Source organism: Caretta caretta, chromosome 11 (genome assembly GCF_965140235.1).
Source record: "Caretta caretta isolate rCarCar2 chromosome 11, rCarCar1.hap1, whole genome shotgun sequence".
Taxonomy (NCBI): Eukaryota; Metazoa; Chordata; order Testudines; family Cheloniidae; genus Caretta; species Caretta caretta.
The window spans coordinates 2710172-2819790 of NC_134216.1; the positions used below are offsets into that span (position 1 = coordinate 2710172).

The window sequence follows — 109619 nt, forward strand, 5'->3', positions numbered from 1 at the left end:
CCCCTAGCACCACCCCATGTCCCCTGACTGCCCCCTGGAGCCCCCTGCCCCTTATCCAACTCCCCGCCCTCTTACCACGCCGCTCAGAGCACCAGGACTAGCAGCCGCGCCCCCCGGCCAGAGCCAGCCACGGCACCGCGCAGTCTGGCGCAGCGGGGCAGGCCGGCGGCTCTCGCAGCCGCGCTGCCCGGCAGGAGATCGCAGCCCCAGAGCGCTGGCGGCATGGGGAGCTGAGGCTGCAGGGGCGGGAGCGAGCCTCCCCGGCCGGGAGCTCAAGGGCCGGGCAGGACGGTCCCCCGGGCCGGATGTGGCTTGCGGGCCGGAGTTTGCCCACCTCTGCTCTACGCCCCTGGGAAAACAGCAGAGAAACGTCAGCGTTTCACAGACCCGCTCGGTTTCAACGCACCGCGTAAAGTGCGGGTTTATTTCTCTCCACCCCACGCGGAGTCGCGTGTTTCAACAGTCCCGTCCCTGTGACGTCATCGTTTCCATAGCAACGAATGGGGACCAGCCGAGAGAGACTTTCGTTTTCAACAAACGAATCGAAAGGGATTGAAACCAGCGAGGAAATGGTGACGGGGCCGAATCGAACCGGGGTCGCCCCCTGCGGTAAAGCTGCTGCTGCCCCACGGCTGGGGAGCTTGTGGGCTCCTCCCTCAAGGCCACCGATCTCCCCGGCTCCCCAGGCCACGGCCTGGTCTCTGCGCCGCACAAAGGACCATGTCCCCAGGTGCGCTGGCCCTTCGAGGGGGTTGGGCCGCAGCCTCCCTACCCCGGGTGGAGACTGGGGCCAGGTGATGGGGGAGCACGTGGCTAAGAACTAGGCCTGCTGGGAGATCTACGGGCCACTGGGTCGATGTGTGGAGGCCCAAGCCAGGCTCGTGGGAGAGGCCCTGGGAAGATGAGAAGGCAGTCTGCATTCTGAGGCAGACAGTCCAATTGTTTGGAGTCCCAGGACGGGGGGCGTGGAGAGGGCCGATGCTGGTTCTCCCGATGCTGCCGCCGCCTTTGGTACAGCAACCCGTCAATGCGAGGAAGAAAGGACGGGAAGCTGAGCCCACCTGCAGAGGAAGAGTGGGCCCAGCAGGAGTCTGGGCTAGAAGAATGGGTTTATGTTCCCGTTTGGACACTAACTCCACTGGACTTGGCCAGAGGGGCTAAATCACCTTGTGCCCAAATAAATCTGTTAGTCTTTAAGGTGCCACCGGACTCCTCGTTGTTTTTGTAAATCACCTTCTCTTCTGTAGCCCCGTTATTTCGACGGTAAGTTATTCAATTAAGGAATCTCTCCGTGTACGGCCAGAGGAAGACCTGTTACTTCTGGAATTCATCTTCCCAAGGGAACTCTGGTTTTTATACGACGTATTGATTTTTTTGGGCGGGAAGGTACAACTAGCTTCTCTTCCAGCTCCCCAGAGACGATTGCCCCCAGGTCTTGCTGCTTGTATTCTCTGTTGGAAACTCTCCCAGGGAGGAGAGAACACAGATTGTGTTGTGTGTTAGTTTGTGCACAGAACAAATGGCTAGTTACCAATAACTCCAGAGCATTTTGCTGCTGTCACTTCTTTTGATCCGAGTGGCTAGCCAAATTTGAGGTGTTGCAGGTTGTTCCCAAGGGGAGGTGCAACTGATGATACCCAGGTATTTCAGGGAGGCAATCTTGTTTATTTACACACTCGCCCCTGGCATTTGCTTTTTGGGGAGAGGGAGGGGTTGGAGACATGCCTGGGGTTTGGGTTTATTGTGGTTAGTTAAGTCACTACTTTACCCTCCTCCTGCCTAAAAGGTGATGGTCACACACAGCTCCTAGCAACGAGGTTTAACCCTGCGCGCCACATCGTGGTAGATCATTGTGGACTCATACGGCGGTAGAAACTGTGGCTGTCATCAACAGTGATTGAACGTGGGACCCAAGGCCTGTGACCTCATGGGCTCAGGCCTCTGCCACGTCCGCTAAGGCTGAAGTCTTTTACCAATGAGAGAGCAGCAGAGGCTGCAAGGAAGTGCCCCTGGGGCCTGCGTAATTCAATGGGGCTTCGTGGGCATGAGAAGCGACACCAGCGCTGCCAAGAGACAGACCCCTTGTCTCTCTACCCAAGCTCGGTGAGATCACCCAGGGTGGTGTCCCACACTGCGTTGGGGTCCATTCGTCAGCAGTGCCCATTCCTGACCTGGCGGCTCTGGGGTGCAATCCTGTCTCTCTCTTTTCCCCAAGGGTGAGGCATGGGTTTTTTCCTCATCGCTGTTTATCCATGACTCCTGAGCAGTGGAGGAAATATTTATCACATTCCCTTGTTCTTTAGACACAGTCTGTCCCACACCAGCTCTGTGTTTGTCTGTGATCACCACCCTCTCCAGTCGCTGGTCTTTGACTACGGAGGTTTTTTTGGTTAATTATCTCGGGCGATAGTCCCTCAAGCATATTTTGTTTCAATCTCAATTTGCCAGAGTCCTCCTCCAGAAACTCCCTCGCTCTAACTCCTACCAATCGTACCGTTAGAGAAAAAGAAACACATTCCTCCCTAAAGAGAAACCTGCGCCAGTACGAAGGAGTGCCAACTGGTGACATTCCATTCTGCATTTGTACACCCCCAGCTCACTCCTCAATAAACACCCTTCCCCTTAACTCAGCCTGTCCCATCTTCAGGCTTCCACCTTTGTTGGACGGAAACAAGTGAAAACCACCTGGAAAAATAAGGGACGAGGCTTTATGTGAAGGGATGTTTCAGGGAAACACCATTTCCCTGGGCATCTCATGGATTTTTCTCTCTCGTGTGCACTGCTACCGCTTTCAAATATACAGTGTGTGCCCGAGTGCCTGGATGGGCCATGCTGAAGCTGCTACACACAGGGCAGACTGCAAGGAATCGGGCAGACAGTCCTGCGAACTGGTGGTTTATTCTACAGATTCACCAAGCCAACAACAAAGCAGCTTCTGTAATACCGTACTGGTTACCAAGACCCCAAATCCAGTCCCCTTTAGGCATTCTGGCCCTTGGCTCCCATCTAGACAGCCAAGTCGAAGATAGTGAGAGGTCACTGAAAACCTGATTCACCATATGTGAGGTTCACCCATCCCAAAGGACCAAACACTTATCCCCAGGTTGTTGGTGACACTGGGCACTACTCTGGGTAACTCGGGCGGGTGGAAGACCACGAGTGTCGATGAAGCCCCCTTGCTCTAGGCCCAGGCAAACTGAAGCCCCTCCGCTCCTTGAACTTTTTGTGACCCTGCCCAACTATGAGGAAGCTAGCACACAAACAGACAGGTTTGCACACGGCTCGCCAGCCAAGGCCAGTATAGTAAGGCAGAAATGTTTAGCAAAAGCTAGTAACAAATAGAACCTAATAAGGCAAGGCTCGGGAACTGCTAATGAAGAAAAACACAACTGGCTGCTTTAGCTGATTGGCTACGGTATTGGACGGGGCAACAGGTAATTGGTTGCATAAGCTTGTGTAGTGAAGTAGGAAAAGGTATAAAATGTATACTGGAATCTGCATGCGGGGCTGCAAGATTTGAGACAGCTCAGTCTCCCTGCGTCCTATCTGAAGCTTCAGATAAATCTCTCTGCTTCTCCACCCCGTTGTGGTCATTGGCACGACGCGTACCGGGCAACGAACCCAGCTGTTGCTTGCCTCGGGCACTCTGTGCCAGTAACAAGGTCAATATGAGTCTTAGATCTTACCCAATAATCACACCGATGCCAATCCTTTAGTAACGAAAAATGAAAAGTTTAATAATAGAAGGAAAAAGAAAGAAGAGAGTCGCCAATGGTTAAAAGATCAGTAGGTCAGATTCATAGCAGAGATGGGGAGGCTGCTGATCTGCAAAAGTCTTTCTGGAATTGATTTAAAAGGGTCTAGGCAGATAGGCAGCCCAGGTGTAGATACTGTTCAGGTGTGTCTAGGGGAAATCCAGGGTAAACCTGGAGACCTCATTCTTCTATGGCTTTGTTAGACCTTCGCTGTTAAAGTTTAAGCAGACCTGAGATGAAAGGATCAGGCCCGGGGCTTTCCTTTAGAGCAGGCTGACCAACCTCCTCACAGAAATTGTCACAGCAGGACCTGCCCCGAGGAAGAATATTTCCTATGCATGCACAGGTAAACTAATTGCTTTCATTCACATAAGGTCAAAACAACGAGGAGTCTTTGTGGCACCTTAGAGACTAATAAATTTATTTGGGCATAAGCTTTTGTGGGCAAAAACCCACTTCATCAGATGCATGGAGTGGAAAATACAGAGGCAGGTATTAATACACAGCACATGAAAAGATGGGAGTTGCCTTACCAAATTGGGGGGGGGGGCGGGTCAGTGCTAACGAGCCAATTCAATTGAGGTGGAAGTGGGCTATTCACAACAGCTGACGAGAAGGGGTGAATAAGGTCATTAGGTGATATTCCATTATAGCATAGATAGTTAAGTTGAAGACAATGTAAATACTACTATTAGTCTCCTGCAGTATCTTCACATCTTTGATCTTAAGGTTAACTGAACCATACACGTGCATAATATAAGGCAATTAAGACATGAAAGGTAATTAGCATCTACAAGATAATCTGGTTACATCATTAAACTTCTGACAAGATATAGGTAAACACAGATAAATACACCTAGCATCTACCCTTGATTCTCTAACAATGCAGGCAAACAGGTTAAAGATTCTAGTCTACTAACATGGCTTTGATCTGATGAAGTGGGTTATAGCCCACGAAAGTTTATGTCCAAATAAATTTGTTAGTCTCTAAGGTGCCACAAGGACTCCTCATTGTTTTATCTACAGGGAATGGCCCTGGTTACCATTGCAATACCCTTTGGATCTGTCCTTCAGGATTGCTTACAGGTCACCTAACTTGCTGATTGTTAATCCTTTGCTGGCTCAGCGTTACACAGGGCAATTAGCGCAAGCTATATTGTGATGTTTAAAACGGTCAAGGGACATCCCCTAAAATAAGGGGCAGATGGTCACCCCAAGGGACAAATACATGAACTGAGGGATGGTCCCTTAAAATAAAATTGCTTTCCAAGTGCGCTGTTCTGACTTTGTGGACTGAAGCCCTCTTTCTAACACCTGGACATATCATTCACCCCGCCAGTGGAGGGTGGGGTTCTGGTTAGGTGAACAATTCCAATTAAGTACATGCCTTCCTTAAATGCTGATAGAGTAAAAGTAGGAACCGTTCGTTATAACAACACCCTGCTCTGGGATGTCAGTTTTGGCGAACAAGGGGTGAAATTCGCGCTGTGCAGCGAGCCAAGCCAAAGGGGTTGGCATGGTTTCATAAACTCTATTTTAATGCTTTGGTTAAGGATCTGCATTCTCGTGATGAAGCTCTCACACTCTGCAACCTCACTGTTTCTGCTCATGAGACTTACAAGGCCAATTTAGGAGGAGCGAATTACAGTCCTCAGTTAAAGATGCTTCTGTTAGAGTGACCAGGCTGGGCACGCAAGTCCATGTTCAAAGCTAGTTGAAAAGGCAAACTCCACAAGCGAAGGCCCCAGTCCTGGAATCAGATCCATGCAGGCAGGGCCTTGGTGCCCACATAGACTCCTACTGACTTTACTACTATGCCTAGGTGTTGGCAGGCTCAGGTGCCAGGTAAGGAAGAAGGTCCATGCATAGAGGGTGATGGAGAAGAAAGCACAGATAGCTGTGGAGACAGGTGGAGATAGTTAGAGGGCTGGTGGCTGAGCTGAGTGGGCTGTACAGGGTGGCCACCCTGCCTGGGTTTGAAAGAGGCCGCTTTCCTGGCTGCACTAATCAATTAATTAATTAATTAATTAATTATGATGTGTGACAATGCTCATGCAAAATACACGGTCTGCATTCATTAACAACTGGCCCTGATATTGCTAATTAATAACTGATGATAGCTCAGCGGGTTGCTCCAGTTAAAGACAAGTCCCTGGAGGCTAGGCTGTGTTGATATGGGCTTATCCGGCAGGGACAGGGAAGTTAGAGTGGAAGGGCGGCTCTCGCAGTGACTGTGGGTTGAAGAAGGCCGAGGGGGATGACTCGAGCCCGTGGGCCCCTTATCAGCGGATCCCAGCCGGCCCGCGCTCACGGGTTTCGGAAGAAGGCTGTAAGAGGCCCTGACCCGGTAGCGGCCAGGAGGAAGGGGAACGAATCCGTTGCAAGGGCAACTTGTCCCCGATCCGCAGCTAATTCGGAGCAGGCCGCGCCCAGCCAAGGCTCAGCCCCGCAGCCGTCCCCAGCTGGGGGAGCCCGGGGCCCCCTTTCCCTCGGGCGGCGACAGCCAACGCCCACCAGGGGGCGCCGCAGCCCTCCCAGCGCGCCGGGTGTCGGGCGCTGGCCACAGGGCGTTCGAAGGGGGCGTGGCTCGAAGGCTGGGGCCGGCGGCGTTCGCCGGTCGCCCGGGCGCCGGGGGGCGGGGCCGGCCCGGGGGGCGGGGCCGGCCCCAGCATGGCGCGGCCGGGCTGCCTGTCCCGGCTCCAGCTGCTGGCGGCCGCCCTGGCCGCCTGCTGCGGGCTGGGGGCCGCCTCCCTCGCCCGCTGCCGGCCGGCGCGCCGCCTCCGCCGCTGCCTCGCCAAGGTGCTCATGGCCCTGGCCGGGCCCCTGGTCTTCCGCATCGGGTGAGTGCGGCCGGCGGGGGGGGTCCCGCTCGGACCCTCTCCGGGCTCTCTCCCGCCGCCGCCGGCTTCGTGGGGCCGGGGGGAGGAGTCGGCTGCCGGTGGCGGACGTGCAGGGGCCTCCGGGGGGGCTGGAGCGGGCGGCTGGGGCTGCTGGGGGCAGGTTGGCTGGGGTTGTGGGGGGAGTTAGGCGGGGGGATGAGGCTGGGGCAAGGGGGCTGGCGGGGGGAGTTAGGCGGGGGGATGAGGCTGGGGCAAGGGGGCTGGCGGGGGGATGAGGCTGGGGCAAGGGGGCTGGCGGGGGGAGTTAGGCGGGGGGGTGAGGCTGGGGCAAGGGGGCTGGCGGGGGGAGTTAGGCGGGGGGGTGAGGCTGGGGCAAGGGGGCTGGCGGGGGGAGTTAGGCGGGGGGGTGAGGCTGGGGCAAGGGGGCTGGCGGGGGGAGTTAGGCTGGGGAAAGGGAGCTGGAGGGGGGAGTTAGGCGAGGCTGGGGCAAGGGGGCTGGACTGTGCAGGGCTGGGGTGGGGGGAAGCTGGGGGAGCTAGGCTGGGCCGGGAGGATGCAGGGGGGCTGTGTGGGTTATGGGGATCTGTGGCAAGAGGTCCGCATGCATGCATCCAGGAAGGCTGGCTGGGTTGGGGGGGAGTCTCACTGGGGCACTAAGGGGCAGGCTGGTGGCTGAGCTGAGGGGGCTGTGCAGGGTTTGAAGGAGGTCTCTTTCCTGGCTGCATTGGCAGTCCCACAAGCTGCCCCCCTCTCCCCCATGGGGTGCTCCTGGAGACCCCAAAGGGTTTGCACCGCACTGATTGGTGCCCAAACCACTTTGGGTGGGGGGATGCTTGTGCCACCCTCTGGGGTAGGTGCCGTGCACAGCCCCCCCCCCCCCCCCCCGCACAGCAGCCACAGAAGGGCTTGGCCGGCTCTCTCGGCGATGCGCTGGGGAGCCATGTGTCCTTTGCTGCCCTGGGCTTGGTGCAGCATTGTGCTAACACATACGCAGGCTTCTCTGGAAAGCTCCAGCTGCCTGGGTTAGACTGTGTTAGGGGTTAGAGGGAGAAAACGCTGCTTTCAGATCCCACACAAAGCTTGGCATTATCCATCCCTGCCAGGATTTGCCCACGTGACCCAGATCCCCAGACCCAGGGGTGCCGCAGCTTCCATTCAGCATCTGCTCCTTGGGCCCCAGCTGAACGCTCTGACTCTAGCTTGCAGAGCATCTTCCACCCACGCTGCATCCCGAAAGCCTTTAGAGCTCTGGGTAATAGGCGTCAGTTACCAGAAGCAGCCGTGCGGGGTTTGCACTATGGAGAATAGAGGAGAATCGGTCCATCGTGGAGGAGGGAGGAGAGCCAGAGGAACGGGGGAGAGGAGAGGCAGTGGCCCAGTTTTGCGGGGTACTGATGTTGCAGAGAGGCAGGAAGGCGGCTCGGAGCGATGGAGAAGGCTCAGGCAGAGGGTAGATTCCCCTCCTTGTCCCCTCTCTCACAGTGGGATCCGCAGTGCGAAGGATCCTAGCATAGCCCAGCCGGTGTAGCTGGTGTGTGTGTATGTGATACACTGTGTATTCGGGGCTTGGAACACTTGCTGGGTGCCTTGTAGCTAGAGGGTCACTCGGTAGCAATGAAGGAAAGGGGCATCTGCCCGCAAGGACTAGGGCAGACCCCTGGAAACAGGCCCAGCTCCCTCTGCTCATATGCCTCTCCCGGGATGCCTGCTGCAATCCAGTCATCAAGAACTGTGACAGTCCCGTGAGCTGTCCAGGGGTGCACAAGCTTGAGCTGAGCAGCTGCCTGATCTTGTTTGTTGAGCCTTGATCATTCCTCGCCCCATCCCTCCCTTGTTGTCATGCCTGAAACTGCCTCGGGGTAGGCACTGGGGCGTACAACGGGTTCTGTGACATGCCCGATGTGTCATGGCTGCTGGGCTGTGAAGGGTTTCTTTCACGTCCGCCTCTGGCTGGTAGGCGTCAGGTAAATCCCAAGTTCCAGCCTCTCCCGGCTACTGTCATCTATGATCCCTCCTGAGACCTCAAGCTGCGATCAGGGAGCTGGGGACCGGGTTGTCTGCTTTTCTTCTCCCCTAGCTTCGGTCTCTGGGGGTCCTCCTGCCTGGTGAATTACTCCAGCATATGCTGCCAGGAGCTTTGCCTGGAAGTGTGAAACTGACATTATGCTCGGTTTTGAGGAGCAGCTGGGTCAGTCTGTATTCGCAAAAAGAAAAGGAGGATTTGTGGCACCTTAGAGACTAACCAATTTATTTGAGCATAAGCTTTCGTGAGCTACAGCTCACTTCGTCAGATGCATTCAGTGGAAAATAGTGGTTTTTTTCAACAAAAAGACTTTGAAAACAGACTCCAAGGAGAGACTGCTGAATTGGAATTAATTTGCAAACTGGATACAATTAACTTAGGCTTGAATAGAGACTGGGAGTGGATGGGTCATTACACAAAGTAAAACTATTTCCCCATGTTTATCCCCCCCTCCCCTCACCCCTCACTGTTCCTCAGACGTTCTTGTCAACTGCTGGGAATGGCCCATCTTGATTATCACTACAAAAGGTTCCCCCCCCCCCCTTCCTGCTGGTAATAGCTCACCTTAAGTGACAGGTTTCAGAGTAACAGCCGTGTTAGTCTGTATTCGCTAAAAGAAAAGGAGGACTTGTGGCACCTTAGAGACTAACCAATTTATTTGAGCATGAGCTTTCATGAGCATCCGATGAAGTGAGCTGTAGCTCACAAAAGCTCATGCTCAAATAAATTGGTTAGTCTCTAAGGTGCCACAAGTACTCCTTTTCTTTCACCTTAAGTGATCACTCTGGTTACAGCGTGTATGGTAACACCCATTGTTTCATGTTCTCTGTGTATATAAATCTCCCCACTGTATTTTCCACTGAATGCATCCAAGGAAGCGAGCTGTAGCTCACGGAAGCTTATGCTCAAATAAATTTGTTAGTCTCTAAGGGGCCACAAATTCCTCCTTTTCTTTTTGACATAATGCTCGACTGTTTCGCGACAATTCACAGCATTCTGAACAGCGTCTTTAAAACTGGCCATGCTCACTCGATGCAATCATTCTGCCGCGTGGGGAAGCTCTGAAGCGGCTGTGGAAGGGTAGGGCAGAGTGCTGTGGCTGGCTCAGCCAGGTGAGATTGTACCAGTTTACATTCAGGACCGTTCTTGGCACAGCTGTCAGGGCTAGGAGGTTGATTTACCAAATGGACAGCTTTGATTCCAGAGACGCTGATGGGATTCATTGCCAGGGCACTTGCGTTGTGGTAGCATCTGTCTCAGCTGGGGCCTCCCTGTGTTTGTGCAGCGTGCGGGGCATATTAAGAGAGAGCCCTGTTAGCTGTGTGGATTGTCTAGCCCTGTGACCTTGGCTTCCTTAGAAAAAAGGTCGGGGTGCGTGTGTGTGTTACCTAAAGTGTGTAATCCTTGTGTAGACAGGGCAAGTTGTAGTTCTAACTTGTGATAACTGGTGAAGGAGAATGTGACAGGGGAGTTGTGGGTTTGCCTCGTTTTGGCATGCATTAGCCAGTCTACAACTGTCCTGCCTGCGCTCGGATTCGAACACGTTAACTTGCACACTTCGTTACCTTTCATTAGTGTAGACATGGCCTGTGTGTATTAAACTGGATTTTCTTTCATCTTTGCAGAGCTCTAATGCTCTGGCAGGCAGAACGTCAGCCATCAAAGGCTGAGGCACGTTGAAAAGGGAGTATGACCTGGTTGTGTCGTGTCTTGGGAGCCCACTTCTGGGAAAATGGGTCACCGAGGAGGTGGTGGTAGTTACTCAGCGATTTAAAGAGCTGTTGTCACCTAGGTTTAGAGTCAAGCCTTAACTTTTGCTCCCAAAGGCATTTTATAAAACCCACCAATCGGAAATGTTTGAGCAGATCTTTCTGTTAACCCCAAATCAGCAGCCGCACCAGTGCCTAGTGCAGGAAAGGTGGAAACCGGCTAGAAATAAATAGTGAAACTGTTTTCTTCAGCTGAGCTAAGAGAGGTGCAAATAGTAAAAAGAACAGCAAATCTTCCTCTGTCTTTTGTATAGATCTGTCTGCTAAGCTGGTCGTAGATTATTAAAAACAAAGAGGAATTTCAGAGTCTGCAGTCCCTTTACACAGCTTGAGGACAGCTTGAAGAAAGCGGTGGTTCTTTTAACTGTATGCTGCCTTAGTTATCGGAGTAGCATCTACCTCAGTTGGGGCCCCATTCTGTGTGTACGCTGTGTAGCTCAGAGTAAGGCGCTTACCGTCTAAACATCCAAGATAAAGGGGAGGCATCATTGCCTGCATTTCTCAGAGAGGGACCTGTGGTGCAGAGAGATGAGGCGAGTTAACCATACACCGAAGGTATCCGTGGCACAGCGAGGAACTGATGGAGTTCTGGTTCAGTCCGGCAGCCCCAAGACCAGCCATCCCCTGCAATGCAAGACGGAAAGAATCCGAGATATCACTGCAAATGATCAGGGCTCCATCGCCTAGCTGCTGGACAAATAACTAGCATGGCAGAATTCTGTGTCGCTTGCATCTTAATGGAGTCTGGGATTAACAGAGGGAATTGCTTTATTCCCTCTGATCCCGTCCCCGGAGAAGGAATCAAGTCCTCAATCGGCAGCTTGGTGTTTGGACAATGCTTTGGAGATGTGAATGACTGGGCGAATGCCAAGCGTTACGTTAACTTTTCCGAACTTGACGGGCTGGTTGTAGAAGTGTTTGGAAACTTTACCAGATCTGAATGGTAATGAGACTTTAAAATCTTCCCTTTCATTAAAGAACAATGTGGATTATTCCCTGGGTGTAATAATTAACCTGCAGTGCCCTGAGCCAATTCTCTTCCAACTGGAGTTTGTAAGCAGTGTTCTCGAAGGATGGGACAGGCTTTGTCACTTTGATCTCTTGCACTGCATTGTGTGTGTCACTCACCAGCAGTAAAGTGTTGGGCTTTGGCAGGCAGCACTGAGCCAAATATTCCCTTTTCAGGGTCACTGCACCTGCGTCCCCACCCCGTGGTCCCTCGGGGGCACCCATGTCAGGTCTCGGGCTTCCAGTTGTTACCTCTCTTGGGGGGAGATGCGCGTCTCTCCCCATCCTGACTGGAGTTTGAAGGCTTCATAGTCCACTGTGATAACCCCTGCAAGCCAGCCTGTCCACCCGCCCCCCCCCCCCCCCCCCCCGTGCTTCTCCACTGTGATAACCCCTGCAAGCCAGCCTGTCCACCCGCCCCCCCCCCCCGTGCTTCTCCACTGTGATAACCCCTGCAAGCCAGCCTGTCCGCCCGCCCGCCCTCGTGCTTCTCCACTGTGAGATCCCCTGCCTGCCTGCCCACCCCAGTGCTTTGCCTTCTCTCCGATGGCCGTGGCCAGCAGGTACAAGTCAGCGTACTGCTCTTGCTAAGCCACCACCTTTTACTCCTAGTGTAAAAGCGTCACCGCGACAATGTATAGAAACAAGGAAGAAGTTCCTCTATACATGCTAAAAGCTTAGTCAAGATCCACCTCCGTCCCATGGGCCCCTTCCATGAGATTTGGGGCCCTGGGACAGAAGGGCCCGTCCAGTCGCTGGGTCAGAAAGAAGGCCCTGAGGCAGTTTAATTGCAGCCGTTCTATGCCAGAAGCCCTTTCTTGGTTGATGGCTGGAAGATCCCTTTTGAACCAGCATGGGCAAACCTCCCTGGGGGGCTGATGCCTCTCTGGAGTTGGTACAACCTGGTGCTTTCCCTTAATCTCTCTCTCGCACGTGCGTGCACACACGCCTAGTTCCTGGCGCAGCTGTGGCAGCCGCCCGCCCCCCAGAGTTATATACAATCCCTGTCCCACAGTGGACACCTTAAGGAAGAGGTGATCCTCAAAAGAAATGCCTTTAGTTCTTTCCCAGGCGACCAACCTCCGGCGTTAATGCTGCGTTTACCGCTTGGAATTCACGCATGTTCTGAGCCACGGGGAATGGCTATGCAGTGTATGTCTCTCAGCATGAAATACTGTGAGGAGCTCAGGGAGGCGTGGTTGAAAGGCAAAGCGCTTCCCCAGAAGCTCAGGGGGAAGGTACCTTAATATCCTTCCTGCTGTCTGTGTAAAGGATCATGCTGTAGGACAGTGTCAGCTGAACTTGCACGTCTGTCTGGAAAGACTTTACTGCTGTTCTGCAGTTGCTATAACTAAAGGGGCAGTGACAAAGCGGGACTGTTCTTAATTTTTCCTCTGAATAGTGTGGGGGTGCCTCAGTTTCTCCTATGCAGTTCTTAAGTATCTAGGGGGTGGGATAAGGGTGTATGATCCTTGCAGAGCCCTAGAGGCAGGTGTGTGCAGGGGTCTGGACACAGAGAATGGTCGACATCCTGTTTCCTGGCAACGGATGGCTTGGGCCCTTTCCCCCTGCAAGGTGTGAGCTAAAGGGTTGGAGAACAAAGGAATCCGGTGACCTCCTGGCCCGGGAAAGGGACAAAGCCCAGAGGAGGAGGAGGGACTGGAGGGAGAGTTTCAGTCTGGGGCTGGCTGGGGACAAGGAGTGAAGTGCAGACGTGGTTGTCTGGCTCACTGCCCCCCAAAATGGACCCAGCTGAGGGGTCCCGTTCTCTGCACCTACAAGCTCTGTGTTAGACCATGTTCCTGTCGTCTAATAAACCTTCTGTTTTACTGGCTGGCTGAGAGTCCCGTCTGACTGCGGAGTTGCGGGGCAGGACCCCCTGGCTTCCCCAGGACCCCGCCTGGGCGGACTTGCTGTGGGAAGTGCACGGAGGGGCAGAGGAGGCTGAATGCTCCGAGGTCAGACCCAGGAAGGTGGAAGCCGTTTGAGCTGTGTGTCCTGCAGCCAGGCTGCTCCCCGAGAGGAGACTTCCCCAGTGTCCTGCCTGGCTTCGTGGGGAGCAGCTCCAGAGCATCGCCCGGGGGCTCTGTGACAGGGGGCTGTGGAACTCTCTCCCACAAGGTACTGGAGTATAGAATCAGAGACTATCAGGGTTGGAAGGGACCTCAGGAGGTGTCTAGTCCAACCCCCTGCTCAAAGCAGGACCAATCCCCAACTAAATCATCCCAGCCAGGGCTTTGTCAAGCCTGACCTTAAAAACTTCTAAGGAAGGAGATTCCACCACCTCCCTAGGTAACGCATTCCAGTGCTTCACCACCCTCCTAGTGAAATAGTGTTTCCTAATATCCAACCTAGACCTCCCCCACTGCAACTTGAGACCATTGCTCCTTGTTCTGTCATCAGCTCCCACTGAGAACAGTCTAGATCCATCCTCTTTGGAACCCCCTTTCAGGAAGTTGAAAGCAACTGTCAAATCCCCCCTCATTCTTCTCTTCCGTAGACTAAACGTCCCCAGTTCCCTCATCCTCTCCTCATAAGTCACGTGCTCCAGCCCCCTAATCATTTTTGTTGCCCTCTGCTATACTCTTTCCAATTTTTCCACATCCTTTTTGTAGTGTGGGGCCCAAAACTGGACACAGGACTCCAGATGAGGCCTCACCAATGTCGAATAGAGGGGAATGATCACATCCCTCGATCTGCTCGCTATGCCCCTACTTATACAGCCCAAAATGCCATTGGCCTTCTTGGCAACAAGGACACACTGTTGACTCATATCCAGCTTCTCGTCCACTGTAACCCCTAGGTCATTTTCTGCAGAACTGCTGCCTAGCCCCTCCGTCCCTAGTCTGTAGCGGTGCATTGGATTCTTCTGTCCTAAGTGCAGGACTCTGCACTTGTCCTTTTTGAACCTCATCAGATTTCTTTTGGCCCAATCCTCCAATTTGTCTAAGCCCCTCTGTATTCTATCCCTACCCTCCAGCGTATCTACCTCTCCTCCCAGTTTAGTGTCATCTGCAAACTTGCTGAGGATGCAATCCACACCATCCTCCAGTTCATTTATGAAGATATTGAACAAAACCGGCCCGAGGACCAACCCTTGGGGCACTCCACTTGATACCAGCTGCCAACTAGACATGGAGCCATTGATCACTGCCCGTTGAGCCCGACAATCTAGCCAACTTTCTATCCACCTTATCGTCCATTCATCCAGCCCATACTTCTTTAACTTGCTGGCAAGAATACTGTGGGAGACCGTGTCAAAAGCTTTGCTAAAGTCAAGGAACAACACGTCCACTGCTTTCCCCTCATCCACAGAACCAGTTTTCTCATCAAAGAAGGCAATTAGATTAGTCAGGCATGACTTGCCCTTGGTGAATCCATGCTGACTGTTCCTGATCACTTTCCTCTCGTGTAAGTGCTTCAGAATTGATTCCTTGAGGACCTGCTCCATGATTTTTCCAGGGACTGAGGTGAGGCTGACTGGCCTGTAGTTCCCAGGATCGTCCTTCTTCCCTTTTTTAAAGATGGGCGCTACATTAGCCTTTTTCCAGTCGTCTGGGACCTCCCCTGATCGCCATGAGTTTTCATGAGAAGAATAGAATCGGTTTCAGAAAAGGATTCGTGTGCGGATGAGACCATCCTGAGTTCCATTAGATAGGCTGGAGCATTATTTCTAAGGGGATATTTACTCTTGTGCTGCAGCCCATAAGCCAACCACAAATAGGCAGGATACAGGCAGAAATTTGGACGAAATTCACAGGTAAAGCCAGAAGGGACCACTGTGATTGTCCACCCTGACCTCCTGTAGACCACAGGCCGTGGGATGTCCCTGAATTAGCTCCTCTTTGAACTAGCGGAGATCTTGTAGAGAAACGCCCAGTCTTGATTAAAACTAGGGCTGTCAAGCGATTTAAAAAAAAAAAATTAATCCCAATTAATTGTGCTGTTAGACAAAATAATACAATACCATTTATCTAAATATTTTGGGGTGTTTTCTACATTTTCAAATATATTGATTTCAATTAGAATACAGAATACAAAGTGTAGAGCGCTCACTTTATGTTGATGTGTTTATTACAAATATTTGCACTGTAAAAAACAAAAGAAATCGTATTTTTCAATTCACCTCATACAAGTGCTCTCGTGCAACCTCTTTATCGTGAAAGCTGAACTTAGAGATGTAGAATTATGTACAAAAATAACTGCATTCAAAAATAAAACCGTGTCCAACTTTAGAGCCTGCAGGTGCACTCGGTCCTACTTCAGCCAATCGCTCAGACAAACAAGTTTGTTTCCACTTGCAGACAATAATGCTGCCCGCTTCTTGTTTACAGTATCATCCGAAAGTGAGAACAGGTGTTCACATGGCACTGTTGTAGCCGGCATCACAAGATATTTGCATGCCAGATGCGCTAAAGATTCATATGTCCCTTCATGCTTCAAACACAGTTCCAGAGGACGTGCGTCCATGCTGATAACAGGTTCTGCTCGATAACGATCCAAAGCAGAGGGGACCAACGCATGTTCATTTTCATCATCTGAGGCTGATGCCACCAGCTGAAGGTTGATATTTTTTTTTTTCTTTTTTGGTGGTTCGGGTTCTGTAGTTTTCACATCGGAGTGTTGCTCTTTTAAGACTTCTGAGAGCATGCTCCACACCTCGTCCCTCTCAGATTTTGGAAGGCACTTCAGATTCTTAAACCTTGGGTCGAGTGCTGTAGCAATCTTTAGAAATCTCACATCGGTACCTTCTTTGCGTTTTGTCAGATCTGCAGTGAAAGTGTCCTTAAAACAAACAACATGTGCTGGGTCATCACCCGAGACCGCTAGAATGTGAGATATATGGCAGAATGCGGGTAAAACAGAGCAGGAGACGTACAATTCTCCCCCAAGGAGTTCACACACAAATTTAATGTCTTACTTTTTTAATGAGCATCCTCACCATGGAAGCAAGTCCTCTGGAATGGTGGCTGAAGCATGAAGGGGCATACGAATGTTTAGCATGTCTGACATGTAAATACCTTGCAATGCTGGCCATAAAAGTGCCATGCAAATGCCTGTTCTCGCTTTCAGGTGACATGGTAAACAAGAAGCAGGCAGCATTATCTCCCGTAAATGTAAACAAACTTATTTGCCAGAGCGATTGGCTGAACAAGAAGTAGGACTGAGTGAACTTATAGGCTCTGAAGTTTTATGTAACAAAAAAAAATCTACATTTGTAAGTTACACTTTCATAATAGAGGTTGCACGACAGAGCCTGTGTGAGGTGCGTAGAAAAATACTATTTTATCATTTTTACAGTGCAAATTTGTAATAAAAATATTAAGTGATCCCTGTACACTTTGTATTCTGTGTTGCAATAGAAATGTAGAAAAATATCCAAAATATTTAAATTGGGATTCTATTGTTTAAGAGTGTGATTAATAGCGATTTAATTTTTTTGAGTTCATTGTGTGAGTTAACTGTGATTTAATCAACAGCCCTAATTGAAACATTTCCAGTGATGCTGGATGCGAATGCACCATGACCCTTGGTAAATTGTTCCAACGGTTAATGATCCTTCCTGCTAAAAATGTCTCATTTCTAGTCTGACTTGGCCTAGCAAATATTTCATAACTGTCAGTTACAGGGGTTTTGTCACCCTTCCTCCCACGCTTCTGTACTGGCTACGGGTGGAGGCTGGGCTGATAATCCTACGGTCAAGTTTTTACATTCCCCTGTCCTGGCAGTTTGTTTGTTTTTGTGTATGCATATCTGGCTGTATAATCTGTTACTTTTCTTACCACTTTTCTGTGGGTCTTTCAGACAGCAATGGGGTGGGGGAAGGGAGGGAGAAACGTTTTTTAAAAAGACAGGAACATATTCTGCAACCGCTAACATTGCATGGGGATTTAGGTAAGAGTTTCATGCAGGCTCCACAATCTTTTAAGTAGTTAGTGACCGTCCCATTTACCCATAATCCAGCCATTCTCCATTTTGACGTTTTTCCCCACTCGGATCTCACAGTGAGGGGCTATTGGAGCGAAACACTGTGAATGTAACTGTATTGGAAACCAACCTCCTGACTTACCTGATAGACACCATACGTAATTAGAGCCAGAGGGTGGGTTGGTTTTTTTTTAAAGCCAGTTTCTTGACCCCTGCTGGTTTTTGGCTGTCTTACTGATTTCTGGCTTGGCCAGTGGTAACCCGTGGGGTCCGTTTCATTTCCTTGTTCTCAGGGCCATGGTGTTTGGGTTGTTTATGGAAGCATCTTTGTTTGTTTGAGAAGCAGCTGTTCCTTCTAGTATCTGCCTCTAGCTGGCATGGGGAGGGGAAGAGGGTGGGGGGTTGTAAGCAAGTTTTAAACCTCAAAGTAAGCTTCTATTTGTTGTTCGGCAGCTTTTTTCCTGCTGTGGCAGCTGTTTGTTGTTGCTGGAAAAATACCCGTGTTGGGGAAAACTTCAACCTAACAAAAACCATGTTTTATTTTGTTAAAGGCTCCATAGCGAACCCTCATAACTGCTGCGGAGATCAAGGGCTTAAGCCCAATCCTTCTTGGAATTGCCCTTTCTCCAGATCATCAGAACATCCGCTGTTAGGCAGGATAAAATCTTCTGTGCTTTGCTGCCAGGGCCAGCCCGTAACTGCCCCAGGCCTCAGCAGATGCTTCCATTAAGGTTACTCCACGATTGTCCATGGCGGTGATTTTAGCTGCTTCCTATGGAATGTTTTGCACAGGCTGATCCTGGGGACAAGACACCGAGCTCGCGGGACCCGGGCTCTGAGCTGATGGCTGCCGGCAGAGATGTTGTAACTGTCCACACACCCACACCCCACATGCTCGCCCCACTGCCCAGCAGTGTCCACGTGACAGCCATGTACGCATCAGCTGGGGCTGTCTGGATCAGAGCCCGCCCTAGAGTCATGGGGTCAGCGGGGGAGAAAGGGCTCAGAGTTCACTCCAGTCTCGGCCACTGCCACTGTTTCATTGTGGCCGTTCTCCGCCCCCCCCCCCCCCCGAGAGGCGCTGTGTGCCCACATGCACCCTGTGGGGGGTGGGAGCAGGGGGCCTGGCATGGGCCCACCTTTAATTGAAGGGCTCTGGTGGGGTTTCATTATCTCCTTTTGAAGGTGGGGTGTGTAGCCAGTGGGGTTCCCCACAGTCTGCTCCTCCCCAGGCCTAGCGTCTTCTGGGGTTTATCGTCTGTCCAGCCTCATATGATCCCACCCCGAGGCCCAGTAGGGTCCCATCTCTGGCGTGAGGCTCCCAGAAGCTGCCCGCCCACCCTGCTGGGGGTGGGGGGGGGGCACAGGGAATCACCAAGAGGGATTTGCCCAAAGTCCAGTGGTAGAGCTGGGGATGGAACCCAGGAGTCCTGATTCTAGTCCCTGCTCTAAAGGCTCTCCTTCTCACAGCAAAGGGATGGAACCCAGGAGTCCTGCCTCCCCTGCCACATCTGCAAGGTCTCTTTCCCTGTAGACCCAGCTCCTCAGTGGGGCAAAGGGGAGGGGCTTGTAGCTGCTTGGAGAATCCAGCTGGCCCTGAATACTCGCCTGCTGAGCTGGGAATCCCCTGGGGGTGTCGCCTGAGGGGCAGGGTGCTGGGGGGGCGGGGTTCTGGTTTGTCACCTCCCCTTCTCCCCCAGATACCAACACTACTGTGGGGCTTCTTTGAGCTCCTTGCTAGGAGCTGATTTGGAGGCCACATGGCTCAGGGATGTGGAGGCAGGGAAGTTGCTGCCCTGGGTCTCCTTTAGGGGGAGTGGGGGTGACTAGTGGTTAGAGCAGAGGGGCCTGAGTCAGGACCCCCCAGCTTCCAGCCCCTGCACGTTCCATATGCAACCCTGAGTGTCGCTTCCCTGCCCTGTGCCTCAGTTTCCCCAAATGCCTCCAGAACCGCAGCTAGGGAAGGTACTAGAGAAATGTAAACTCTTGTTGTAATGTGTGCAAATTAGGTGCTGCCTCTGGGCTCCTGGCAGGTTGTCAAAGCACCCCTCTGCATCACACAAATTGTTACCCTTCCCCACTGCCGCCCCCGCCCCCTCCCACACATATACACACAGTATAGCAAGGCAAATATATAAGTTAAAGACAAAAAAAACCAAAAAAGCCACCAGCCCTTGCTTGTGTGCCTGAACGGGTTAATACTACTCCAGCCAAGTTTCCTCTTTTAAAACCACGGGGCTGGGGGCCTGGCAGAGGGAACAGGAGGTTTCATGATCACTAGGATGGCTGGTGCAATTGGTGGAGAGAAACCAGCACAGAAGCCTGACTGGGGGTGGGGAGCAGGCTGGAAAATTACCGGCAGCCCTGGTAAATGCTCTAACAGCTTCCTCCTCTTCCCCTCCCGCAGACAGCTCTGTGAGGGGCTGCTCTGCCGGCACTCATCTAGGAGCAGCTGAAAGCTCTCATGCTAAAGCCCTCAAAGCCCATGGCCCACTGATCTCCATCCCCTGCCCCGGTGCCTACCCCCCGGCTGGCGGTTTTGCCACCCGGAAAGCCCGGTTTCAGCGGTTGCCACTGCCATCAGCGTGGTGATGGGGCCTGGGCCTGCTTCCCCTGCTCGCAGGCCTTGTCTCTCTGCCAGAGGTGTGCCAGGGTTCGGCTGAGCCCCGCTCAGTGCCATGGACCCGGCAGGTCGCTGCTCGAATGACTGACACGCCAGCGCCCCCCGCTGGAGTGTCTCAAAGCGCTCTGCGGCCGTGAGCGACCCGCGCCTGGCACATCCACCCTGTGATGCGACTTGGGGGGATCCCAGTTGTACAGACGGGACCCTGAAGCCGGATCTACCCCAGGGAGGCGGCGGTCGTGTCGGCCGTTGTACCGGCAGTGTGCTGTCCGCAACGCTGCGCTTCTACCAGCATAGCGGACTGCAGCCCCCCAAGCGAAAGGAGTGATGGCGGGGACGGTGTGTGGCTTGCTTAAGGTCAAAGATTAGGAGAGCTAGGGATAGAACCCAGGAGTCCTGGCTCCCAGACCCCGCTCCCCTCCTGGACCTGGGAATAGAACCCAGGAGTCCTGATTCCCAGACCCCCACACAACTCACTCACTAGCCCCCACTCCCCGCCCAGAACGGGGAATAGAACCAGTCCCTGCTGTGGCCCACTACACCCAACTCCTTCCCCCCACGCTGCCAGGATATTTGCTGGCTCTTGTATCTTTCGAGAGAAACCAATGGAAATGCCTGGTTGGGTGAGTCCAAGAGCAGTGAAAGCAACCCCACTTCCCATACGCGCACCCCATTCCTTCTCCAGGCCCCTCCAGGGCCATTAACCAGCAGCTGCCCACTGAAGCTTTCTTGCAGGCCAGTTTTCCAGATGCTGAGGGCTTGCGTGCCGTGAAATCCGAGCCCGTGAGTTCACCCTGCTTGCTGGGGGAGCATGGTCTCCCCAACTTTAACCCGCCCCCCCCCGGTGCTGAGCTCACTTCCTGAGCCTGACCATGCACGCTGTGTCCTGGGCAGACCACATGTGCCAGCTCCCCACCCCTGCTTGGGAAGCCCGTTGACAGCAGCTGTCCGGGGTGCCCTGGGTGCGTAGATCAGAACCCAGGGCACAGTTCCGCCCTTCCTCCGGGGCGGGGCAGGTCAGCGCTCCAGCTGCTGGGACTTTGATGCCCCGGGGGATCAGGGGAATTCCAGATCTCCCTGATAAGCTGGAGGCTTATTGTGGATGGTGCGGGAAGGGCAAAGCTCCTTTCTCAGAAACGTGGCCAGCGTGCCAAGGATTCCCGGCCTTGTCTCACATCTGGCGCGGTGCCTTCAGGGGTGGGGGGAGAGCCAGCTTGGGGCAGCTGGGCACTGTTCTGACTTCTCCACGCCTGGCTTTGCCAGTTCCCCTCACTCCTGCCCCCAGCCCCCTCTGCCACGTTGCAAGGGGTACCTGAAAGCCAGATTGGCATTCGTCATCCCAGGGCGTTCTCAGTAACGCAGATCAGCGCCCCCCCCCCCCCGTCCCTTCCCGTCAGCCCTGCCATGCGCCTCTCCAGCGACATGCAGGGAGATTCAGCTCCCCCCTCCTCCCCTGGCTCCTACCCAGCCTGTCCCCCTGAACTGTCCCCCAGTAACAGGACCATCTGCCCCCACTTGGGAGCACCCCCCTGTGCAGCCACCTGGAGGTGTCTTGGTTCCCTGTTTGCTCAGTTCATGCTGATCCATTGACTTGGAAATCCTTCTGTAAGTGGTGCCCCTGCCCCGAGTGCCTCTCTGGGGAAAGGTTTCAGAGGAGCAGCCGGGTTAGTCTGTATTCGCAAAAAGAACAGGAGGACTTGTGGCACCTTAGAGACTAACCAATTTATTTGAGCATGAGCTTTCGTGAAAACTGAATGCATCCGATGAAGTGAGCTGTAGCTCATGAAAGCATATGCTCAAATAAATTGGCTAGTCTCTAAGGTGCCACACGTCCCCCTTCTCTGGGGAAACTGGCCCCACTGGTGAGATCATCTCTGTGTGGAGCTTGGACGCTGAAAGGCACAGCCCATGGGTGTCTGGCCGTGCACCGGCTGAGTCGGGCGACGGGCTTTGGCTAGTTTGGCTTCGGGAAGGGGGTGGAGGGGGGCTTCTTGTTGATGCCCCTGCTGCAGCGGCTACCTTCCCCCCCGACCAAGAGCTGGTGTGATCGTGGGAGCCAGGTGGATGGGCTGGGTCTGCGCCAATCCCAGGGCGCTGGCAGTGCTGGCGGTCAAAGCCGTGCTCAGCAGGCGTGGGCAGAGAGGCAAGGGTGGGTGAAGCTGCATTAGCCCCATTTTGCAGAGCGGGAAACTGAGGTTAACAGCCTGGGGCCAGGGTCCCCAGCTGGCACAAATGGTCAGAGCTCCGTTGACGTCAAGGAGATTACGCTGATTTATGCCCTCCCAGGAGCTGACCCCCTGATTCTCAAGGCGCCTGCAGCTGCTATTGATGGTCTGGCTGTCGGGAGTTTGGCCCAGGGCTGCGGAGGGAATCTGCCCCGGTGTACGGCAGGAGAGGGTCGCCCTTGGGGGATGGACAGGGACAGCTATGCTGGCCTGCCCTGTGACTGCAGGGATCGCTGTAGCAGGGAACCCACCGTGCGGAGACACGGCTCATGCTGGTTTTGCCGGCGTATTTTGCGCTGGTTCGGCGGACGAACTCTGCCGGCAGAAGCGTTGTCGGGCAGTATCACTGTCTCTGCATTGGGGCTTTAGCTGGGCTAGAAAGGTCTTAAAAATCCCCTCCCTAAGTGACGTCTTGCTGCTGACAGTAGTTTCTAGCGTCCGACCTGGCCTGCGTCAGAACTGTGATGTAACCCGCGTGTCCTGGCTTCCCGGTCCCTGGGCTCCCATCCCCATCTCTCGTCTGGCCGCCGCTCGGCAGACAAAGCCGGCAGTCTGGCCACCTCCCCACAGGCTACCTGTGATGGTAGGAAGAGTTTGATCTAAAAGCTTTTGCTGCCCCTCTTGGAACAGGGGGAAATCCAGACCCAGATGCTTTCCTGTCTCTCTCCCCTTTCTCGGGGGGGATGCTACCTAATGGCACCCTAGGTTGCTCTGCAGCACGTCTGCCCCCGACCCAAAGAGGGCAGGGAGAGCAGCTGAGTTGCTGGGCCGCGGTGGGAGTGGGAAGGAGACCCGTCTCTGTGTCTCACTCTGTCCCTCTCCCTGTCCCCCCGCCAGGTACAGCCTGTACGCCCGCACCAGGCTGGGCTACCTGTTCTACAGGCGGCAGATGAAGAAAGCCCGGGAGCGGTATCCACATGGCCACTCGATTCCCCAGCCTGTGATGTTCAGCGGTGAGTCCTAGCTGCTTCTGGGGCTCCCTCCCTTTCCTCTCTTCTGGAGCCCGTTCTCACTCATCCCACAAGTCTGGGGCCCAGGCTGGGGTGCCAGGGTAGCACACCCTGTGAGAGGGTGGGTCTCTAACCCCCCTCTAGCAGCTGATGCACGAGAGGGTAACAGTCTACTACAGCCACCAGCCAGTGGAGTTCCTCCTTTAGCTCAGGCGGCAGAGCCTCGTGATTTTAGTGCTGAAGGTGCCGGGTTCCCTTGCAGGGGGAACGAGGGGTAGTTACGCTAACACGTGGATCCAGGTTCGGGTTGGGCCGGGGTCTGGGGGTCTAACTGGGCACGAGGAGCTGACAGCCCCTGAATCCCGTGAGCCGCTCCAGCAGTAACTTGGGCCTCGTCTGATCAAAACTCTCCAATTCCGCTGCCCTTGGCCCGTGGGCCGGATCAGGACAAACGTTGCGGGGTCAGAGTCTGAGCGGGGTAGTCCCCGGACCCTTGGGGCTGCCTGGGGTTTGGGGCTGTGGCTCAGAGCCCCTTTCTCAGCTGCTTGTCTGTCTGCCCTGTTACCCCAGGGGTAAAGATCCTGCCGATCCCCGTGCTATCCAACAACTATAGCTACCTGGTCATCGACACCCACTCCAACGCTGCTGCTGCCATTGACCCCTCAGACCCCCTGGCCGTGCAGGTGAGAACTCCTCCCCCGCCCTCCGGGCTGTGAAATTGACCAGGGGATCGATCCACTGAGACGCGCAGGGTGTCCCTGATGCTGAGGGGCGGGGAGAGGGGACCCGCCCCCTTTCACCATCCCGTGGCCACGGGGGAGGGAAGGGGGCTAGTGCCTGAGCTGCTCTTGGTGCCACCTCTTCCTGCCCACTCTCGTCCCTGTACCCTGCGGATCTGCCGGATTTCTGCCAGCAGCACCGACCTTTCCCTGCTGGGCTGCCTGTCCCACCCTTCCTGGCGTCGGGGGGCAGCAGTTGGGGGGTGGGCGTCGGACAAAGAAGATCAGGCACCCAGCCTCGCTGCAAGGGGCAAACCAGCCCTGGCCCCCCTGCTGCCCTGCTCTTCAAAGGCCCCCGCGGCCAAGGGCCCAGCCCCCTCTTTCCTGCCGCCCGAAGCTGCCAGCCCTTTGTTGCCTGTTTGTTCCGCGGCTGGGGGGGCCAGAGACTCCAGGGAGCCCGCTAGGCACTTGGCTGTTGCTATTGATTTTGCAGGGAAGGTGGTGCCATATACCATGGTGATGCGTGAAAGGCTAAACCGCTGAGAGAGAGCAGGAGCTGGATGCGTGAAAGGCTAAACCGCTGAGAGAGAGCAGGAGCTGCGTGTGTGTGGCTGGTAGAGGGGGGAGGAGAGGAAGAGAGAGCGAACAGGGAGATATGCAGCATGGGGGGAGGCCACAGAAAGGAAATGCAGCAGTCCCTTGTTTGGTGGGCGGGGAATCCCAGCTCCTAAAATACCCCTCCACCAATGGAACTGCCCTCCGTGACTGTGTGCAAATCCAGCCGCACCCTGTCACAATCCTGTGCTCGGGCGTTGTGTGCCCCCCCCCCCCAAGTTGCAGTGGGGAGGCAGGGAGCATAAGACCACAGGGCTGGGGTAGGACCAAGGCTCCATGCCTGTCTCCAAGCCCCACGCTGTGGTCACGCAGAATTTCGCAAGTGGGGTGGAACGCTGCTCCCACAGCTGCACAGAGCGAAGGAGAATCCCCTTAAGATCATAGCGCTATAGGGCCCATGACACAGGTGAGCAGTTCTGAATCCAGTCAGCAGAGGGCAGCGGTGCGTGCACTGTCTCATTACGACCTGCTTTACGGAGAACTTGGCTTCCCCTTTTAACCTCATCATGGCCCGTCCTAGCGACAGGAGATCGCAGCAGCTGGTGCGTCAGCCTCTCGGTGGCCCCGTCTCTGACATAGGGGACGCTTTGCCCGATGGGCATCAAGATGGCACCCAGGGTGGTCAATACAAACCAACTGCTGGCTCCACTCTGGTGTGCCCGGCCGGTTGGCTCTGCACCCACCAGTGGTGCCTGCCGCGCCCTCCCTGAGAGCAGCTGGCCCCTCTGCACGCTGCCAGGACGTGCCAGGCTCCAAACCTGGGAGCAGGGCTGAGTCACTCGGGGGAACCTCCTGGGGAGGAGGGGAGGGGAGTTCTCTGGGGAGAGTTCAAACTTGCAGAGCCTAAGCCGCTGCCTGCCCCCCCTTTCCCCCCCAGCATGTGGGAGGAGATCAGCCACCATGCATGCAGATCGCTACTACATTGGCCTGGGTTCTTTTTAACCCCTCGTTGCCTGGAGCTCACTTAGCGGCAAGAGCAATGAATCCCAGGCCGGGGAATGAACTTGGAGGGGGGCCTGCCCTGGGGGCTGGCAGGAAGCAGCAGGGGGGAGGAGGGGAAACAAGGCAGAGACAGAGGAAGAGCAGCTGCTGCACGGAAATAACTGCTTCTCCCAGTGTGGGGCCTGTGCTGGGCATGGGGGAGCCTTCCCAGAATTCCCCAGCTGCGCATGGGCCAGCAGGACAGGACTGACTCTAGTGGAGCCCTCCCCACCTGCCCAGCTGGGGAAGCAGCCAGTGCATGAGCTGGCTCCGCTTCCCTGCAACACCACCCCCCCCAACACACACACACACACACACAGAGTAAAAAGCGTGCCTGCCCCTCCCTGCTTGTGAAACTGTGTGCGTAGTAAAACCTCCTGGGGCAGGAAATGGCTCCGCTGAGCTAAAGATGAAAGCGGAGGGGGGCCAAATTTGCAGACAATACAAAACTATTCAAGATCGTGAAGCCCAGAGCAGCCTGCCAGGGCGGAGTTCCAAAGGGATCTCCCCAAACTGGGCGACGCAGTGGCAGATGAAATTCAGCGTTGCAAAAGGCAAAGTCGTGCACGTTGGAAAGCAGAATCCCAGCTAGCCGGACAAAATGATGGGTCTAAAGTAGCTGCTACCGCTCAAGAAAGAGATCGGGGGGGGGGTCAGTGCGGAGAGCTCTCTGAGAACACCCACTCCATGTGCAGCGGCCGTCACAAAAGCAAGCAATGTTAGGAACCATTAGGAAAGGGGATAGATGTGACGACAGAAAATATCATGTTGCCTCTGTATAAATCCACGGGACGCCCGCACCTTGAATACTTTTCAGAGTAACAGCCGTGTTAGTCTGTATTCGCAAAAAGAAAAGGAGTACTTGTGGCACTTTAGAGACTAACCAATTTATTTGAGCATGAGCTTTCGTAAGCTACAGCTCACTTCATCGGATGCATACTGTGGAAAGTACAGAAGATCTTTTTATACATACAAAGCATGAAAAAATGGGTGTTTACCACTACAAAAGGTTTTCTCTCCCCCCACCCCACTCTCCTGCTGGTAATAGCTTATCTAAAGTGATCACTCTCCTTACAATGTGTATGATAATCAAGGTGGGCCATTTCCAGCACAAATCCAGGGTTTAACAAGAACGTGGGGCGGGGGACGGGACGGGACGGGACGGGACAAGGGCTAAGTCATTATGCAAGGTAACCTATTTCCCCTTGTTTTTTCCTACCCCCCCCCCCCCCACGTTCTTGTTAAACCCTGGATTTGTGCTGGAAATGGCCCACCTTGATTATCATACACATTGTAAGGAGAGTGATCATTTTAGATAAGCTATTACCAGCAGGAGAGTGGGGTGGGGGGAGAGAAAACCTTTTGTAGTGGTAAACCCCCATTTTGTCATGCTTTGTGTGTATAAAAAGATCTTCTATACTTTCCACAGTATGCATCCGATGAAGTGAGCTGTAGCTCACGAAAGCTTATGCTCAAATAAATTGGTTAGTCTCTAAGGTGCCACAAGTCCTCCTTTTCTTTTTACCTTGAATACTGCGTGCGGATCTGGTCGCCTGATCTCGAAAAGGATACACTGGAATTGGGAATAGGTCCGGGGGGGCCACAGAAACAAGTAGGGGGTAGAACGGCTTCCGTACCAGGAGGGAGTGCAAAGTCTGCCACTGTTCAGTTTAGGAAAAAGACAAGGAAGGGGGGAGATGAGGGAGGTCTATAAAATCATGGCGGGTGCGGAGAAAGTGACCAGGGCAGTGTTATTTACCCCTTTGCAGAACACGAGAACCAAGGGTCACCCAATGAAATTAGCTGGCAGCAGGTTTAAAACAAACGTAAGGAAGTGCTTTCGCACAACGCCCAGTCAGCCCGTGGAACTCCTTGCTGGGGGATGTTGTGAAGGCCGAGGCTATAACTGGGTTAAAAAAAGAACTAGATAAGTTCCTGGAGGACAGGTCCAGCAGTGGCTATTAGCCAAGATGGTCAAGGATGCAACCATAGGCCCCGACTTCGTCTGGCGCCGGTGGGTGCTCGACCCCCCGCACCACCTCGCCCCGCCCTGCCCTGACTCCACCCCGTCCCCTCCTGACCCCATTCCAACCCCTTCTCCAAAGTCTCCGCCCCCTCCCTGCCCCTATTCCGACTCCTTCCCCAAATCCCCACCCCGCCTTCTCCCCTGAGCGCGCCGCGTTCCCGACTCCCTCCCGGAGGTGGCTACAGCTGTTTGGTGGCGGCAAGTGCTGGGAGGTAGGCGGAGGAGCGGGGACGCTGCGCGCTCAGGGGAGGGGGTGGGGCGGGGAGCTTGGCTGCCGGTGGGTGCAGAGCACTCAATAATTTTTCCCCATGGGTGCTCCAGCCCCGGAGCACCCACGGAGTCGACGCCCATGGACGCAACCCCCTGCTCTAGGTATCCCTAAGCCTCTGACTGTCAAAGGCTGGGCGTGGAGGACGGGATGGCTCACTCGATGATTGCCTGGTCTGGTCACTCCCTCTAGAGCACCTGGCACCGGCAGTGGTCAGAGACGGGATCCTGGGTTAGATGGACCATTGCTCTGCCCCAGTATGGCCACGCCGATGTTGTTGAGCCAGCGCGTCCCTGGGGATTACTGGGGCAGGCCGTGTGTGCTGGAGAATTGGGGTCCTGACCCCTGCCAGGGCCTGGGAGGGATCTGTGCTGCCGTGAGGAGCCCTGGCTTTGCATCCTGCCCCCTGCCTGCCCGGCTGGCCGGGCATGGGATACTTAGCCCTCGGGCGGTCCCGGGTTCGAGTCTCACCCATCATTGCAGGGGGGCAGCTGTGGGATCTGGGGGCAGTTCCTTTGCACCGTGGAGATAGGTCAGAGCGACTGGAGGGTGCAGCAGTGGGGAGCCCGGGCCCCCCAATATCAACAGCTTCCTCGCCAATTCTAGGCCTGAATCAAATCACATGGCTGCCAGATTGGGGGAGGTGCTGGCTGGCTGGTCACCTCCTCTCCCATGTCTGTCCCCCAGTTGATTGGTGCAGCCCACCCCACCAGACAGCTCCCTGTTTCTTTAGCCACTGGGGTGGGCTGGGGGCAGAGCCTGTGGTCAGGCTGGGGCTGCTGCTCACGCTCTCTCTTCTTCCAGGCAGCCATCGAGAAGGAGGGGGTGACGCTGGAGGCCATCCTGTGCACCCACAAACACTGGTAAGGGGGCTGCTCCGGGGGACAGGGGTGCAGGACGGGGTTGGGGGCCAACTTCCTGCCTAGGGCAGGTCATTGCCCTTCGGGGGTGGGGCTGTGCTGGGAGGGAGGCAAAGGATGTGGGGAGCCCAGGGCTGCGGCTACGGGTGGGATTGAGAGGAAGGGCCCTGCCCTGCCGTGTCCGGCTGCCATGTGGAAGTGATGGGCAGTGCCGGAACAGGGGGAGGGGCTGGGGGGGTCGGTGGAGCTGAGGGGAGCCCATCATGAAAGTCCCTTGTTAGCAGGGGGAGGAGGGAATCCTGGCCTTGCTCTGGCCTTCGGGCTCCCGTCTTCCCTGGCCCAGCCCCCCGGGGAGCCCCTTCCTTTCCCGGCCTTGGACTGCTGCCTGCAGCTGGGGAGGGGGCTCCCGGGGCCGGCGGTGCCCTTAAAATCTGCCCCCCAGTCCTGGCCGCTGTTGAGGGGCCTCCCTGGACCGTGGGTTTGGTAGGTCTCCGGCCAGTTCCCAGGGGACAATGGTCCGTCTCTGAACCCCACAGCCAGCCCCGTCGTTAACCACACTCAAGAGGCCAAGGCTGGGGCTCCCCGGTCGGTCTGTGGCCCGGGGGCGGGAGCTGGCAGGAGGGCTAAAGAGACGTGGCCCCCGAACCGTGTAGCTTGGCTGCAGTATCGGCTCTGGCCTGGCCGATCCTGCCCCCGCGCCAGCCCTGGGGGAAGACGGGTCTCTCACCAGTTGCTTCTTTCCTTCCTTTTGCCCCCTCCCAACACCGGCCCCTTTCCCTGCCCCCTTCCAGGCTCCCCCAGGTGGGTGAGCCGTGCAGCTGGGTTAACCCAGCCTAGGCCAGGGACCCTGGAACTCCCCTCCCCGCTTCCATCCTCGCTGGCCGGTTCATTTCAACCACCTGCTCCCCTTGTCCCCGCCACCACAAGGGCACCCCCCAGCCCCTCCTCTCACCCCCCTGCCACCTCCGTGAACTCGGCTCTGATCCGGGTTGGCCCTGACCTAGCCCCCGCCCCCAGTGCTGTCCCCAGGGACTGTGGTGGCTTTGATCTCAGAGGGGGGGCAGGGGGCTGTAGCAAAAGCCACGTTCGCTTCCTGAAAGGCAGCGGTTTAGCGTGGGCTGTGCCCTGCCTTATCTCTCCCCAGCACATGTGGCTGGGCCGGATAAGGGGCGGGGGCTGGGAATATGGGGGGATGGGGGATGCGAGGGGATGGCCCCGAGCCAGAGCAGCCCGGAAAAAGCGGGTAAGTGTGTGCAGAGGAGAGCGTGATCGCCCAGGGGGACGGCCCCCTGAGTTTGGGGCGGTTGCAGATGGGCGCAGGGGAGCCTGGGAGGGGTGCCCTGCAGGGAATGATTGTGCCCTGGCAGAGGGGGCTGGATGGGCCCCAAGAGGCCTGCCGTTCTGCCCTCATGTCCCCCCACCCCACCCCCAGCGGCCCTCCACCCCACCCACCCACACACCAGGGCGAGTCCCTGCTGGGGATGCCTGGAGTCTGGCCTCCGAATGAGAAGCCTCACAGAGTGGAGCAAACAGGGATTGTCTGGGGGTGGGGAGGTGTCCCCTCCCCGTCCCCCCCAAAGCATGGAGCACCCTGTTCTCCTGGGAATTGGGGCGGCTGAACGGGGATGGGCTGTTAAAGGAGGGGGGCAGGGCCCTGTGCCTGGTGGGGGGGCCCTGAGTAGATGTCCTCCTCCCAGGTAGCACGGATGGGGGGGTTGGTCAGCAGTGGGAGAAAGTTGGGGTGCCAGTGGAAGCCAGGGAGGGTTTTAGCATCTGGTGGGGGAGGGGAAGGGAAGGCACAAAAACTACCCCCTTGCCCCGCCCCTCCTCTGAGGCCCTGCCCCCATTCACCCCATCCCCCCCTTTCTCTGTCGCTCACTCTTCCCACCGGGCTGGATGCGGGGGCTGGGGTGCGGGTGGGGTGGGGGCAGGGATGAGGGATTTGGAGTGCAGGAGGGGGCTCCGTGCTGGGGCTGAGGGGTTCAGAGTGTGGGAGGGGGCTCTGGGCTGGGGTGCGGGGGGTTTGAGGGCTCTGGCTGGTGGTGCAGTGTCTGGGGTGGGGCTGGGAATGAGGGGTTTGGGCTGCAGGAGGGGGCTCCAGGCTGAGGCAGTGGGTTGGGGTGCGAGAGGGGTGCGGGCTCTGGGATGGGGCCAGGGATGAGGGGCTAGGGGTGCAGGAGGAAGCTCCGGGCTGGGGGGGGGGAGCCAAGAGGTTTGGAGTATGGGAGGGGGCTCCAGGCTGGGGCAGGGGGTTGGGGTGTAGGAGGAGGTACAAGCTCTGGGCTGGAGGGTTCTGGGGTGGGGCCAGAAATGAGGGGTTCAGGGAGTGGGAGGGGACTCCAGGCAGGGTGGTGGGGGGAGCTGACAGTCTCTCGTGCAGAGATCACAGCGGTGGGGGCGTGAGGGTGGGGGGCTCGGCTGGGGGTAGGAGCGCCTGGTGGGGGGAGCTGACAGTCTCTCGTGCAGGGATCACAGTGGGGGCGGGGGGCTCGGCTGGTAGGGGGAGCTGACAGTCTCTCGTGCAGAGATCACAGTGGGGGGGGCGGGGGGCTCAGCTGGTGGGGGGAGCTGACAGTCTCTGGTGCAGGGATCACGGGGGGGCGGGGGGCTCGGCTGGCGGGGGGAGCTGACAGTCTCTCGTGCAGGGATCACGGGGGAGCGGGGGGCTCGGCTGGCGGGGGGAGCTGACAGTCTCTCGCGCAGGGATCACGGGGGGACGGGGGGCTCGGCTGGCGGGGGAGCTGACCGTCTCTCGTGCAGGGATCACGGGGGAGCCGGGGGCTCGGCTGGCGGGGGGAGCTGACAGTCTCTCGCGCAGGGATCACGGGGGGACGGGGGGCTCGGCTGGCGGGGGGAGCTGACAGTCTCTCTCGCGCAGGGATCACGGGGGGGCGGGGGGCTCGGCTGGTGGGGGGATCTGACCGTCTCTCGTGCAGGGATCACGGGGGGGCGGGGGGCTCGGCTGGCGGGGGAGCTGACCGTCTCTCGTGCAGGGATCACGGGGGAGCGGGGGGCTCGGCTGGCGGGGGGAGCTGACCGTCTCTCGTGCAGGGATCACGGGGGGACGGGGGGCTCGGCTGGCGGGGGGAGCTGACAGTCTCTCTCGCGCAGGGATCACGGGGGGGCGGGGGGCTCGGCTGGCGGGGGGATCTGACCGTCTCTCGTGCAGGGATCACGGGGGAGCTGGGGGCTCGGCTGGCGGGGGGAGCTGACAGTCTCTCTCGTGCAGGGATCACGGGGGAGCGGGGGGCTCGGCTGGCGGGGGGAGCTGACAGTCTCTCTCGCGCAGGGATCACGGGGGGGCGGGGGGCTCGGCTGGCGGGGGAGCTGACCGTCTCTCGTGCAGGGATCACGGGGGAGCGGGGGGCTCGGCTGGCGGGGGGAGCTGACAGTCTCTCTCGTGCAGGGATCACAGCGGGGGGAACATGGCGCTGAGACGGCGTTACGGCTCCTGCAGGGTGTATGGCAGTGCCTGCGATGCCATCCCGGAGCTCACCAAGTAAGCGGTGCTGGGTCCCTGGCCGGGGACTGGAGGGGCGCATGCCCACAGGGTCTGGGACTCCACCCCAGGCCTCCCCTACCCTCCGGGGCGAGCGGGCAGCACGGTCTTCATAGCCCTGCTTCGTCACCGCCTTCTCTCCTGCGTCTGCCCCTCGGGATGGTGACGGGGCCATGCGTCCCCTGGGAGCTGGGCTGAGCCCTGCCAAACTCATGTCACGTGTGGGCCGATCTGCGGCCAGTGCATGGATGGTCACTGCTGGCCTAGCCTTCGCGGCTGAGGCCTGTCCGCAGGGCGGGCCGGGGGCATCCCCCGGTCAGGGGATCAGCCTGGCCCCAGAGTCCAGAGCAATCCATCTGGCTTCCACACCCTGCCAGAGCATCCTCCCAGGGCCCTAACAGCCTCCTGTCCTGCCCCCGTGCAGCCCCCTCTCGGATAAGGAGACCGTCACCGTGGGACAGCTGCGCTTCAAGGCTCTCTTCACCCCGGGGCACACCGTGGGGCACATGGTCTACGTGCTGGACGGGAAGCCCTTCGAGGGGCCGGCCTGCCTCTTCTCTGGAGACCTCCTCTTCCTCTCGGGCTGCGGTGAGCTGGGCTCCTTTGGTTCTGTCTATGGTAACTGCCCTGCAGGGGGGAGGCACAGCTCATTGGGGGGGGTTGGGCCCACCTGCTTCCTCCCTTCACTCTTCAGGATGAACAAGATGTGGCTGGCACGAGGTCGGGCTTCCCTAAGCTTCCCTGTTCCTCCCCAGAGGGGGCTGCATTTTAGTGTTGGGGGAAAGGAGGGGCCGGGGCATTGTTTTTTGTCAGGGACTAACAGCCCCACTAACCAGCCCTCAGTTGCTCTTTGGTTCCTTCCCCCGACCTCCCTCTGCCCCACGTCACTCTGGGGACAGTGGGGTCTGCGCCCCGTTGGCAGCATCGGGGGCGAAACTTAGGTCCTCTGGCTCTAGAAGCTCCTGTCTCTGCCCCTGGATCTCGGGGGGGCGCTCCCCCTCCGCAGCAGCAGTAGAGAGTCCATTATCCTCTGGGGGCTGGGGCCGCTCACAGACGCTTTGCGGAGCAAGGTGTGAGAGGGGGTGGGGCGGCCTGTGGAGTTCGGGCACTGCTGGCATGGTGGTGGGTGGGGGCTGCAAGACCCTGCCGTGGGGCCTGGGTTGTAAACACCCCACGTGAGAGAGGGGCAAGCGAAACAGCTCCTCATGGGGGGAGGGGGTTGGCCCTTGGCCTGCGACCCAGGTTGGGTCTGACCTAGACCTGCAAGGAGGGGAAGGAGTCCCCGCTTCTGGGCCTGGGCCCACTTGGCGCCAAAGCACGGCCGGGGTCTCATCCGTGAGCCTGGTATCCGTCCACGGCCGAGGGGCAGGTTGGGGGCGAGGCTGGGGCAGAATAGGGAACGGAGCCCTGCGGTGCGTGGGGCTCCCGGTGTGTGGGGACCGCCATCCCCTCCCCGGTAACATGTGGTCCCCCGGTCTTGCAGGGCGGATATTCGAGGGGACGCCGGAAACCATGCTGACCTCTCTGGACACAGCTGCGGACCTGGCAGAGGACACGCTGCTCTGGCCAGGTGAGCGCCCCCTGCCAGGCTGCAGGCTCGAGGGTGGGGTTTGTGGGGCAGGGAAAGGGGGGGAGCAGAGGCCGGGGGAATCCCCCGATCTCCGTGTCCCGCTGCACAGGGGCCGCGCTGCAGGGGCAGGAGCGCAGCCTGGCCGCTGTGGGAGACGAGGGTGAGGGGTCGCTGCACCAGGTGAGGGTCCCCGCTCGGCTGCATCGGCAAAGCGCCGGGGAGGGGGGCGCAAGGCAGCCTGCGGCACTGACCTAGACCTGCAAGGAGGGGAAGGAGTCCCCGCTCCTGGGCCTGGGCCCACTTGGTGCCAAAGCACGGCCGGGGTCTCAGCCGTGAGCCTGGTATCCGTCCACGGCCGAGGGGCAGGTTGGGGGCGAGGCTGGGGCAGAACGGGGCGGGCTGCTGCTGGGTGGGATTGAGGGCAGCGTTCCCGCACGTTTCTTACGTCCATGTGCGGAGTGAATGTGACACATCACCTCCGTATCAGTGCACATAACAAAAGGCATAGGCTGGGGTAGGATGCGGGCTCTGGGGTGGGACTGGGGATGAGGGGTTTGGGGTGTGGGAGGGGGCTCAGGGCGAGGGCAGAGGGTTGGGGTGCGGGGGGGGATGCGGGCTCTGAGGTGGGACTGGGGATGAAGGGTTTGGGGTGTGGGAGGGGGCTCAGGGTGGGGGCAGAGGGTTGGGCTGTGGGGGGGATGCGGGCTCTGGGGTGAGACTGGGGATGAAGGGTTTGGGGTGTGGGAGGGGGCTCAGGGCTGGGGTGCGGGCTCTGGGGTGGGGCCAGGGATGATGGGTGTGGGGTGCAGGCTGCCCTGGGCTGTGGTGGGGAGAGAAGACTCCCCCCCCAGCCCTCTCTTGCAGCAGCAGCTTGGGGCTGGGGGAGGGGTGCCTCCCCCTGGGCACGCCAGCTCCAGCAGGCCTGGCCCGAGCCCAGGGTGGGGCTCCTCTCCCCTGGTCCTGGCAAGTCCGGGGCAGGACCATGGTGGGGCTGGTGGGGAGAGGCTCCTCTCCCTGTCGCTGACCTGAGCCCCTGCGTGGGGCTCAATAGGCAGCTGCCCGGCCACACAGTGTAGAGGGAACTTGGGTTGAGGGGCATCGCGGCTGCTTCTGACCTTCCTGCTCTGTCCAGAGCTCTGGTTTCCTTGGCTCCATGCCCCTCACCCGTCTCTAGCCGATCTGCTGGCCCCTTGGCTGCCCCACCCAGCCACCCTGGAGGGAAGCAGGTGATGGTCCCATAAGGCAGAAGCCCGGCGAGGGGCCGGCACAGGCGGGAATAGAACCCAGGCCGCCTGGCTCCCTGCTGGGTGCTTGGCTCACCAGTCCGTGCTCTTAACTGGAGCCCTAGCCCGGGCCAGCCCCCTCCCCCCCGTTCACTGCCCTCTCTGCTCCCCAAGGACACGAATATGCCCTGGACTGCCTGACGTTTGCCAGCCTGCTGGAGCTGGAGAACCCCGTGCTGGAGCAGAAGCTGCAGTGGGTGAATCAGCAGCGGCTGGAGAAGAGGAGCACGGTGAGTGCCGGTGGGGGAGTGCGCCCGGGCCTTGGCATCCGGTGCAGGTGCCCCTCGCACGGGGCCCGGTTCCGCTTTCCTGGCTCTTCCCCCCTCTCTCTCTCCCTGCGCCGGGGCTGGGAAACACCTGGCCGGAAGCTGGTGCTGCTTCCCCTGCTGCTCGGATCCAGCTGCTTCCTAGCCTGGCGGCAGGGGGCGGGGGGCACAGGCTGGTTTGAATTCACACCCGCCCCGCAGGAACCCAAAGGGAATCGGGTGCTGGGGCAAGGCCAGGAGAATGGCTGTCTGGGGTCGGCTGTATGTTGCACTATATTAATCTGTCACCATGCGGCCGGCTGCCTGCAAAATCCAGCATTTGAAGGGTTATGCTTGGCAAGCAGGGGCCAGGTCCCTTTGCCCCCATGGTCCCTGCCTCATTCACTGAAGGCCCCCCACCCCCAAGCTGCTCCCCATGCATTTGCAGCTCGCTGGATAGCCATAACCCGTAGGGCACAGGCCACAGCAGTGTCCACTCCCTCTGCACCCCTAAACACCCTCCCTGTACCCCATTAATGTGTCTTGACCCTATTGGGGCCACTGTTAAGGGCAGACAGTCTCTGCACTGGGCCCCCGAGTAATTCCATTCCACCTTCCTAAATTCGCCTCACAGGGTTTCATCTGCACTTGGGGTCTGTCTTGGCTTCCCATCCTAACCCCGCTGGAGCTTGCTGCTGTTGCTGTTATATACGGCTGCCACACCCCACCGCAGAGGCAGCCGCATTTGAGTAATCTCTTGTGTTTATACAGCCCTGTTAGGGGGCTTATTCCTTCACCCACTTACTTCCCTGGTCCTTCTCGCATGAACAGAGAGCAACAATACCCGAAGTCCAAAGGTGCAAACAATTCGATGTTTATTGGGGTGAACTTCCAGCAAGCATGATTCCAGTTTCCTTCCTTAGTATCCTCCTTCCCAGCTCTGACACCACAAAGCCTTACACCTGTGTCCCTGTTCCCATTCCTGCCCTTAGCCAAACATGATTCCAACTTCCTTACTCCCATTCCCTGTTCCCATTTCCCCCTTTAACAAAACATGATTCCAATTTTCTTACCCCCATTCCCTGTTCCCATCTCACACACCCACACCCACACCCAGTCACTTCCTCATTGACTACAGATTATATAGTAAAACTTGAGTTCTGCTTAGCTATACCTTAACCAATCATTTTCCTGAAATTTAACTAACCAATCCTAACATATTGTAACATGATTATGTAACCAATTATATCCCACCACCTTAATTAGTTTACACCCAGCAAAATTAATTATACAGTAGACAGGAACAATCACAGAACCAGACAGAGATTATACAGACAAACAACAGCAAAGTGGGAACTATAATGACAAAACAATACAGAAGTGAGGATTTCACATCCCAGCTATTGATAAGTGAGTTCTTGCCGGACAGGATGCTATCAAACTAAGTTTCCTTTTACATTTTCTAGGCACTTCCCTTTCTCTGGAGGTGATAGGAATACAATCCTGTCCTGATAGTGCCTAACAGCCCAATAGCACCTTATTTCAATGTGACTAGTTTGGAATGGGAGGAGGTGACCGTTCGCTTCCCAGCTTATGGCTGCCTCTGCTGCTTAGCCAAAGGCCTGAGCCTAAGCACAGGGCCACAAACTGTCACAGTAAGAGAAGGCCCTTACACCGGCAGACAGTGATTTCTTTCTTTTATACCTCTATCACTAGCCAAGTGATAAGAATACACCTAAATTCTTAGAGTATAGGCCTTTACAGACAGGCCTGAATATCTATATCCTAACAAGCCCCAGGCACAATGGAGTGCTGTGGTTACGACAATCCAAATAGTAAAGGGAAATAGCTTTGAAACTGGTTTATAGGAGCCGGTCTCTAGGTAAAAGGAGCTGGAGAAGTTATGGATTTTGGATGCAAACAGGCTGCAGGCTCGGTGCCCCTTCTGGGGATTATGCCATGCAGTGTGCGTTGCCTCTTTCATGCTGGGATCTGGAGTCTCAACGGGCTGCAGCTCTGCGCGGGGCGCGTCGGAGGCCATGGTCCGCTGTACGCGTGCTGACCTGTCGCCGTCTCTCCCCGCCCCAGTGCCCCTCCACCATCGGCGAGGAGAAGGAATACAACCCGTTCCTGCGGACCCACTGCCGGGAGCTGCACCGGGCCCTGGGGCTGCAGCGGCTGAGTGGCGAGGACTGGGACAGCTTCCGGGCGCGGGTGCTGAAGGAGGTGCGGTGCCGCAAGGACGTCTACAAGGCCAAGTAGCCCCCTGGCAGGGCGACGGGAGGGCTCTGCCCCATGAGCAGCCTCCCGAAGGCGCGTGACCTTCCCTGTTGGGGTGGGGAGTGTCTGGCTGGGAAAGGGTCTCACCCCCTCAGAGCGATGGGGCGGGTTCGTGAGCCGGGAACGCCTCCTCCCTGTGGATAAAGGCGGGTTCAGCTGGCATCCCCCCCATCCTGCCCCGCCCTGCTGTCTCAAGAGGGCTCGTCTCCAGACAAAGTGGATCCTTGCTGGTGGACAGAAGAATGGGGGGCAGGTGGTAAAATCCAGGATGACACCCCCCCCCCCAACCCACCCCCAGGAGGCGTCTGACTCCACATGGTGCCAGCATGCTGCTGACCTCTGATTGCCGCTGGCTGCTGGGGATGAATAGCTAGGGGGCGGGAGCGGGGCGTTGGCAAGGGTGCCCGGGAAAGCTTTTCCAGGGAGCAGGGCTGTGACTTTGTTTCTCTGGGGGACCGGACTGTGGCTGGTGGAAGTGCAGGCCCAGGGGTTAGCCTGTGAAGTGCACATGGTCTCTCCAGTACAGGCTCGCAGCCTGAGGAAATGCAGATCCCTCACGCAGTGCCCGGTCCCGAGCCAAGCTGGCAGCCCAGCGTGTGGGGAGGGGCGCTGCCCGAGGCGGCATCGGGGACAGCGCCGCGACTGGTCTGTCGGTTATCTCCTCTGCGTCCTGTCCCAGCCGGCCCCGCTTTCGGGGCCCCGCTGACTCCTCCGTGAGCTCACGCCCGCCCCCGCCCGCTGGCTGGGAGAGACCAGGATGAACCACGACAAAAGCACCAGCCGGGGGCGCCGCTGCACGGACTCCAGCTCTGATATTGGACGGAAACACACACACACACACACACCCCCGGCGCTGAACGTTCCTGGCAGCCGCCTTCTCCCTGCAGCACGGGGACGGGCACAGCCGTGCTGGCAGGGATCAAGGATGAAGCTGTGCCATTGGCCTGCCCCCCCGGCCGGCTGGTGGCTTCCCTTCAGGTCTGTGTGTTAACTTTGGTGGTGGTGGTGGTGGTTCCCCGATTGAAGCAAGACCTGCTCCATGCAACTGGGGTGTGGGGAGTGTGTGTGTGTGGAGGGGGGTGGAGTGTGTCTGTGTTTTGGGGGTTACGTCCTAAAGGATTTTCTGGTCCCCAGTCCAAGCACAAGGATCCTGTGAGTTTCTAGCACAGCTCGCCAGCCTGGTGATGGTTCTACGCCTGCCCCCTTTGCTCTGGAGGTCGTTGGGGGCTGGGAGAAACACACCCCTCCCTTCAGAGCCCACGGGGGCCCCTTCGGAACCACGCCAAACCCCTGGGGCAGAGCAGCCTGCCTCCTTAGCAGCCCCAGCTGAGGGAGCAAGAAACCTGCCTTGCATTCGAACCCAGCCTGCAGGCCCCAGTGGCTTTAAATCAGGGCCGAGTGTGAAACGTTCCCTGGGAAACTTCAAACCCTCGCCCGTTGAGGGTTTTGCATTTTGATTGAACTTGTGATGGTGAATCCATTTAGGGCCATGAGACCCAGCCTGCTTCCTCCCCCTGACTGCGCCCATTTGCCCTTCTCGGAAGACGAGAATGCAGGGGTGTCCAGCCCCATTGCAAAGGCAGTGAATTTTAAAACCCCTGTAAGGAAACTAACCTGTGAAATTTGCTGCTGGGAGATCACCGTGAAACCAAGAGCTTAGCAGGGTGGATGGCCAAGGGTCAGCCATTCCTGGGGCTGAGAACAGCCACAATTACACGGGGTGGGGCACAATGCTGGGTCTCTCAGGCCATGAGCCAACCTCAAGCTGCCGGGGTTAGGGGAAACTTCCTCCAAGCGCACATTGTCCCCAAATTTTCCACTGGGGGAGTTCTTCCTTCTTCTGAAGCAGCTGGTCCTGGTGACTGTTAGAGACAGGATACCGGGCTTGGGCAACCAGAGTGGAAACTAGTGTGGATGCTTGCTTGGGGTGAAATTGTGGGCCCATTGGAATCTGTTATCATTGGCTTCAGTGGGGCCAGGCCTCCATGGTCCCCTTGTTTACGATGGACCCCAAAAAGGGATCCATCTAGTAAACCAAACCTCTTCAGAGGGGAAGGGCCAGAAAAGAACCAAGGAAATCTAACCTGCAATGTTCTTATCCGTATAAATGTCTGACCCTGTATTGAATCCTGGAAAGCTCTTGGTCTCGATGCTGTCTTGTGGCAATGAGTTCCACTGGCTACATAGATCAAAGGAAATACTTTTTCGCACAATGCACCGGGTTACATTTGCTGCCCTTCACTTTCAATGAACGCAATGTATAAGAGGATGCACAAGGGTTTTGTATTAGGAGAGAATGGGCGGTGTTCAACAAGTGGGGGTGAATTCACCTGTCATCCAGGGAACAAAGAGCACCCCCCGCTTAGCATTTGGATAGACAGGCCCAGGGCCTAGTTATAAACAACTTTGTCCCCATGGAGGCTGCAGTGGGGGATAAATGTTTGCAGACACATGCTTTTAAGTGTGCAGCGCATGATGGAGGTTGGTTGTTTGCAGGGGTGTTTCTCTGGAGAGGGGCTGGAAAAGGGGAGTTTAAGGTGGATTTAGTGCATTGAACTGACCTGGTTATTTGAAAAGCCACATCGTAGGGGCTGAAGGGGCAACGCCAGCGGGTGAGGGGACAGGACGTTTCGGGGCTTGGAGGTTCTCATTAATGTCAGATGTTACCAATAGCTCACTCTCCCTGTCTGCAAGTGGGGAGGTAGCTAAGTCAGGTGAGTGGAGGACAGAGAGCCAGGAGGGATAGCTCAGTGGTTCGAGCATTGGCCTGCTAAACCCAGGGTTGTGAGTTCAATCCTTGAGGGGGTCATTTAGGGATCTGGGGCAAAAATTGGGGACTGGTCCTGCTTTGAGCAGGGGGTTGGACTAGATGACCTCCTGAGGTCCCTTCCAACCCATTCTCTGGGTTCTATTCCTGGCTCTGGGGTCTAGTAGTTAGAGGAGGGGGTTGAGGGACTGGGAGTCAAGACTCCTGGGTTCTATTCCTGGCTTTACCATTGATTCCCTGTAGAGCTAGTCACTTCCCACTTCGGTACCTCAGTTTTCCCCACCGCTGAAATCATGATCCTACTTCCCAGTCTCCCAGGGAAGTCACGAGTTCATGACTCCGTGTGAAGGGTTTTGGAGACGTAAAAGCCCTACGCTCTGTAAGCACTAAGCGGAGCTGGGTCAGGATGTGGGTTTCTCCATTGGGTTCTGGTGACTCTACCTTTGCTCTTGGGGTTTATATCGTTATCGACACTCCCTTGATAAAAATGCAGCCACATCGGGGAGGGAAACATGGTCTAGTGGCCAGAGGACAGGACAGTGGGGTTCCTTTCCCAGGTCTTGCTGGGTGACCTTGGACAGGTCGCAGCACTTTGTGCCTCAGTTTCCCCATCCGTGAAATAGGGCAACTACCTCCTGACAGTGGTTGTGGGGCTCCCTGTGGGCTGGGCAGCGCCGCAGAAGCACAGTGTTAGAGATGATACACTAGGTCAGGATTTATTCAGTCTGTTTTTTTCCCCCCCTCCCTTTCTCTTATGCTTGGAAATAGATCGCCACTAACGATTCCAAACTGTGAGGCTTAGCTGAGCCAGGCAGCACTGGAGACAGCGGGTGTGGAGTAGGTCAGGAGGCAGGTTTCAGCTGACCCCCTTTGCTCCCGGCGCTCAGAGATGGGCTGGGATTGTGACGCCTCTTGTATTCAGTGTTCAGTGTTCGCTGTGGATTGTAAAAATGCCAGTAAAGCAACCCTTCAGTTTTACTGTTTCGTGTGATTGGCCTGTCAAGACACAGGGAACTTTGTGCTCATGACAGCGAGGGAGTAATAGCACCGGCGAAAGGCAGGCACGGACTGGGACACCCCCCAGCACCGCTGTGCCAATGCGTCTCCGTGCCAGCCCCCAGCCTGCGCCTGCTGTTAGGGTCACAGCCTTGCTCCTGGGCCGCAGACCCACTCAGTCCTGGGGCATCCCCGTTACTCTCATCTGCCCCTCCCGACGTGAGGCTGCCAGTCATGCTGAAGTGGAGTGTGTGTGTGTGGGGGGGGGGGTGTCATATGGACAGACTCCCCGTTGGGATGATCCCATCAAGTTGAACAGAGGAAGAGCCACTTTCTAGGTTACTGAACCAACCTCGGAACTGAGCAGAGAATTCCAGCCCACGCTCTCGAATTCTGTAGAGTGGCTCAAGCCATGCTCTGGGCTAGGCTATGGGATGCAGAGTATCTTCTAGACCCCTCTGGGCTTCATCCCCATCGGATCCCATCTGGTTTTCCTGTGTGCCCAGTCTGAGGCCAGCAAATTCGCTTCACTGGTGACCTGCAGCAGGGGCCGATCCCTGGGCTCCACAGAGAAAAGGTGAGCTTAAGCCTTTACACTCCGCTCCCCGCTCCCCTCCCTCTGCCCCAGAAGCTGCATTCGTTGATGGAATGAGAAATAGGAGAAACACGGGCAAAGCCCATTCTCCAGGGTCCTTTAACAAGGCCCCTGCCCCTCCGATCCTGTAACCAACGGGTTGCTGCATCTTCCAGATTGGGGTCAGTAGTGCAATGTCCTACTCGCTCTTCCCAACCTTCATGCAACTTCGCTAGCCTTGACTGGCCTCTGGCCTGTCCCTGGGGATAAGCCAGGCCCGTTTTCTGAGGCAGGTGTGTGTGTGTGAAATGGGCTGTCTCTCTACAGGGAGCCGATATCCAGGGGAAGGGAGTCCTTCACCCCCGCAGCCTCCTGCCAATGCCCGGTGGGAAAACTCCTTCCCCGTGCCTGTTATCGATGTTCTCAATGGACGGGCTCCTTCATGAGCTAACCAAGCCAGCTGGGCCGCAGGGCAGGGGTTAGCATGGGGTCTTCAGCATTCTCTCTCCCCCTGGTGTGGGGCAGGCCGGGATCTCAGTGTAAGGGGGGCAGACCCCCAGGGACTGAGGGTGCAGGGTGGGAGGGGACCAGGAGAGGTGGGAGGGATCTCCAGCTGGCAGATCACAGCGGGCGCGGAGCGGAGGGGCACAACGCCCAGAGGTGAGCTGCAGGCCAGGGCAGATTTGTGCAGGACGGTGAGGAGGCTACACAAGCCCTGGAGGCAGCCAGCGACAGGGTGGGGGCGGGGGGGGGATGGTTGTGGTGGGCTGGTGATTCTTGGTGGCCTCCAGTGCCCCTTGGTCCCCCAGGCTGGAAGGGGGGGTGGGCTCCAGCTGGCCCCTTTGGCCTGTGTTCCGGCGGAGTGAGCACCTGCAGCGCCCGTTAGCATCAATGGGACTTGGGGGGTGGGCGGCTAGTGCTCTGCTCAGGGGAGAGAGCCAGGGCCATGACTGAGCCAGGCAGACTGGCCTCCCCCGGGGGCTGAGGGAAACTGTCCCCACTGCCGGCCTCGCTGGATCTGTGCTGTGGACCCGCGACCTTCGCCTTCCAGCCCCTTTAACTGGCGTGAAATTTCATCAGCAGGGAAACTTGGCCAGGTAAATGGCCCCTGGTTCCTGTCCAGACAACTCCCTGCCGGGAACCAGTGGGGCTAGAGATACGGGGTTAGCTGTTCCCGCCTCCACTCCCAGGGGTCCGTCTCTGGGCGTCTGCCCTTTGTCCTGTAGCCACCCGCACAGAGCTGCGGAGCGCGTATCGTCAATCCCAAGTGTGTCTGGGGGCCCCATCCCCACCAAACCGGCGGATCTGACCCCACAGAGCTGCCTCTCCCAGTTAACCCGGTGTGGGGGACCCAGCCCTTTGGCACAACCTTGGTTGTGGTGTTGTTTAAACGCCGGCAGGTAGAGACCTGCCCGAAGGTGAGCGTGTGCCTGCCCAGGCCTCGGCAGTGACCAGACAGTGGGGATGATGCAAAGGAGGAAATGGGATGGGACTAATGGTGTGTAGACTGGACAGCGGAGATCACCTGCCTCGCCAGGACCAGCTGCCAAGGCTCTGGGGCTGCCGTGGCTGCCGTGAGGCTCGGGGGCTTTGGCGGAGAAGGCTGCGGCTGTCTGACTTGGGGGATGGAGTTCGTGCCGTGGACAAGGGGCCGCTTGGGAGAGCTCATGGGAGAAGAGGACAAGGGGGCACTCGAGGCTGGTATGGATGGCACAGCAGAAGCACAAGGGTAATGAAGCTGAGGGGTGTGGCAGGGGACTGTCAGGCAGGGTCTCGGAGAGGCAGCAAGTTGTCGCTGATGCGATGGAGAAGGGGGAGCAGCGAGAAAGGGGGTTTCGACAGCAGCGTCTCGCATGGATTTGGAGGTGAGGGTGGGGCCGAGGGTGCAGCAGCTGACCCATCTATTCCCCGGTGTCGGGGGTTCTCGGAAGTCGCAAGGCTGCTGTTCCTCAGCTCTGGGCGAGGTGGGGATCTCCGGGAAGAGCGGAGGCAGAGGCCTCCAAATTGGCTCTGCCAGGCATCACCCCAGCTGGGGTAAACTTTGAACCATCGACTTGGCCGCCTGCCGCGCCTTTGGGGGAGGAGGCGTTGGGCTTGTCTCCGCCAAAAACGGCGCATGTCCATCAGCACAGTGCCCCCTAGCGCCCTGCTTGGGGTCCGCACACACTCAGTGGGGAGTGTGCCCCCTGTTCAGCCCCACACATCCCCCCCTGGTACCAGGCTGGGGTATTAGAATCGGCACGGACGTGGGGAGGAGAGCGCCCTCTGCTGACTCACAGGTCTCATTCGCTGCCATGTACCGTGGGTTTTCCCCTGGGAGTCTCCCACCCCAGTACTGATCAGCCCAGGCCTCTCTAGCGTCGCCCTCACGTCTCTGGTCAGCTGTTTACAGCGTAGCTGCGGCATCGTGGAAATGTGGTTTTGTTTTTAATGGTGCTGAAGAAGCAACTCCCCCCTGTTAAGCTCCCCACCTGACTGGCTCTCTCTCTTGCAAAGGGGAGTCATTGCCCTGCGGGCTGGGGAAGGAGTCTAGGTCTCCCAGTGGATTCTCCCTAAGGGTAAGGCCCTTGCAGGGGCCTAGAGCATGCTTGGCGTAAGGGGGCTGAAAGGATCTAGAGCGCTGTGCAGTGGAAGAAAGGTGGCTGGTGGGCGGGGTTGATGCAACGTATCCATTGAGGAACAAAGGATGCAGCCAGACGTACAGGATGGCGGCTCGATCCTGGGAAGCAGAGACTGAAGAGGACTTGGGGGGGGGGTGTCATGGTGGATCATCAGCTGAACACGAGCTCCCAATGCAATGCTGTTGCCAAGGGGCCAAATGCGAGCCTGGGATGGATAACTGGGAAGCGCGAGTAGGAGACAGGTTAATTTTACCTCTGGATTTGGCACTGGTGTGACTGCTGTTGGAATCCTGTGTCCAATTCTGGGGTCCGCAGTTCCAGAAGGATGTAGATAAATATGAGAGGGGTCAGAGAAGAGCCACGAGAATCATTTAAAGGACTAGTTTCAGAGTAGCAGCCATGTTAGTCTGTATCCGCAAAAAGAACAGGAGGACTTGTGGTACGTTAGAGACTAACAAATTTATTAGAGCATAAGCTTTCGTGGGCTACAGCCCACTTCATTGGATGCATTGAATGGAACATACAGTAAGAAGATATATATATATATATACACACATATAGAGAAGGTGGAAGTTGCCATACAAACTGTAAGAGGCTAATTAATTAAGATGAGCTATTATCAGCAGGAGAAAAAAAACTTTTGTAGTGATAATCAAGATGGCCCATTTAGACAGTTGACAAGAAGGTGTGAGGATACTTAACATGGGGAAATAGATTTAAAGGACTGGAAAACCTGCCTTAGAGTGAGAGACTCCAAGGGACCAATCTGTGTAGCTGAACAAAGGGAAGGTTAAGCGGTGCCTTGATCACAGTCTAAAAGTACCTATAGGGGGAACAAATATTTGACAGTGGGCTCTCCCATTTAGCAGAGGAAGGTCTAACACAGTGGTTCTTAACCTGGGGTGCACGCACTCCCTGCGGGTGTGAGATGCCCTTTCTGGGGGTGCGAGACAGGCCAGATTTTTTTAGAAGGTAAATCATCGAAAACACAAATTAAGTAAAAAGAACAGGAGGACTTGTGGCACCTTAGAGACTAACCAATTTATTTGAGCATAAGCTTTCGTGAGCTACAGCTCACTTCATCGGATGCTGTAGCTCACGAAAGCTTATGCTCAAATCAATTGGTTAGTCTCTGAGGTGCCACAAGTCCTCCTGTTCTTTTTGTGAATACAGACTAACACGGCTGTTACTCTGAAACAAATTAAGTACAGGCACGTAAGTACAACTATTTTGGTTCATCAGACCTATGTCTTTATTAACATGATACATGATTCCTGAAATATACAAACAAAAAATATATCTAGGTTTAAAGAACTGACCTACTCCCAACGATTTTTGTTAAGGGGGGCAAGAACATATTTTGAGAACCAAAGGGGTGCAGGCTGCAGTAAAGGTTAAGAATCACTGGCTAACACGATCCAATGGCTGGAAGTTGAAGCTAGACAAATTCAGACTGAAAATAAGGTGTAAATTTTTAACAGTGAGCATAATTAACCATCGGAACAATTCACTAAGGGGCATGGCAGATTCTCCATCACTGGCAGTTTTAAAATCAAGATGGGATGTTTTTTCAAACATGTCCTAGTTCTGAAGGAATGATCTGGGGACAGGTCTCTGGCCTCTGCTATGCAGGAGATCAGACGAGAGGAACCCAACAGTTCCTGCTGGCCTGGAATCTCTGAATCTGTTGTGTGGGTCCCTCCTTACAATTCATGGGGAGCAGCTTCCCCCTTGTGACGCTTCCCTCTCCCTGCAGCCTCTTTAGCACCGGCTCTGCCAGGATGACTGAGGCCGCTCTCTGTCTCCCTGGTGTGTCCCACAGGCTGAAGCTGGTCCCAGTGCTTTATCCACAGGTCCCCATTCTTTATTCAAAGGCCAACAATCCTTTTTTATTTTTTCATGTCCTCCATGTAAGATTAAATTTGTAGTAATTTCACCTAAATGAACATGATTATTATAAAATTCAATCAAATTAGTAATTATTTGTTAATTAACTAGCTGAATAAAGAGCTGGAGTATGTGACAAAATATTTTTCAGGTTCCCCCCCCCCACCCCCGACACATCTCTGCCACCATTAGGCTGTTCTAAAGTAGCTGGGCCATGGCAAGGCAACACATTGGCTGCCTGGTGCTTTATCCCTGTCTATTGTAGGGTTACTAACAAAGAAAATGCCCGGTAGAAATGTGGGTATGAGACTCAGCGGAGTTTGGGCCAGAAATGAAAGCTTCAGTGTTGGGAGGGGCAGGTCCTTGTCTCTGGTTAATGGTGTCGTGGAGGCAGGGACGTGTCAGTCAGGAGCCCCTGGAAGTGCTTCGTCACACAGAGCCAGTCAAAACCCAGGGCCTTATTGGAATTTTTTAAAAAGATTTTGGCCTTTGAATAAGGAATTGGGAACCACAAATAACTGGGCCTAAGAATATAAGAACGGCCAGACTGGGTCAGACCAATGGTCCATCTAGCCCCATATCCTGTCTTCCGACAGTGGCCAGTGCCAGGTGCCCCAGAGGGAGTGAACAGAACAGGGAATCATCAAGTGATCCATCCCTTGTCACCCATTCCCAGCTTCTGACAAACAGAGGCTCGGGACACCATCCCTGCCCATCCTGGCTAATAGCCATTGATGGATCTAGCCTCCAGGAACTTATCTAGTTATTTTTTGAAGCCTGTTATAGTCTTGGCCTTCACAACTGTGACGAAGTGGGACTGTTCTTAATGGTTCCTCTGAATAGTGTGGGGGTGCCTCAGTTTCCCCTAGGCAGTTCTTAAGTAGCTAGGGGGTGGGATAAGGGGGTATGATCATTGCAGAGCCCTAGAGGGCAGGGGTGTGCAGGGGTCTGGACACAGAGAATGGCCGACACCCTGTTTCCTGGCAACTGATGTCCTGGGCCCTTCCCCCACTGCAAGGTGAGAGCTAAAGGGTTGGAGAACAAAGGAATCCAGTGCCCTCCTGGCCCGGGAAAGGGGAAAGCCCAGAGGAGGAGGGGCTGGAGGGAGTTTCAGTTTGGGGCTGGCTGGGACATGGAGTGAAGGGCAGACGTGGTTGTCTGGCTCACTGGCCCCAAAATGGACCCAGCTGAGAGGTCCAGTTCTCTGCACCTACAAGCTCTGTGTTAGACCATGTTCCTGTCGTCTAATAAACCTCTGTGTTACTGCCTGGCTGAGAGTCACGTCTGACTGCAAAGTTGGGGTGCAGGACCCTCTGGCTTCCCCAGGAGCCCCGCCTGAGTGGACTCGCTGTGGGAAGGGCACGGAGGGGCAGAGGATGCTGAATGCTCCGAGGTCAGACCCAGGAAGGTGGAAGCTGTGTGAGCTGTGTGTCCTGCAGACAGGCTGCTCACAGAAAGGAGACTGCCCCAGAGTCCTACCTGGCTTCATGGGGAGCAGTTCCAGAACATCGCCCAGGGACTCCGTGACAACAACATCCTCTGGCAAGGAGTTCCACAGGTTGACTGTGCGTTGTGTGAAGAAATACTTCCTTTTGTTTGTTTTAGACCTGCTGCCCATTAATTTCATTTGGTGAACCCCTAGTTCTTGTGTTATGAGAAGGAGTGAATAACACTGCCTGATTTACTTTCTCTACCCCAGTCATGATTTTAGACTTATTTCATATCTCCCCTTAGTCGTCTCCATTCCAAGCTGAAAAGTCCCACTCTTATTAATCTCTCCTCATATGGCAGTCGTTCTATACCCCTAATCATTTTTGTTGCCCTTTTTTTGAACCTTTTCCAATTCCAATATCTCTTTTTTGAGATGGGGTGACCACACCTGCACGCAGTATTCAAGATGTGGGCGTACCATGGATTTATACAGAGGCAACATAATATTTTCGGTCTTATCTATCCCTTTAATGATTCCTAACATTGTTCGCTTTTTTGACGGCCACTGCACACGGAGTGGATGTTTCCAGGGAACTATCCACGATGGCTCCAAGATCTCTCTCTTGAGTGGTAACAGCTCATTTAGACCCCATCATTTTATTGACGTCAATTCCTGCTTCAACATCAGCCCTGAGCAAAGTGAGGTCTCAGTTTTTGCAAATACACCCTGAGTCATCTCCTCCGATTCTGCCGACATCTGTGCTGGGAAGGAGTGGAGTACTCTGGGCCTGTGAAATAAATGCCACCAAACACAGTATAAAGGGAGGGAGAAATTTAACCTTCTGCATCTTAATCTCCCTTCTCACCCCCCCCCCCCCAGCCCAGCTGTTCTCCCACGTTCCTCATTTTAGGACTGGCTGCTAGTTTATGGGTCAAGGAAGCCGAGGGGCACGGGGTATTCACCAAGGAACTGTGGACTGATCTGGGGGGCTGCGGGGTGCTACGCATAGTTGGCATAAGAACGACCATAGTGGGGCAGACTAATGGTCCATCCAACCTATCCTGTCTTCTGACAGTGGCCGGTGTCCAGTGCGAATGAACAGAACAGGCCACCATGGAGTGGTTAATGAACCGTGGAGGCACTTAGAGGGGAGACCTCAACCTGTATGCATGACACCTCGTCTTCCTCCTCCTGGGATCCTATGTGGTAGTGATGGGAATAGGCTCTTAGATCGCTCAGTCTGCAGCTGAGCTAGATCCAGTATCTGTTGCCGCAGATCCAGGGGAGTGAGGGGAACAGCCTGCTGGGAGCCGTAGGCTCCAGGGTCTCCTTGCTCAGAATTCGAAGGGAGGGTGGCTGTGACCTGTTCTGTTGGGGGGGCAGCCCCGAGGTTCCTGGGGGCCCGGCAAGGTGGAAGGTCCCCCCCCCCCCCCCACGTCATGGAGAGCCCAGGTCCCATCCCTGGTGAGCTGAACTGGAGCTCGTGGCAGGGAGGGCGCAATAGCAGGGCGCCGGGGAATGCAGTGGGATTGCTGAGCAAGCACAAGGGGGCTCCTAACCCGAGGGACAAGGGAGGGAATGGCCAGGTGGTCTCCTAAGATCGAGTAGCCCCTGGCTACTGGGGTGAGAGCTGAGCTGTCCCTGGGGCTAGCCACCCGCTCTGCCAGACGTAGCACCCGGATAGCAGGGGCTGAGCCTTGCTGAGCTACCTCAGTCTGTGAGTATCTGGGCCTGCCTGGTTTTCTTCTGAACAGCAGGGGCAGTCAGAGCTTCGTGGGTGTCTACGGGACAGAACTCCCACACTAAAAGCACAGGAGGCCGCTGCCAGCTGAGCTGAAAGAGAATCTCCCTTATCTGCCAGCAGTAGGGGGCATATGACACACAATTGACCAGTTCTGATACCCACTAGCACAGAGTAGGGAACACACCACGCACATGTCACACCCATTAGTTTATGCAAAGCGATCCCAGTCACTAACAGAGGACTATGTCATGCACAAGCCAGGCCGGAGGTTGCAGGTGGGCTGGGAATCTGGCCAGATCCCCCCTGTGAACAGAAGAGGGGGGCTCCGTAAGCCATGGGAGCCCAGCGAAAACCAGGAGGCTGCGGAGGGGTGTTTTGTGCCTGTCTGACCTGGGTGACTCCCCTGAGGTGAGATGCCTGAGGGAGGGGGCAGCTGCTGCTGCTGGGGGCGGGGGCCCGATCAACGGTGCACACCCTGCCCCACTGCACACCCCAGAGGGTCCCCAGCGAGGCACAGAGGGGGGCTGCCGGGGGAGCTGTGAATCCATCCCAGGGCTCTCTGCAGCGCCCCTCACCGCAGCCTCAGCCCCTCTCCAGCTGCCCCCTGCCTTAGGCTCTGGGCCAGCCCCGCTCGCAGCCCCCAGGGATGGGGCAGCCCATGCCCAGCCCCCCTGCCCTGCGAACCGCACCTCTCCCCACTACGGGGTCCCCTCCAAACCCCACCCCGCGAACACGAGTGGGGGGCTGCCTCCCCCATGGGACCTGACCCACTCCTGGCTGTCCTGTCCCTTTAAGAGGCGGGGCGGGCCCGGTTGCTGCGGAGACCGTTGGATACATTGCAGGCGAGGGCCGCGCGTGGGGTGGGGGAGGTTCCCCAAGCCACGTGGGGTTCCCCCTGGCCAGGGATTTCGGGGTCACTCCGGGCTCTGCGTGCGGTCTTTGGGGGGGGGGGCTCCTTGCGAGCCCTGAATGGAGGGTTAGGGGCGCTCCCCTGGGGTGGGGCTGGGGGAAGGGCCCGATCTGGGGCTTGCATGAAAAAGGGGGTCCCCTGGGGTCATGCGCATGGGGCGGGGGGGTGCTCCCTCGGGGGGCTGGGTGGTTGGGAGGAGGGTTCCATCTGGGGCTTGCATGGACGGCTCAGGGGGTGGAGGCCTGGGTGGGGGTGTTCCCCCTCAGGGGTGTGCACAGAGGGTGGGGGGTGCTCCATTGGGGGGGCTGGATAGTTGTGGGGAGGGCTCTATCTGGGGCTTGCATGGAGGGCTCAGGGGATGGAGGCCTGGATGGGGGTCCCTCCTCGGTGCCGTGCGCAGAGGGGTAGGGGTGATTCCCCTGTGGCCATGCACAGGGGTCTCACTGGTTCTCCCGCGCAGGGCCTCCAGCCGTGGGGGTTTTGAGCTGACTCCTCTGACTTTGAAAGCGTCGCCCGGCTCTTCACCAAGGGATGGGTGATGCCGACTCGCCAGCGCGGGTGCAGAGGGTCCTAGCAGCCAGCGAGGGGGCCACTGAATTCCTCTCGCTCATTGGTGGGTGCTGCTCGGGTCGCTGTTATCCGGCGGGGTGAGGGGTTCGCTGCTCAGCCGCGGTCGCCCCCCGTGATGGAGGGGAGCCTGTGAACACGTTTCCAGCCGCTCACCTGGCCCCCTGTGACCCCGTGCAGAGCCATGAATGCTGCTGGCTGGGTGCGGGAGGTAATATCGTTTGCTGGACCAGCTGCTCTTGGTGAAAGAGACACGCTTTCGAGCACCACGGCGCTCGTCCTCGGGGCTGGGTATGTGGACGTGTGACTTTGCCGGCAGAGCCGTGTCTGGCCGTGAACATCTGACGGCAGAACCTGCATGCTCTCAGGCCCCGGCCTGTTTACTGGCACCCGTGTCAGTGATTCTGGGGTGGCGTGGGAGTCTGGTGCATGCGTGTGTGTGAGACCATGTCGTTCTCTAGTGGCTGGGCCCAGGGGCTGGAAAGGCCTCTGATTTACAGCTAACGCAGCTACTCCATGGCACACAGGATAGCGGCCTGTCTGTGGTGCGCACCGTCCCAGGCTGCACCAGGGTGTCACCGTCTGACAAGCAAAACTATCGCTGCGTTTCTTTTAAAGATCATTAGGTGACGCACTGAAGAGTCAGTCTCCTATCTGGCCTCCCATCCGTAAGGGGTCTTTATTGGGCTCCCCAGCCTGCCTTTACTCCCCCACCCCACCCCGCCCCAGTCCCCGCTGCTCCTCTCGCGGTGCTCTGCAGAATAATAACAGTACTTTGTACTTACGTGGGAGGATCGCAGAGCCCTTCCCAGCAATAATTAACCCTCAACAGCCCTATGAGTGAGGGGTTTGGAAGGCAGGAGACTTGGATTCTGTTCCCAGCCCCACAGACTCACTGGGTGATCTTGGCCAAATCACACCCCCCTGCTGTGCCTCGGTTTCCCCCATCTGTGAAATGGGAGTAATGAGGCTTCTCCCTGGCACCGAGGGATTGTGAGGAGGGTTGGTCACAAAATGTTTTTTTCCCCTATGGAAAATATCTGTCAAGTTTTTGGTGAAAAATTGGAATCCGAGCTGCTGCTGCAGTGTCTCTTGGGTATTGTAGTTCCGATGCGTCCCACTCTTATTCTCCTCTATTGTCTGGGCTCTCTGGTCAAACTACATCTCCCATGATGCACCATGGTCTCCCCTCTCAGGGAGGGGTGCATCAAGGAGAATAGGAGCGTGAGTCTCCCAAACTACAACACCCAGGAGGCACCTCAGGAAAGGAACTATTTCAGTTTTCAGGAATTCAGTTTTCTGATAAAGAATCAAAAGGTGGAAGGCAGGCACTTTCCGTGAAAAGCTGAATTTTCAGTTTCCATGAAAAATTTTCAACTTGCCCTAGTTGTGAAACTCAGCTATTTCCAGTTTGCTGTGTAAACTCAGATGATTATTATTTTATTACTATTCTGTTAGGGGAATGCTGCCATCTAATTTTATGGTGGGGTAAACTGAGGCAGAGAGAGAGGTCAGGTGGCAAGACAGTGATAGAACTAAGAACAGATCCCAGGACTCCTAGTTCTCCCAGCCCCCTCTCTCGCCTCAACATCACACTCCCTGGCAAGAGTCAGAAACAGAACCCAGGAGTCGTGACTCCCGACCCCTCCTCCAGTTGCTGCAGGTGCTGGAGTTGATCACATTGTCAGCATCCCACTGTGTATTCTTCTGGTTTCACTTCTGCCTGAGATGCTGCTGTGGCTGATACCCCATCTCTTGAGGTTGCTGTGGTTTCGATTACAATGGCGCATTTGTTGTGGCTTTCGCTAAATGCCAACTTCCCTCCGGTTGCAGCGAGGGATGCCCACTCACACCTGCGTGTTTTGTAGATGTCAAAGATAGGGGAAGGCTGGGTTGGGACCATCCCCAGGGGTCAAGGCAGGGTTGTCCTTCACAGAAATCTGTGTTAGCAAATGTTTCTTGCTAGCCTACCTGTCCCTTTGCTCTGCCCCATCCGAATCGATTTACAATCACCGTGAAGATAATAAGGCGATAAGTAATAGCATGGATTTGTCAAGAACAAATTGCATCAAACCAACCTGAGAGCTTTTGTTGACAGGGTAACAAGCCTTGTGGATGGGGGGGGAAGCGGTACACATGGTATATCTCGACTTTAGTAAGGCTGACCTTCTCATAAACAAACTAGGGAAATACAACCTAGATGGATCTACTTTAAGGTAGGTGCATAACTGGTTGGAAAACCGTTCCCAGAGAGTAGTTATCAGTGGTTCACAGTCAAGCTGGAAGGGCATAACGAGTGGGGTCCCGCAGGGATCAGTTCTGGGTCCAATTCTGTTCAACATCTTCATAAATGATTTAGCTAATGGCACAGAGAGTACACTTGGATAGTTTGAGGACCATACCAAGCTGGGAGGGGTTGCAAGTGCTTTGGAGAATAGGATTAAAATTCAAAATGATCTGGACAAACTAGAGAAATGGTCTGAAGTCAATAGGATGATACTCAATAAGGAAAAATGCAAAGTCCTCCACTCAGGAAGGGACAAGGAGTTGCACGCATACAAAATGGGAAATGACTGCCTAGGGATCTGGGGGTCCTGGTGGATCACAAGCTAAACATGAGTCAACAGTGTCAAACTGCTGCAAAAAAGGCCAACATCCTTCTGGGCTCTATTAGCAGGAGTTTTGTAAGCAAGACACGAGCACTAATTCTTCCGCTCTCCTCCGCGCTGATCAGGCCTCAACTGGAGCCTTGTGTCCAGTTCTGGGCGCCACATTCAGGAAAGATGTGGACAAACTGGAGAAAGTCCAGAGAAGAAGAAGGACAAAATGATTAAAGATCTAGAACAGTGGGCTCCAAACTGGGGTGCACGAGATGATCCCGGGGGGTGCGTGGCAGCAGGAGCACCGACGGACGGCACTCCGCCGTTTTTCTCCCTTCGGCGGCAGCTCTGCACGTCCACGGCTGGGGTTCCCCTCCGGCGGCCCGCCTGCGGTAAGTCTCCGTTCTTCACCCCGAGGATGCGTGAGCCAAAAAGTTTGGAGACCACGGGTCTAGAAAACATGAGCTATGAAGGAAGATTGAAAACATTGGGTTTGTTTAGTCTGGAGAAGAGAAGACTGAGAGGGGACAGAAGAGTTTTCAAGTACATGAAAGGTTGTTAGAATGAGAGAGAAAACTTGTTCTCCTTAACCTCTGAGGACAGGACAAGAAGCAATGGGCTTAAATTGCAGCCAGGGAGGTTTCGGTTGAAGGAAAAACTTCCCAACTGTCAGGGGAGTGCAACACTGGAACAAATTGCCCAGGGAGGTTGTGGAATCTCTGTCGTTGGAGGATTTTAAGAACAGGTTAGACACACACCTGTCAGGGATAGTCCTGCCATGAGTGCCGTGGACTGGACTAGACCTCTTGAGGTCCCGTCCAGTCCAGTCCTACATTTCTATGATTCTGTGATCATTCTGACTGCGGTACTGCCTTCCCCTTGGAGTATGTCAGAGAATCCATCTCACCCCCTGGCATTTACATCCTTGAGATATTTGCCATCCCTTCCCCACAACCCCTTGGCCAAGTGAGACAGAGCTTGTTAAATCTCTCCCCCTGGCTTGATCCCTCCAGCCCGCTGATCAGCCCCTCTCACTCTTTTCTGAACTCCCTTTCATGTGTTTACTGAGGAACCCACAACAAACACACTGTTGTCAATGTGTGTGCACGGGAAAGACTTCCGTCTCCATGGCGTGCTTAGGAGATGGGTGGTCTGGTGACTAACAGACAGGACTGAGAATCAGGACTCCTGGGTTCTCTTCCTGGCTCTTGCGAGGAGCAGGGTCTAGTGGTCAGAGCAGGCACTGGGATTCAGACCCTCTGCTCTACCGCAGCCTTCCTGTGTGACTTTAGGGCAAGTCCCTGCCTCCTGCTGTGCCTCAGTTTCCCCATGTGTTACATAGCACCGTAACACCGACCCTGCCTTGTGGGTCTCTGAGGCTTTACTAATGGATGTTTGAGACCCTTGGTCAGGCAGAAGGAGGGAGGAGTAGGATTGACTTTTTGGCGGGGGGGGGCATCTAGCCACACTGGGGGCTTTGGGAGGAATGGATGGAGCCCCTGGAGGTCTGGGTGTGGCAGTGACCTGGGCTGTCGTCGTGTCCTGTCTCCCAGGCGCAGAGGAGTTGAGCCCCTGTCTCTTCGCGGAGTCGCTGGTCATGGTCTCGGAGAGCGGCCAGCCGCTTGGGCAGTTCTCAGTTTCGGTGCAGCCAGCCTGCTACGAGGAGCAGGGCGGGCAGGAACAGGACTGCTTTCTGGTCCGCGCCGCCAGCCAGAGCACCGTCAACGAAGTGCCCTGCAGTTCCTCCATCACGGGTAGGCCTAGGAGGCGCCGCTGAGCCAGTGTCTGCAAGGGGGAGCAGGCTGGGGTAGGGAGACACCCGCTAATGAGATGCCAGATGGGCCCCGATTTCTCTCCCTTCCTCCCCAGCCGCTCTTGCTCTGGTGAGGTCCCCCATCCCAATCCTCTCAGCCCCACGTGCCGAGACGAGATGCAAGTGCTGCCCAGCCTTGGCCCATTGGTGCCTGCGATCTGGCTCCAGCAAGAGGCAGGAGTGGCCGTAAGCGCCCGTGGGGGGCAGGCCTGACCCTCGCCAGCTGGCCCACACCTCCTTCCAGCACTGCAGCCTGGGGCCCTGCACCCGCGGCCGGCGCCCCGCAGATCACCAGGTGACGGGCGTCACTCACGAGCGAGATGAGGTCTTGCACCTGCCAGCACTCCCAGCCCCTGCCCGCCTGTGGCCAGGGGACTGGGGGACCCCGCCCTTGCCCCCTCCAGCATGGCGCATGCAACCATTAGGACATCCCAGGAAACTCCCTCCATTGGCCGCCAAGAAGGAACAAGGATTTTTCCACTGTCCCCAGAAGTGAAAATGGGCCGGTCCGTGGCATGGAGATCCGGACATGCGGTTCTGGGCCTGAATGTAATTGGCTCCCACCAGTGCTGCTGAAGGTGCCGAGAGGCAATGGCGCAAACAGGTCCACCGCCAGCTGGAGCACGTGGACAAATAGTCCCACCCTGGTGGTCCTGTTGTTCTAGCAGGGACAGCTCTCCGCTGGGATCCGCCCTGGGGCACCCATGGGCAGGGGCTGGGCAGCGGCAGGCAGACGGGGCGCCGGGACTCCCTGAAATACTGGGCAAGCCCTGGGCTCCCGGTACATTTCCAAGGCACCTGCAGTCAAGGCCAGAGGGACCAAGCCGGGCCAGCAGGCGGGATGGTGGGGAACTCTGGCGATGATCTGGGCTGAGCGTAGTTTTTGTTTCCTCTCCATCAGCTTATGTATCAAAGCGGCTGGAAACCCTGGAGCAGCATCAGCATGAATACGTGAAGGTAACTGCCCGGTCGCCGGCAGAGGGCAAGATAAACCCGCTGTTATCTGGCTCCTTCGCAGCCTTGCCTTCCCTGAGGTAGATCTCCAGAGAGGTCCCTGGCCCCCTCAGCTGTCCTCTCTGGGCTGGAAGCACTGTCTTGGGACTTACCCAGCGAGTCGGGGTTCAGCTGGAATTAGAACCTGGATCCTGCCTGCTCCTCGCCCCGGTGCTCCAACCACCGGCGGGGGGTGTTTCTCTCTCCCTCTTCTTTATGGGGTAGGTGGCTCCGTGCCCCTCCAGGAGTCACTGGGACCTGCGGCAAGCGTCCTGACTCAGGGCAGAATCGCAGCGTTCACAGTGGTTCCTGCGCTGCGGATGATTGGCAGGAGAGACAGCTGGGCCGCTGCTGTTCTGGGTCAGATCGCCGGTCCATCCTGCCCCCAGACACCCTGGATTTGGCCATCGCCCCAGCTTCTCTGCCAGCACCCCTCCTGGATCAAACCATTGGTCTCCATGGCCTGGCACCATGCCTTGGGCAATGGCCAATACCTGTGTCTTCAGAAGGTGGAACCTGCCATGATGCACCGGGCCAGTCATACAGTGCTGCCCATGGAAACATCCTTCCTGATCCCTGCAGCACTGAAGCATGAGGGTTGGTTCCCTTCTCGCTGGGTGTCTGAGTGGGGAACAAGCAGGTGAGCCACTCTGGATCCAGGCTTTATTGAAACAATGAGATGAGACCCCAGGAGGCCGGATTGTCCCCAGGGGGGATATGCCCCCAACACCTCTGGCCATAGCAGCCTACACCCTGCCAGGTCCTGCACCCCTGCCCTGCATGCCTCACTTTGCTGTATTTGCTCCCTCTTGCAGTTCAGAGCCCACCCCCTGGACAGAAAGACCCACGTAGTGAAGCGCGGAGGCAGGCTGGTCGTCACGAAAATCATTGAGGAAGGAGAGGTGAGGGCAGGGATTGTGTCTGCAGGGATTTGAAAGCCTGGCTGGCCCCCTGCAGAGCGCTGGGGTGGGGAGCTCCTTATAGGGCTTCCCTCCCCATCCCACACACCCGTTTGTCCTGAAAAATGCTCTCCGCCCTGCTAAGCCTGTTCCACGGGCTGCGGCTGTCCCATGGCCAAACAGCAGGGGGCGCCGTCGCCTGCACCCGTCTCTGGCTCCCACTGCTGGTGCTGGCGGAGAGGGGGGGCAGAGGTGGGGGGCAGGTCTGGCTGCACTAACAGGGCAGCCTCAGGGTCTTGCGGGGGGTGCTCTGAGTCAGCTGTCGGGGGCGGGTTCATGGCCCCCAGCCTCGGAGTGTGGGTGGCAAGTCTCACTAGGGGCGCAGGTTTCTGTGGGGAGAAATAGGGGGCAAACCCCAAAGCACAGGGCCCCGATCATCCTAGGGCTCCCTGCCTGGGGTTCCTTAGCAGGAGGGGGCCCACCTCCCAGCAGCAGCTCAGCGTGTGTCACGAGCAGGGCCAGCCTGGGGTCTCGGGAGCTGAGTTGCCCCCCCCCCCCGCCCGGGGCCCCGTGGTTGCCAGTGAATTTCTTCCTCCCTCTTGTTCTGGGGGTGCAGGCCGGTTGCAGAGCCAGCCTGGGATGCTGGGTCCTGGGGATCCCACGTGCCAGGCTGGGTCCCCATCAGTCCCCTTCCCCCCCATCTCTCTGCAGCATGAGGCCCAGACCCAGAGCTTCTCCTACAACTGCGCCTCCCTGCACGGCCTCGTCTTGGAAGCTGCCAACTTGCTGGTGCTGCGGGTGCTGGCCAAGCGCAGGGCCGTGCCCCAGGATACCTTCCTGGCCTTCGACACCGAGGCCCACGTCTGCACCTCCGCCTACGTGAGTGCTGCTGAAGCTGCCCTCCGCCCGGGCACGGCTGCACCCGAAAGCGTCTGCCCCAGGCGGGCGGTCGCCCCACCCTGAGGGCAGGGACTAGGGGATCCTGTACCCTGATGGGGAAGGGGCTCCTAGACAGTGGGGTGCAGGGTGGATGGGAGGGTTTAGGGAGATCCACTGGGGAGGGGGCCTGGGTGTGGGAGGAGAATTGGGGGTCGTGGTGGGTAATCAGCAGAAGACAAGCTCCCAGTATGACCCTGTGGCCTAAAGGGCTAACGCGATCCTGGGCCGTAGAAACGGGAGTCCTGAGGAGCAGCAGAGACGTTCTCTCACCTCTGGACTGGGCTCTGGTGCGGCCGCTGCTGGAATCCTCTGTCCAGCTCTGGTGGCCACCGTTCAGGCAGGCTGGGGATAAATTGGAGAGGGGGCAGAGAAGACCCACAAGAAGGATGAAAGGGTTAGAGAACCCGCCTTGTGGTGACGGACTGAAGGAGCCCCAGCCGTTTAGCTTAAGGAAGAGAAGGTTAAGGGGTGACATGAGCGCAGTCTGTAAGTATGTACGTGGGGAACCCGTATTTAATAATGGGCACTTCGGGCTGGCAGAGCCAGGTCAAGACGATCCAATGGCAGGAAGTTGACGCCAGACACGTTCAGACTGGCAATGAGGCCTCCGTTTGTAGCGGTGAGAGGAATTCACACTGGAGCAATTTCCCAGCCATCGTGGTGGATAATCCGTCACCGACAATTTCTGAATCAAGAGGGGCCTGCCCAGGAATAAAGATTTGTCCGCTTTTGGAGGGGCACTTTCTGCGTCCCCCGCAGCCAGAGGAGCTGGTCTTGGAATCTATGAATCTGTGACCTCCCTCCATGCCCTCCCCCATATCTCCTGGTCTATAGCAGCTGAGGGGTGGGGCGGCTGGGGGAGCCACTATCCAGCCTGAAGGCTAAAAGGGCTTGTCCTGCTCCCTGCTTCTCTCACCCATCTCTCCCTCTGCAGACTGCCATGGGCTTCCAGAAGCAGCTGGTGGGCATGACGGAGGTGGAGGTGTTTGGGATTGAGAGGGCCGTGTACCCGGACGAGGGCATCCCCATGACCTGGCAGTTCTATTTCCTCTCCGACGGGTAGGAGAACCCAGCGGCCCGTCACCCGCCCGAGCCCTGCTCGGCTCTCGTGCTCCCGGGGCCGCTCCTTAGCTCTCGCTCTGTGCGGGCAGTACCTGGCCCGTCCGCCTCTGCCCTCCCTGGGGCCTGGGAACAGCCTGCCTGTGTCCCTCGAATGCTGGGCCACCCTGGCACCTCCTTCCCAGGGGCTCAGCGGGGGGAGCCTTGCTCCAGGGGTTTCCAGAGGTTGGGATTGCTTCCTGCCACTTATCTCCCAGGGCAACGGGGTCAGATTTAGTCTATCGGGGCGGGTGGGGGGCTCCAGATCCTGTCCTCCAGCTCCTGAGCCAGTCACCCGCTTTGTTTCTAAAAGGACATTGGTTATTAAACATCCCTGGATCCACACTAGGGGCAGTGCAGTTCCCTGGGCCTCTCGCCCCACTCCCGCTGCCAGCTCCCCTGCAGCCTTTCCGGGCCTGTGCAGATGACAGCGGGAATCAAAGCCGGGGCCTTGTCGCCCCGCAGCAGGAGGGGAAGCTCCGTTCGCTATGGGGCTGCCATCGGCCGTGGGAGCCTGCCCAGTAGAGGGCAGCGCGAGCCCATCCCTCCCTTGCCTGCTCTGATGGCCCAGGAAGGGTCACGCCAGGAGAGCGCCCCTGCCATGCTGCTGAGCCGGAGGGCACCCCGTGCTGTGCAAGGCGTCCTGGCACTTCCTCCCCGTCCGTCGGCACGGAGGGCTGACAGCGGCACAGCGGGGAGCCAGCCACACTCGGCCCCTTGGCCGGGGAGGCGACCCCCTGGCAGAGAAACGTCTGGCCGCACAACCCCAGCTGCCCCCGGAGCGGTGGTGCCCGCCCGCGTCCAGGCACGTACGAGGGAATAACAAATCCACGGCACCCGTCTCTGCACCAGGCGCGGGGGCTCCCAGGTCCCCGCGGCGGGTGGGCCCCACAGCCAGGCCTGGGGAGGTGGAAGGTAACAGTGTAGGGCCAGGTCCTTCACCCGCTCCTCTCCATCACCCAGACATTTGGCCCGTCGTGTCCAGGTTGGGTCCCCGGCCACCATGCTGCTCCAGCAGCTGCCCGTTCTCATCGATGTAGGTAAGGAGCCTGGAGGGGGTCCGGAGGTGGGGGTAGCGTCATGGGCTGGGGAAGGGGGTCCAATGGTACGAAGGGTACCCGGGTCTGTGCCGGAGCTCTCTGAAACGAGACTCCTTCTGATCTGGTTCCAGGAGCGGCTAGTCCCTCCCCAGGCTGCGGACGCGCTGTCAGAGTGGGCGTGCGGGGGGTCACGGAGGGTTGGACACACGCGTGTCCCCACGGTGTTGGGAATTGCAGACCGTCACCCTCTTCTGCCGCCGCTGACCCAGGCACCAGTGGAACGGCCTAGTGGCAGCACTAAGAGAGCTGGCCAGCATGCGTCCCCGCTGCCCTCTGTGGCGTTGAATTGGAACCACCCTGCTGTGTGTCAGAGGCCCCATACTGCTGACAGCTAATGGGGACTCCTTGAGCTCACATCTTGGAGCAGGAGGCTCTGGGGCCCAGACCCTCAAAGGTAGATAGGCTGCTTATGCCCACTGATTTCAATGGAGATCTGGGCCTGAGCTCTCTTCCTGCTGCTACCGTGAGAGGGCGCGGGATGTGCAGAATAACGGTGAAGCTGGGGTGGCCCATGGGATTGGTACAACGGACAGAGCCGGGTTAGCCCCTCCGGATGCTGCTGGGCACAAGAGACACGCTGGGCTCCCGCCCTAAACCCGTTTTCTGAATCCCGTGTCATGAGACCTGCTCGCTCTCCCCACTCTCCCAGATGAAGCGGAGCCCCGGCCTGTCTTCGAGAAGAAGTCCCTGGACTGGGAGGAAGACGTGCAGCTTTATTCCCAGTTCCTGGACAGGAAGGTGAGTTGGGGGAGCGCGGGGCTGTTCTGAGGTCGGACCAGCCGCCCCCAGGCTGCAGCTCCCGGCATGTGGGGGGAGGCCGAGGGGATGTCACTGGTCCAGCTGCAATGGAGATGTTTGAACGGCGGGACCTGAGAGCGCTGCAGCATGGGAGAGGGAAGAGCGGGGGACAGTGGGGGGAAGCAGGGGTCAAAGCAGAACCAGGCTGGGTGAGGGCGCCGCGGAGGGTTTGCCCCAGCACCGGGAGCTTTGGAGGGGCGGCCGGAGGCTGGATTGCACGTCTCGTCTCCCGGCCCTACCGTCGGCTCACTGTGTGGGCGGCTGCCTGCCAGTTCTGGAGCCGGGCGCAGGACGCCAGGCCTGCCTGATCGCCGGTCTGCCTGGAGATTGTGGCTTGCCCCCCCGCCCCCCCCGCCCCCCGCAGCCGCCGGCGCGAGGCTGATGGAGGCGGGGCCTCTTTCCCCTTGCAGGAGGAGCTGCAGGCCGGCCACGCCTCCTACGCCCGGCGCCACCCGGAGCTGCGCACCCTGCTGGCCGACTTCCTGCAGCTCCTGCTGCTGCGCAAACCCGACGACGTCCTCCCCTTCGCCGCCGAGTTCTTCGCCCCGTTCGCCACCCAGCGCCCGCCGGGCAGCGCCTTCCAGGCCTCTGACAAGCCCAGCCCCTTCCGCGGCCGCGTGTGAAGGGCCGGCTGCCTCTGGGCATTAAACCGGCGGGTAGCAGCTTCCAAGCATTGAGCTCTGTTCATTAAACCCGGGGCGGAAAAGGAGTCAGGGTGGGGCTGGGGGAGTCACTGCCAATGGGGCTGGGGAGTCCTCCGGTCGATTACGTGGGAGGGGCGTAACCCCCAGACCCTCTGGCCTTGGACCACGGTGTCACGAGGCTGGTTCTGGCGGGACCCAACGGAGAGTGCCAAGTCAGGACAAACTGCTTCAAGCAGGGCAGTTACAGCCCAGGGCTGGAGTTTCTGTGCCCACCAAGGCAAACCAAACCAGCCAGACAGAGAAGACTTTGGTTTTACCCCCCTGGCTAACCACATGTCACACAAGCAATTCCCTTAGACACCCCAGTTTCCCAGTATCCCCACCAGTGCCACTGGTAGGGGGACAGATGGTTATGAAAACCAATACCCCAGTAAAAGAACAAAGCTTCTCTCGATCCCAAAGGACCAAGCCCCAGACCCAGGTCAATGTACAAGTCAGATCTTACCCACAAATCACGCTGTTGCCAATCCTTTAGAATCTAAAATCTAAAGACTTATTCATAAAAGGAAAAGATACAGACGGGAGCTAGAATTGGTGAAATGGAATCAGTGACATCCAGTGATGGCCAAGTCCTTGGTTCAGGCTTGCAGCAGTGGTGGAATAAACGGCAGGTTCAAATCAAGTCTCTGGAGAACATCCCCAGCTGGGATGGGTCCTTCAGTCCTTGGTTCAAAGCGTCAGGGTAGCCAAGTCCCTCCAGAGGTCGGAAGCAGGACTGAAGACAAGATGGAGGAGCTGCAGGAGCTTTGTATAGTCTCTTGCCGTGTGGTCTCTTTCTGTGTCCCAAAGACAAGCTGCCCATCCCATGGCCTGGAAACACCTCAGAGTCCTGTCCCTAGGCAGGTCCCTGCACACCTGGCTGAGTCCCCAGGCGTGTCTGCCTTCTCTCAATGGGTCAGTTGTGTAGCTGATGGTCCTTAATGGGCCACCCAGCCGGCTAGGCAGAGCTGACACCAGCTTGTCTGGGGTGTCCCCCAGAAACAGAGCATAGGTTTGAAATACAGACAGTACAGAGCCAATATTCCTAACTTCAACTACAAAAATGATACCCACAGATAGACAGCATCATCCTAACCAGCAAACCATAACCTCCTCTTAGACACCTCATTTGACCCCCTTTATACAAGATTTGGTGCCACTACAGAACCTTGGTTGCAACAATGATCTATACGGTCCCAGTTCAAGTCAGTAACGTGACACACGGTCTGCCACGTTCGGACTAAGCTGCCGTGATGGGGAGAACTTGCAACAGCGCTGCTACGCCCCGGCCCTTGGCTAACGGGAGCCCGTTGGGCGTATCCACACCCAGCACTGCCTCTGGTCATTGCAGCACCGGTGCACGCGGGTAGCCGTCCGCCAGGCCCCCAAAGCAGGGGTTGGTGGGTGCAGTGCTCCCCAGCGGGGCCGCACCCCAGGCTGGTTACAGAGGTGAGCTGGATACATGAGGGGAGTTTGGTAACATGTAAAAGAACAGATGAAATTAAACGCCCGGTATTCATCCATTGGAACGAGACAGGCCTTGAGATCAGCAGGCTGGCCTGTCCCTTCGCCCCTGGCTTTATGACACACGGCCAGGCTGGGCGGGAAACCACAGGTCAGCAGTGCTGTGCAATTTTAGGCAGGGGCAGCTGGGTCCTTTCTCTTGACTGGCCACCAGCCTGCAGGAGTCAGGTGGAGATGGGAGCCAGAGGTCTCTGACTCCAGCTGCGTGGGCGGGTTAGGAGCCTGGTGTTGACTCAGCCCAGAAAGATCAGGAAATTGACCTTTCCTCTTGTAATGCAGGGACGGCTGATGCCTTTGACACGAGCTTGGGCTGCCCAAACTTCTGCCCCTGCAGGGTTTTGCAGGACACAGAATTGCAGGTGCAGAAGTCTACCCAGGCCTGGCCCCTTTTGGTCCTCAATCCCCCTCCCCCTTCCCAGGGTCTGAGACAGGGTGAGGATAAGGGGGCTGCGGGCCTGTAAGTGTCCCCCCTTCCCCTGCCCGCACCGTCACCACCACCTGAGGAAGGCCAAGAGCCCATCTCATAATACCCGTCCCTTCCAGCCCAGCTCTCAAGCCACTGGAACAAAGGTAAGTTGTATTCTCCCCATGGGGTGGGGGGAAACTGAGGCACAGAGCGATTCTGACCTGTCCTGCATCACCCTGCAAGTCTGTGGCAGAGGGTGCAATAGAAGCCAGGCATCCTGACTCCCAGCCCAGACCCTGAATCACATCCCTCCCCCACAGAGCTAGAAACAGACCCCTGGAGCTGAGAGTCCCGCCTCCTCTGCTGTAACCTCTAGACCGTGCTGCTGTTGCAATGCCAGTGGGGCTCTCATGGGCTGGAGCAGAGGACAGACCTCCTATCTGTGTACAGGGAGGACAGAGCAATGGGCTGGGTCCAGCCCACTGTCCCTGTTTGGCCTTGGCTTTCCATGCCTGGAGGGTGATTCACCAGTGCCGGACAGGAACCCAGCTCCCCCAGGGCGAGCAGCTCCTGGTTACTGCAAAATGTTGCAATCACAGACTTCCCCACAGAGCTCACGCAGCTGGGGGGAGGCTGGGCTGGTGATTCCCAGCAGAAGACACCCCCCCTGCCCTGTACAAACTTGCTCAGGGCGCCTTTACAACACCCCAGCAGGATTAACGCAGCCCTGGTGTCCCTGATCCCTGCAAACCCTGGGGCTGTGGGAGATGCTGCCGGGTGGGGTGCGTGGAGGGGCGCTGCACCAGAAGCAGCCGCTGGAGCTGGCGGCTGCAGGGGGACAAGCATGCTCAGGAGCAGCTCTGCCTCTCCACACTGGCACTGGGCAGCCAGCCTGGGGGGCGCCCCTTTGGAGGGGTGTAGCACTGCACTCAGCAGGAAGGTCCGTCCTCCCCCCCTCCCCACAGTTGTGACCCTGCATGGAGGCAGCCCCCCTCCACCCCCCCCCCAGCAGATCCTGAATGATCCCTCCTGCAGGCTGTGTAGTGGAGGGGGGGGAGAAATGCAGCACATTTCTCCTCCCCCCCACCTCCCGTTCCCCTCCCATCTCTGCAGCCCCCAAGCTCTCAAGCCGTTCAAGGCTGGGTGGGAGGGGGGTGTTTTTGGCTGAGGCCTGGCGCCGGGATTCCCTGCCCCAGCCCCGGCACAGGGTGATGGGTGAGGTGAGTCCGTGTGTGTATCATACCCTCCATAAGGCCCCACGTCCCGCGAGTCAGCCAGAGGCAGCAGGTCACCGGGGCTGAAATCCTGTCTTGTTCTGACGAGGGTGCAATCCAGGGAAGGGCGGGGGGGAGGGGGGCACAGAGCCAGTGATTAGCAGCTCAGAGTCCTGACAAGGGGGACACAGTTAGGCAGGAAACTGGCCCTCGCCCCCATGTCATGCTGCCTCTTTCACTGCTGGGGGCAGGAGCGGGGGAACAGATGGGGGGCCCAGGCGGCTAGATCCAGCGAGCAATAGCAACAGCGGCTGTAAAGACCTGATCCGGAAGGGTGCCAAGTGCCCGCCGGTGTCAGCACGTCTCAGGGCCAGGGCCAGGCCCCGGGTGAGGCCCCATAGCCGCTGACGGACTCTGCAGCGCCTTTCCTGACTGTTCACCCAGGCCAGGATACAGGGAGACACTTCGGCCTGGTCTGCACTACGAAGTTAGGTCGACGTAAGGCAGCCGACGTCACCCTCACCCTGTCAGTGTCTACACTGCAACGTCGTGCCTGCCAGCGTAAGTCACCCGCGACATCGACTTCAAAACTCCACCCCCGTGAGAGGCGCTGGGCTTAGGTCAATGTGGTTCGGGCGATGCGGTGTCGGTAGACACCGTGACGGTAGACACCGTGACTTACATCGCCTGTTGGTTGTCAGCCCAGTGTGGGGCTCACAGCTGGGGCGCCCCCACCCCCTGACAGCCTGAGCTGTCAGCCTGGTGCAGGGCTCACAGCTGATGACCCTGCCACGTGCCTCAGTTTCCCCACCTGTAGATCAGGGATAATCGCAATGCCCCACTTCAGTGGGTGGACACGCTCCTGGTGAGGACACGCCCCGCCAGCAGAAAGCAGAGTGTGCATGCGAACCCCTGCTTTAATGACAACATTGGCTGTACGTCGACTTAAGTTGACTCAGTTCAAGACTTTACCGGTGAAGTGGGCAGCGCAGGCCGGGGAAGTAGAGCGCCTGAGGGCATCACAGGGTTGGGCTGAACCCAGCCGCTCCAGTCATCACAGCTGCAGTCTGTCACCGCTCCAAGGCTCTGCACCGGCTGCTTGCACCTGCGGCTCAGCCCTCGGCGGCTCCTGCTCCTCAGCCTGTGTGGCGCGCTCCGAACGCCACCCCAGTCCCGGTGTCCTGCCACTCCGCTCGCTGCAGCTTTCCACCGTGCATCTGCTAGGCCTGAAACCCGCCGCCCCCAACCCAGTCCAGCCTCGGTCATGGCCTTGAAAGCCCTTCTTGAGCCTTGTGTCTTTCAGCACCTTCACATTTCTTCTGCTCGAGCAATCCTGACTGGCCAAACCCCCAACGCTGCCTCGCCCCCGTCACCGCCCGTCCCCACCCTGCCCTGCACCGGTGCAGCCCCTCCCTTCCGTCCTTTGGAGCTGGTCCTTGCCGGTTTGGGTTAGTCGGCAAAGCCTTGTGCACCCAGCCCAGGTGCCGTGTCTCGCGAAGCGTGCGAGTTCCGTCACCAGACACCCCGGTGAGCCCCACAAAGCAGGGGACCCCGCCGGGGCCAGAGCCTCACCTTCCGTTCCACTGCAATAATTCTGCGTCTTCACGCCGCAAATAGAGTGACCGGCACCGCACCTCCCCTTGCATCAAAGGCAGTGACCGCAGAAAGGCCCCGAGGCAGCTCTGAGAATAGGAGCTGGAGTGAGGGACTTGGCAAAAATTGCGATCGAGTCGGTACAAGCCTATGGTCCAACATGCAGGGGCAGGCTGTGGTCCCGAGCACTTACCCCAAATGTGGGGAGATCTTTAACACTGCAATCAATGGGGAAGTGAGCAGGGTCAGGTGGGAAATTTGACGCCGGGCCAGACCTTTGCCCTCCTGGACGGGGCTGCCCTGGGGTATCCCTGTGCAGGACTGGGGCCTCGTCCGTGCTGTTGGATCGAAGCGCTTGCCTTGATGTGTCTATGTCGTGCTTGTATTTCAGAATGAAAAAATGAGCAGAAGCCCTGCTCCCTGCCTGCTGTCACAGGTGACACTGAGAGGCCCCTTGTGCTTTGTTTGTTTGTCAGCAGCATCTACAATCGCCCACCATGGGGCAGCACCCCACTGGGCTGGGCGTTTTCAGGGCAGAAATCTTTCTCCGTAAACTCAGGCCTGGTCTATGGTTCAAATGTAAAAGCGGCAAAGACGCTTCTAGACTAACAGACGTAGTGGAGCATGAGCTTTCGCGGGTGACTACACACGTCGCTGGATGCATGGAGTGGAAATTCCCAGAGGCAGGTATAAATATGCAGGAAAGAATCAGGCTCGGGATAACGAAGTTAGTGCGATATTGCCACTCCTAATATCTGATCTGTGTCCATTTATCCTCTTAGGTAGGGACTGTCCAGTTTGGCCGATGTACATGGCAGAGGGGCATTGCTGGCACATGATGGCGTAGATCACATTGGTGGACGTGCAGGTGAATGAGCCGGTGACGGTGTGGCTGATCTGGTTAGGTCCTGGGATGGTGTCGCAGGTGTAGATATGTGGGCAGAGTTGGCATCGAGGTTTGTTGCATGGATTGGTTCCTGGGTCAGAGTTACTATGGTGCGGTGTGTTGTTGCTGGTGAGAATATGCTTCAGGTTGGCGGGTTGTCGTAGGCGAGGACTGGCCTGCCTCCCAAGGCCTGTGAAAGTGAGGGATCATTGTCCAGGATGGGTTGTAGATCACTGATGATGATGCGTTGGAGAGGTTTTAGCTGAGGTCTGTACGTGAGGGCCAGTGGAGTTCTGTTGGTTTCTTTCTTGGGCTTGTCTCACAGCAGGAGGCTTCTGGGTACACGTCTGGCTCTTTTGATCTGTTTCCTGTTCAAATGTAGGTTGACATAAACACAAGACCCAGGGGTGTTCAAAATCCACCCCCACTGCATGATGCAGCTCTGCTGACCTAACCCCAGGCATGCAGACAGCTGGGTCGATGGCAGAATGCGCCTGTCAACCTCGCTGCTGTCGCTCAGGGAGGTGCAGGCTGTGTCTACACTATGGGGTTATGCCGGCCTAGCCACGGCACCGTAGCTGTGCCATTGTAGTGTAGACGTGGCCTCATTTCAAAGCAGAAATCTTGATGTTTCTGAAGCGCCTGCAGCTTCCGCTGAAGGAGAGAATTTGTGGTGTGGAGTTCATAAGCTCACATTCAAGCAGTTTGCGAACTGGTCAAGTCTAAAAGCCCTGGGGGTTTCTTCCCCTTTTATATATTTATTTTGTGTGTATGTGGGGGAGGGCGAAAGTAAGCTACAAACATGTTCATGTAACATTACTGTTATGCATTAAACCAGACATAAATCAGGACATTAAAGACACATAAAGGACACATAACCTTAACTCTGCCCCCAGTCACATCTGCTTTACAATACTGTACAGTCCTTGCTAAGGAAATCACACGCTATTTCTCAGATAATATAATTCTTTCTTTCCCCTAATAACTCTAGGGCAGAAACCTGTGATCGTGTGATTAAGGACTATTTGGTGATGTGTATGCACAAGGGGAGCAGAGTTCAGGTGATGTCTTCAACCTTTGCTGTCTCATCTCGTGATTTTTGGCACATTTAGAGCTGTAATTGAAACAGATGAAAATGGTCGTGTGTGTGTGTTTCTGTCTCCCTGCTGCCCCGGATGAGCCCTGTTCAGTGTGTGTCTTTTTCATAATGGAAATTGGTAAGTAGCATACGAACATATTCCTGTATGATCTGGAAAAGGGGGTTAACAGGTGACTGACGGGTTGGATCACAGAGACCCCCTTGGGACTGCCACCTGATGCGCTGAGATTACCTCTGAGCCTGTTTTCTCTGCCAGTTTGGGACTTCAGAACTCTGCCTTGGTGAGCCAGACATCCCAGCCTGCTGCAAACACAGACCCAGGTCTGAACCATGTCTGGGGGCTGCAGACTTAACTGAAAACAGTTTAAGAAGTGCTCCTGTCACTAGCACCCAGATACCCAGTTCCTAATGGGATCCAAACCCCAAATAAGTCTGTTTTACTCTGTATAAAGCCTATACAGGGTAAACTCATAAATTGCTCACCCTGTATAACACTGATAGAGAGATATACACAGCTGTTTGATCCCCCAGGAATTAATTACTCACTCTCGGTTAATTAATAAGCAAAAGTGATTTTATTAAATGTAAAAAGTAGGATTTAAGTGGTTCCAAGTAATAACAGACAAAACAAAGTAAATTACCAAGCAACACACAAGTCTAAGCCTAATACAGTAGGAAACTAAATGCAGGTAAATCTCACCCTCAGTGATGTTCCAATAAGCTTTTTTCACAGACTAGACTCCTTTCTAGTCTGGGCCCAATTCTTTCCCCTGGTACAGTCCTTGTTCCAGCTCAGGTGGTAACTAGGGGATTTCTCATGATGGCCTCCCCCTTTGTTCTGTTCCACCCACTTATATGGCTTTGGCACAAGGCAGGAATCTTTTGTCTCTCTGGGTCCCCACCCCTCCTTCTAAATGGAAAAGCACCAGGTTTAAGATGGATTCCAGTACCAGGTGACATGGTCACATGTCCTGTGGGACCCCCAGCCTTCATTCTTCCTGGTCTGACTCACGGGAAGGCTTGCAGGTAAACAGAGCCATTTACAGCCAATCGTCCTAGTTGATGGGAGCCATCAAGATTCTAAACCACCATTAATGGCCCACACTTTGCATAACTACAGTAGGACCTCAGAGTTATATTTTATATGCCTAGTTTCAGATACAAGAATGATACATTCATATAGATAGGATGACCACACTCAGTAGATGACAAGCTTTGTAATGATACCTCACAAGAGACCTTTTGCATGAAGCATATTCCAGTTACATTAGATTCACACTCATTAGCATATTTTCATGAAATCATATGGAGTGCAAGGTCACAGTGACAAAGTTTGCAGATGATACAAAATTACTCAAGACAAGTTCAAAGCTGACTGAGACAAGTTACAAAGGGAAAACTAGGTGACTGGGCAAGAAAACGGCAGATGAAATTCTCTGTTGATAAATGCAAAGTAATGCACATTGGAAAGCATAATCCCAACTCTGCATATAAAATGATGGGGTCTAAATTAGCTGTTCCCACTCAAGACAGAGATCTTGGAGTCATCGTGGCTAGATCTGTGAACACATCTGCTCAATGTGCAGTCAAAACAGCGAACAGGATGTTGGGAATCATTAGCAAAGGGACAGAGAATAAAATAGAAAATATCATAATGCCACTCTCTAAATCCCTGGTACGCCCACACCTTGAATACTGAATGCTGCATGCAGTTCTGGTCACCCCATCTCAAAAAAGATATACATCCAAACTGGGAAAGGTGCAGAGAAGGGCAACCAAAATGATTAGGGGGATGGAACAGCTTCTGTATGAGGAGCAATTAAAGTCTGGGACATTCAGCTTGGAAAAGAGATGACTAAGAGGGGATATGAGAGCGGTCTATACAATCATGACTGATATGGAGAAAGTAAATAAGGAAGTGTCACTTAATCCTTCTCATAACACAAGAACTAGGGGCCACCAGATGAAATTAATAGGCAGCAGGTTTCAAAGGAACAAAAGGAAGTATTTCTTCACACAGCGCACAATCAACCTGTGGAACTCCTTGCCAGAGGACATTGTGGTGTGGAGTTCATAAGCTCACATACAGGACATTGTGAAGGCCAAGACCATAACAAGTATCAGGGGGTAGCCGTGTTAATCTGTATCCACAAAAACAACAAGGAGTCCGGTGGCACCTTAAAGACTAACAGATTGATTTGAGCATAAGCTTTTGTGGGTAAAAACCCCACTTCTTCAGGGGCATCTGAAGAAGTGGGGTTTTTACCCATGAAGGCTTATGCTCAGATAAATCAGTTTGTCTTTAGGACCATAACAGGGTTCAAAAAAGAACGAGATAAGTTCATTGAGGACAGGTCCATCAGTGGCTATTAGCCAGGATGGGCAGGGATGGTGTCCTGAGCCTCTGTTTGCCCGAAGCTGGGAATGGTGACAGGGGATGGATCACTGAATGATTCCCTGTTCTGTTCACTCCCTCTGGGGCACCTGGCCCTGGCCTCTGTCGGCAGACAGGACACTGGGCTGGACGGACCTTGGGTCTGACCCAGTCTGGCGGCTCTTAGGTATATGTCCCACCCAACGCACAGCGCCTGTGTGTGTATCTAATGCTGATGAAGGGCCCTGGGTTCAAGTCCTGACGTCTCCCACCCTCTTTCTCCACAGGCCAGCTGAGCTGCCCTCCTGCCGCCCCCTCCCCCCGGCTCAACCCCGAGCCTTAGGACCCATCCCGGCACCTGACCGGCTGGGGCGGCTGAGGACCCCCCCCCGCCCCGACTCACTGCCCGGGGGCCACTCGTCGGTAGCAAGGGCCAGTCCTCGCCGCGTTTGAGCCGGGGGGGGGGGGGTGATCCCAAACCCGCCCCCAGGGAAAGGGAGGCACTTGCGGACTTCCCGATGCTGATGCGTCCCTGAGCTCAGCGCTGGCGGGGGGGCGGGGGGAGAGGTACAAAGCTCGTCTCCCTCCCAGCCTGGGGCACTTCCTCCTCGGCTCCTCCGGCCGGCCAGGGGCGCCGAGCTGCCGGCGGGGGGCTGCTTTCCCCGGATCAGGACCGTCGGACCCCAGCCCACATGGCGCCCCCGGAGCCAGGTGAGCGCCCCCTCCCGTCGGTTCTTCCTGCCGGACAGCTCCGGGCTCCCCCCCCGCACCCCATTCCCCGGGCCCCATCTGCCCCCCGGCCCGCTGGGGTCCCTTTCCCCCCAGCTCTCCCCGCTCCAGGCTGGGCGCTGCGCTCCTCGGCTGCTTCCCCGTCTCCCCACAGCCCCCGGCAGACCAGAGCCAGCACAGCCGGGACTCCGGGGCTTCAGAGCCGGAGGGGAAATCCCCTGCAGCCCATCCCCTCGGGGCCAGGGCAGGGGCCTTCCCTGCAGTCTGGGCCCCGGGGTTTGGGGGCCGGACTCCCACCCATGGGCCCTGTCTGGGAAGAGGCTCTCCGCCTCCCCTGGCCCGGAGCATCACCCCCCAACCCCCCGCTAGGAGCCCCTGGCAGCCAGGAAACGTGGTGTCCAGGGCATGGGGCTCAGGGACCAGCCATGGGGCAAATGGGATCGGACATGGGGGTGAAGGGAAGCCCTGCCAAGGGTTCCCTTTGCTGGCATGACCCGCTGGCTGCCAACCGGCCTGGGGGCCCTGGCGCGCTGCTCTCGGTTCCCCTTCGATCCCTCCTCCCCATTCGGTGCCAGCTGCAGGGACAGGGATGCAGACAGTGTGGGCAGGGCATGCCACCAACCTCTCTCTTCAGTTCCCCTTCCAAGGGAAACACCAGTGAACTTCCTTCCCCTCTGCTGAGCAGCTGTTCGCACCCATCCCCTCCCTAGATCTTCACCTCAGCCTCTCTCCAGCTGCCCTCCAGGCCCTGCTTCCCACCCTCTCGCCTCCTTTGCCCCCTCCTCCTTCCTTTGACCCTCTGTTAACTGTGGGCCTGGACCAAACCCCGCTGGAGTCTCTACGAAACTTTCCAGGATCCAGGCCTGATCCCCCGCCAGCAACACCCCACCCAAAACTAGTACAAAACCCGAAGGAAATCAAACAACCCCAACTGCTGGCTGCTCTAATATGCCATTTGCTGCCCACCGCTCTGATCAGTCCCTTCCCCGCTCCTACCCCCCGGGACAGACTGTCTATTTAGACTGTTAGCTCTTTGGGGCAGAGACTGGCTGTCACGCTGCATCTGTGCAGCACCCAATGCCACAGGGCCCTGATCTGGGTACTCATCGAGTGCCTTAAAGGATTAATGGGCTGATTAAAACATGCACAGATGAATTCTCAGACACAGGATTGCAAGCATTGCCAGACTGTTGCCAGACTGTCCCACGTCCCACTAGCCCGGTATCCTGTCTCGGGCAGCGGCTGGCCCTGGCTGCTCCAGAGGAAAGCGTTAGAAGCCTGCAATAGCCGATGTTGGATAATAGGAAGAGACCAGGTCAGGACCTGGAGAGGGCAGTTTAATAACCCTCCCAGAGCTTTTCTTAGCATGATCACTCTGGATCTTCTTGTTAGCCACACATATATCCAGCCCCTTTACAAAATCTTGCTAAGTTCTTGACCTCAATTGCTTCTTGTGGCAATGAGTTCCGCAGTCTAATTCCCTTTGTTGGACAGAGTTGTTTCCTCTGACCAGTTTTGAACTTTTTTCAGAGTAACAGCCGTGTTAATCTGTATTCGCAAAAAGAAAAGGAGGACTTGTGGCACCTTAGAGACTAACCAATTTATTTGAGCATAAGCTTTCGTGAGCTACATCCGATGAAGTGAGCTGTAGCTCACGAAAGCTTATGCTCAGATAAAATAGTTTTGAACTTGACACCTTTTGAAATACCAGACGCTGTCCTGGTATCCCCAAAGCGCTGAGTGGCACTTTCAATCTTGGTGGGGGCTGCCAGATAACCACCACTTCCTGGCAACAGGCCCAGTCCGATGGTGGGGAGAAGGGGATCCCGCTCCCATGGGAATGCAGCAGGGGAAAAGCCAGAACTTTGCAGATCCTTGTAAAGAAAATTCTACTCAGCCCATCTGTATATGTGTAATGGCAGCCAAATCACTTAACAGTGTGAGCCCCCGTTCCCCATCTGTGAAATGGGAGTAATGGTCCTTCCTTTGTCTTATCTCTTACTGTGAGCTCTTCAGCTGGGACTGTCTCTTGCCATGTACATGTACAGCGCCTAGCATGGTGGGCTGTGATCCTGGCTGGGACCTCTTAATGCTATGGGAATATAAACAATAACAATTCCCCAAGTCCTATGCGGGCCGGCTGGGCCCTTCCTCTGGGATTAATGGATTCGGTCCTTTTAAAGCCGATTTTAACAAACTCCGTGTAGCCCCGAGAATCTCTCTGCTCCATTAAAGAGAAACCCAGAGCCAGGCAGCTCGTCCCCCTTCTGCACTATCGGGGTCCCCATAGGGCTGCCAGTCAGAGGAGGGGTGGGAGAAGGGCTAGCTGGGTGGGGAGGGGGGTGAAAGGGAGGAATACACAAGAGGAGCCGGGGGTGGGTTCTCAGCCCTATTCGTTCCCTGCCAGTCCCGGGGATAGGTGTCCCTGGTCTGGAGAGGTGGCAGGGAGTAACCTTGCTCCAAACCAGGTGCACATACCTGGTGCACATATGGGGACTAACTGTAAAAGGCATAAGAACATAAGAACGGCCAGACTGGGTCAGACCAAAGGGCCATCCAGCCCAGTATCCTGTCTGCTGACAGTGGCCAAGACCAGGTGCCCCAGAGGGAGTGAACCTAACAAGTAATGATCAAGTGATCTCTCTCCTGCCATCCATCTCCACCCTCTGACAAACAGAGGCTAGGGTCACCATTCCTTACCCATCCTGGCTAATAGCCATTAATGGACTTAACCTCCATGAATTTATCCAGTTCTCTTTTAAACCCTGTTATAGTCCTAGCCTTCACAACCTCAGGCAAGGAGTTTCACAGGTTGATTGTGCGCTGAGTGAAGAAGAACTTCTTTTTATTTGTTTTAAGCCTGCTGCCCGTTAATTTCACTTGGTGGCCCCTAGTTCTTATATTATGGGAACAAGTAAATAACTTTTCCTTATTCCCTTTCTCCATACCACTCATGAGTTTATAGACCTCTATCACATCCCCCCTTAGTCTCCTCTTTTCCAAGCTGAAAAGTCCTAGCCTCTTTAATCTCTCCTCCTATGGGACCGGTTCCAAACCCCTAATCATTTTAGTTGCCCTTTTCAGAACCTTTTCTAATGCCAGCATATCTTCTTTGAGATGAGGGGACCACATCTGTATGCACTATTCAAGATATGGGCGTACCATGGATTTATATAAGGGGGAGGTCCTGGATGACTGGAAAAAGGCTAATGTAGCGCCCATCTTTAAAAAAGGGAAGAAGGAGGATCCAGGGAACTACAAGCCAGTCAGCCTCACCTCAGTCCCTGGAAAAATCATGGAGCAGGTCCTCAAGGAATCAATTCTGAAGCACTTAGAGGAGAGGAAAGTGATCAGGAACAGTCAGCATGGATTCACCAAGGGCAAGTCATGCCTGACCAACCTGATTGCCTTCTCTGATGAGATAACTGGCTCTGTGGATGAAGGGAAAGCAGTGGATGTGTTATTCCTTGCCTTTAGCAAAGCTTTTGATACGGTCTCACACAGTATTCTTGCCAGCAAGTTAAAGAAGTATGGGCTGGATGAATGGACTATAAGGTGGATAGAAAGCTGGCTAGATCATCGGGCTCAATGGGTAGTGATCAATGGCTCCATGTCTAGTTGGCAGCCGGTATCAAGCGGAGTGCCCCAAGGGTCGGTCCTGGGACAATATCTTCATAAATGATCTGGAGGATGGTTTGGATTGCACCCTCAGCAAGTTTGCAGATGACACTAAACTGGGAGGAGAGGTAGATACGCTGGAGGGTAGGGATAGGATACAGAGGGCCCTAGACAAATTGGAGGATTGGGCCAAAAGAAATCTGATGAGGTTCAACAAGGACAAGTGCAGGGTCCTGCACTTAGGACGGAAGAATCCCATGCACCGCTACAGACTAGGGACCGAATGGCTCGGCAGCAGTTCTGCAGAAAAGGACCTAGGGGTTACAGTGGACGAGAAGCTGGATATGAGTCAACAGTGTGCCCTTGTTGCCAAGGAGGCTAACGGCATTTTGGGCTGTATAAGTAGGGGCACTGCCAGCAGATCGAGGGACGTGATCGTCCCCCTCTATTCGACATTGGTGAGGCCTCATCTGGAGTACTGTGTCCAGTTTTGGGCCCCACACTACAAGAAGGATGTGGAAAAAATGGAAAGAGTCCAGCGGAGGGCGACAAAAATGATTAGGGGCCTGGAGCATGTGACTTATGAGGAGAGGCTGAGGGAACTGGGGATGTTTAGTCTTCAGAAGAGAAGAATGAGGGAGGATTTGGTAGCTGCTTTCAACTACCTGAAAGGGGGTTCCAAAGAGGATGGATCTAGACTGTTCTCAGTGGTGGCAGATGACAGAACAAGGAGCAATGGTCTCAAGTTGCAGTGGGGGAGGTCTAGGTTGGATATTAAGAAAAACTATTTCACTAGGAGGGTGGTGAAGCACTGGAATGGGTTATCTGGGGAGGTGGTGGGATCTCCTTCCTTCAAAGTTTTTAAGGCCCGGCTTGACAAAGCCCTGGCTGGGATAATTTAGTTGGGGATTGGTCCTGCTTTGAGCAGGGGGTGGGACTAGATGACCTCCTGAGGTCCCTTCCAACCGTGATATTCTATGATTCTAAGGGCAATAAGATATTCTCCGTCTTATTCTCTATCCCTTTTGTAATGATTCCTAACATCCCGTTTGCTTTTTTGACTGCCGCTGCACACTGCTTGGATTTCTTCAGAGAACTATCCACGATGACTCCAAGATCTCTTTCCTGATTAGTTGTAGCTAAATTAGCCCCCATCATATTGTATGTATAGTTGAGGTTATTTTTTCCAATGTGCATTACTTGACATTTATCCACATTAAATTTCATTTGCCATTTTGTTGCCCAATCACTTAGTTTTGTGAGATCTTTTTGAAGTTCTTCACGGTCTGCTTTGGTCTTAACTATCTTGAGCAGTTTAGTATCGGCTGCAAACTTTGCCACCTCGCTGTTTACCCCTTTCTCCAGCTCATTTATGAATAGGTTGAATAGGACTGACCCTTGGGGAACACCACTAGTTACCTCTCTGCATTCTGAAAATTTACCATTTATTCCTACCCTTTGTTCCCTGTCTTTTAACCAGTTCTCAGTCCATGAAAGGACCTTCCCTCTTATCCCATGACAACTTAATTTACATAAGAGCCTTTGGTGAGGGGCCTTGTCAAAGGCTTTCTGGAAATCTAAGAACACTATGTCCACTGGATCCCCCTTGTCCACATGTTTGTTGACCCCCTCAAAGAACTCTAATCAATTAGTAAGACATGATCTCCCTTTGCAGAAACCATGTTATTTTTGTGCAACAATTTATGCTCTTCTATGTGTCTGACAATTTTATTCTTTACTATTGTTTCAACTAATTTGCCCGATACTGACGTTAGACTTACCGGTCTGTAATTGCCAGGATCACCTCTAGAGCCCTTCTTAAATATTGGCGTAACATTAGCTATCTTCCAGTCATTGGGTACAGTAGCTGATTTAAAGGACAGGTTACAAACCATAGTTAACAGTTCCGCAATCTCACATTGGAGTTCTTTCGGAACTCGTGGGCGAATGCCATCGGGTCCCGGTGACTTGGTACTGTTCAGTTTCTCAATTAATTCCAAAACCTCCTCTAGTGACACTTCAGTCAGTGACAATTCCTCAGATTTGTCACCTACAAAAGACGGCTCAGGTTTGGGAAACTCCCTCACATCCTCAGCCGTGAAGACTGAAGCAAAGAATTCATTTAGTTTCTCGGCGTTGCCTTTATCGTCTTTAAGTGCTCTTTTTGTATTGCGATCGTCCAGGGGCCCCACTGGTTGTTTAGCAGGCTTCCTGCTTCTGATGTACTTAAAAAACATTTTTTTAAGCCTTATGGCTTGTTCCTAGGGAGTTCCCTGAAGGAGCCCCCTGGTGCAAGCCCCTAGTTCCCTCTGGCGCAGAGAGAGTCCCCAACCCCTGCTGTACCCCCGGGTTGATGCTAGTGGGCCCCACATGAGCCGACACCAGAGTGAGTCAGCCACAGTAGCTCTGCCTGCCTGGACCAGCCTTCTGCGGCTGGACATCAGGAGCCGGTTATTGGTTACCAAGGTGACGGAATAGCAGTGTACTGATTTCTCCTTGCCCTGGCACCCCTGGGAAGCTGCTGGAAGTTGAGGCGCAAGATACAGGTAGGGGGACCCAGAGGTGCCTGCAGTCATATGCACGTTACCGCCAATGCGTTTGCATCCCATTGGCGGGGGTGCCATGGAGGGGGCAGGGCTGCTCAGAGTGGGGGGCGAAAGGAGCAGTTTGCCCCGGGCTGCCTATTTGAGAAGGACCCCAAACCAATGTGATCCAGCATGCGGGGTCACATTGTGCTCCCCTGCCAGGCCAAACCTGAGGGCGCTGTGACCCCACGCACCAGGTTACGACGCCCAGCACGGGGAGCTGGGCCCAGCCCCACAGCGGAGGAGCCGAGCCACAGCTGCGGGGTGAGTGCAGTTGTCCATATCAGGTGAGAGGATTTCTGGGGGCACCCTCCAATATTTCAGGGTGGGGATGGGGGGGGGCAAGTTATGCCTTCCCGGGAGGATGCTGGAGCGAAATGGACATGTTCGTTGATTTTCCTTTGGCTTGGCTTCCCCAGGCAGCAGGAGGTCCCAGCAGCGGAATCAGAGGGGCCAGAACTACAGCACAATGGGACCCCCAGAATCGCAGCCACGCCGGGATCAGACGTACCTGGATGAGAAGATCGCCATCCCGGATGTGGGAGGGGTAGGTCCCACCCATGTCTCGGCACGGAGGACTGATCTCCCCACTGCCACAAGCATAGCAGGCACTGGAAGTGGGGAGGCAGACTGGGCCAGTCCATAGGGCACCAGGCTGGTCATCAGGATGCCTGGGTTCTATTTTATTGTGGGCCAGTCACAGCCTGGCTCCAGGCCTCAGTTTCCCCTACTGTACACAGGGGCTCATGCTGTTGGCTTTCTTTGCTGCAGTGCTCTGAGATCTCTGGATGGACAGCTCCTCGTGGAAGTGCTGAGCTCTGTAACAGTGAGGTAGAGCTGGCCTGGTCACTAATAATAATCATCTGCACTTCTTCAATAGCGTTTTTTACCTCTCAGCACTGCATGGCGAGTGGCATTATCCTCACTTTACAGATGGGGAAACTGAGGCACAGCGCTCTGCGGTGACCGGCCCAAGGTCACCCAGCAAGTCAAAAGCAGGACTAGCCCCTAGGTCTCCTGCTGCCTGCATTGACGCATTTGCCATTAGAACACACCGCCTCCCCTCGCTGGCTTTCCCGTGGTCCCTCCGCTGTGTCCCCACTGACATCCACGGACCCCAAAGCCCCTCTGCGGTGGGTGAGTGGGGGTTTCCGGGCACAGGGGAGACCAGGGCAGCCTATTGGCCTGTGATTCCCGTCTGAGCCGAGCCACCAGGGCTTTTCTCCAACACCAGAAAGGCAAAATAGAAGAAGTTTCATTCTGGTTCTTCCAAGCGGGATGCTCGTGAGAACAGACCCACGCAGTGTTTTTGCTACATACCCATGAGAGGCTGCACTGGGATGGTGACCTGCAGTGCTGAGAACTGGGGCAAGGGTGGCTCTTGTTCTGGGTTTTTAAAAGGAAGGGAGCTCTTGGCATTACAAATTCAGGCTTTGTGGCTTCACTGTGTTTCCGGGGAGCCCGGCGCACCAGCGGGGTTGGGACAGCGCACACCGTGCAGAAGTGAAACCCGCTTAGCTGGGAGGGGAAGTGAGTCTTGTTCAGACTGTTTAGTGCTCTGTTTTCTTTGAACTCAAATGCCTTGAGGATGGTTAGGAGAAAGGCTGTCCGTGTGAAAGGCTTAACAGCCCGGCCTCTTTCAGGTAAGGCCTCCCGCTGCATGTCTCTGGGTTTCCAAAGAATTTGCCGTCAAAATGCAGGGAAGACAGGAGCTGACATGCCTGGTATTTTCTGTGGTTAAAAAAATAAGCAGAAAAAAACATTTAAAAAAATCTCTTTCAAGCTTTTGTCATCCATCATCAGTGGGCCTGTCCCAATATTCTCCCTTTGCCGATCACCGTTACAAACCCCAGCCAGGGACTGGAGCTGGGCTCAACATGCAGAATGTGGATGGGGACTAAGATCCTGGTTTCAACCCCTGCAAAGCAAAGTGGGGGTTGAATCCTGGGTTTGCTGGCTTGGCCCATCTCTGGGGGAGCTTATGGCTCAGGGCCTGGAGGTGGGCTGACCTCTCAGGCAGGGGCTCCAATCCCGGCCAGGGTGGTGGTCAGGGAGAGTTCTCCCCGAGTCCTGGCACGGCACCCATCACCAGGTGCTGCTGTCCGGGGTGACATGAGCTGAGGGGCGAGGGGGGTTCACACCAGTTCCTAGTGGCTAAGTTTCCAAATCTCAGAGGGAATTAACCAGCCTCCTAATGGGCGCCGACTTTCTTCTTTCCTCCGGGGGGGTGCTTTCACTCCTCCGCTTTGCCCCGAGGCCTTGTCCCCGCTCCGCACCAACCCCACGGCCCCACCCTCACTCCACCTCTTCCTGTCCCCCGCCCCGCCCCACCCCAGGCCCCACCCTCACTCCACCTCTTCCTGCCCCCGCTCCGCCCCCCCAGACCTCACCCCCACTCCACCTCTTCCTGCCCCCCTGCTCCGCCCCACCTCACCCCAGGCCCCACCTTCACTCCACCTCTTCCTGCCCCCGCTCCGCACCACCCCCACGGCCCCACCCCCACTCCACCTCTTTCTGCCTCCAGGCCACCCCACCCCAGGCCCCACCTTCACTCCACCTCTTCCTGCCTCCAGGCCACCCCGCCCCATGCCCCACCCTCACTCCACCTCTTCCTGTCCCCCACCCCGCCCCACCCCAGGCCCCACCCTCACTCCACCTCTTCCTGCCTCCAGGCCGCCCCGCCCCAGGCCCCACCCTCACTCCACCTCTTCCTGTCCCCCGCCCCGCCCCGCCCCACCCCAGGCCCCACCCTCACTCCACCTCTTCCTGCCCCCACTCCGCACCACCCCCATGGCCCCACCCCCACTCCACCTCTTCCTGCCCCCGCTCCGCCCCCCCAGACCTCACCCCCACTCCACCTCTTCCTGCCCCCCCGCTCCGCCCCACCCCACCCCACCCCAGGCCCCACCTTCACTCCACCTCTTCCTGCCCCCGCTCCGCACCACCCCCACGGCCCCACCCCCACTCCACCTCTTTCTGCCTCCAGGCCGCCCCGCCCCAGGCCCCACCCTCACTCCACCTCTTTCTGCCCCACTCCGCACCACCCCCACGGCCCCACCCTCACTCCACCTCTTCCTGCCCCACTCCGCCCCCTCCCCCACTGCCCTACCCTCACTCACCTCTTCCTGCCCCCCACTCTGCCCCCCCAGACCACACCCCCACTCCACCTCTTCCTGCCCCCGCTCCGCACCACCCCCACGGCCCCACCCCCCCTCCACCTCTTTCTGCCCCCAGTCCGCCCCACCCCAGGCCCCACCCTCACTCCACTTCTTCCTGCCCCCGCTCCGCCCCCTCCCCCACTGCCCTACCCTCACTCCACCTCTTCCTGCCCCGCACTCCGCCCCCCCAGACCTCACCCCCACTCCACCTCTTCCTGCCCCCGCTCCGCCCCCCCAGGCCCCACCCTCACTCCACCTCTTCCTGTCCCTGCTCCCCCCCACAGGCTCCACCTCTTCCCACTCCCGCTCCGCCCCCTCCCCCCAGTGCCTGCTGCCTGCCGCTGAACAGCTGATCTGCGGATGCCTGGTGGGTGCTGAGCACCCACTATTCTTTCCCATGGGTGCTCCAGCCCCGGAGCACCCATGGAGTCAGCACCTATGAGCCTCCTGGCTGGCAGGCCCAGCAGAGAGGACCAGGACCAAATGGGCCCTCGGCAGTGATCTCTTGTCTCCCGCTAGACTGAGTTTGCCCCCGCAAGGTGGAGGGGAGCCTGCCCCATTGCCATGCTAGACGGCACTGACGTATCCTATCAGCCCAGTGGGGGCTGAGGCTGGGATGGGGAGTAACTCTCTGTGGGGGGGACCTGGGGTTTTCCCATCAGACCCCTTAGTCTTGTCCCACTCCCTGCGCCCCACAGCCCACTGAGCATGGCAGTAGGGTGGGCTCCTGTGTCTTTATGGGAGAGCCAGCCCCCATGGCCATCGCTCAGCTCCGCTTGAGTGCCCAGTGGGCACCAGAGGCAGGTACCAGGGGGTCGCTGGGGAGAGCTTTGCCGTGGCAGTTGACTCAGGGCAGCTGCCTCTCCTGCCCTCTGACGGGGGTGGGGGCATGTGTCCAGGGGCCGATCTCCCCTTGGTGCCAAGAGTTGGGGCTGCCTTTGCCTAGAGACCGTAATGCTGATGGCCTGGACACGGCCAGGCTGGTCCAATCCCCACCCTCTGGTCGGGGATAGAGACCCTCCGGCCCGCACCATTTCGTAAATCAGAGAAAGTGAGAGACACGAGACCAGAGAGATGCTGACCTCAGCCAAGGACAGCGCTGCCACGGTTAAGAAAGAGGAACTGGGAGCCAGGAGGTGAGGGGGCAGGCCCTTCCTGCGCTAGAAGGGATGGAAGGAACTCATGGGTCGGGGAAAAGGAAGCAGGGGTTGATGTGACACATGGGGGCCACACACAGGCCTGGCCTCCACCCTGCTCAGGCTGTGAAAAATGTCACGCCCTGTGTGACATCCTTAGCTCGCCCTAACCCCCCTTGCGGGCACAGCTTGGGCAATGGAAGAATTAATCCGTCAGCCAAGCTGCTGTAACACGGACCGCCCCACAGACACCACCGAGCGGCAGTGGGGATCGAACCCCCGGTCGCCAGTCCCCAAAGCAAAAGGCCCTGCCAGCTGAGTTAGAGGAGCGGCTACACGGCTGCGCGTATGATGGTGCACTGGGAACAGAACCTGTCTGATGCCGGGCGTGGGGCTCACACTGGTCACGGCAACCCCCACAGGCCAGCTCCGGCAGTGGGCTATTCAGGGACGGCTCTGAGGCCAATTCCCTTGGCCAAAGCCCCAGGTGTGGTGCAGGGAGCGTTGCGGGACCAGTGGCTGGGGTGGGGGATGTGGCAGGATGCTGCCCTCAGGTGTCACTCAACAGGCCTGCGTATCCCATCATTCCACGCCTGCCCCTCCCCAGCCCCGCCACCCCAGCCTGGTCTCTTCCTCTGCACTTCGAGCTGCAGAGATCTGGGCACATGCGGCTTTGCAAAGTGCCCGTCGCCCAGCGTGGCACATGCCGGCGCATTCCAACCCTGCCGTCGGGGCGCCTAGAGGGATTGGCCCTTCGGAGCCGTGCCTCCCCTATGCTGAGCAGTGGGGAAGCCAGGACAGGGGGCTCATGATGGCTGCTTCCCCTCTGCCCTAACCCCCGATGCAACTTTCCCTTCACAGCCCGGCTTCAGCTTCCGGAAGCTGTGGGCTTTCACCGGCCCTGGGTTCCTCATGAGCATTGCCTTTCTGGACCCGGGGAACATCGAGTCAGACCTGCAGTGTGGGGCCGTCGCTGGGTTCAAGGTGAGCGGGGGGGGGCGTTCCCCAGTGACACCCGTGCCGACCTCAGCCAGGAAGAGCAGCCTTGTGTAATGCTCCTCCGAGATGGCTCCCGGCCACTAACAGCACCAGGCCGGGTCATGGCAGGCGACCGGGAGAGCATCCTCCATTGGCTGCCTGCAGGCACCGGGCTCCCAGCACGGCTCACGGGGTAGGGGATGTGCCAGGCTGGCGGATGGGCCAAGCTTGCCATACCGTAGGCACCATGTGTCTGGCGGCCGAAGCACGTGTCAGCCTCCTGGCAGCCGGCCGGCGCCGCTCCGCCCCGGGGGCGCGTCCGTCAGTACCACCCTGGGGCTCCCAGCGCCTTGGGACAGGTGTGTACCGCGCCTTGCACTACGGGGCCATGATCCCAGGTCTGGGGTTTGCAGGCTCGACCACAATAGCCCCCCAGCAAGCACCGATCATTAAGGTAACGAGGTAGTAGGTGTATGCCGCACACCCAGCCGCCCCACACAACTGAGGCCACAGCCCCAGCTCCCCCCTCTCCGCTCACGCTGGCTCTGGTGTGGGTTCCCTGGGGTCTGGCTCTACTGCGGTGGGTTCAAAGTCCTGTCTGGGGTATGGAGGGGACCTTCCCGGACCCCTAGGCCAGAGGTTCTCAACATTTTTCTTTCTTAACCTCCCCGGCATGCTATAAAATTTCCACGGCCCCCCTGTGCCCCAATAACTAGTTTTCTGCATACACAAGCCGGGGCCGGTGTTAGAGGGTAGCAAGCAGGGCAGTTGCTTGGGGCCCCACGCTACAGGGGTCCCCACAAAGCCACATTGCTCTGGCTTCGGCTTCAGCCCCAGGCAATGGGGCTGCGGCTTTCTGCCCTGGGCCCCAGCGAGTCTAACGCTGGCCCTGCTTGGCGGCCCCCCTGAAACCTGCTCGAGGCCCCCTAGGGGGGCCCGGACCCCTGGTTGAGAAGCACTGGGCCAGGCTATCCCTCGCTGACCCAGAGTCATTCAGCCTGCAGGCAGTGGGCCTGCCCCAGTGAAGTCATTGGGAGTTTTACCACCGACTCCCCTGGGGACAGGACCAGGGCTGGTGTGTTTAGGTGAAGCCGCCGGCGCTTTGCTGGGTCTGTAGCTTCTGTCTCCTGATCTCTCCTGGGCTGGGCTGGCTCCTGGAGCCCCTGCTGAGAGGCTCTGCGCGTGCCCGCTCTGCCCTCCAACAGCCTGCCCCTCCATTGCTCTAGCTGCTGTGGGTGCTGCTCTGGGCCACCATCCTGGGGCTGCTGTGCCAGCGGCTGGCTATCAGGCTGGGTGTCGTCACGGGAATGGACCTGGGCGAGGTCTGCTATCAGTACTACCCAAAGGTGAGTGCCGAGGCCCCGGGCGGGCGCCGCGGGTCGCAGCCGGAAGCCTCACCCCGCAGGGGCGGATGGCGGGGAGCTTTGGCCACCGAGGTCCGGAGAGCAGCGAGCCCGGGCTGGGCTGCAGGGAGAGCCCCCAGGCTGCTGACATTGGCCCGGGCATGCTGGCCGGCGAGACAGGAGTTCAGCGAGCCCAGGAGGAGGCTGCAGCCATTTGTCTGGGTTCCTCTGGCCTCGGTCGCCAGCCCCGCAGCTCAGATTCGTGCCCGGCTTTGCAGCATCAAATGGCTGCATTGGGTTTTTCAACCCTTGGTGGATTTGGGGTCACTGGAAAGAGTGGGGCTGGTGGGATTGGACACAACCAGCTACAGTGCAGGACGGTGCTTTACAAACACACACACACTCTGTGTGGGCTCTGGTGATGCCCCTCAGTCCCGACCCGCAGCCCCCTGCTAGCCCAGCCCGTTCAATGAACGTGGGGATCATTCCCTAGAGAATTCTACAAACTTTAAGGTCACACTGAGCCCATAAGACATGTGGCTAGAGAGAATCCTAATTAACCCCGGGCAAACAGCCCTGGGGCTCTGAGACACAGAGCGAGCCCACGCCAGGTTCTTCCCGAGGGGAGGGCTGACCAGAGTGTGGGGTTAGCGTCAAGTGGAGTATATGGTTACCTCGCTAAGCTCCCGGGTAGCTCAAATGAACGGCAGGAGCAGACAAGCCCTTTAGGAAGCGGGAGGCTGTTCCCCCATCAGAGCTCTCTGCAATCAGGGGTGAGGAATCCAACCGTATATTATACCCCAGAGGAGAGGGGGTTTATCATGAGGCCTCACCAGTGACTTTTTAATGATCCCCAAACCCCCAGAAAATCAGACCTGACCCACCCCTCCTACTATCACTACTTGTAGCAAAAGAGCAGCCAGCTGCAAGGAGAACTGTGGGCTTGTGGTTAGAGCAGCAGACTTGCAATCAGGACTCCTGGGTTCTGTTCACAGCTCTGGGCAGGGGTCTAGTAGGGGAGACTGGGACTGGGGACTTCTGGGTCTATTGTCAGCTCGGAGGGGGCAGGTGTGTTGTTAGAACTGGGAGCCAGAACTCCTGGGTTCTATTCCCAGCTCTATGCATGGCACGGGGCATGTCTCTGTGCCTCAGTTTCCCAATCTGTAACATGGGGGTAGTAACATGGGTCACATGGGGGTTGCAAGGTTTGATAAAGTGCTCTGAGGTCCCTGGCTATGTGAAGCCCCAGCCTGGAGTCCGAGCCGGCCAGCCGGGGTTCCTGACTGTGCCATTGGCCCTGTTTGCTGCAGGTACCGCGCGTGCTGCTCTGGATCATGATCGAGATCGCCATCATTGGTTCCGACATGCAGGAGGTGATCGGGACGGCCATTGCTTTCAGCCTCCTCTCGGCCGGACGGTAACACCCACAATTACTCCTGGGTGCTAGGGAAGCCGGGCCTAGAACCCCAGGGACCTGAACTAAAAGAGCACTCCCTGAGCTTTCAGCAGTAGTGAGTCCCTTATCCTCTCTGTGGGTGACATCACAGGTACAAACCAAGCCAGCGTGTTACACGATCCCTGTAGCATGCCGGATCCTCATGTTAGCAGCGCTGATTCCTAACCCCAGGGACCAAATGCAGGACCAGCTGGTTCTAAGAGAGGCAGGATTAGCTAGATATCTCAGAGCTGGGCTTTGCCTGCTTTCCTCACCCGCATGCTTGCACTGGGAGACTCCAGCTCTAGGCTCAGGCAGTCCTGGGCCTTCTCCTGAGACTGCCTGTGGTTTTTAGGCTGGGTTTAGAAGCAGGACCCAGAGACAGATTTTAGTTGCTGTCAAACCAGGCTGCCTTCCAGCCAGATCCCTCCAAAGCTGCGTAGCCCTGTTACCCAAAGTCCTGAGCCCCCTGGGCTCCATCGCTGGCCAGGTGTGAATCAGGATGGGGTGTGCTTCTAAAGATCCACCCTAGCGCCAACGGGAGTGAATTCAGGAAAGTCCTGTGGCCTACAGGACGTCAGACTAGATGGTCACAACGGCCCCTTCTGGCCTGAGGCTCTACGAAGCCAGCGTCCCTCTGCAACCTGCTCTTAACGCCGGAGCTCCGGGGCTTGGATTTAGCCCAGCGCGTCGCGCTCCCTGAATGCTGGTGCACCGGAGACAGAGTCACTCAGCAAGCGAAAGCGCAGCTCAGCCTTTCCCAAGCAGAGACGAACCCTCCCCGCACCTTCCTCTAGCAACGGGGCTGCTTGTCCAGCACGAGACGGCGTCAGGAATGACCCTCCCCCGCCTTCGTCATAGCAGTAACCTCTGATTTCCCCCCCCCGCAGCATCCCCCTGTGGGGCGGAGTCCTCATCACCATCATCGACACCCTTGTCTTCCTCTTCCTGGATAAATACGGTAAGTTCTTTGTATCCCGGGCTGGGGGCTGGGGGCTGCGGGTGCCACCTGCCCAGTTTAGATGGAGGGTGTTTGGTTAGGAAGCTGCAGAACAAGGAGGCTTTTCCCAGGCTGGTCCATTCCATGCTCCCTTTCCCAGTGCGAAGCTGCCTCCTCTCTTGGCTACCAATCTGCCCAGCTTGCTGCTCTCTGTAGCCCTGGCCTCTCCTGGGACTTCTTAAAAATCAACTCAACACTTAACAAAATACTCAGTTCCCCGCCGCGCTCCTTGCCGGGGGGGTGGCTTCATCTCCTCCGTGGCGTCAACCCAGCCAGGACCCAAGTCAGAGGGCGGCAACTTCTCGGCAGGATGGAAGGGAGACACAGGTGGCCCGGTGAGATCTGCACCGTGGGGGCTGCCGGCAGTGAGGGAGCCAGGGGACGGAGAGAGGTGGGTCTGATACAGTGTGGCCCATGTTGGGAACCATGGGCCTGCATCACACAAGCTATGATGGATCATGCTGCAAGAGGAACTGACGGGCTGGAGGGAGGTTACTAGAGGACAGTCTAGGGACCAATCTGATTTTAATTAATGACCTTGGCCCAAAAAGTGGGAGTGGGCTAATAACATTTGCAGATGACACAAAGTCGGGTGGTATTGTCAGTATGAAGGGGACCAGAATATCATACAGGAAGATCTGAACCAGCTTGAAAACTGGAGTAATAGAAATTAGATGAAATTTAACAGTGCAAAGTGCCAGGCTGTGCACTTAGGAACTAACAACAGTAATTTGTGCTATAAGCGGGGGAGGTATCAGTTGGACGTGACCGAGGCACAGAAAGACCTGGGTGTATTGGTCAGTCACAGCATGACTGTGAGCTGCCAATGTGATGAGGCTGTGAAAAGGCTAATGCCATCCTAGGCGAGGTATTTCCAGTAGACACAGGGAAGGGTTAGTACCATTATACAAGGCACTGGTGAGACTCATCTGGAATACTGTGTGCAGTTCTGGGCTCCCGTGTTTAAGAAAGATGACTTCAAACGGGAACAGGTACAGAGCAGGGCTTTTAGGGTGATCGGAGGAATGGAAAACCTGCTTTTTGAGAGGAGACTCAAAGAACTCAGCTTGTTTAGCCTGACCAAGCGAAGGCTGAGGGGAGAGATGATCTATCTCTATAAATAAGTCAGAGGGATAAATAACAGGGAGGGAGAGGAGTTATTTAACTTAAGTGCGAATGTGGACACAAGAACACCTGGATATAAACTGGCCATCAATAAGCTTTGGCTTGAAATTGGAGGAAGGTTTGTAACCAAGGTTTGTTCCAGGTTCTGGAACAGCCTCCCAAGGGGAGCAGTGGGGGCAAAAATACTAATTGGCTTCAAGACTGAGTGTGATAAGTGTACGGAGGGGCTGGGATGATGACACTGCCTACAATGGCAGGTAGCCGATCTTCGACTGCTACCAGCAAGTATCCCCAACAGCCGGGGATGGGACACCGGATGGGGAGGGCCCTGAGTCACTACAGAGAATTCTTTCCCAGGGGTCTGGCTGCTGGGTCTTGCCCACATGCTCAGGGTCTGACTGATCGCCAGATTTGGGGTTGGGAAGGAAATTCCCCCCAGGTCAGATTGGCAGAGACCCTGGGTGGGGGGTTTGCCTTCCCCTGCAGCATGGGGCCAGGGTCACTCGCTGGTGTGAACTAGAGCAAAGGGTGGATTCTCTGTCACTCGAAGTCTTTGGGCCATGCTCTAAGGACTCCGTAACTCAGCCAGAGCTCCGGGGTCTGTTACAGGGGTGGGTGGGCAAGGTTCTGCGGCCTGCGAGGTGCAGGTCAGACGAGATGCTCACAATGGTCCCTTCCAGCCTCAGACTCTCCGAGTTTGTGAGATTGTCCCCAACCCAAACGTGCGGCCTGGTCCCAGGGGCTGGGTTTGAGCTGCCTGTCTGAGCCCGGCTGCAGTGTGGAGCTCCCCTGTTCTCCATTTCCCCTCCAGGTCTCCGGAAGCTGGAAGCCTTTTTCGGTCTCCTGATCACTATCATGGCAGTGACCTTTGGCTATGAGGTAAAGAGACATTTCCCCGCTCCTTTGTGCTTAGCGCTGCCTTACCCAGCCCTTGCATACGGGCAGAGGAGGAACGGCACTGAGTTCTCACCACAGAACTGCCTCGGGCCACGACCACAGGCTGAGAATCCACAGAGGCCACCTGTGGCCGAGGGGGAACAGGAAGATCCGACTGGAAGGTGCCTCCTGAGTCCAGTCCCCTGCTATCACAGGCAACCCCATCAGCTAATCCCGCTCACAGGTTTCTCATGCTCCCTCTTAAACCTGGTTAGGCTACTTGCCCTTGTGCTCAGCGAGCGTGCCGCGGTGGGGATCCAAGCTGCCCGTGTTACGGAGGGGCCACTTGGGCAGCCCTTATCTGGTCTCACAGACCCGTCTGGCCAAAGAGAAATCTCAGTGCACTGGGCACGGCTGGAGCCTGCTCTGGGAAGCGCTGGGGTGGGGGGAGCAGACGGGCGCGTCTTTCCTCTCGCCCGGGCCGGAGTTTGCGTTGGCCGCCCTTGTACCACCTCCACAGGCCTGCTCCCAAACATAGCAGCTACCAGCCCCTCAGTGCAGGACTTAGATATTTTTATAGGGGTGCATCAGCTGCAATCCCTTCCTTGGACCGGGGTCCTTGCTTGTCTCACAAGCTAAGCAGGGGGATGCCTGATCACTATTTGGATGGGAAACATCCCCTCCAGGGAGAACGAACTGGCAGCCGGTGCTTTTCCTTGGGAGGGTGCTGGGAGGTGCTGCCTTTCGGCTGCTTGCGATCATTAGAGACCGTGGACTTTGGGGCGTCGGCCCTGCGCCCTGGCTAGGGCGTGTAGTAGTGCTTTGCCCCCCACGGCGCGGGGTGGGGATTCTTGTGGTCGTGTGCTGTGACCTCGTCGGGCCCGGCGGGGATTCCTGTGTCATGGAGCTGGGGAGGGGGACTGCCCCAACGGGAGCTGTTCAGGGGATTGCTCGCTCACTGGCTCTTTGCCTGGCAGGCCAGCGTTAGCATTGCCGGCAAGGGCAGAGTGGGTCGTGGAGCCGGAGTTAGGCTCACTGGAGCTGTTCTGTGGGAGACCTGGCACGGGCAGCATCAGCAGTGCCCCCGTGGGAACCTCACCTCAGCCTGCCCGTGAGGTGCCACCGAGCGCAGCGGGTCCCTGGTGTCCGTGCAGGACCCGGCTGCAGCCCGCTCTCCCCTCCTCTGTCCCCAGTACGTGGTGGTACGGCCTGTCCAGACGGAGGTGCTGAAGGGCATATTCTTCCCCTACTGCCGCGGCTGCGGACGGGAGGAGCTGCTGCAGGCCGTGGGCATCGTGGGCGCGATCATCATGCCACACAACATCTATCTCCACTCCTCCCTGGTCAAGGTCAGGGCTCAGGGGTGGGCGCCTGTCCCTGCCATGGATGCCAATCAACGGTCTTCCCCCTTTGTCCTGGGGGGTGCTTCTGTGGTCCTCAGGGGGTCTGGTGTGCGCACCATGGAGTCACAGCCATCAGCGGCATTAGGAGGCCATGGGTGCAATACCTTGACCTGCCAGAGGGGGGCGCTGTTGCACTCCCTGCCCCTGCTACAGCTGGGGTGGGGATGCAGCGGGGCAGGAGAGCGAAGCGTAGGACTGGGAGGCCACAGGGTGGATACTCAGGAGGTGGGAGAGTGGGTGGGACTGGGGGCAGTGCCCTGGGAACAGGAGACAGATGCTTGGCTCCTCCGCCCCGTTGGGTGGGGGCATCAAGCCCCAGGCTGCGCCCCACACCATGTCCCATGATAGTCCCATGAGCCATCTGAGCATGCCCTCCCCGCCATGGGCTCAGAGCTCCCCAGGGGGCCCATAGCCCTGTCCCAGGCTGCTGAGCCCGGCTTCCCCCTGCCCCGGCCTAGCCAGCTGCATGACGGTGCCCCCTGCTGTGTGCCCCTGCCCAGACCCGCGAAGTGACGCGCTCCGAGCGGCAGGCGGTGAGTGAGGCCAACAAGTACTTCCTGATCGAGTCCTGCATCGCCCTCTTCATCTCCTTCCTCATCAACCTCTTCGTCATGGCCGTCTTCGGCCAGGCCTTCTACCACCGCACCAACCAGGACGTGGTGAGTACCCGTCACCAGGGGGCGGGGGGGGCCTTCTCCCCTACACAAGGCCCCCGGTCCCACCACCATCTCTGCTGAGCCGCCGGCAACCCCGGGGTTCTGTCTCAGTGCCCTGCCCTGCGAGAGGCTGTGTGATCATCCTCGGCTGAGTTTAAAGCTTATTGCCCCACGAGAGCCCCTAGCGACTACAAGCACCAGCTCCCTTGGGGACTAGAACTCTCGACCTTCCGCGCTAAAAAGCCAGGCCGCTACCCCAGGAGCCAACAGGGCAACTCCCCCCACCCCATTTCCCAGCCACTAGGGGGAGCTGATACCTGTCGGACTCATGGCGTGCACTAGAGGGCAGCAGGGAGCACACCCACCCTGCAGCGATGGGGGCCACCCGCCCCGGGATCTGACAGGCACTCTTGCAGGTGGGGCTGGTCCTGCCGTGGGGGCATGGCTGTCACACGCTTGGCCCCGGGCAGCCTTAAGGGCAGGGATGCGGGGAGGCGTGGTCAGCTGATTGCTCAGCCCGCTGTAGGGCCGGCCTGCTCCTGCCCCCTGCCAGTGCCTCCCCCTTGCCCCCACCCCAGCGAGGTCATTTGCCAGGCAGCCTCCTGACCGGTGGCCCCGTGCCCCGTGTGTTTCAGTACAACGTTTGTGCCAACAGCAGCGTCAGCCAGTACGCCCCTATCTTCCCCAGGAACAACGAGACGGTCTCCGTGGACATCTACCAAGGGGTGAGTCGGGGGCACAGACACCCCCCTGTCCCGGGAGCTGGGGCTGGGCTGCTGGGGAGGGGGCACGTGGGGCTCAGTGGCACAGGAAAAGCCTTAGCCCCACGGGCGAGGGGGAGGGTTTGCCCATTCTGGTCTCCCAGGGCAGGCTCTTTGTCTGGCAGCACCCCCTGCACCGGCCTCAGCCTTCAGGTGCCCACAATCCTCTCCCGGGTCCCTGCTGGAGTCATCAGGGTCCTTTCTGTTTCCCCCACCCCTTACACACCCACACACTCAGACCCCACCCCGCCCATCACGCCCAGGGCCTGCCACCTCCCCTCCAGCTGAGAGCCGGACCGAGGGGTTACAGCTGAGCAGCCTCCCGCTCCCCCGACCTGCCAGCCTGGGGTAGGAGAGGCCGGGAGCAGGTCCCGCCCCCCCCATCCCCACAGGGGAGGGCTTGGGGTTCCTCTTTGGACCGTGCTAACACGGGCTCCGCTCTGTCCCCCTTCAGGGCGTCATTCTGGGATGTTATTTCGGCGCTGTTGCTCTCTATATCTGGGCCATCGGGATTCTGGCAGCAGGGCAGAGTTCCACCATGACCGGGACCTACGCCGGGCAGTTTGTCATGGAGGTGAGAGGCTGGGGGGGAAACAGCGCTTCCCCAGAGGCCCATTGACTTCTGCACAATTTACGCTTCGGTTTGTGTAATGGTGTTTCCAGCCCCTATTGCTGCAAAGAGAAACGTGCAGCTGTGACCCTGCTGCCTGCCTGAGTCTGCAGAGAGCCTGCGTCCAATCACGGCACCGAGCCAGGTGTGAACTGCCCCCTTCTGCCCAGTGGGGTGTTGACTCTGGAGTCTAATGACACCAACAACCGCACCGTTTAACTATTTCACTGCTGAGCCTCTTACCAGAAACATCTGGCTGCTCTGGGAGCTTGGGTGGAGCTAGAGTAAATGCCCCCATGCCTGCCGGCTCGCTGTCCCCGAAAGGAAGCAGATTGGAAGCACTTGCTGGAAGTGGAGTCTGTCTCTCTCCCCCTAATCCAGGCATTTATACCACACTCCTCAGCTTGGTGCCGGGTGCCTGGCACAGCTCCACTGGGGAAAAACCACTGCGGGGTTATCGGGAGTTTGCTCCATTTCCCCTCAGCCCCTTCCCCAGGACAAGCAGCTGTAAGTGTCTGTAGACTGGCGGGAACGCTAAGGTGCAAAGGTGGGGCGCAAGGAAGACCCTGATCTCTTGCCATTCCCAGGAACTTTCTGCAAATTGCAGTCTGCAGAACTCAGGTTGCCTCCCTAAAACTCCCGCTGCGCTTTCACTTCGAGACATCAGCCCGTCACCCTCCCTCTTCACACCTGGTGGGCTACGTTGTTGCTCGCTGCTGCGGCGCCCCACCCCAGAGGCAGCATGTTCCCTTCTCCCGGGCGTTGCTGTCCTACCACGAGACTGAAGCGCCCTCTGCGGAGCCCTTGCAAGCCATGATTCTACAGCTTTGCTTAGCTCAGCAGGTCTCACGGAAGGGAGTGGAGGAGGAAACTTTTAACAGCCTCTTTCTGCTGAGTAGCATAAAAATATGACAGCGCGGGGTTCAGCAGGGTTAGACACCCTCTTCTTTTTAATCCTGAGTTACAGGAAGAGGAACAGAATCTGCAGTGACAGCTGCTAGGGGGAGAGTAACAACAACTGGATATGGGGAGACAGCATAGACAACCCATGGAACTCATGGCCACATGCTATTAATGATATTAACCTGGGCAGAGGATTACTGAGGTTAATTTATGGAACTCACTCCCCACTGACATTAATTAGAGCTGGGCAGAGAACAGGAATTCCATTTTGTGGCAGATTTTGAGATTTCAAAACTTGATTTCATTCCAATTAGGAACAAACACCGAAAATTTCAAAATTCTCCACCCATCCCCAGGCTATGGAGCGTGCTTTGAAACACGGGTTGGCTCACCCGGTCACTAACCCAGTGTGGACGCGGGCTGCGAGTGGGTGCTTTAACCCACCTTCCCGGGGCGGGGTGACTCCTGCGGGTGGTGAGGAGCCTAGTTAACGTGTGTTTGAACCCCAGCTTTGCTCCTTGTGCAGCGCCGTGCCTCCCCACCAGGGGGCAGGAGCCTTTGGGAAGGGAAGCTCTTGATTTTGTGCTGAGCTCCTGGGGCTGGGGGGGGCCAAAGGCAGGGGGTGTCTACTCAGCAGAGGACACTCCAGAGCCGGACGGCCCGATCCTGCAGGGCGGGGCGTGTCCTCCACTTCCGTTGCAGACTCTCGGGAATTAGAGTCTGCAACGGAAGTGGAGGACACGCCCCGCCCTGCAGGATCGGGCCGTCCGGCTCTGGAGTGTCCTCTGGGGGACAAAGGGGGGCGGGGGGCTGTATTGATGGTGGGTTCTTAGCACAGGAGTGAGTGCTGGGAGGGTGAACTGAGGTGGTGGGGGCGATGGGGGCTGAAGTGAGGGGGGCCTGAACTCAGCGGGGTTGAGGGGGGAGAGAACTGGTAGGGGACAGGATGATTGGCTGGGCAGGAGACAGGCAGAGGTGGGAAGTCAGAGCTCCTGCAGCCAGGGCCAGAAATCACGGTCTCCAGAGCAGGCAGGAGGTTGTCCCACGCCCACGCCCTGGGGAGGGCTCGGGGGAGCCCAAATGTCAAGACCCTGCTCGGAAAAACGCAGTAGAATTGCTTTGAAAAATCTCATGAGTTTTGGAGCCAATCTCCTGGTTTTTGATCTCTGGACGTTGCCAGTCCGGCCATTGCAGGGGCAGATCAGGCTCCGGGGCCCTCCTCCCCACCAGTGACCCTGCGGCGTCAGGCGCCCGGTGTCGTTCTCGCTCACTGACGGGGCGTCCCCGTTTGTCCCCTCCCCAGGGGTTCCTGCAGCTGCGCTGGTCCCGCTTCGCCCGCGTGCTCTTCACCCGCTCCTTCGCCATCCTCCCCACCGTCTTCGTCGCTGCCTTCAAGGACGTCAGCCACCTGACGGGGATGAACGACCTGCTCAATGTGCTGCAGAGCATCCTGGTGAGAGCTGGGCCTGGACCTTGGGCACAGCGGATTCGGCGGGTGGGGAGGCAAGGGGGGGCCAGACGTGGTAGTGGGAGGTGGGGCGGGGGCAGATACCTGGGAGCAGAGTCCCCTCCCCTCTCACCCTGACCCGCTGCCTTGCAGCTGCCCTTCGCCGTTCTCCCGGTTCTCACCTTCACCAGCATGCGGCCGCTCATGCAGGAGTTCACCAACGGCGTGTGAGTATCTGGGGTCCCACCTCCCCGCTGGGCTGATGGCTGGGGCGCAGGCAGCCTCCCCGGGGCGCCCAGCGTCCAGATCCCCCCAAATGCTGAAATGAACAAGCAGCAGGACCCCAGAACTTTGGAGGCGTTTGGGGTTCCTCAGGCCCTGGGGGAGGGGCATCCTTCAGCCAGTTGCGTGGCTGGGTTGCGGGGGAGGGTCGCAGGTGGGTGCAGGTGGGCAGGCCGTGCTTGCCATGGGCTCGCCGCGCCCCCCTGGGCGTGGGCCTGCAAGGGCCGGGCTGGCAGCACAGGGCGTGGGAGCTGTGCCCTGGCGCACGGCTCCGCACGGGCAGGCTCAGCCGCGTGTCAGACCCTCCCGCGCCATTGCGCCCCCCTGCACGGGGCCGGAGGCAGGGCGGAGCGGGGCCGGCCCGTGCAGAGTCAGAGAGGTTGGACCCCCACCCAGGCAGCTGTCGGGAGGGGGCCGGGCCGGGCTCACCGGGGCTCTGGTCTCCGCAGCGTCGGGAAGGCGCTGATGATCCTCATCACCGGGCTGATCTGCGCCATTAACCTCTACTTCGTGGTGATCTACATCCCTACGCTGGGCAGCATGGCCTACTACATCCCCCTGGCCTTCGTGCTGGCCGGCTACGTGGCCTTCACCGCCTACCTGGTAGGGCGGCTGGGAGCGCTTTGCCTGCCCCTGGGCAGCAGGGGGCGGGGCCTGTGCTCTGGGGCTGGGGGACCCCGTCCTGGGCTGGGAGGGAGTACTTGGGCGGGGGGTGATTGTGAGCTCTTGGGGGGATCACGCCCTGGGAGTTCTCTGCCAAGTCCTGCACCTCGTGTCCCTCCCCAGTGACTGACTCCAAAGGGGACCCCACTGCGGGTCAGATAGGGGAACAATGAGGGGGACCCCTCACAGCGCAGCCCCAGTGATCAGAGCGAGATTGGGCAGCCCCTGCCCGCACCCACTGGGTTTTCAGCAGCACCTGCTGCCTGCAGAGGCGGGACAGGGGCTGGTCAGAGACGGGCAGACCCTAGCCTGGGGCGGATCAGAACCAGCTGCCGCATTATCCGACCCCCAGGCCCCAGTCGGTGGTGGGCTTGGTACCAGGCCCTGGTCTCTCTCTGGAGCGTGGCTCAGGGCAGGGGCTCTGATCCCACCGCGCAGGCTGGAATCTGGGGCAGAGAGCGAGTGGGGATCACGAGGTCCTCTCCCCCCCCTTGCTTCAACACCCCCAGGCTGCTCTGTCCCCCCCAACCCAGTGCTCTGTCCCAATCAGCAGCTCAGTCGCTTTCTCTCTCGCTCCCCATAGATCTGGACTTGCTGCATTGCACACGGAGCTGACTTCCTGGCCTGGGGACACCACAGCCAGTTCTCCTACGGGCTCCCCTCCACCGACCCGCCGGGCTGGGCAGGGCCCCGGTGACGCGCCGTGCCCCTACCCGCCGGGCATTCGCGCCACAGGCCTGGGCTGCCTCTGGATTTGTCGCCGTCCCAGGCGGGAACGAACCCATCGCCACACAGTCACCGTCACCGGCAGGGCCGGGGTTCAGGGCTGGGCTCCCTGCTACCCCCCCGGACTGACGGACATGCAGCATCCCAGGGCATCTCCCCTTCTCAGCAAGCTCAGGGCGTGGGGGGCAGCACTGACCAATCAGCACCTTCGCGGGCACCTGTGATCACCCCCCACCGCCACAGCCCCGCTGGTGCTCTCCAATCCTGATCCGCACCCCCTGCTATCCTAGCTCTGGTCCCCTCCTCCCGTCCAGTGCTGCCGGTGCCCCTCAATCCCGACCTGCCCGTGAAATAATGACCCTAAGTTCACACTGATCATGGAGGTAACTCAGCCCCCCGGGGATCCCACTGTGAGTAGCCCTTGCTGGCTGGGGTCCGGGGAATGGGCTGGGAGGGGCCGGAGCTGTGACTGGAGTAAAAGCTGCAGTATCCCGGAAGGAGACTCACGGAGAAGGAGTTCAAGTCCCGGGAAAGTGCAGCTCTGTGAATAAACTTGATTTCAAGGGTTTCCTACAGGAGGGTCTGGTCATTGGCTGGTGCAGGCCCCGCAGAGGGAGCAGAAACGAGCCACCCCTGGAACCGAGCCAGCCCCACTGGCCAGCCTGGTCCTCGGTCTGAGCCTCCCTGCAAGAGTCCGTTGTCACCCTTCAGGGTCAGCCACAGGTCATAGCCTAGAATAGGAACATTTTCCGTGTGCCCATCGCCTCCTATCCCAAAGCGCGTCCCAGGGCACCCTGGGATGCAGCCACCTCTGGGGTGGAGGACAACGGGCATAGTGCAGCAATGCTAATCAACAGCAGGGGGGACTTTGGCAAATGCCCTGGGTTGACTGTGGCCCGGCAGAACAGACAAGGGCGTCAGGGTCTCGCCCCTGACAGGTCCCCTCCCCGGAGAGCGCACGGAGCTCAGCGTATCTGCTTGCAATGGAGGAAGGCTGGGTTGGGGCTGCAGGGCTGTGACGCTAGGAATTTCATCCCGGATGTTTGGAGCATGGGGCCGCCCCCTCCAGCCCTGGACTCCCAGACCCAAAGGGACCCAGCCCTCTTCTCGCTGAGCTGCTGCCGCAGTCAATGGTTACAGTCGCCTGCTAGGGAGTGCACTGGTTAAATTGTGTTTGCTCCTGATTTTGCTGCTTCGTGCCGCGTGAAGGGGCCCTGAAAGGGTTAAAGAAAAGAGCAGGGGCAAGGGGATCGGCTCGGTTTTCCCCTCAGAAACGCCAGGAGCATCACGTCTGATTTTGCAGGGCAGCTTGGAGCGGCGTGACGCGCCGGACAGCGGGGTGTGGAATCTTTTCCAAAGATCACCTGTGTCCCAAGTGTGTGTCAGGCATTGGAGTTAACTAGGGTTCACCGTCGCAAGCAAACCCCACCCGTTGGAAACAGTCTGGCAAAAAGATCCCCTTTCGATGGCTCCACTCTCCCGCTCTCAGGATGTCATAAAGTCGCCCGTTCCCTGCTCAGCCACAGGGCGGGCGACACTTGAGCATCTACTGTTAAAAACCATTGGCTGACGCAGGGCTGGATCCAGTCCCAAACCTGCCAGCCCTTCATAGACCCAAACAAGGGCCCAGCCCCGACCCGCCTTCGGCCCCCGTCTCTTCGGGTATCGTGGAGTTCGTGGAGCTCTGTGACGCAGACGGCCTGAGTCCAGAGCGAAATCAACCAGAGACTTTCCAGCGAGGGGAGTGAGCCTGGCACGTGGGAGCACCGCTATCCTCGTACAGCTGCGCCCGTCCCGGGAGCAGGCCGGGGTCTCGCCCAGTGGAATTAAACCGGTGCAACTCTGAGGGTCCCAGGGCCTTCCAGTGCAGCAACAGAGGGGTTAACCAAACCTGCGGCCCCAAAGGTGCGGCCGGTGGCTCTGCCTGATCAGGGTGCTCCCTGGGCAACAGGGGGGGAACCCTAGGGTCCGGCCTCCTTTGGAGCAGATCAAGAGGTGAGGACTAAGGGGACTACAGGTCCCAGCATGCATTGCAGCCAGGTGTGTCCTGTGGAGGGGTGGGCTCAGGCTGGGGAGCCCAGACCTGTGGATTTGTCTCCCTGAGGGTACCCCGGGAAGCAGCAGCTCTCCAGGCTGGCTGTGGAAGGGCAGCGGGGTGGGCTGGGAGGTCCCACCCAGGGTGGAGCTAGAGGCAGGGCAGGGATCCTGAGCAGATGCCCAGGGGCTCCTGTTCCCTTAGAATTACTGCACCCCCTGCTTGGAAGCGCAGTGCAGACACCAGGGGGCACCACCTGTCCAGTGGTGAGTGATGGGATCAGGTGCAATGGCTAAACCGGCTCCCTGGGCTTGGCAAGGAACCTGTGGCAGGAGGCTGGAGAAGGGGCTACCTGCAAGCAGCAGGGACAGAGTTAAACAGGGCTTGGCATTCCCCTTCTCTGCTCAGCACTCCCCAAGGCCCACAGCCCCCCACGATCCGGGCTACAGCATCCTGGCGTCCGTAGCTGTACGCAGCTTTCCGGAGCAGGCAGCCCCCCCCGCGCGCACGGTTAATTGCTAACAGCTGCATCTGGGAGCTGGCAAAATCTCCTCAATCCCCAGTACAGCCGCTTGGCACTCAGGCCTAAGTGAATTAGCAGCCCCCAGAGATGCTCCTCTTCCAATTAGTGCTGAGAACAGAGACCTCCCCTGGGGTCCCGGAGTGCTAATAACCTGGCTGCACTCAGCTGCAGGGAAAAGCCCAAGCAGGTGCCCTCCAGCCCTGCCCAGTGTATTTCCCACAGCCTGTTCTCTGGGCCTTTGCCCAGTTTCAGATCACCTGGGATCTGCCAGCTCCAGGCAATTACTTATTATTACTTCATGTAAACCCTTTGTGTAATGTGCCATGCCTTGCGTTTGTCCTGCCTTGGCAGTGTTGCGTTTTCTTTGCTAGCTTGAGTATAAGGTAGGCAGCAGCTACACCTAAGAAAATCATTCCAGCCCAGAGAGCGCGAGATCAAGGCAGGACGGGCTGTGCTGGTGAAGAGAGGAGCCCCTAAAAGGAGCTGCGGTAGAAGAAGAGAACTGGCAGGCTCCACCGGTGAGCCCTCAAATATCCTAATGGCTTTGTGTCTGTGTGTGTGAGAATATGTGGCTGGTGAAACTGACAGCACCGTAGACTAATTGCGGATGATACTAAACTGGGAGGAGTGGTAGATACGCTGGAGGGGAGGGATAGGATACAGAAGGACCTAGACAAATTGGAGGATTGGGCCAAAAGAAATCTGATGAGGTTTAATAAGGATAAGTGCAGGGTCCTGCACTTAGGACGGAAGAACCCAATGCACAGCTACAGACTAGGGACCGAATGGCTAGGCAGCAGTTCTGCGGAAAAGGACCTAGGGGTGACAGTGGACGAGAAGCTGGATATGAGTCAGCAGTGTGCCCTTGTTGCCAAGAAGGCCAATGGCATTTTGGGATGTATAAGTAGGGGCATAGCGAGCAGATCGAGGGACGTGATCGTTCCCCTCTATTCGACATTGGTGAGGCCTCATCTGGAGTCCTGTGTCCAGTTTTGGGCCCCACACTTCAAGAAGGATGTGGATAAATTGGAGAGAGTCCAGCGAAGGGCAACAAAAATGATCAGGGGGCTGGAACACATGAGTTATGAGGAGAGGCTGAGGGTGCTGGGATTGTTTAGCCTGCAGAAGAGAAGAATGAGGGGGGATTTGATAGCTGCTTTCAACTACCTGAAAGGGGGTTCCAAAGAGGATGGCTCTAGACTATTCTCAGTGGTGGAAGAGGACAGGACAAGGAGTAATGGTCTCAAGTTGCAGTGGGGGAGGTTTAGGTTGGATATTAGGAAAAACTTCTTCACTAGGAGGGTGGTGAAGCACTGGAATGCGTTACCTAGGGAGGTGGTGGAATCTCCTTCCTTAGAGGTTTTTAAGGTCAGGCTTGACAAAGCCCTGGCTGGGATGATTTAACTGGGAATTGGTCCTGCTTCGAGCAGGGGGTTGGACTAGACACCTCCTGGGGTCCCTTCCGACCCTGAGATTCTGTGATTCTAAGGGAAGGCCCCGCCGCAAGACACGGAGTAGGCAAATGGGTGGCAGGGCAGGGACTAGAACCCAGGAGTCCTGGTTCCCAGTCACCAGCGTCTGGCCTCAGATGCTGCTTCCTAGCAGAGCCATGGTAGCCTGCACCTCGCCTAGCTGAAGAGAGGGGGGCTCCAGGTGCTGCGGACAAAGCCATGAGGCAATTCCACATACGCCTGGTCCTTCAGCTAGCTAAAGGAGATCTGCAGTAGCTGCCTCCAGTCGTAGGGCTCTGGTCCTCTCCGTGGGGAGCCCTCTCGGCCACACCGCAGCATTCCCAGCAGGGGAGATGCAGTCCAACCAAGGAGCCCACCCCAAACTACAACTCCCATGAGGCACTGCACCAGCATTTGGCTGTCTAAACATTTCACTTCCCGGGCTGAAATATTTTGGCTCAAGATTTTTCCACCCACATTTCCTAACCAGCTCCACCGGAGCGCAATGCAAAAAGTAAATCGCCAGGCAGACTTCTGCAGGGCAGGGTCTGTCTCTTGTGATGCGTCTGAGCCGCACCTCGCACACCGTGGGGCCCGGAGCTCGGCAGCTGCCTCTCGGTGCTGTGGCCTCAGAAATAACAGAGCTGGATTATGCAAACGGAAATACTTTTTGAACCCTGGGTGCATCATTGTAGTGGCTCGAACCACAGGGCTGGAAGCGCCAGGGGCGACAGGGGATGGATCACTGGATGATTCCCTGTCCTGTTCATTCCCTCTGGGGCAACCTGGCCCTGGCCACTGTCGGCAGACAGGACACTGGGCTGGATGGACCTTGGGTCTGACCCAGTCTGGCCGTTCCTATGTTCTTAACACAAACATTCAATCATCACAATTAATCCTTTCGTTCTGCAAGGTACAAAAAATAGTGGGTTTTTTAAGGCGATCTTTTAATTTGTCCGTTTCTTTCTTGATGTGACCGGCGGGGGAAGGTTAAACTCAGAGTTAAGGAAAGTAGACTGAAGGGGGGCCTAATAAGCCTTCAAATCTGTGAAGGGCTGTTCTAAAGAGGCCAGTGAGCGATCAGTTGTTCTCCACATCCCCTGAGGACAGGAGAAGCAGTAATGGGCTTAATCTAACCAGGGCAATTTAGGTTGGATATTAGGACAAACGCACAGGGCAGCAGGCTGCAGAATCGGCTTCCCAGGGAAGTGGTGGAAGCCCCGACGCTGGAGGGTTTTCAGACCAGGCTGGACAAACACCTGTCAGGGCTGGTCTAGGGTTACTTGGTCCTGCCTCAGCGCTGGGGGCTGGACTTGATGACTTCTCGAGGTCCCCTCCAGCCGGAGTCTGTGAGAAAATTGCTAAGTCGGAGAACGGTTTGGCCATGGAAGAAAGTGGGTCTGGTCTGCTCCTGCAGATCCATCTGCAGAACGGAGAAGAGGAAAGGCCCGGCTGCTGGGGCTCGCTACCGTGACCGTAGAGCCCAGTGGTTACACGAGGTCACACTAACAAGCCAGGCGGTTCAGAAGAGAGACCAGGAAATGGCACAGGGTGTCATTAGCCCAGGGAACTCCCTGCCACAAGATGCTGTTGCAGCAAGTGGTTCAGTGAGCGACAAATAGGGCTCGGGGGTGTGTTTCATTGAGAACGGTGGCTGCGATGTTACAGGCCAGAGTCAGTTACGAGGCTGCTGTAACCGCTGGGGGGAGGGTGTGACCCTGCCCCAGCATGGCCCTGCGGTGCCCTAGGGCCAGGGGCAGCTCCCAGGGGGCTCCCCCAGAGAAGGGCCGTTTGGCAAGATGAGCACGTGGCAAATCTGCCCCCCAGCCTGGCAGGGGAGGGGGAAACCCCCGCCCTCCCGCTACCGAGTCCCTAGAGCCTGGGCTCCTAAAGGCAGGGCGAGGGGCTCGCCTCCCCGCGCTGCCCTGAGCTCGCTTGAGCCAAGGGGCTCGCTCTGCAGCAGGCGGCTTGTCCTGCGCCTTGCGCGCTTGGGAAGGGAAAGGAAATTTGCACCCGGCCCCTTGCCTCGGGCCCGACCCGCCAGGGAGCGGCCTCCATTGCACCCCCCACCCCCCGCCGGAAGAGGCCGCGCAGAGCCCCGGGCTGCGCCGGGGTTTGCAAAGGCGGGACGTCTCCAGGGACCGGGCTGCGGCCGCCGCCGCTCCCCGGGGGCCCTGCACGGGGGGGGCGCGGTTTGCAAAAGCCGGGGTCGGTGGTCGCTGCGCCGATTCCTGCCCCGCGCAAAAAGCGACGCAGGGCGCAGTTTGCGGGGCCTTCGTGGGGGCGGCTGCTCTCGCCCTGCCGCCTCCCCGGGCCGGGCCCTGGCAGCTCCCCGGCCCGCTCCGTGCGCTTCCCTCGCGGCCTCTGGTGTCGCCTCTTCGCCCCGGGCCCGGAGCTGCTCTTGCTAGACGCTCCCTGAGCTGTTTCAAGGCTCCCCCCGCTCCGCCCTTCCCCTCCCCCTTGCCCCAGACCCCAAACTCCTCGCTGAACAACCGGGGCAACTTTTAGCGGCTCCCCAGCCCCCGCCCTTGGGTCCCACCCCTGAGCCCCTGTCCCTCCCTGCAGGCGGGTCGGGGGTATCCAGTGCGAGCCCCCCCAGCACCCTGGGGTGAGGGGCCCCCTGGAATCCCCGCTGCTGAGCCTCAGCTCCCAGGATCAAGCTCTTGTTTATGTGAAGAATTTCTGCGCCCTTAAAAGGGCGATGGCTGGGGAGGAGTGGGGACGGCGACACCTCCTACCACCGTGGGCCTGGCAGGGGGATGCACACACGTCGGCTCCACCCCTTTTGCACCCCCCAAGGGGAGAGCACCCGGCCAGGGGCACCTGAGATTGCAATGGGCTGGGGCAGTATTAGGAAAATAAACCCATGGCCGTGCGGGCATGGTCCCCCCGCTTTGCACAGCTTGGGGGGGGGCTGTCAGATCCTGGCTGCAGCTGTGGGCCCCTCTCGGAGACCCCATCTGGCATATTGTGCTCAGAACCTGCCAGAGAGCGATGGAGCGGGGTTCAGAGAAGAGCCAGGAGGCAAGGTTAAGAGAGTTTGAATTTGGCTAAGGGAGAGGGGCCCTGGGGGCAGCTGGTGAATAGCTGGAGGGTAAAGCTGGGCCCAGGGGGGAGGGTGTGTGGCTAGGCATGCGGGGGTGTGTGGGAGGAGTTAAGAAACCCAAACGTTGGGCAGTAGCGGCTTTGGGATGGTGCGAGGTTTGGGAATCCTGATCCCAAGGGAAGGACTTCTCCATCTCTCCAGGGCCGTACCCACAACCCAGCCCCGCAGTGCTGGGGGCTTCTTGTGCACTTACGTATTGATGTAACAGTCAGTCTTTCTTCCCTTCCCAGCGAGGAGGAGAAAGATGGCGAAGATGGGGGTATTCAGTGTGTCTTTGTGAGAAGAACTTATTGAGGGGAAACCAAGTCACCAAGGGGAGTTTGGCATTCTGTTCCCTGTATGGTGTGGTCCATGGTCCTTTCTCTCTAGTGGCAGTGAGTTCCACCGTCTGGGGCCGGCTCCCAGGATGGTTCTGTCTCCTGCGCTCACTAGCGCCCCCTACTGGGTGACGGTGTCACTGTCTGTGGGGCCCGGACTGTGGCAGAAGGTTGTGGAAGGGGGCGTCTCTCAGGCCAATCCCATGGCTGGGGGAGGGCAGATGGGAGTGTTGGGACAGAGACCTTGCACTGGGCTCCATCACTGAGAAGCCGGTGCTGGGGCGATGGGCTCGTGGCACCTGGTGTTGCTGGGTGGGCAGGCTGCGGCATCTGGACCTGCTGGAGCTTTCTCTGGGCAGATGGCTCTGTCCAGGGCGAGAACGGCCTGCACTGACCGTGCTGGGAGGTCCCATGTAGGCAGGGCAGCGTGGCCTGGTCTGGGTCAGACAGGGCAGGGCGCAGGCATCGGGCCAGGTACAGATGGGAGGGATGCTTGGCCGCCATGGCTACTTGGACATCAGTAGGAATCAGGATAGCGGATGCGAACCTCCCCCCCCCCGCCCCCATGGCTGATGTAGCAATGGGGGGGGGGGGGAGGAAGGGGACTGGACAGCCAGCAGGTGGGTAGAGAAGAGACAAGCTCTTCAAACCATTTCTCCTGTCCTGTCCGGGTTCCCCACGGCTCTGCCCAGGGGCTGAGCTCAGGAGACGGGGCTGTTTCCATGTGATGCGCTCACAGAGCTGGGGGCCGCCTGTGTCCTGTTGGCCCCAAGCCCCCTGCTGCTTCCCCCTGGCTCCATAGAGATCCTAGACGAGAGAGGGGGAGCGCTGAGCCCTGGGGAGGACTCTGGAGGTAGAGGACCCCACTGGGGTTGGTGTGAGAAGAAATGCCTGCACCATTGCAGGGCGTCTCCGTTCACCCGGCTGCCCCTTGGAGGAGGGATGGATGGACACGTTCGATGCCAGCAGGAGGAGGACAGACGGACGGCCCCTGTCCAGCCAACCCCTGCATTGTCTCTTGGCTTCAGTGCTGTGGGCCCGTTAATGATGAGCAATAACGATTCCCTGGGTTGCTCTCTAGTAGTGAATCCCTGACCCTCCTGATACAGCATCCGGCTTCGCTCCTTCTCCCACATTCCCACTGTGCCGCATGGGCCACCATGGCACCGTCACCTGCAGCCTGTTCTCCAGGCTGATTGTAAACCTCTCGAGCCCCAGGGCCCTGCAGCCGCCTCCCGCTTCTCCAGTGCCGCCCTCTTTGTGGGCTCTGCTCCTCGGGGCACCTTCCTAGCTCGGGTCTGACTGCTAGCTCCTCGGGGCAGGGGCCTTTGCGCTGCAGCCTCGGTCAGCCCATGTGGTTTGCAGGAAAGCTGCTCTCTAGCAAATCGTGGTGCTGCCCCATGGAGGGGAGATGGGGTGGGGAGGGGGGAGGCATGTTGGTGGCTCCCAGAAGGGGGTGGGGGCCTGCAGCAGCCGGTGGAGGTTTCTGAGCATTGTCCCTGATCATCTTAAGGGGCTCACGGGGTCCCAGAGCTGGTGATTAACGCCAGATCCTGCTCTGGGGCCCTCGGGCAGATTTTGACCAAGCACCCGAAGGCCCAGGAATGGCCAAACCGCGGCCTGCTGCATTTTCCCCCTGGATGACGCCTCTTGGCGCTTTACTGCTGAGGTGTGACTTGCAGACACTATAAGCCCCAGCATGCAATGCTCCCCTTTGATGCGCCTGAGAGCTGCAATGCATGCTGGGAGCAGTGGTCCCTGCCAGTCGCAACTCCAGGTAATTGACGAGGGAGGCTGCCAGGCCCTCTCCCCATTTCACGCCAGCGGGACTGGAACAGTGGCTGGGGGGCTGGCTGAACTGCTGCACAGGATGAGTTTGGGGGGCAGAGTGGGCCTGGTCCATCCACTGTCTATTCACCCACGGGGGGCAATGCAGGTGCAGTGGGCCCCCCGTAGTCTCCCCGCACAGCCTAGACCCCCCTCAACTCCTCGGGGCAGATCCTCGGCTGGTGTGCACTGCTGTAACTCTGTTGATCCGAATGGAGCTACACTGATGTATAAAGGGTTGGACCATTGACCTGTTTCATTTCCCCTCCCTGCCCCCAATCCCTGCTGAAAAGAGCACCAGCCTATTGACGGTCAAACCCCGCACAGAGGGCAACGGCCGTCTGGAATCCCCCATGCGTCTGTACGTGCCAGGATGCCACCTGGCCTAGGTTTCAAGCAGAGGGGAGGAGAGGTGAACAGTAGATTCCCAGGACAGCAGGGTCCATGGTGATCATCTAGTTTGACCTCCTGGATAATCCCAGCCAGAGACCTGCCCCCCAATCGCTCCTAGAGCAGATCCCTTAGAAAACTAGCCATTCTTAATCTAAAGATTGTCAGCGATGGAGAACCTGCCACAACTCTCAGCCAATTGTTCCAATGGTTAATTACCCTCAGTGTTACCAATCTATACCTTCTTTCCAGGCTGAATTTGTCTAGCTTTAGCTTCCAGCCACTGGGTTATGTTATCCATGACTCTGCTAGACTGAGGAGCCCATTTCTAAATATTTGTTCCCCTGGTTGGTACTTATAGACTGCAATCGAGTCACCCTTTAAGCTTCTCCTTGTTAAGCTAAATAGATGGAGCTCCTTGGGTCTCTCACTCTAAGGCAGGTTTTCAATCCTTTGATCATTCTCATGGCTCTTCTCTGACCCCTCTCCAGTTTATCAGCCTCCTTCTTGAACTGTGGGCACCAGCACTGGACCCAGGATCCCAGCAGTGGTTGCACCAGGGCCAAATCCAGAGGTCAAATAACCTCCCTGCTCCTCCTCGGGATTCCCCTCTTTACTCCAGGATCACATGAGCCCTTTTGGCCACAGCATCACACTGGAAGCTCCTGTTCCACTGATCAGCCCCCAGGGCCCCCAAATCTTTTTCAGTGTCAATGCTTTGCAGGAGGGAGTCCACCAATGGGCATATGGCTGGCGTTCGTTCTTCCTAGATGCATACCCTTACATTTTGCCATATTAAAGTGCATAATGTTTGCTTGTTCCCAGCTTAAAGAAGAAAGATTTCTTTATCGGCAAGCTCCTCCAGCCATAATTCTGATGAGCTTTTTCACTCTCTGTCTTAGACTCTTGCATTCACTTACGGCACTGAACCCAGCTGCCTGAAACCACTCCCCTCAGATCTGTCAGTCTGTCCCTCCTCAGCTTCTCCATGTCCCATGATGTTTATAATATCCTCGCCACTGGCCTCGGACTGTTGCTTTGCCCCCTGCTCGGTCCTGCAAACAATCTCTTTGATTTGTTCTGTTCGGTTTGACTGGAAGGCGGTGATGTCTGTCTGTCTGTCTGTCTGTCTGTCTGACCCAGTGCTAGGGCTCCTGTCACCCTGGTGACTCAGTGGCAGCAGTTGTGTTTGATTTCATTGTGTTTGATTAAGGGGCCCCATCCTGCCGGCCCTGCGCACTTGGGATTTAACCCAAAGGCCTTAGAAAGACTCCCGTTGATTTCAGGCAGTTTTGGAGCAGGCCCTTCGGCTTTACCACTGAAGCCAAGAGGATACACCTCTACCCCGATATAACGCTGTCCTCGGGAGCCAAAAAAACCTTGCCGTGTTATATCGAACTTGTTTTGATCCACCAGAGCGTGCAGCCCCCACCCACCCACCCCCCGCCCGGGAGTGCTGCTTAACCGCGTTACAGCCGAATTCGTGATTCGTGTTCTATCAGGTTAGAGTTGTATTTGTGTGAATGTAGCCACAGGATCAGGCCCGGCAGGTCGGCTAATTTGCCACCGACGCTCAGCAGGGGGCTCTGGAGGAAACAATCATTGCTGTTTTCTCGATTTATTGAGTATGGTCCTGCTTCATTTCAACTTCCAGGTAACTTTTCCTACGCGAGCACTCGTTAGTAATTACGTTTATTAAGGGAGCACTTAGGGCCAGCGAAGATCAACCCTCCACTGAGCTAGGCACTGTGCAAACACAGAAGTAGGTCTCATCTACACTACAGACCTATATCGCTGTAACTACATCACTCAGGGGTGTGAAAAACCCACACCCCAGACTGAGGTAGTTACACTGACCTAACCCCCCCCCCCCATGCAGACAGTGCTGTGTGGGCGGGAGAACTTCTCCTACGAACATAGCTACCACCTCCTGGGTAGGTGGTTAACTGCCCCGATGGGAGAGCTCTCTCCTGGCGTCTCCGCTAAAGCACGGCAGCTGTGTCGCTAGGTAGACGTGCCCTCACATCCAGGCCTCACACCAGCGAACGTCCAGACTCAATGGACAATACAGAGACGGTGAAAAGGGGATGTAACATACAAGCAGAGTGCTGATTTGCAGACAGACCTCATGAGACAAGAGGGAAGGGTGGACTAGGGGATTAAATGGAGCCTGTGAAGGATTGTAAAACACTGTCATGGTTTATTCCCCAAAGGTGGTGGTGGGAGTTCGTTATTGTTATATATAATTTCCCCTCCTGCTTGTGTTTGTTTTTTTTTATGTGTAGGAATCTCACATGGACTCTCCCTGCTTTGCGCTAGATGGAGGTTTGCAGGGGTAGGCGTTGTGAGGTAGCACGCCTTAAATACACGGGTAGGAGGGGTAACTGTAACAAAGATGCCCTTTCTCCCACGCGTTCATTGGGCTTCAGGATGAAGCAGGTTTAAACAGTCTGATGAGAGCAATGTTGTGGTGGGAGTCACCAGGTGGCACCATTACATGTCATCTCACACCTTCGCTTTCTCAGCCCGTGAGCCATCTTGGAAGGAACGCTGCATTGGTGTGAGTTTGTGATTTCAACTCCTTTTGGAGGCACCGGTGGCAAGCAGCAAGGCAGTTGCCCCTTTGCCTGAAGCTGCTCCCTGGAAACTGGGCACCGGTGGAGGGGCTGAAATCCCTTCAAGAGAATTTGGCTGTGTATCCTTTGTGACCACCTCTGTTCCAGGACTGGTTCAGATAGTGTTTAAAACAAAAAAAAAACACATCTTGGTTTCACTGATTCCCTTTCCCATGAGAAGCCAGCCAGCAAGGCCTCAGCAGAGGGACGACAATAAAAAAGCTCTCATCCCATTGCAGTTGCTCAGAATCTAAACAGACAGAGGCCTGAGGAGGGGAAACTGAGGCAGAGAGCAGAGACGTGACAGGTCCAAGTCACCCAGTAGGTCAGTGGCAGAGATGGGGGTATTGTCCAGATCTCTTGAGCCCTAGGCTAGTGCCCAATTCACTGGACCATTCCCTATGCTTAAATACTGACTTCCTTTGTAAAGTGTTTTGAGATCTGCTGATAAAAGATATGAAATAAGAATTAGGTATTTATCATTAACTGACTCACGCTCTGGTCGTACATTATTATTATTTACTGCAAGGCTCCCAACTCAGTATGAAACTACCCGACCTATGTTCAGCATACTTAACGTTTTTAAAGTAATTTTAAATTTAATTTTAAAAGGCTTGTCCTTGCTTTTCAGAGATTCCCAGGCCACAAGGGGCCATTCTGATCATCAGCTGGTGTGCACTGCTGTACACAGGCCAGAGAACTTCCCCCACAAAGACTTCCTAGAGCAGATCTTTTAGAGAAACAGCCAGTCCTGAGTTAAAAATTGTCAGTGATGGAGAATCCACCACAACCCTTGGTAAATTGTTCCAGTGGTGAATTACTCTCACCATTCAGAATGTGCGCCTTATTTCCAGTCTGAATTTGTCTAGCTTCAACTTCCAGCCATCGGGTCGTGCTAGAGTTTTCTCTGCTAGGCTGAAGAGCCCTTTATTAAATA

The 109619-nt window shown here is 57.2% G+C and overlaps 3 protein-coding genes across 16 annotated transcripts; all 3 read left to right on the forward strand.

Moving 5' to 3' along the window:
- Positions 1–6410: 6410 nt before the first annotated feature.
- LOC125644596 (putative thioesterase PNKD) lies at positions 6411–41212 on the forward strand. Of its 2 annotated transcripts, XM_048868768.2 has the most exons (10): positions 6411–6595; positions 23009–23124; positions 23692–23804; positions 28535–28593; positions 31997–32089; positions 32514–32677; positions 33573–33659; positions 35057–35172; positions 37276–37413; positions 37989–41212. In XM_048868768.2, the coding sequence occupies exons 1-10, from the start codon at positions 6426–6428 to the stop codon at positions 38004–38006; spliced, it is 1074 nt and encodes a 357-aa protein (XP_048724725.1). In that variant the 5' UTR covers positions 6411–6425; the 3' UTR covers positions 38007–41212. The 2 variants fall into 2 exon arrangements, with proteins under 2 accessions (XP_048724725.1, XP_048724723.1); XM_048868766.2 differs by having other exon boundaries at positions 37276–41212.
- A 155-nt stretch (positions 41213–41367) lies between these two features.
- Positions 41368–61878, forward strand: CATIP (ciliogenesis associated TTC17 interacting protein). 7 transcript variants are annotated; one of them, XM_048868743.2, is made up of 11 exons: positions 50292–50330; positions 50859–51011; positions 53700–53957; positions 55119–55319; positions 56280–56335; positions 57187–57273; positions 57982–58149; positions 59144–59268; positions 60271–60347; positions 61057–61145; positions 61616–61878. In XM_048868743.2, exons 2-11 carry the CDS (start codon positions 50930–50932, stop codon positions 61826–61828), a joined length of 1356 nt encoding a protein of 451 aa, XP_048724700.1. In that variant the 5' UTR covers positions 50292–50330; positions 50859–50929; the 3' UTR covers positions 61829–61878. The 7 variants fall into 7 exon arrangements, with proteins under 7 accessions (XP_048724703.1, XP_048724700.1, XP_074973804.1 ...); XM_075117703.1 differs by having other exon boundaries at positions 50296–50330; positions 50868–51011; XM_048868744.2 differs by lacking the exon at positions 50292–50330 and adding an exon at positions 50363–50464.
- Positions 61879–71504: 9626 nt separating this feature from the next.
- SLC11A1 (solute carrier family 11 member 1) lies at positions 71505–96991 on the forward strand. Of its 7 annotated transcripts, none has more exons than XM_075117708.1 (16): positions 71514–71695; positions 78079–78203; positions 78336–78463; positions 83072–83194; positions 84415–84534; positions 85842–85948; positions 86857–86927; positions 88903–88970; positions 90161–90316; positions 90871–91029; positions 91662–91751; positions 92242–92361; positions 94604–94753; positions 94901–94974; positions 95479–95632; positions 96276–96991. In XM_075117708.1, the coding sequence occupies exons 3-16, from the start codon at positions 78386–78388 to the stop codon at positions 96387–96389; spliced, it is 1584 nt and encodes a 527-aa protein (XP_074973809.1). In that variant the 5' UTR covers positions 71514–71695; positions 78079–78203; positions 78336–78385; the 3' UTR covers positions 96390–96991. The 7 variants fall into 7 exon arrangements, 5 of the variants coding, with proteins under 5 accessions (XP_074973811.1, XP_074973809.1, XP_074973810.1 ...); XM_075117709.1 differs by having other exon boundaries at positions 78079–78180; XM_075117711.1 differs by having other exon boundaries at positions 71552–71695; positions 78114–78180.
- Positions 96992–109619: the final 12628 nt, after the last annotated feature.

What these genes read in the sequence shown, in the direction of transcription:
- SLC11A1 (XM_048868716.2), top strand. An exon ending in CCTCTTCCTGGATAAATACG is followed by an intron (nt 86,928 to 88,902) that starts GTAAGTTCTTTG and finishes TTTCCCCTCCAG; the next exon opens with GTCTCCGGAAGCTGGAAGCC. An exon ending in CCGTGGACATCTACCAAGGG is followed by an intron (nt 91,752 to 92,241) that starts GTGAGTCGGGGG and finishes GTCCCCCTTCAG; the next exon opens with GGCGTCATTCTGGGATGTTA.
- LOC125644596 (XM_048868766.2), top strand. Translation starts at nt 6,426, where the DNA reads ATGGCGCGGCCGGGCTGCCTGTCCCGGCTCCAGCTGCTGGCGGCCGCC. An exon ending in CCAGCCTGTGATGTTCAGCG is followed by an intron (nt 23,125 to 23,691) that starts GTGAGTCCTAGC and finishes CTGTTACCCCAG; the next exon opens with GGGTAAAGATCCTGCCGATC. An exon ending in CTGTGCACCCACAAACACTG is followed by an intron (nt 28,594 to 31,996) that starts GTAAGGGGGCTG and finishes TCTCTCGTGCAG; the next exon opens with GGATCACAGCGGGGGGAACA.
- CATIP (XM_048868743.2), top strand. Translation starts at nt 50,930, where the DNA reads ATGGGTGATGCCGACTCGCCAGCGCGGGTGCAGAGGGTCCTAGCAGCC. An exon ending in ATCAGCATGAATACGTGAAG is followed by an intron (nt 56,336 to 57,186) that starts GTAACTGCCCGG and finishes TCCCTCTTGCAG; the next exon opens with TTCAGAGCCCACCCCCTGGA. An exon ending in ACGTCTGCACCTCCGCCTAC is followed by an intron (nt 58,150 to 59,143) that starts GTGAGTGCTGCT and finishes CTCCCTCTGCAG; the next exon opens with ACTGCCATGGGCTTCCAGAA.